The sequence below is a fragment of the Medicago sativa genome, chromosome 3 (assembly GCF_051527215.1).
Source record: "Medicago sativa cultivar Bolivia chromosome 3, Bolivia_mono, whole genome shotgun sequence".
In the NCBI taxonomy this organism is placed as follows: Eukaryota; Viridiplantae; Streptophyta; class Magnoliopsida; order Fabales; family Fabaceae; genus Medicago; species Medicago sativa.
This window is the reverse complement of record NC_140751.1, coordinates 88,336,819-88,478,077: the sequence shown is the minus strand read 5'-3', so window position 1 is coordinate 88,478,077 and position 141,259 is coordinate 88,336,819. Positions and strand designations below refer to the sequence as shown.

The 141,259-nt window shown below is 33.8% G+C and overlaps 15 protein-coding genes, 1 non-coding gene and 1 pseudogene across 37 annotated transcripts in view; 8 read left to right on the top strand and 9 right to left on the bottom strand.

Annotated features, from left to right (window-relative positions):
* Positions 1-1,091, bottom strand: part of LOC146941572 (uncharacterized) — a 2,915-nt gene extending 1,824 nt beyond the window's left edge. The window contains exon 1 of the mRNA XM_085758019.1: positions 1-1,091. This exon is cut by the window's left edge and continues 1,824 nt beyond it. Within this exon, the coding sequence (XP_085614145.1) occupies positions 1-835 (835 nt within the window). The 5' untranslated portion in view covers positions 836-1,091.
* Positions 1,092-1,195: 104 nt separating this feature from the next.
* On the bottom strand, positions 1,196-6,395 carry LOC146941571 (uncharacterized). The gene is made up of 5 exons (XM_085749965.1): positions 5,325-6,395; positions 4,040-4,580; positions 2,785-3,439; positions 2,575-2,667; positions 1,196-1,271 (listed from the first exon to the last, which is right to left on the bottom strand). The coding sequence occupies exons 1-5, from the start codon at positions 6,393-6,395 to the stop codon at positions 1,196-1,198; spliced, it is 2,436 nt and encodes an 811-aa protein (XP_085606091.1).
* Positions 6,396-10,943: 4,548 nt separating this feature from the next.
* Positions 10,944-14,325, top strand: LSF2 (dual specificity protein phosphatase (DsPTP1) family protein). The gene is made up of 5 exons (XM_085755391.1): positions 10,944-11,236; positions 12,231-12,436; positions 12,910-13,080; positions 13,754-13,965; positions 14,080-14,325. The coding sequence occupies exons 1-4, from the start codon at positions 10,957-10,959 to the stop codon at positions 13,955-13,957; spliced, it is 861 nt and encodes a 286-aa protein (XP_085611517.1). The 5' UTR covers positions 10,944-10,956; the 3' UTR covers positions 13,958-13,965; positions 14,080-14,325.
* Positions 14,326-21,139: 6,814 nt separating this feature from the next.
* Positions 21,140-34,234, bottom strand: LOC146941569 (uncharacterized). Of its 14 annotated transcripts, none has more exons than XR_015032437.1 (14): positions 31,740-31,766; positions 30,800-31,256; positions 30,553-30,697; positions 26,808-26,886; positions 25,617-26,660; positions 25,468-25,539; positions 24,977-25,100; positions 24,827-24,883; positions 24,636-24,744; positions 24,441-24,518; positions 24,279-24,352; positions 24,107-24,176; positions 21,825-24,020; positions 21,140-21,572 (listed from the first exon to the last, which is right to left on the bottom strand). XR_015032437.1 is itself a non-coding variant. In XM_085755380.1 (14 exons), the coding sequence occupies exon 1, from the start codon at positions 34,087-34,089 to the stop codon at positions 31,834-31,836; it is 2,256 nt and encodes a 751-aa protein (XP_085611506.1). In that variant the 5' UTR covers positions 34,090-34,234; the 3' UTR covers positions 21,140-21,572; positions 23,928-24,020; positions 24,107-24,176; positions 24,279-24,352; positions 24,441-24,518; positions 24,636-24,744; positions 24,827-24,883; positions 24,977-25,100; positions 25,468-25,539; positions 25,617-26,660; positions 26,808-26,886; positions 30,553-30,697; positions 30,800-31,256; positions 31,740-31,833. The 14 variants fall into 14 exon arrangements, 10 of the variants coding, with proteins under 10 accessions (XP_085611506.1, XP_085611511.1, XP_085611508.1 ...); XR_015032436.1 differs by lacking the exons at positions 30,553-30,697; positions 30,800-31,256; positions 31,740-31,766 and adding exons at positions 26,968-27,108; positions 27,211-27,431; positions 27,601-28,166 and having other exon boundaries at positions 23,928-24,020; positions 24,977-25,057; XM_085755380.1 differs by having other exon boundaries at positions 23,928-24,020; positions 31,740-34,234.
* A 4,742-nt stretch (positions 34,235-38,976) lies between these two features.
* On the top strand, positions 38,977-41,171 carry LOC146941568 (uncharacterized; annotated as a pseudogene). The gene is made up of 3 exons (XR_015030035.1): positions 38,977-39,240; positions 39,878-40,325; positions 40,641-41,171. The product of XR_015030035.1 is annotated as an uncharacterized LOC146941568 (transcript).
* Positions 41,172-44,941: 3,770 nt separating this feature from the next.
* LOC146941567 (protein MAINTENANCE OF MERISTEMS-like) lies at positions 44,942-46,181 on the top strand. The gene is made up of 2 exons (XM_085758018.1): positions 44,942-45,146; positions 45,272-46,181. Exons 1-2 carry the CDS (start codon positions 45,015-45,017, stop codon positions 45,845-45,847), a joined length of 708 nt encoding a protein of 235 aa, XP_085614144.1. The 5' UTR covers positions 44,942-45,014; the 3' UTR covers positions 45,848-46,181.
* Positions 46,182-50,115: 3,934 nt separating this feature from the next.
* LOC146941566 (UDP-xylose transporter 3-like) lies at positions 50,116-55,119 on the top strand. The gene is made up of 8 exons (XM_085755379.1): positions 50,116-50,283; positions 50,492-50,628; positions 52,214-52,398; positions 52,502-52,569; positions 53,437-53,569; positions 54,105-54,266; positions 54,350-54,622; positions 54,724-55,119. The coding sequence occupies exons 2-8, from the start codon at positions 50,508-50,510 to the stop codon at positions 54,817-54,819; spliced, it is 1,038 nt and encodes a 345-aa protein (XP_085611505.1). The 5' UTR covers positions 50,116-50,283; positions 50,492-50,507; the 3' UTR covers positions 54,820-55,119.
* Positions 55,120-59,034: 3,915 nt separating this feature from the next.
* LOC146941565 (UDP-xylose transporter 3-like) lies at positions 59,035-62,693 on the top strand. The gene is made up of 8 exons (XM_085755376.1): positions 59,035-59,253; positions 59,352-59,486; positions 60,355-60,539; positions 60,627-60,694; positions 61,037-61,169; positions 61,643-61,804; positions 61,897-62,169; positions 62,282-62,693. Exons 2-8 carry the CDS (start codon positions 59,366-59,368, stop codon positions 62,387-62,389), a joined length of 1,050 nt encoding a protein of 349 aa, XP_085611502.1. The 5' UTR covers positions 59,035-59,253; positions 59,352-59,365; the 3' UTR covers positions 62,390-62,693.
* Positions 62,694-64,765: 2,072 nt separating this feature from the next.
* On the top strand, positions 64,766-69,815 carry LOC146941564 (superoxide dismutase [Mn], mitochondrial). Its single transcript, XM_085755377.1, has 6 exons — positions 64,766-65,170; positions 66,072-66,118; positions 66,202-66,327; positions 66,448-66,504; positions 67,779-67,856; positions 69,454-69,815. Exons 1-6 carry the CDS (start codon positions 64,861-64,863, stop codon positions 69,541-69,543), a joined length of 708 nt encoding a protein of 235 aa, XP_085611503.1. The 5' UTR covers positions 64,766-64,860; the 3' UTR covers positions 69,544-69,815.
* Positions 69,816-74,108: 4,293 nt separating this feature from the next.
* Positions 74,109-76,685, bottom strand: LOC146941562 (large ribosomal subunit protein uL16). Its single transcript, XM_085755375.1, has 4 exons — positions 76,652-76,685; positions 74,881-75,382; positions 74,658-74,739; positions 74,109-74,454 (listed from the first exon to the last, which is right to left on the bottom strand). Exons 1-4 carry the CDS (start codon positions 76,659-76,661, stop codon positions 74,374-74,376), a joined length of 675 nt encoding a protein of 224 aa, XP_085611501.1. The 5' UTR covers positions 76,662-76,685; the 3' UTR covers positions 74,109-74,373.
* Positions 76,471-76,545, bottom strand: LOC146941563 (small nucleolar RNA SNORD18). The gene has a single exon (XR_015033591.1). It is a non-coding gene; the product is annotated as a small nucleolar RNA SNORD18 (small nucleolar RNA).
* A 4,732-nt stretch (positions 76,686-81,417) lies between the features above and the next one.
* On the top strand, positions 81,418-83,620 carry LOC146941561 (Ribosomal protein S26e family protein). Its single transcript, XM_085755361.1, has 5 exons — positions 81,418-81,488; positions 81,579-81,671; positions 81,764-81,848; positions 81,945-82,078; positions 83,336-83,620. The coding sequence occupies exons 1-5, from the start codon at positions 81,486-81,488 to the stop codon at positions 83,411-83,413; spliced, it is 393 nt and encodes a 130-aa protein (XP_085611487.1). The 5' UTR covers positions 81,418-81,485; the 3' UTR covers positions 83,414-83,620.
* A 9,471-nt stretch (positions 83,621-93,091) lies between these two features.
* Positions 93,092-100,971, bottom strand: LOC146941560 (uncharacterized). 2 transcript variants are annotated; one of them, XM_085755373.1, is made up of 10 exons: positions 100,376-100,971; positions 99,901-99,949; positions 98,938-99,168; positions 98,026-98,202; positions 96,360-96,452; positions 95,598-95,780; positions 95,366-95,468; positions 95,075-95,254; positions 94,063-94,568; positions 93,092-93,972 (listed from the first exon to the last, which is right to left on the bottom strand). In XM_085755373.1, the coding sequence occupies exons 3-10, from the start codon at positions 99,139-99,141 to the stop codon at positions 93,484-93,486; spliced, it is 1,935 nt and encodes a 644-aa protein (XP_085611499.1). In that variant the 5' UTR covers positions 99,142-99,168; positions 99,901-99,949; positions 100,376-100,971; the 3' UTR covers positions 93,092-93,483. The 2 variants fall into 2 exon arrangements, with proteins under 2 accessions (XP_085611499.1, XP_085611498.1); XM_085755372.1 differs by lacking the exon at positions 99,901-99,949 and having other exon boundaries at positions 100,376-100,490.
* On the top strand, positions 100,399-104,546 carry LOC146941559 (N2,N2-dimethylguanosine tRNA methyltransferase). The gene is made up of 6 exons (XM_085755374.1): positions 100,399-100,973; positions 101,781-101,981; positions 102,080-102,179; positions 103,049-103,249; positions 103,340-103,402; positions 103,955-104,546. The coding sequence occupies exons 1-6, from the start codon at positions 100,399-100,401 to the stop codon at positions 104,066-104,068; spliced, it is 1,254 nt and encodes a 417-aa protein (XP_085611500.1). The 3' UTR covers positions 104,069-104,546.
* A 6,444-nt stretch (positions 104,547-110,990) lies between these two features.
* On the bottom strand, positions 110,991-113,456 carry LOC146941558 (uncharacterized). 2 transcript variants are annotated; one of them, XM_085755371.1, is made up of 4 exons: positions 113,103-113,456; positions 112,936-112,994; positions 112,394-112,437; positions 110,991-111,345 (listed from the first exon to the last, which is right to left on the bottom strand). In XM_085755371.1, the coding sequence occupies exons 1-4, from the start codon at positions 113,314-113,316 to the stop codon at positions 111,243-111,245; spliced, it is 420 nt and encodes a 139-aa protein (XP_085611497.1). In that variant the 5' UTR covers positions 113,317-113,456; the 3' UTR covers positions 110,991-111,242. The 2 variants fall into 2 exon arrangements, 1 of the variants encoding a protein (XP_085611497.1); XR_015032433.1 differs by lacking the exons at positions 112,936-112,994; positions 113,103-113,456 and having other exon boundaries at positions 111,158-111,345; positions 112,383-112,500.
* Positions 113,457-113,487: 31 nt separating this feature from the next.
* LOC146941557 (uncharacterized) lies at positions 113,488-119,627 on the bottom strand. Of its 6 annotated transcripts, none has more exons than XM_085755369.1 (9): positions 119,118-119,627; positions 117,331-118,061; positions 116,932-117,108; positions 116,441-116,533; positions 115,678-115,860; positions 115,478-115,580; positions 115,200-115,379; positions 114,522-115,027; positions 113,488-114,431 (listed from the first exon to the last, which is right to left on the bottom strand). In XM_085755369.1, the coding sequence occupies exons 2-9, from the start codon at positions 117,352-117,354 to the stop codon at positions 113,907-113,909; spliced, it is 1,791 nt and encodes a 596-aa protein (XP_085611495.1). In that variant the 5' UTR covers positions 117,355-118,061; positions 119,118-119,627; the 3' UTR covers positions 113,488-113,906. The 6 variants fall into 6 exon arrangements, with proteins under 6 accessions (XP_085611495.1, XP_085611490.1, XP_085611492.1 ...); XM_085755364.1 differs by having other exon boundaries at positions 115,478-115,583; positions 117,831-118,061; XM_085755366.1 differs by having other exon boundaries at positions 115,200-115,370; positions 115,478-115,583; positions 117,831-118,061.
* Positions 119,628-120,585: 958 nt separating this feature from the next.
* LOC146941556 (Melibiase family protein) lies at positions 120,586-125,276 on the bottom strand. Its single transcript, XM_085755363.1, has 15 exons — positions 125,038-125,276; positions 124,828-124,886; positions 124,276-124,332; positions 124,150-124,184; positions 123,587-123,690; positions 123,422-123,494; positions 122,640-122,698; positions 122,487-122,552; positions 122,319-122,402; positions 122,109-122,173; positions 121,938-122,020; positions 121,771-121,861; positions 121,553-121,611; positions 121,152-121,292; positions 120,586-120,986 (listed from the first exon to the last, which is right to left on the bottom strand). Exons 1-15 carry the CDS (start codon positions 125,241-125,243, stop codon positions 120,876-120,878), a joined length of 1,293 nt encoding a protein of 430 aa, XP_085611489.1. The 5' UTR covers positions 125,244-125,276; the 3' UTR covers positions 120,586-120,875.
* Positions 125,277-141,259: the final 15,983 nt, after the last annotated feature.

The window sequence follows — 141,259 nt, the reverse complement described above, 5'->3', positions numbered from 1 at the left end:
CAACCAGGTTGGTGTAGAACTCTCTGACCAAACCTTCATATGTGTGTTCTTGTAGAGACACAAAGTTAGTCCAGCCTTGTGGATCAGTGAACTTCTTCAGGTTCCATCCTTTTGTCTCCAAGCTTTCAAACTCAAAATACTTTGTTCTGCTTATTGGTCTGAGAGCAATCTTTTCTGCTCTCTGAGCCTTTAGAACAGCAGCAACTCTAGCAATGTCTTTTCCTTTGCCATGCTTTTTAGGAGAAATTTTCTCCTCTTCTTCAGGAGACTTTTCTTCAGACTCTTCCTCATCATTCTCATCATCATCTTCCTGAGATGATGAACTTTCTTTTGATGGAGAGGGAGTGGCAACTTTCTTACCTTTCTTTGAGTGTTTTCTCATGGATTTCACTATTTCAGAGAGAGTTTGTTCAGAGTCTTCTTCCACTTTTTCTTCCTCTTCATCTTCAGGGATTTCCATTTCTTCTTCTGAATTCTCTTCAGTATCTTCTTCTCTTTCATCATCACTTGAATCTGTCTTATTCTCTTCTTCAGAGACAAGATTCACATGTGAGACCTTAGGTTCCTTTGATGAATGCTTCATCCTAGATGATCTTCTAGTAGGGATAGGTCTGGGTTTGGTGATGGGTTTCTTAGAGGCTTTTGATTTTGAGGATTTGGGTGGATCAAAAGCAGGATAGACCACATCTGGAAGAACAGTGTGAACAGGGGTTTCACTTAGTGGTTGTTGATCAGAGGATTGACCAGCAGCAGCGTTTGGTGGTGGTGATTGAGAACGTTCCACTTGTGGAACTTCATTATCAGAGAGTTTTGAAGTTGTTTTTGTTCTTGCCATTTTCTTCGTAAGCGAGAGAGAGAGAGAAACAGAGGATTTGTAAATTTTTGTGAGTTGAGAAGAAGGAAGTTTGGATTGAGATGGTTGTAGAATAATCAGAAGTGGTTACTGATTATATAGACCAAACGTGCAGAAGGGAAAGAGAAAGGGAGAGAAAATGATAGCAGTTTGCATTGGGAAGGAGGAAACTGCAGAAAAGTAACGGTCAGAGGAGAGAGAGAGAAAAGTAGCCGTTTGTGGGAAATGGAAGGGATTGGTTGATTTGATAGTTCAGGTTTTACATGGTGGTTAAAACTTAAACTCATCTTCTTATAACCAAACATTAAATGCTTGAGATTATAGAAGGATTTTTGGATAAAGTCAACACAAAATCTCACGCATGAGATAGTTGACCCAGAAATCAAATTTTTGAACATAACTGAGTTTTGTGGACATCCTGAAAGGATTAAACCCAGATGAACAAACTTGTGAATGTTGATTGAATGAATGTTAGGATGAACATTCTGATCATATGAACATTCTGACCTGATGAACGTTCTGAACTCAAGAACATTCTGAGCTCAGGAACATTCTGAACTCAGGAACATTCTGATGAATGTTCTGATTATGATAGATCTATCTGATTTGCATCAGATGACATCAAGGGGTTTAGTCTAAGGTCCTTAGTGATCTGTAATCAATCTTTATTGGGATTTTTTATGATTGACAATTTTTCTTTAAGAAAATTGAATCTATCCTCAACAAGGGGTTTTGTGAAAATGTCAGCTAGTTGATTTTCAGTATCAACAAAGCTTAATGCAATATTCTTTTTCTGAACATGGTCTCTAATGAAATGATGCTTTATTTCAATATGTTTAGACCTAGAATGCTGAATAGGATTCTTAGAAAGATTAATTGCACTTGTATTATCACAAAAAATAGGAACACTTGTGTACCTCAATGAGTAATCTTCCAACTGATTTCTTACCCATAAAATTTGAGAGCAGCAACTAGCTGCAGATACATACTCAGCTTCAGTTGTGGAGAGAGCAATGGTGTTTTGCTTTCTGCAAGACCATCCAATCAATGCTTGTCCCAAGAATTGACATGATCCACTTGTACTCTTCCTCTCAACTTTGTCTCCAGCATAGTCAGCATCACAATATGCTACAAGATCAAAACTAGAACCTTTTCTATACCAAAGGCCAAGATCAGTAGTACCTACTAGATATCTAAAAATCCTTTTAACTGCAGTTAAATGGGATTCTTTTGCACAAGTTTGAAATCTAGCACATAAACCTACTGCAAACATAATGTCAGGTCTGCTAGCAGTCAAATATAATAATGAGCCTATCATGCCTCTATATTCTTTTTCAGAAATAGATTTTCCACTCTCATCCTTATCTAAACTTGAAGATGGATGCATAGGGGTGACCATGATTTTTGCCTCATTCATTTTATATTTCTTAAGAATGTCTTTGACATATTTTTCTTGACTTATGAAAATTCCATTTGGATGTTGTTTGATTTGTAAACCAAGGAAGAAACCAAGTTCACCCATCATGCTCATCTCAAATTCACTTTGCATAAGGTTGGAAAATTCTTCACACATTTTCATTTTGGTGGCACCAAAAATAATATCATCCACATAAACTTGAACAATAAGTAAGTCAGAGTCATGTGTTTTTCTAAAAAGTGTGGTATCAATTTTTCCTCTTGAAAAACCATTTTCAATTAAAAATGTGCTAAGTCTGTCATACCAAGCTCTAGGAGCTTGTTTAAGACCATAGAGTGCTTTAGTGAGTTTGAAAACATGATCTGGTTTTTCTTTACTTATGAAACCAGGAGGTTGACTTACATAAACTTCCTCATTTAGAAAACCATTTAAAAATGCACTTTTAACATCCATTTGAAAAAGTTTAATGCTTTTATGTGCAGCATATGCAAGGAGAATTCTGATGGCTTCTAACCTTGCCACTGGTGCAAAGGTCTCATCATAGTCAATACCTTCTTGTTGGTTGTAACCTTGAGCAACTAACCTTGCTTTGTTTCTGACAACCTTACCATTTTCATCAAGCTTGTTTCTGAAAACCCATCTTGTTCCAATGATGGTTTTCTCTTGATTATTTGGAACCAGGTTCCAAACTTTGTTCCTTTCAAACTGAGAAAGTTCCTCCTTCATGGCCTCAATCCAGGAATCATCAATAATAGCTTCATTGATTGACTTGGGTTCCATTTGAGAGATCATTGCCATGTTGGTATCTTGAAAGGACAATCTGGTTCTTACACCATCAGTTGTGCTTCCAATGATTTGATCTACAGGATGGTCTCCTACCATTCTCCAACTTCTTGGTGGACTTTGGAAGGTTTGATCCTGAACATTCTGATCATCTTCTTTCTCAACTGAAGTGTCAATGTTCTGACTGGAAACATTCTGAAGTGTTGGCACTTCTGTGTCTTCACTTTCTTTTGGTTGAGAATGTTCATCATATTCATCAAATATGACATGCATACTAATTTCAACTGTCTGGGTTTTTAGATTGTACACTCTATAACCTTTAGAAGTTGTAGAGTATCCTAAAAAGATAGCTTTATCTGATTTAGGATCAAACTTACCCAATTTTTCTTTATTGTTCAGAATGTAGCAATAACAGCCAAATATGTGAAAATAAGATATGCTAGGTTTAATGTTTTTCCAGAGTTCATATGGAGTTTTATTAAGAACTTTTCTTATTGAAACTCTATTCAAAATGTAGCAAGATGTGTTAATGGCTTCTGCCCAAAAATAATCTTCAACATTTGATTCATTTAACATTGTTCTAGCCATTTCTTGCAAAGTCCTATTTTTTCTTTCAACAACTCCATTTTGTTGTGGAGTTCTTGCACAAGAAAAGTTATGTTTAATACCATTTTCATCAAAGAATGTTTTGAAAGATGCATTTTCAAATTCTCCTCCATGATCACTCCTTACTGTAATGATATTAGAACCTTTTTCATTTTGAACTCTTTTACAAAAGTGTTGAAATGCTTCAAAAGATTCATCTTTGTGTTTTAAAAACAGCACCCATGTAAATCTGGAAAAATCATCAACAATAACAAACCCATATCTTTTGCCTGTTAGACTAGCAGTTTGAACTGGACCAAATAAATCAATGTGAAGAAGTTCTAAAGGTTTTTGAGTTGAAACAAACTCAATGGTTTTAAAACTACTTTTCACTTGTTTACCTTTGACACATGCTTCACAGATCTTATCCTTGTCAAAGCTAATCTTAGGCAAACCTCTAACTAGATCAAGTTGAGAAAGTTTAGCAATGGTTTTCATGCTTATATGACCAGCCCTTTTGTGCCAAATCCATTTGTCCTTTTCAAGAGACATAAAACAGGATTCTGCAGGCATATCATTTAGTTCTAAGACATACAAGTTCTTTCTTCTTGATCCAGAGAAAAACAGTTTGTTAGAGGAGGTTTGTCTTATTTCACATATGTTAGGTTTAAAGATAACTTCAAATCCACTATCACACAATTGACTTATGCTAAGTAGATTGTGTTTTAAACCTTCTACATACTGAACATTTTCTATCTTAGCTGAATTAGGTTTACCTATAGTACCTTTACCTCTGATCTTACCCTTGTCATTGTTTCCAAATGTCACCAGTCCTCCATCCTTCTTTTCAAAGGTCAGGAAACAGTTCCTGTCACCTGTCATGTGCCTAGAACAACCACTATCCAAGTACCATGGCTTTGTTCTAGCACCCTGAGGCAGGACCTACATTTGACAAGATAAAAATTTTAGGTACCCATGTAATGTTGGGTCCTTGAGGGTTAGTTCTTCTAAGAGATCCTTCCTTATTGTAACATTCTGTCTTGTGTGATCAGATTTGTTACAGTAGGAGCATGACTTCTTAGCTTTCTCAGCCTTTTGTGAACTTTCTGATCTATTGAGATGAGAACGTTCTGAACTAAGATTAATTTTATTTTCTTTGATAAGTTTTTTCTTAACATGGCATATTTTTTCATCATGTCCATACCTATCACAAAAATAACATCTAGTTCTTGGTTTAGTTTTAGGTACAAAACTTTCAATGATTTTGTGTGGATCCTTAAAACCTAAGCCAGATTTTTTAGCACTTTCATTTTGAGATCCTAAGATATTTTGAAATGTTTCTGTAGATTTTATAAAACCTGTAAGATCATTTTTCAAAGTTTCAACTTCCTTTTTCAAAAGTGTGTTTTCCTTTTTCATCTCAGAAGGTATAGAAATAATGCCTTTTTGTTTTTTGTTTAACTCTTTTTGTTTTTCTGACATTTCAAAATGGGAATCTTGCAAAATCTGTATGGTTTTTCTAGATTCATCATATTTGTTTTGAAGTGTTTCTTTTTCTGCTTTTATTTCAGAAAGTTCCTTGATTAAAGAATGGCATCTATTAGTTAAGAAGTTTGAGTCATATAAGAGACTATCTATTTTACTTTCAAGATCTTTATAAAAAGAATCAGTTTTATAGACAATTACCTCTTCTTCATCATCTGACTGAGCCATCAATCCCATGTTGGCTTCTTCATCTTCTTGAGGTTCTGACTCTTCTAAGTCATCCCAAGTGATCATTGCCTTCTTCTTGAAGGGAGGTTTCCTTTGCACCTTCTTGATGTCAGGACATTCACTCTTGTAGTGTCCAGTTTTGTTGCAGCCATAACAAGTGACTTGGCTTTTGTCAGCTTCAGTTCTGGTGCTATTGTTGGTGTTTGGAAACTTCTTTCTGATCTGATTTCTTCTCAACATCATTCTTTGAATTCTTTTGGAGATTAGTGCAAGTTCATCTTCAGCTTCTTCTTCATGAACTTCATCTAATTCTTGTGGTTCTTGTACCTCATCATCAGCAACTGATGGGGTTTGCTGAGATGCTTTTAAAGCAAGTGTTTTAACCTTCTTCACTGGTTTGTCTCCTTGAAGTACCACTTCATGAGCTCTCAGTGATCCAATGAGATCTTCCAGGTTCATAGATTTCAAATCTTTGGCCTGAGTGATTGCAGTGACCATAGGTCTCCACACACTTGGAAGACATCTTAATATTTTTCTGATTCTATCATGAGTAGAATATGCCTTTCCAAGAGATCTCATTTCATTTACTATTGTAGTAAATCTAGCATACATCTCATCAATGGTTTCATTTTCACTCATTTCAAAGACTTCAAACTTTCTGACACCTATGTCAATTCTAGTTTCTTTGACATGAGATGTACCCTCATGATGTATTTTCAGAGTATCCCATACCTCTTTAGCATTCTTACATTCATCAACTCTTTCACTTTCTTCCATGGTTAGTGCACATGATAAAAAGAGTCTAGCTTTAGAGTTTAACAATACCTGAGCCTTTTCATCTGTTGACCATGAACTCTTTTCTTTGACAGCTCCTTCTTTGGTTGTTGGGACAAAATCTCCATCTGTGATGACTTGCCACATATCATTGTCTTGAGATCTGAGGAAGAGTTCCATTTTGCCTTTCCAGAAGTAATAGTTTGAGCCATCAAAAAGTGGTGGTCTGTTTGATGATCCTCCTTCAGCTATGTACTTGACTTTAGACATGCTTCCTGAATCTTTTCTCTAACACTTGTTAAAGTGTTCAAACCCTTAGAACCGGGCTCTTGATACCAATTGAAGTAGATAAAATAGTCACAAGAAAGGGGGGGTTTGAATTGTGACCCTTTAAAGATTATCCTGAAACTTAAAAGTTATTCTCAAGTAGTTTACTTGGAATGGTTAAGTTAACTTTCTGAACTCAGAACGTTCTGAAGTTCATACACAGAAACTGATTAATAAAGTAAATGTGATGGTGTGTGTTGTGTATACTGAAATTAAAGAGTATAAGGAAGAAAGAAAGAACACACAGAGATTTATAGAGGTTCACCCAATGTGGGCTAGTCCTCTCCTCACAATCTTGTGAGAGTTTCCACTATGATGCTTGAGATAACCTCTCAAGTCCTGCACCTTACAATCTTTGTTCACCTGAACAATTACAATCCTGTATTCTCTAAGCCTCAGCAGGCTTGCACCTTCTTGCTAAGTTACCCACTTAGACTTTTACAACCTTTGCTCAAACTAACACTTTAGTACCCCTAAAGCTAGATGAGACTTAGTTACAATTTATATGGAAGTTGAATGTTTGTGAATCAAACAGAGGAGGAAGAAGAGAAAGGAGTTATCTTAGAGATAACAAGGAGTATTGATTTGCACTAAGTAATGAAAGCCTTAGAGATTGATCAATTTCAGTTTGCAAGAGCTTCAAACAAAATCAAAGTTGTTTTCTTGTATGCTTTGCAATGGTGCAAGTAATGCTGAGCCTTTGAACTGTATTTATAGAGTCCTTGGGCTCAAATAGCCGTTGTGGGGTGTCCAATGGTGTTATGCCATGTGTCCTGGGTCCCACAAGCTTTTACTTGAAATTCTGGGCAAACATTCTGATCTCTGATGAACTTCAGAATGTTGTTGCGTTCATGATGATCTTCATCTGGGTTCATCATGTTCTTCATCTGGGTTCATCATATATGAATGAACATATGAAGTTCTGGGCGTGTCATATGCTTTTCATATGAATTTCTGGGCAATAACCAAAGTATGGACTTTTCTTCATACTTCAGAAAGTTCAGTTGCCAGATCTGCCTTGGAACTTGGTGCAGGAGGATATAGTGGGATTCTGCATCTTCATACACAGGCTTTGAGAGATTGTGTGGTCCTTGTTCTGTACCAACTCTCATGCGTGTCTATCTCTGATTGAGCAGGACAGATTTGCTTTGCTTTTGCTTTTGCTTTTCACCTACTGTACTGTTCATGAAGTAAGCCTGTGCTGAGCTGAACATTCTGATCATCAGAATGTTCCATTTGTTTCACTTAGGATGATTTGTAAGACTACCATTTGATGTAATCAAATCCTAATAGTGAAACACAATGAAGAGCAGTAAATATAACATCTAGGATGATATTCCCTTGTGGAATATTCCTAGGACTTTAATGTTCATAGTCTTAAATGAACATAAAGTATCCTTTTTGACATAATCCTTGTATATGCCTTTATTGCTTGATTGATCCATGCAAAAGTACTTCTCTTGACATTTATTTATGTCACATGTGTCTTGCATGACCTTGATCCATGTTCTTGAGATTCTGGGCTTGTGTAGAAGCAACCTTCTGATCTCTTGTGCGAACATTCTGATCTCTGAGCAACATTCTGATCTAACTTTCTGATCTCAGTGTTAGATCTTGAATTCAAATGTCCTTTGATTTCTTGATTCTTGGTATGACTTAAGCCTTGTTCCTGTCTTAGTAAAACACTCAAGAGCACAAGTTAAATACCAAGGAAATAATCAAAGTCCATTAATTCTTTAATCATATTGGTTTATTATCTTTAAAATTATTTAGGGATTTTGCCTCAACAACAGAGAAGCAGGTAATTAAGGTTTATAATGAATTTTATGGTTAATATACCTTTAATTTAAAGCATTGAGTTTTGTTTTGAAGAAAAGCTGGACGGAAAGTTGATGATGGTGGTGGGTGGGTTTTGTTTTGAAGATGAAGGAATGAAGAAGAAGAAGAAGGAGGAGGAGGAAAGGGTAGAGCTGAGTTTTCTTCCTCTCTCTCACGTGTTTTTTTTTTTTTAAAGGGTGTGCCACGTGGCACACCCTGATTGGGCAATGTTATATAACATGAGAATGGCCAATGTTACACAAGTGGAACCCCAATCTTTCAACCATATTTGTCTCAACTCTTAATTTTTCACGTTCTGAAAATTTCAACCATATTAAAAGAAGTTTTTATACTCAAATTGACCAACACCGATTGCATATTTCAGCCCCAAAACTTTAAGATCTAAATTGTTTCTCCCAAACAATGCCATTGACAACATTGATTGGAATATATATCCCAAATTCCCATTGAAATCTAAAACAATAACCAAAAAAATGTTTATACTGTTTTTTAATTACAACACGAAAGAGAATGTCTGCTTCATTATACCCAGGATAAATAGAACAACAACAATTTAGATCTGAAAAATAAAATAAAAACTGCAACAAATACAGAACCCATAACCCAACACAATATTTCATAAGAAGTGTAATCCCCGTCTCGAAAACGGTATAGATCAACGGGGACAAAGACATGAACTCCCACAACAGCTTCGAGATGAGGCTGGCATATCGACAGAGGCTACAAGAGTATGAAATAGAACAAATTGAACAACGCGAGAAAGACAATAGATCTTCCAATAGGAGATGTTTCAGATGCAAAAATGTCCAATGATCCATATCCTCTCATCAGGTGTATTCAATTTCAACAAAGTAATCTTCAAAATTGCACTCACATCACAACCTCCAAAAGTATTTTTGCTTATGTACCATTCCGAGATCTTGTACTGCTATCTATCTATCAAGTTATCGACAATTTGTTGGGCCAATTTGTAATAGAGTGAAAAAAGGATAAGGTGTTTGTACACATGCGATGTACATACTACTTTTTTTTTTTAAACGGCAAATATTATTCACGTCGAGAGAATGCAAGACGCACAACTACTCGCGGATAAAAGGAATAAGTAACATATAAATAGGCGATGTACATACTACTAAAACCAATGATCGGTCCAAATAGACAGACTAGTGTGATTAAGGATTCTAAGTTTCAACTACTACTTTAGAATTTTGACAATTTCATGGATCAATCACTACAATTTCAGCAAACTAACATTGATGATTCATTATAAAGATAGATCATAGATATAGCTAAAAAGAAAATGTATACATGTGTATTATTTTTGCTTATGCGTTGAATGAGACCTCTAATAAGTGAGGGGGTATTCAAAGTTTGGGGTGGGGGCTCCCAGAAGCATTGGGGCAAGGTGTTTTCCAAAGTGAACACAACGTGACACTTACGGCTCAACAGTTATAACGTGAAATTCTAATTATTTTAAGGATCACGTTAACAGAGGCACCGGTCAAAGAAACTAAAAAAAGAAATTTTAAAATGAAAATAACACTTTTTATATTTTTGAGGAGTTGACAACATAAATTCCAATGCATTACTTACTATATTTGCTTTTTTAACCGGTGCCCCGGGACACCGGTTAACATTACCCTTATTTTAACTTTTAAGTCTAGTTTTTACTTTGCTCATAAAAAAGTCCAATTTTTACTTTTAGAGTGAAAACTCGTGGCTCAATTAAGTACTCGATAAAAAATAATATCAAATTAGTTCCTAAAATTTTAAAAATGGGTACAAATAATCTATTTATTATAATGAGTTTTTTTTTTAGTGGCCTAAGTTTGAACCCCTAACATTGCATATATTATGCATTGTCCAAACCAACTGAGCTAAGCTCACGAGGACTTATTATAATGAGTTTGAAACTAATTCATCTTACGTATAAAAATATTAAAAACTAATTTGAATATTATTTTTTTTTTCGAGAAATTGTCATTGGACAAATTGAGTATTTACTCTTATTTTTATTTTGAAAATGAGAGACAAGCAGTTGTAGCTTGTAAAAATAAAACTAATGGTCCACAACTGAACTACTTTTGGAAAGAATAATAACTTACGGTATAAGTTAAAATAAGTTTATACATCTGAACTTTTCTTCAAACACCAATTAAATTATAAAATAATATTTAAAAATAAAAAATAATAAACTTTTCCTAATTAAAAAGTTCTTGTGAAAAGTTAGTTCAAACTATCCCAAATTGAAGAATGTACCGACTTCTCTAGCATCTTTGGAGCCCTCTTCAACTAAACAAAACACACACAATGACGCTTTCACCCATTTCATATGAACACGTTCTCAATTGCAACTTGTAGCCATATACTTACTCTATTACCTATCAATATATCATCACCATCCAACTGACTCTGATGCATTGATGCTGGTAATAATTTGATAAAATAAATTATTTAAATGCAATTATATACAATAGTGTTGAACATTGACAAGTATTCGACATTAGACACGTCTTATTTAGATGAGTCGGGTTTAGAGAGGCTTTGATTGATATCCAAGGGCGTTTTGGTCAAAACAAGCTCATCATCAATCATATGTCTTACAATAATCTAAAACATGTGAGGTACAAAAACAAAACAATAGAATCAAACAAGCAAAAGAACAATGGAAAGTGTAAGTAACATTGGTTTCTCTTCAACATTCAGAGCTTCTTTGGACACAAAAGTACTTTCAAAGCAGAGGAAACAAAAATCGGCATGCAGTTTTATGGTTCCTATCAACTACTCTATTAGGATGAACAAAATTTGTTGTACACTATCAGAAAGTGGGATTGAAGAGAATCCTACCAGCAAAAGGGTATCTAAATCTAATGATTTGATGGAAGAATACAATATAGCTATGAAGAAGATGATGAGGAACCCTTATGAGTATCATCACGATCTGGGTCAGTTTCATTTCATCTCTCTCTGCACCCATTTGTTTTGCCAATTCCTATGTAAATTCAATTGCTACTTTGAATGTTTGATATGATTATCAATATGAATACTCTTGAGAGATAGGAATGAATGAAATTGTTGGCTACTGTTGCATTAGATTTAGGTGTTGCTTGATAGAATAGAAGTATAGAACTACGAAGGTGTCATTTTTTTTCCTTCATTGCATTTGGTTTGTGTTGATTAATCTTCAACTATTGTATTGAGTATGTGCCTTTTAGATTTAAACCGGAAGGGTGATGTGGCCGAAGGAGTTTCAGTAGAGATCCTCTTCATTTCTGAAAAGCTCCAATTTTGAAAAGAAATGGAGAGATTCGATACTATAGTTTTCGAGTTTATAGAGGATGTAGAAAAACATATTTTGAAATTGGTAACATTAATCGAGTCTTTATACACTAAAATTGTGGTAATGCAAGTATCGATTTCTTTTAAGAAATTGAGAGAATCTCTTCTCTACCCCTGTTATGTTCAGTGGTTGAGATTCTTTGTCCACTTCCCATTCCAATAGTATCTTGTTTGGATAAACAACTTAATTAAGTGTTTATAGCATAAACGTTTATCATACAAGTGTTTATGTATAAGCTATTTCTGTAACAAAAGTTAAAATAAAGTCAAACCATTTTCATATAAGTTGCTTTCATAAGCCATCTGAGATAGTTTATAGAAGTGAGCTGAAAACAGCTTATGACAAAAGCTGATGGAAATAAGTTGAAAAGAACGTAAGAACGTGTTATAAGTTGTTTTCAATAGCACTCCCAAACAGATCCTAAAATGCAAACTTTGTGCTGTATGTTGCTTCATAAAGTTTGATTTTAATTACTAAGCACTTTACTTTTACAATTCATGTGAATGGCCCTAAGAAAACCAATTATTTTTCATTAATTGTTGATTTATTTATACATAGTACGTCACTCAACTGATACTATCAGTGATGCCTAATTTCAGGTATGAATTATACAGTTATAACTGACAATTTGATTGTGGGGTCCCAACCACAGAAACCTGAAGATGTAGATCACCTTAAGAAGGAAGAAGGTGTGGCATATATTCTAAACTTGCAACAGGATAAGGATGCTGAGTTTTGGGGAATAGACTTGCAGTCAATAGTAAAAAAGTGTCGCGAACTTGAAATTAGACACATGAGGAGACCTGTAAGCAAACCCCTTTTTAGTACATTAATTTAGAATATACAAAACTTCCATGCATTATGTGATAATCTAGACATTGTTCATGAAATGTTAGCTCAACAGTAGGAGTCTCTGGCGTTGTAATTTCTAGGGACAGAATCCAAAACACGTCGAGGACGATTGTAAAATGGCCCTTAGTGCCACTTCAAATGATGATAATTTCCCCTTTCCCCAATTTTTTTAAAAATGTGATAATCTAGACAACATACTAAATATGTTTGTAGCTTAGGTTGTATTAGGAAATAGGGCTTTGAGCTGTCATGTTTACCAATTTATATGCACACTTCAAGGATCAATATACTTTTACTGCAACTTTGACAAAATAACATGTCAGAAAAGTTATTCCGACTCTTGAAATAGTTTCAAGTTCGCTGAATCTGTTGCCTACTTGTTCTTGATTGAATTATCATTTACATTTTGTTTATTTACATTATTAGGCAGTAGACTTTGATCCAAACTCTTTGCGAAGTGCACTACCTAAAGCAGTGTCATCCTTAGAATGGGCAATTTCTGAGGGAAAAGGAAGAGTTTATGTGCACTGTACTGCAGGACTTGGAAGAGCTCCAGCAGTGACAATTGCTTATTTGTTCTGGTTTTGTGACATGAATGTAAGTCTTAAACCCTCACCTTGTCTTTGAATCAAAAAACAATTTTCATGTAACTTATTTAACATTTCATATGAGTATTATTGTTGCACAAAACCTCTTGGTTTGGTGGGAACAACTAACAAGGTTTTCCTTGAGCTGCTAAGAGTAGAAAAGACACTATAAATCAGGGCCTGTTTTGATTTGCTTATACGAGGTTATCTATTGACATAATCACTTGTGAGATTGTTTGGAAGAGTTTATGGAAACAACTTATGACATGTCCATAAGTTGTTTTCAGCTTATTTCCATAAGCTCTCAATGATAGTTCATGAAAACAACTTGTAAGCTTATATAAAAACAGTCAAAATTTATTTTATCCTTTGTTATATAAAACAGTCAAATTTATAGTTCAAGTCCTGGAAACAACCTCTTGTGTAAAAAAACAGGGTAAGGCTACGTACAATACACCAAATGGTGGGACCCCTTCCTAGACCCCTGCGTATGCGGGAGCTTTAGTGCACTGGATTGCCCTTTTTTTATGAAAATAAATAGTTATATATATAAGCACTTATATAGTTCAGTTAGCACTTATTAAGTTATATATCCCATACAGGGCCTCAATCTGACATGGATTCAAATTTCTTTAAGTGCTAAATTTTTCACAAATGAATATGGCCTTTTATTTTTTGCACAGCTAAATGAAGCCTATGATATGCTAACTTCAAAGAGACCTTGTGGACCAAATAAAAGAGCAATACAAGGAGCAACTTATGATTTGGCTAAAAATGATCCATGGAAGGAGCCATTTGAGAGTCTTCCAGACCATGCTTTTGGGGATATAGCAGATTGGGAGAGGAACCTGATTCAAAACCGTGTCCGCGCTCTTCGTGGAACCTGACGAATTAGGTATTAGTCTATTGTGAAAATCAGCTCCAGGATATTGGATTTTGTGTGTGTGTGTGTGTGTGTATGTGTGCATTATGTGATGTTGAGATGCAATGCTATACTTGTGATTGACAGGTCAGTGCTTATGGAGATTCCTACACAAGTTGTTGTTCTTTTGCAGGATTGGTATGAGATGCCATAGTGCTCAAAACTTGAGAGACATTTTCAAGCATATTTATATAGATATATAGGTATATTGCCTGTAACTGGTACCAAATATTCCATGTAGTATTGATTGGCAAATAATAAATCAACTTTGTGGCTTATGTACCATGATTGTAGAATGTAGATTTAGTAAATAATATCTGAGCATTCCTCTTCCATTGAATCTAAATTCTGTTCTAGACACAGCATTGCTAGCTATTTCATGTCTCTATAATTAAAAGCTGACACATTGTGTTGTGTTAAAATTTGAATTGTCACGGAAACAACGATGAAATAATATTTTATGGAGACCCGTATTCAACTATGATAAATCATAGTTCGACAACATACACCTCTTAACAAAAGTATAATCATTTACTAAAAACCAGTTTTTAAAAACCGAGCCGGATGAGCCTTTACACAGTTTGATTATTTTGGTGATTCAGTGTTCGATTCAATTTATAAGGCATTTTTTGAACCATGAAAGGTTTTGTCAATTCAATGTTCAATTCGATTTTGAAAACATAACCGAAAACACGTTTTGAATTAAAAAAAATAGTGCATGTTTGGAAACTTATTAAGTCTCATGTGATTGACTGAATCTAGGGTTTATTACTTCTCTAACGTGACGTTCAAAGTGCATAGGATCATCAGAAATATCAATGCAACGTGCAACCAAACATAGCAGTGAAGCTAGCCTCAAAATTTGAGCATGTTTTCTAGAGAATATGTATTGTGTTGACTGTTGAGAAAGCAATCACTCGAGTTCATGCATTTCTCTTGGCACTTCTTTAACAAAACTATACTTAAAAAAAGTTTTTGTAAATTTTCTTCCTAATTTTTTGCTTTTTTTTTAGTTTTTTTGAAAAAATGATCTCATATCTTATATATAAAAGTTCTTAAGTTCTTAAGTCTCTATATCTATTTTAACTGATTGAACCTCAATTTACTATCATGCATAAATTTGAAAATTATTCTTTATGAGGTAATTACATCCGTTGATGTATTTGTTTTTTTTTTATTTATCTCTATTTTTGGATCTATTATATTATGATGGAGTCAATAAGAGATTTTAAATAATTCTTATCTACAATCTCGCTGATGTGATTATATGAAGTCTAAATTACTTAGAGGGTTTTATTATTTATCTTTTGGAACCATTATCAATGATTTTTTTCATAACAAGGATTGGACCAAGGGTCAACCCTAATCCGTTATCTTTTTACATTGGTTTTGGATGTAGTTACGAAGCACATCCAACAGCTAGCACAAAGATATAGTCATTTTGCAAATGATATAGTTTTAGTTGGAGAGTCGGGAGAGGAATTGAATGGAATGTTGGAGACTTAGAGACAATCCTTAGAAGTGTTGAACATTTGTTTGAGTAGAAGTAAGACATAGTATATGTAATGTAATTTCAGCAAAAGACAAAGTAGTTCTACCTTAGAGGTGACAATTGGAGATCATATCATACAAGTTACACAGTTTAAATAAAAGTATATGTAAATCATCGTATTCAAGTTGGATGGTTGAAATGGAGAAGAGTCTCATGTGTTTTATGTGATACAAACATACCGTTGAAGTTGAAGTGAAAAAATATCATACAGTTGCCAGACCGTCGATGTTTTATGGATGAATTTACAAATTTTAATAGTTATGAGACCAATTTGAAACAAAAAAATTAAAGTAAAGGATCGTATGATTAATTAAGCCAAAAATATTTTAATTGTGAATTTGATGACATTAAATTTTCTTAAGCTTATATTAGACTGAAATTAACATATTATAAATAATCTTAATTTTTTTAAATATATAAAGAAAATACTGAATTTATCTAATCGATCGATCGATCAATCATGTGCGCATGTCAGTAGGTGACACAAAAACAAAAGAAGTTGAGAAAGAAACCAAAGAGTCGTTATCATTTTTGTAAAACTTGCATAAAGTTACATTAAACTTATACTCTTTAAATGGTTCCCCTATACATGGAAACCTCGTCTATAAACAACAAAAATCATGTCCTCGTAAACTTAGCTCAGTTAGTAAGGACAGTGCATAATATATGTAAAATTTAAGGTTCAAATCCTGGACACCATAAAAAAAATTATGGACCACATATATTCTAAATTGGTTATTACTAGGGGTCGGAATAGGTCAAGCCGCTCCTCAGAAACCTATGACCTGGCCTACTTAAAGCTCGGCTCGACCTAACTTGTTTATTAAATAAGTTTTTTTTTTTGAGCAATTTTATAAGTTGGGCTCAAGCTTTTTAAAAAATTCATTAATTTAAATAGGTCAGGATAAAGTTTATAGAAAAGCCTACTTTTAAGTTAGCCTTCATAAAGTTGCTACATAGTCTATTGTTTAACTTTGTGTATTCTGAATACGTTTTTGTTTGTTTCTTTCTTTATATATGTGGTAAATAAGAGTAATGATATTTTGACATTCATTTGATGACAACTTTGTTGACAACTTTGTTTTTCTCACTTCTTATTGGTCAAAAACAATGGAGAGAGAAAAAGGAAGAGAGAGGATAAAACATCATGTGAGTATGAGAGATAAAGTTGTCCAAAAGTTGTTAAAAAGTGGTTGTCAAAATATCATTTCTCGTAAATGAAATAGATCAAAGGAAAAGAAAGTTCTAGCAAGCTAGGCCTACAGATCTGTTGTAACTATATACTACATTATATAATACACGCGTATTAACCTTTGCAAAATGGATGTGATATAACTTTATAAAATTATATATATATATATATATATATATATATATATATATATATATATGGGTTATGATACAAGACACCTTTTGTGAAGGTGTCTTTTATCAAGTTACTCTATGAGCTTTTGTGAAAAGACACCAACTTACTTTTATGAAGGTGTCTTTTAGCAAAGTTATAATTAAAAAGTGAAAATCACACCTTAAGGTGTTGCTTGATAAAAGACACCACCAAAGGGTGTCTTGTAACATAACCCTATATATATATATATATATATATATATATATATAGAGAGAGAGAGAGAGAGAGAGAGAGAGAGAGAGAGAGAGAGAGAGAGAGAGAGAGAGAGAGAGAGAGAGGACATATCTAGTGAGAATGTCTTTTTTACGTGAGAATGGTGAGAATAATTAACAACCCTTAGATTAACCTTGATTGGCTGAGATTAAAAGCCTCATTTTAACAACACATATGTCTCTCTCTACTCTATCATATCTTTTGAACCTAGTTAGTTCTTCCTTGCGGCTTCATCTTCATCAACTCACGACATCTCCAGCAATTAACTTGCCTCTGGAAAATGGAATCTATGAATCTCATTTCATATATAAATAATTTTTTTAACAAGCATCTATATCCAGTAATATCCAATTCATATTTTGTTGAAATTTCAACTCTCACCAAATTTTCTCGCTATCGGCATCTCTCAAATTAGTGCACAAAATCTTCTCCCTAATTTAAATTTGAGGAATAAAATGAAGCTTTGGAAAATCAGCAAAACATTAAGAAAGGATGAGCTTTTGAAAATCAATTCTATCTCAAACAAAACATTGATGTGTACTGCACAAAACTCAAGATTATAATTTATGGATTTTCAATTGGATTCAATTGTAAATTAGGTTTTGCCTCAATTTTCTATTGAAGCACCGGTCAGACAATATACAGATGATGCCGGAAACAATGAGGGTAATGATTTGGGAGACGTGAGAGATAGAGATCTGAAGTTTGAAGAAGATGAGAAGTTGAAGGGTTGAGGATAACATGTGGAAAGGATTATGTGTTATCTAAAATAAGTTTTTTAATCTAGACCGTTTATTTTGATCTTGATGGCTGAGATTCATTCTCACCATTCTCACATAAAAAAGGCATTCTCACTAGATATGTCTTCTATATATATATATATATATATATATATCTGTGTGTGTGCGCGCGCGCGCACGCGCGCACTAACAAAGTGAGGGGAAAATGGATATACATACTTTCCTGTGTTCCCACTCAACTTCCTTATTTCTTGTTCTCTTCCATTATCTCAACAACAATGAAACCTTTTCTTTTCTTTCTCTTCACATTCTTCTTCTTTTCCAAAACACAGTTGCTACCACTAGTTCCTCTGCCACAACAACTCAACACTCTCCTCTAAATAAAATGCACCCTCATTGACCCTCTAAATCATCTCAATGACCGGAAAAACACTTCCTCAAACTCATATATTTGAAAAACAATACAACATAATTTTAGAAAAGAAAAACAGAATTGTAGATTTTAGATATATACAAACATTTATCTGTTACATAAAAAAAAAAAAAAAGAGAGAGAGAATCCTAATTCATAAATGATAATAAAGTACATTCTTTCATCAATATGTTAAAAAGTGTTATTATCCAAACAAAAAGATAAAATCAAATTTAAATGTAAAGGATAAATAGAAAAACCTAAATAAGAGTTTGTAAACTAGGTTATTAAAAACTGACATTACCTTTCTCTCCTTTATTATATGCTCCTTCTCTTATTTCTATGTACGCCTCTTTCATTTCAACCCTCCAACTCCACATTATAATGGGGATAATATGGTAAATGCGTCTGGTTGGGTTACTAGGTATAAGATAGCCTTGGGTGTGTGTGGCACATGGAATCCGTTATCTTCATCATGACTGCAATCCTATGGTTGTACACAAGGATATCAAACCTCGCAACATTTTATTGGACGGTCAGATGGAAGCGAAAGTCCATGGTTACATCGCTCCAGTTCAGCACAACTTTGATTATTTTAATGGACCACAAATATTCTAAAGGTTTAATTATTCTGTAGGTCCCTAAACTATTTGGAATTTTTTAAATAAGTCCCTAAACTAAAACAAATTGTAATTAGGTCCTTAAACTATTTTATTTGTTTTAATTAAGTCATCCCGTTAAACAACCGTTAGTCAACAGTTAGTCAAAGTTGACACAAGATCTAATTAGGTACCTAAGCTAATTTGTTGTTTGTAAGTAGGTTCCTCAACTATTAAATCATTGAAAGTTGATTTACACGCGCGCGCGCGCACACATATTTTTTTTTTGACAAAAACAAAACGATATTCATTCATTCAAATCGATAGAGTACATCAGATACAAACATCGCTAAAAACGTAAAGGATGAATCTGCGAACAAACTCACAGCACCCAAGTTAATAGCATACAACGGCAAATTGCCTACAAATAATATGATAAAATATAAGTCACCGAAATACCCATGCTTCCGGATCTGCAACGTTGACGCCCAAATCATTGGTTGAATTTGTAATTGACTGATGTAGATCTTTCAATAGGAATTAAACGAACACCGCGAAAAGACGCGAAATCAAACGCCGCACAAGACGACGAACAACACAACGCCGCACTTAGACGGCAAAATCACAAAAAACACAAAAGGAAAAACTCGATATATGTGAAAACCACTTATTTAGATTGAAAGAAAAGGGGAAAAAAGATGTAGAGGGGTGATTCTAGGTCAAAAAATGACCTAAAACCACCCCTCCTCGATGAACAAAGGAGAAAGAAAGTTTAGAGAGAAATTTGAGTTTCTCTCACTAGAAAACTATGACTTTTTTGGAAAAACTCTCACATCGCGCGCGCACACATATATAGTGTACTATTTGTTATATTTATTAAATCCATTCATATTAAATTTGACTTATAACTTTAATAGACAAAATACAAATTTCATATAGAACGGTTATAAAATAATCATAAGCATCACCGTTATTCATAGTTTTTTTTGCCATTTAGTTTTTAATAACGTAATAATATAATATATGTTATGTACCAAAAGTATTATAATATATGTGCGCGCACTCACACATACCCACCCATAAAAACTAAATTATTACAAATGTAGAACAAATTAATTTTCAAATCAAATAAAAAAATTATAAATGTATAAAAGCAAAAAATTGTACGTTTGATATTATTTTAATTCTACAAATGCTTACTTTCAAAAGGACGACATAATTAAAACTAAATGGAAAATTTAATTATAATATTATGCATTTTTTTAAATTAATTTGTTTTGTGTTTGTAATAATTTTTTTTTTAGTGTACGTGTTCGCACACACATATTATAATATTTTGATACATAATGTGTCTTATATTATTATGTTTTAAAAAAGAGAAACTGCAAAGAAAGAATTTTTAATAAAGGTCTCCTAGAAAATATTATTAATAAAGATGATAATTTTATAGGTGTTCTATTGAAATTTTTATTTCGTCCATTAAGGTTATATGTCAAACATAATTTGAAATAACGAATAATACACTATAAATAATAATTATTGTGTGTGTCTATATATATATATATATATATATATATATATATATATATATATATATATATATATATATATATACTTTCATATGATTTAGTTTAAGGATCTAATTAGATGTAGATCAATGTTGACTAACAGTTGTCTAACGGAAGAATTTGATTGAAGAAAATAAAATAGTTTAAAGATTTGATTACAACTTTTTTTAATTTAAAGAACTCGCATGGAGTGTACTCTCATTCACCTATACAATTTAAGGACAAGAAAGAAAACAAAAAACCAATGACAAGACTCTGGGATTTTTGTTCAGAGCTTACGTAATTATTCAAAATGAAGGAAAGAGAGATAATTGCTAATTCTTCTGAAGGGGATTTTTTTTGTCTTTGGCCATCCAAATGTAAAATTCATTTTGAGAAATTAAAATTTCATGTAACCAGTTACTAGTGATAGGTTGAATTACTAAAGTGGAACACACTATCCCAAAGGGGTAAACATAGCAAATGGAGGAAAAGTTTCACATACCCTCGTAATTCAAGCATCTTTGAGGGGCGAGGAGTGTAATTTACTCAAAATAAAATGAAGCAAAGAGAAATAGTTCCTCTAATACTATGAAGTGAAGAGCCAAAAAAACAACTATTTTAAGTTAAAACTGATAAATATATAGGATTGAAACAATGCTTATTATCTGCAAAAAGATTGCAAGTAGAACTGTGGTTGGAACCCAATAACATTAAGTATTTACTTTTACCTCATGTTACTTTTAAGTATAGTTTTCAAACATTTTCAGTGTTCTCTTGAGGTACTAGCTCTATTCAAGCGAAGAAAATAAATAAACGAGCTCGAGAGGGCCAGAACCCTTAACAACGAAAGTTTCTACATCAAAATACAAGAAAAGGGAGCAGAAACAAAATTACATCAAAATTCTACAACAAGGGAGGCCTGAACATCTCTAGAGAGAAAAGGGGGATGAAACTTGGGGGGATTCCTGCCATTGAGAGTAGTAGGTGGACAGACTCTGCGCATTCCTAGCCATAACATCCGCAGCAGAATTCCCTTCCCTGTGTATGTATGAGCAGACACAGCTAATTCTCTGAACCAGCTCCATACAATTCTTCCCTATAGTCTTCAACTGCCAATTTATATGAATGGATTGTTACTAATAAAATCAACTATTATCCAAACAGAGACTAACATTCATTGAGTCATTAAAAAATACAAAATCCTAATTTGTAAATAATAATGAGTACATTCATTTTATCAATCTGTTGAAAGGTGTCATTATCCAAACAAAAAGACAACAAATTCAAATGTAAAATATAAAGAGAAAAATCTAAATAAGAGTTTATAAACCAAGTTACTAGAGAGTAGAGACTAGCATTACTTTTCTCTCCTTTATTATTTGCTCCTTCTCTTCCCTGTCAGATATATATTGCATCTTAATCTCTTACTGTGTTCCCACCCAACTTCCTTATTTCTTGTTCTCTTCCATCATCTCAACAACAATGAAACCTTTTCTTTTCTTTCTCTTCACATTCTTCTTCTTTTCCCAAACACAGTTACTACCACTAGTTTCCTCTGCCACAACAACTCAGCACTCTCCTCTCAATAAAATCCACCCTCATTGACCCTCTAAATCATCTCAATGACTGGAAAAACACTTCCTCAAACTCATATATATTTGAAAAACAATACCACATAAATTTAGATAAGAAAAACATAATTGTAGATTTTAGATATATACAAACATTTATCTGATACAAAAAAAGAGAGAGAATCCTAATTCATAAATAATAATAAAGTATATTCATTTCATCAATATGTTAAAAAGTGTTATTATATATCCAAACAAAAAGATAAAATCAAATTTAATTGTAAAGGATAAATAGAAAAACCTAAATAAGAGTTTGTAAACCAAGTTATTAAAAACTAACATTACTTCTCTCTCCTTTATTATATGCTCCTTCTCTTATTTCTATGTATATGTCTCTTTCATTTCAACCTTCCAACCCCACATTATAATGGGGATAATATGGTAAATGCGTTACTAGGTATAAGATAGCCTTAGGTGTGGCACATGGAATCAGTTATGACTACAATCCTGTGGTTGTACACAGGGATATCAAACCTCGCAACATTTTATTGGACGGTCAGATGAAAGCGAAAGTAGCTGATTTTGGTATTGCCAAGTTAATTCAAATAGATGAGCTTAAGTCTACGATTATTGGTACCCATGGTTACATCGCTCCAGGTCAGCACGATTATTTTTATTATTGTTATTTATCAAGAAATGTTCCTTTCTTTTTTTTTTTTTTTTGACAAAAGAAATGTTCCTTTCTTGTTCATGATGTGCATGCATTATTAATTTATCTTATATAAAGAGTACATAGATATATGAAGTGAGTGAGAGCATGAACATAGCTTTGATGAATGTTATATATGTTAAGGTGTGGTGTAATTGAATCAGTTAAATTGTTCTTATACAACCAAAATAATACATCTGTAATAATAAAAGGGTGTTGTTTGTTTTTTTCATTTTTGCAGAAAATGCCGAAAGACTCCAAGTTGATGAGAAAACTGATATTTACAGCTACGGAGTGGTTTTAATGGAACTTATAAGTGGAAAACGTGCATTGAATGAAGAATTTGGTGAAGGTAAGAACATTGTGGATTGGGTTGATTCCAAACTACAGACTGAAGATGGAATTAACGGTATATTGGACAAGAATGCTGGGGCAGATCGTGATTCAATGAAGAAAGAAACGACAAACATGTTTAGAATCGCATTGCTTTGCACAAGCAGACATCGAGCCGATAGGCCTTCAATGAGAGATGTTCTCTCAATGCTTCAAAAGGATCAACCTAATAGGGAATTGAATGATGTGTATATATATATATATATATAATTTTGATGTAGGTGAAGGTGGTGGTGACGGACAGACCTAATGATAGGTTCTAATATGTAATGAGCCCAGATGTTTAGGGCCCACTTAGAGGGATGATTAGGCAGTGAGGGAAATCTTACTGAGGAGCTTATGCGCAGTGTGAATGTTATTCCGCTGATTGTACATTTTATTTCCAGAAATATCATAATCATACATTCTCCATTACTTTCCTTTATTCAGCATTTTATGCGTTAAATCCTTAATCTTCTGTTTGGGGTTCTATCACCTAGTTTAACGTTAGAAAAAGCTTACCGCACAGGGAAAATGTATTAATATATATGTATCTTATGTGTGTTAACCCGTGGGGACGCATGGGGAAAAAGTTTGAATATTTAATAATTTTGCCTTCTGCAAGGTTTTGACCGTATAGCCAAACAGGCATGGAATTGACCATGATTCCGGGAATGTATGTATCAAATTATCAGATCATGAAAGCAATTCTAAAGTCGAAAAAAAACACACTATTTTACAAATCTATAGAACAGAGAAATTTATTCAACCCAAAATATAATGTATGAACTCAGTTAAAAATTGGGAAATACCTCTAACGAATCATGACAAGAGTATATTGCATTGCTTTCCTTTGGTTCTGAAGACACTAAAATCCCATAGCCTTTAATTCCCTCTCGCAAAGCCTGTTACGTTTCATCTCATATCAGTAAGTTAAAATACAAGCAAACAAGTGGAAGCCACACAATCCTCACAGCAAGCTAGAAATTACCTTAAATGCATCTTAATCCATCCGATCATCGCTGATAATATAGGAAGTACATCGTTGCAATTGTTGAGTCCTAAAAACAATATTTTCTGATGTCATTTACTGCACAAAACAAAGAACTTTGATCTTAAAGAAAAAAGAAACCATATACTACAGAAACGGCAAATGAACTCACCAAGTGACTCGAGTAAAAGAAAAAGTAACCGCTTCTCCCTTATCCCAGTTAATCACAGGTCAGACCTCTAAAACCTGCAAAAGAGGTAACAACCTTTAAATGTACTGAGTTAGTTAATTCTCCTAATGAAGCGAGTAATAAAGTTGTCCCTTAAAATAGTACCTTGCAACCATGAGTTAACCGCAAACGTGGAAAGCCCTGAAGAACATCGTTAACTCGACGCCCCATCAAATCCCAACTCTGTATAAAAAATAAAAAAAAGAGAAATACGAATGTAACTTAATGTCGATGAAAAGGGTAATAATCAATGTTGCAAAAAAAAAAAATCAAATTAAACATAAGAACAGAAGCCTATACCTTCTCATCTACATTGAGGCAATGTACAGATACAGAATTATTGGTCTCAACTTTTGCACCTTTATTGTCTTATGTACACTCAATGAGAGAGAGAGAGAGAGTTAAGTACCTGCACAAACATGCGTTAATCAGGACATAACATCACAATAAAGAAAGAAAATTGAAAAATGATTCATAATAGCAGTATCCACCTCATTAATCATTGGCAGGAATTCAGCAGCAGGTTGGAATAAATTAATCTTCTTCCCCTGTAATTGGATCATAAGAGAGACATCAATTTATTAAGATTCTCGAACAGATATCCATAATTGGATGAGATGTAGACACTTTGACCACAGTACCTGCTTGTCTGTAGACTTAATGATACAATTAGGGTGGGAGATAGAGATTGTCTAACAGGGCCCATGATGTCCATTCCATGGCTACCAGTGTAATAGAGTTCCGTTAGTCCTAAAAATTCATGTACTTGAACCAGTAGGAAAGCTAGTTATAATCAAAAACAACAACGAACGAGGAAGCTTGTTGTTTGCAAGTAGTGAGCAACTGCATTTTAATATCAGTTGTTTATTTCAGCAACTATAATTTCACAACTTTGAATAAGAATGTGATTAAACACTATTTTAAGGTGTTCAATTCTATATGTAGTTGAACACCTGAAAATTAGAGTTAACCACATCCAATTTCGTGGTAAATGAACAGCGTAAACCACTTGAAAAAATTGGCACGAAAGTTTGTCTAAATTTGGTTGAACAAAAAAATCATTTATCTTTAAATTGGTAAGACAAAAGAAAAAGGAAGAAAAAAATTGTGTTAGATAGAATTTTTGAAATACCTTGTCACGATTTCTTCAACAAGTTATTGTTGTTGGAAAATACTCTTCCACCTCTTTAACAGCAGCACACATCTGCAGACCTTACTAGATCAGAATCAGTGTAGGAAGAATAGTAATTAGACAGTAAAATGGAGGAAATTATCACACACATGCATTGTCCAACATGAATGCACAGTCACGATTATACACAATTGGTGAAAACGTTCCATCATAGTCCAAAAGCAAGGCAATTATTTTGCCTTTTGCGAAGTTCCTAATTTGATCAAAAGATGTCCACAATTGGTGAAGAAGTTTCATCATACTCCAAAAGCAAGGCAATTATTTTGCCCTTTGCGAAGTTCCTAATTTGATCAAAAGATGTAAGTGGTTTTTCGCATGGCTTCAATCGACACTTTCGTCGTTGATTCTTTATCGTATGCTTGGTTGCGTTCACTCCTATGAACTTTGAGATCATATTTCTGCACACTTCCAGAAACTCACATGTGCGAAGGCGCAACAGTTACACACAGAACTTCACTCAGCTTTTCTTGAAGGTCATTCTATTGCTGAATATCTGCCACGCATCAAGGTGCTAGTTGATACACTTGCTTTTGAAGGATATCATGTTCCTTCACAACAACACATTGATCTGACTTTAGGACTTTCTCAAGAATTTTCTCCGGTAATTTATGCTATTGAAAGTAAATTTCATATGGTTCAGCTGTGGAAGCTGAGGCGTTGCTTCTGGCTCATGAGATGCGTCTTCAAAAGTTAAAGAAAGCTGCAAGCACTGATTCAGTGTCGATTAATCTCACGTCTGCACCTTCTACTGGTGACATGTCTGTATCCCAAACTGTGCCTCCCTCTTCTGAATCTACTCCTTCAGGTTCTGGTTATCCTAATTCAGGTCGTGGCCGTGGAGGAGGACGTTTTGGCAATATTCAGTGTCGGGTCTGTTTTAAGTTTGGGCACATTGCAACATATTGTTACCATAGGTTCAATCAACAGTTTCAACCTGCTATACCTCATGAGTGTCATGGTCAAGTTGGCAGAGACGGCCTCTATGAGTTTCCAAATCTCAGGTTCCTTCCAATCCATCAGCTCAAGCCAGTCCCGCCTCTTGTTTTAATTCTAGTTCTAGTCCTAGCACTGGTATACAGTCCTCTACTGATGTATCTAAACATTTATCTTGTACTGCTCAATTCAATTGGCACCTAAGATTAATCGATAAGAGAAAAATTATCAAATTTGGCACAAAAGTGTCTAAATTTGGTTGTACAAAAAAAATCATTTATCCTTAAATCGATAAGAGAAAAGGAAAAGGAAGAAAAAAATTATGTAAGATAGAATTTTTTGACTACCTTGTCATGATTTCTTACTTCTTAGACAAGTTATTGTTGTTGGAAAATACTCTGCAACCTTTTTAACAGCAGCACACATCTGCAGACCTTACCAGATCAGAATAATTGTAGGAAGAATAGAAATTAGACAGTAAAATCGAGTAGAATATCACACACATACATTGTCCGACATGAAAGCACAGTCAGGATTATCCACAATTGGTGAAAATTTTCCATCACAGTCCAAAAGCAGTGCAATTATTTTGCCTTTTGCAAAGTTCCTAATCTGATCAAAAGATGTAAGTGCTTATGGATATTTTAGCTGCAAAATGAACAAAAATAAAGGCAATAAAATAAATAACACCATCATAAAACTGCAGAACTCGGATACGGGATACTAAATGAAATAGGGGAGTATTGATACCAGCCAGTTAGAGTAAGGATCAGTTTCAGATGATGCGAAACCGTGATTAACATCCATTGTTATATTTTTCGGTGGAGCTGAAGATGATTTCATGGCATCCAACCAACCACAAGAAAAAAACATCTTCAAGAATTCCGGTCTTCTTCCTTGGGATGTTCAATAGCATACCATGTGGAAAAGTTGCAGCGGTATGGGATTAAGGCAACAAATTGGAATGCAGCCTTGAGTTTGTTATCAGAGCAGTATACGTGAGAACGGAGTATGATTTGAATTCATGTCCATAGGATCCAGGTTTAGCAAGCCAACACATGCGCAGAAACAATTTGATAAGAAACTAATATTTTTATCAGATTTCCACTTCACCATACTCTTTTGTCAATAAAAAACCACCTCTTCAATGTTTTCCTGTCACTACTCTTGGAGTAGCAGTCCATCGACCGTTGAGCTTCTCAAAATATTGATCATATAATTGATTTTAGATTAAAGCAGTTTTGTCAATCATGAATCGCAGAAAATATCAGTTTGTTCAAATTCAGCTACGCTACAGAGCTATAGTGCTGCTATACCCTCTATTTGACAACACTTTATACTAAACAGCGTGTCACAAAACAATAGTGATTTGTTCAAACTCTTCTACATTAGTGCTGCCATTTGACAACATTAGATTGAAGTCACCGAATATCTAGTGACAGAATAATTGAAACAAATTCAAACCAAGTTTGTGACCGCCGATATAGCTGCTATCAACTAAGAAGATGAAAAATGAGTTGCAGACATGAACCAGCAAACATGACTTTTTAAAATAATGTTGGTTCTAAATGGAAATGGAAAAACAGCTTGCATGTCTGATGGATGTTAGAACAAACAGTGCACTGAAAATTCGATAAAATAAAGGATGCTATAAATATTACACTGTTAAACACGTGAAGCAACCTGAAGCAAAACCAGGGAGCAGTAAGAGAGACAGCACTTAGAAACTGCCGTTATCAAAAGCACAACAAAGTATGAATTTTTATTAACCATTTAATTATAATAAAAAATTAAAAAAAAAAAATATGCAATAATAGGTTCTTCCTATCATTTATAATTAATATTTAAAGAATGATTCTTCTTCCCAATAATAATTGGTATAAAAATTCAATTCAGTAAAATCCAAATAAAGAGAATTATCCTACTTGGGGTGACCTAAAGATATGAAATGAAACACGCAAAGTACATGTTGGCGCTAATTGACAACAACTACACATTATTGAAGCTGGCCTTGAGCCATGATTGAGTCGTCGGATAACATAAATTCAAGTACTAGCATGAGAAAAGAATGACACAGAAAAAGCATCTTCAAAAGATTTATGTATCGTTTGCACATAACAATGGAAACAACTTTTGGATTTTATCCTCAATTATTATTTATAAAACTGTACATCAACAGCTGTTAAACAGAAGAACGAGTATATTTTTCACATCATGTATTGTTTGATTATCACGTTAACACAAAAAGACCCAAAAAAACATAAAATACTCTTCAAAGCTTGAATACTAACTAAATGTTGTGAGAGAAACAAGTTATTTATTCATACAAACTACAAAGTTTGAATGAATCGTTGTTGCACCGACACTTCTGATTGAAGGTGTGTCGACACTTGTGATTACGTTGAATTATGTCATTTTCTCAAAATTTTGTGTCAATGCCGTGTCTGCTATCTGTGTTCGAGCTTCATAATAACCTTACTCATTAACAAACTCACTCAGCGAAACGACAGAGGTAACAGCTGCAATTTGTAAACGAAAAAATTAAGCAAATGCTAATTAGTTTTCTGCATAATGTAAAGTAGTACTGTACTACCCCCACCAAGTGGAAACAGTACAACATGGAAGTTAATAGTAATAGATAGATATAGACCCCTGACAAAGTAAAGAAAGATTCTTCAACGAAATAGGCAATAACAATGAAAAAAAGTTGTCTAAACTTTATATAGCTTAAATCCTTCAAAATTAGTAAACTACAAGGTATCATCTATCTGAATCTGAATGAAATAACACTAAGAAAGAACAAGTGAATACAGATTTCATGATTTGACTTTATGCTCATTTTATTTATATTTGCATTTAATGTTTACATTACAAGATGGAGACAACTAACATCACAATCAGCTTAATCAAAAACAGCTCCTATGAAGACAAACCAGAATTAAGAATTCACCAGTTTAGGAAAACCCGCGTAACATTAATAATAAAAATTACAACAACATTGATTCTTAATCGTGTGCTTGGTTGCGTTCACTCCTATGAACTTTGAGATCATATTCCTGCACACTTCAAGACACTCACATGTGCGAAGGCGCAACAGTTAGACACAGAACTTCACTCAGCTTTTCTTGAAGGTCGTTCTATTGCAGAATATCTGCCACGCATCAAGGTGCTAGCTGATGCACTTGCTTTTGTAGGAGATCATGTTCCTTCACAACAGCACATTGATCTGACTTTAGGACTTTCTCAAGAATTTTCTACGGTAATTTATGCTATTGAAAGTAAATTTCATATGGTTCAGCTGTGGAAGCTGAGGCGTTGCTTCTGGCTCATGAGATGCATCTTCAAAAGTTAAAGAAAGCTGCAAGCACTGAATCAGTGCCGGTTAATCTCACGTCTGCACCTTCTACCGGTGACATGTCTGTATCCCAAACTGTGCCTCCCTCTTCTGAATCTACTCCTTCAGGTTCTGGTTATCCTAATTCAGGTTGTGGCCGTGAAGGAGGACGTTTTGGCAATATTCAGTGTCAGGTCAGTTTTAAGTTTGGGCACATTGCATCCTATTGTTACCATAGGTTCAATCAACAGTTTCAACCTGCTATACCTCGTGAGTGTCATGGTCAAGTTGGCAGAGGTGGCCTCTATGAGTTTCCAAATCTCAAGTTCCTTCCAATCCATCAGCTCAAGCCAGTCCCGCCTTTTGTTTTAATTCTAGTTCTAGTCCTAGCACTGGTGTACAGTCCTCTACTGATGTATCAAAACATTTATCTTGTACTGCTCCATTCAATCGGCACCTAAGATTAATCGATAAGAGAAAAATTGTCAAATTTGGCACAAAAGTTTGTCTGAATTTGGTTGTACAAAAAAAATCATTTATCCTTAAATCATCGGTAAGAGAAAAGAAAAGGGAAGAAAAAAATTATGTAAGATAGAATTTTTTGACTACCTTGTCATGACTTCTTAGACAAGTTATTGTTGTTGGAAAATACTCTGCGACCTTTTTAACAGCAGCACACATCTGCAGACCTTACCAGATCAGAATAATTGTAGGAAGAATAGAAATTAGACAGTAAAATCGAGTAGAATATCACACACATTCATTGTCCAACATGAAAGCACAGTCAAGATTATCCACAATTGGTGAAAAAGTTCCATCATAGTCCAAAAGCAGTGCAATTATTTTGCCTTTTGCGAAGTTCCTAATTTGATCAAAAGATGTAAGTGCTTATGGATATTTTAGCTGCAAAATGAACAAAAATAAAGGCAATAAAATAAATAACACCATCTTAAAACTGCAGAACTAGGATACAGGATACTAATTGAAATAGAGGAGTATTGATACCAGCCAGTTAGAGTAAGGATCAGTTTCAGATGATGTGAAACCATGATTAACATCCATTTGTTATATTCTCCGGTGGATCTGAAGATGATTTCATGGCATCCAACCAACCACAAGAAAAAACATCTTCAAGAATTCCGGTCTTCTTCCTTGGGATGTTCAATAGCATACCATGTGGAAAGGTTGCAGCGGTATGGGAATAAGGCAACAAATTGGAATGCAGCCTTGAGTTTGTTATCAGAGCAGTATACGTGAGAACGGAGTATGATTTGAATTCATGTCCATAGGATCCAGGTTTTTAGCAAGCCAACGCCCAACACACGCGCAGAAACAATTTGATAAGAAACTAATATTTTTATCAGATTTTCACTTCACCATGCTCTTTTGTCGATAAAAAACCACCTCTTCAATGTTTTCCTGTCACTACTCTTGGAGTAGCAGTCCATCGACCGTTGAGCTTCTGAAAATATTGATCATATAATTGATTTTAGATTGAAGCAGTGTTGTCAATCATGAATCACAGAAAAATAGTGCATCTTTTCTTTCCATTGGAGCAGAAAGCCCAAACGGTAATTTCTCCATAATCACCAAAAGACGTGTCCATACATTTCCAAACATTAGAACGCATGCAAATGAAGAACCGAATGCACGCTTAAGAAAGAAAGAAACTTTGTGGGTACAAAACAACTCCGATAATCACTCTTCAAAATTCTAAAGCAATAAAGAAAATTCTGAAATATTTTAACTGTTTAGATTCCATAGTAGTTATAGACATGTGATTTCTTGGTTTAAAGTAAAATTCTAAAAGGAAGCATGCAAGGATATACCTCTTAATCGATCCTTATACTGTTCTACAATAACTCTCGAAACACATTATTTGAAATTTAACATACACATAAGGACTGCTTCAAGAAAAAACATATACAGAAGGGATAAAGGGCACCTTTGGTTCTTGATTCACGACCATTTTCGTAACTGGGGATATTCACTGAAGAACCACATAAAGAAACTCTTTCATCTAAATCAATCAGTGTAATTTAATCTTTTCTGAGGGTTATTTTTCTTTTCTTTCCTTTTTGGTATTGGTGTAAAAGTGTCAATGTCGTTGCAAATTCTTCTGAATTTAAATGGTATCCAAAAGATTCCATCCTACCAATAAGATCAACAGCCCACTCCTTATAAGCTTGGGAATAAAGAAGACGCGTGAGGAGGTGATTACAAATCATTGGCTTCAACATGAAACCCTTATCAAGACTGTAAAAAAATATTTTTACTGCGTCATATAGCCTCTGTTCCTTACAAAGACCTCTGATCAAATGTACACAACTTGTAGCATTGATTTTGATATTGAACTCATCAAGAACAGAGAATATAATTAATGCTTCAGATACTTTTCCTGCCTGACAGAACCCAATAAGTAGAATTGTATATGGAGCTAACTTAAAATCTCTGGCCTTGAAGTCCAGTTCAAGTAAACCTCGAATCACTTGTTCCAATTTTTCTCCGAATAAATATTTTTCTAGAGTACTGATTGAGTCGTTGTCCCGACTAGGAAGGCTCTTCAAATATTCCAAATAAAGACTGAATGCCCGTGAGACCTTGTTCTTTCTACACAAACAAGTCATAAGTGTTTTATAAACTGAGAGGGTAGGTTCAGAGCCAGTCTTCTGCATACGCTGAAAAACCTTAAAGGCATCATCTTCTCTGTCAACTATGAACAGCCCTTTGATAATTGTCCCATATGTAACACTATCGGGTGAGAGACCCCACTTTTGCAGTTCCTCAAAAAGATTATAAGCAGCGGTAACGTTACGATCCAAGCAAAAGGCATTGATTAGAATGTTGTATGAAATGATGTCATGCCTAAGCTCGCCAGCATGATCAGTGATTAACTTGTAAGCCTTCAAAATTTGTCCCGCCTCACACATTTCCTTCACCTTTTTCTGGAGACTAGCACCATCAGAAACCTGACCAGAACCCTGAGAAAGACTGATGCGAAACGAATATCTTCTCCCGACGCCCATCTTGTGAAATAAATTCTTTGCTTCCTCAAGATTTTTAGCTTTGCACAGTCCATTTATAAGCGCATTGAAGGTCACAACCGAAGGTTCACATCCAAGCTTCTCCATCCGATTAAATAATTCTTTTGCCTCAGCAACCATTCCTCGCTTACACATTTCACATATGAGAATTGTGTGCGTGCAAACATTGTGCTCGGAAATTTCAAGATGAAGAGACTGTGCTCGATTCAAAAGACCTACATCACATAAACCTTGAATTACAGCATTGTAGCAATAAGCATCAGGAGTTAAACCTATCTGAGTCATCTCCTCTAACATCTTACCAGCTTCACCAACCCTGCCCTCCTCTGACAAACCACGTATCATTATAGCGTACAAAACAACATCAGGCACAATCCCCTCCTTAAACATCTTGGTATACCACACATGTGCTTCCCTATATCTCCTAGCCTTAAAAAATCCATTAATAAGAGAGGAATAGCTATTTCGATTAAGTGAGAAACCATCTTTCTTTATTAACCACACAAAAGAAAGTGCTTCCTCTAGCCTCCCCGTCTTGCAAAACCCATTAAGAACAACATTACAAGAAATCATATCCGGTGGCGGAAACCCTTCTTTTTCTTTCATCATTTTATCAAACAACATATGCGCCTCATCCACATTGTTCACCTGACAACACGCATAAAGAATCGAAGTCATCGATAGGACACAAGGAACAATACCAACTCTCTTCATTTCATCGAGCATCTCCTGTGCTCCCTTAACTTCACCCCTTTTACACAACCCATCAATCAACATATTATAAGTATAAAAATTAGGATCAACATTGGATTTAAGCATGGTAGTATACAATGCAAGAGCCAGCTCAAGTAACTTTTCATTCAACACATCTCTCAAAATTGTGTTATACATATGAGCATCAGGTTCAACACCAAATTCGCGCATTCTAACAAATGATTCTATAGCTTTTTCGGTATAACCCATATAAGAATAAGATCTAACCAAAGCTCTAACGGAATCTGAAGTTACTAAAACACCTTTTTTCTTGAGAAGCTCAAGAGCTTCCCAGTAAATGGAATACCAATTTTTATGGAAAAGGATACGGTTAACCAAGCAATAAGGTTCGAAGCTAAGATTCTCAAATTTGAGAGCTACCCAAATGCAGAAACGAATACCTCGTTCATCGGAACTGACGGAAGAGGTTGAGAGAGAATTGCTGTGGTTGCGGCGGAACCCAAAGAAGCGAGGGGTTTTGAAAACTTTCTTCAACATTGCTTCTGGTAGTGTTAATCAGAATCGAGATTCAAATTCAATGGAAAAGAAACATCGAATGTAACATGGATTCGTTACTTTGTGGCTGTTGAGGTTGTTTGTGTCGCCGAATGTCAGTATGTCACACGATTGTTCTTCGAGGTTTAAGGGTATTGTTTTGGACCTTGGGAGTTAGGTGGTGAAGTATGTGTACTGTACACTGGTAATTTTAATTTGAAAATTGTTGTTCACATTAGAGAAGGCTGGGACACACATGTAAAATACGTTTTTACCCCCTCGGCAGTTAACTACTGAGGAATTTAAAATCCGGCTGCAGTTAACTGCCGAGGATTTCCTCGGTAGTTAACTGTCGAGGAAAGCATTTATGCAGACAGCAGGTTCTGCATTAATGTTAACCCTTACCAAGCCGTTTTTAGGCCAGTTTTGACCTGTAATTTCACCAGAGCATTTCCATAGGCAATTCAAATTATACAACAATGAAACTCGGTCATAAACAAGAAAAATACAATATCTTTTACATTTGTCCATAATTAAATCAAACCGACATTTGGTTCAAACCACACAAAAGTTTGAAATTCATCAAAACGGAACATAGTGTCCATAATCAAACAACACATTACAACACATTACAACTCATTACACATCATTAAATTAAATCCCTACTTACATTCATTACAATTGCATATGGAACGAACATATATATATAATACATTATTTTCCACCATATTCCTAAACATAAATCCGACGTCGCTATCGTCTTTAATAATCCAAGGCATATAGCTTGCCGTTTTCCATGCGAATTCATCTCTATCTTCTCCTAGGTCTATCATTGGCATTAGAGCAGACAAGTGACATGTATATTGATTTTCACCAAGATGCTCAAAATAAGTGTTAAGTTGTGTCTTCAAATCATCAATAGAGTCTGTCGGTGTTATCATAACCTTAACCGTCTTTTTAAACGCGCAATACCTAACACGCCCTTCAATTCTTGCATCCTCTGACATGTTTCACTTGACAAAAGCTTTAACAAAATAATCATAGATTAGAACAAAATTAAATGGAATGTAATAACGAATAAATCAAATGCGTAAACATTAATAAGCTATAAATAAGTATTGCACTAGTTTCAAGTCAATAAAAGTCATATTATCATATATATCAATATCAATTACATAATGTTACTTATATATTGGCCACAAAAAATTGGCATTACAATTTTGACCCCAAAATATACGTCGGTGTAATTTCTACCAAAAAAAAGGACTAACACCGACAAAAAAATCACTCGTTAAAAGCCAAGTGATTGGAGAAGATCAAGTGACATAAAATCTTCCTCATCTTCCGCAATAACTTCAAATTGTTGCTTTGGTTTTTCGGGAGTGTCCAACAAAATAGGCGCCGCTTTGTTTGATTCCTTTTGTGGGTTTGGCGGTTTGTTTCCACTTTCAATAGCCATGAGCTTTCGAAACAACTCATGTTGATCCAAATACTCATCTTCCCAAGTCACCGCATCTTGTTTCTTGTGATTGTGCCACTCCGTAGATGATGGAGGTAGTGGACAACCATTCTTCAAGTAAATAAGCACAAAGTGATTAGGAATTACCCCAAGGCACATGATGGGAGTTTTTTGCTTACCCGGCAGTGGTGGCCCTCTTAGTGGAAAAAAAGATTCCGAGTTACCAACTTCAAGATTTGTCAACACAACCACACACCTTTTGTAATAATTAGCAACAATGTGCCCCATGTCCGGAAAAGTCAACCACTTATCAACAAGATGTGCACAACTTTTTGTATTTGCGGGAGGATGTGAGCCATTTAAAATGTAGTTATAACGATGCTCACCCGCAAATACTTCAACATAATCATCTCTATGATCTTTCGCCCGGAATCCACAATGTCCATCGCCAATAACATCCACCACTTTTTCAATAAATGGAAGCATGAAGCGTGGCATATAATCAATAGGCCTTATAACCGGGATAGCCTTAGGCTTTGGATACCGAGAAGGTGATGGAAGTGGGGAAATTGGTGTTTTACCAAGACGAGCACCTTTTTTCCTTTTATATGATGATGTTGTTGGTGATGGTGACGGTTGACTATCCGGATTTTGGGAATCAACAGCCTCCCAAGAAGAAGGGATCCGACTAGTCGATGTAATTTTTCCTTTAGACCTCGCAATGTCCACTTTTTTCTTGGCTCCCTTGGTTGTTGCTTTTTGTGGTGGTGGAGACATCATGGTGGTTTCAGGAAATGCCAATTGCCGCAAAGCCTCTTTGACTTCAAGCTTCATTTGGAAAGGGAGTTTCTTGAGACGTTCTACAATACCCTTCAACTCATCATCGACCGAAAAACCAAGTTCATTACTTTCTTCTCCCATGCGTAACCTTTGCCAATGGTGGTGTATCTCATCCAATAAAATTGGCTTTTCTTCAAGGAGTTTAGTTGCAATTTCGCAAGCACATTGTAGGCCGTAAGATGTCCTTTGAACACAACCACAAATTTCCTTGTTCATGCACAACGTTTCCCTACAACGTGACTCTTCCATAGCAATGTTGTCCAAAGCATATCTAGACACATGACCACCTAAGCCGGAGTACAAAGTGACATCTTTGAATCTATGTTCCAACACGGTAACGCTCTGACCAAAGGTTGTTTGTATCGCAGTGTGTTGAAGCAACAACATGTTATGTATTTTCTCCCAACAAGTACCCAAATCACCCACACTATTGTCCAAATATTTCTTCACCAAAGCATGAGCCGATTCTACCCTATTGGTGGATCTACAACCAAGATGCAACACACGGTATGTCCATACCCTCACTATTTTCTCCTTCACTTCATTCAAGGTGGTCATGGCATAGGCTAGGAAAGGTGGGAAATCACTACAAGCATCTTGGAACTCCACTAATGCATTTGCATATAACTCTTGAGTGGACGATTCAACCATATCTTTCCATGCCCTCATGATCTTCTTGACAACATCGTGATTACTCACCTCTTTCCCATCCTTTTTTCCCAAAGGATATTTACAATCTAAGACGCACCTTTGTTTAACATTTGCTTGCACATGAAAGTAACAATTCATAGCATAACTTTCCGAGAAAACAATTCCAACCGCTTTCATCAAAGACCCATCTCTGTCGGTAACAATCACCTTAGGCATATTCATCTTTGAAGTAAGAAGTTTACGCAACATTTTTAAAACCCAAACAAAGTTTTCCTCTTTCTCATGCATCAAGAATCCAAACCCAACCGAATATGTCAAATCGGTCGAAGTTACCCCAACTACCTCAAACATTGGCATCTTATACAAGTTGGTTTTGTAGGTGGAGTCCATAACCAAAACCGTTGGAAAATTGTTAAACAACTTAACGGATGTTGGATGAGCCCAAAAGATATCTTCGATTGTGTTACTTTCACTATGTGTTCTTGAGTAATAAGTATAGTTGTGCTCCTCCAACTTCGAGATTAGATATTGCAACGGCTTCTTGTCACCTCTATTTGCCTTCCATATTTTTTGACGTTCATTGTACACTTGCTTCACATTTGTCATGCAATGTGGTCTTTTGTTCTTCAAGTGTATCAAAATATTTCTTGGAAGCATCTTGCTCTTGGTCAAGTCATGTACAATCTTCTTGTCATCCTCCTTTAATCTATCGGCAAGAATGTGTCCTTCTAAAGCCGGCTCCATCGCATGGTTGTGAACTCCATTAAGAATGTTCAATCCCCATTCCTTTGTTTGCGTACTTTGATATCCACTAATCATGAACAAGCACCCGCATTTTCTTGAGCCCGTTGTCGCATGCTTCAGTTTTCTTTAGGCACTTTATGAGCTCCACTCCTTTCACATACTAGGCGCAATATTGGATGGATCAAGCTTGATCTTTGTGTAACAATTGTAAATCCCGCCTTATTTGCTTGACAACGTACCCACCCAAGCAATTCTTCTCTATCTTGAAACTTAATATCGTCAGAAAAAAACCTAGCCGTGTCAACTTCGTGGGCTTGAAGTGGGACGACACCGGGGCTAACATATTTAGAACTTCAACATGGACGGAAGCTCCATCAATGTTTGGTTTGACTTCAACCTTAGGCGGTTTGACATCTCCGGAAATTTGGACAAAATTACGTTTTGTCTCTCCCGAAACATCTTCCGCGTTCTCGGTCATTACTATAATTAAACAACACAAAAATATAAATTAACAACTTACTAATGCATATACATTAATGCCATAATGAACTAAAACAAAAAAAAAAACAAAGAAAAAAAAGTTTGGAAAAAATGGCAGTAGCTGCCATTTTTTCGCACCAAAATTTTTTCCAAAGAGTTACTCGGTAGTTAACTACCGAGGTTTTCCTCGGCAGTAAGGAACCGTGGTTTTCCTCGGCAGTATACTACCGAGATTTCCCATGCCAGTGTTACGTAACTGACGTTGTAAAACCATGACATATCCAAAAAATAAACCGAATAAAATGAACAATACCTGTTTTTTTACGTCAAAAGTGTGTTGATACATCCTATGCTTGATGCTTGAATCATTTTGGAGCAAGATTTGATGAAAAAAAATTTTAGGATTTTGGGTTGGATTGGAGTTGTATGGAAGGTGATGAGAAAATAGTGTGTAAGGGGATCAAGTGACTGTTTCATCTGATGAAACAGTTTTTCTCGGCAGTTAACTACCGAGGAATTCCTCGGCAGTTAACTGCAGCCGGATTTTGAATTCCTCGGCAGTTAACTGTCGAGGGGGTAAAAAGGTATTTTACATGTGTGTCCCAGCCATATGGAATGTGTCAACAACAATTTTCTTTTAATTTTTAAGGTTGTAAGTAACTTTTTTTTACCGCAACTCTAGTAATTTCAAGGTGTTGACTCGGGCAAATGAAAATTGTTGTTCACACATTTGAGAAGGCTGTGGCACACATGTAAAATACGGTTTTGCCCCCTCGGCCATTAAGTACCGAGGATTTCAAAATCCGGCTGCAGTTAACTGCCGAGGAATTCCTCGGTAGTTAACTGCCGAGGTTTTCTGAACATAAACAGAACGAAACAGAAGCAGTTTCCAGTTTCATTGTTTTTCTTCAAACACATCCCAAGCCAATCCTCAGTACATTTTCATGATTTGCAAGCCAATCAACCGCACATTATCACAAGTAAGTACCATTAATCATTGCAATGTTAATGTTAGTTTGTTTAGGTTTATTTTTTTTAAAAAATTAGAGTAGTTTGCATGTGGTTAGGGTTGATTTTAAAATTGACAATTTAATGTTTGCATGTGTAGTTTTTGAATGGATAAACGAATGTAGTTGTTGCCTGTGCTGTTTAAATGATAATGTGGCTTTGGATGGTGGCAAATGAACACAATTTGAATATGTTTTATACTTTGCACACATAGTGTTTGATAAAATGCCTCAATGACAATTTTATTGATTATTTAGTTAGTTTATGTTATGAGAGTTATATTGAATGATGTTTAGGTTATGATGGAAATGTTGCACACAAATTATATTGAAATGATGATTATATTGAATGGTTATAGTTTTAGTTATGTTTATGTTTATGGAAATGTGAATGTTTATGTTGAAATGATGATAATAATGATTATATTGAATGTTTATGTTTATATGAATGATATTAGGTTATGGAAATGATGTTCATTGTTGTACTTTTAATGTGTTTGATTATGTTTATGTTTTGTTTAGTTTTAATGTAAATGTTTATGTTTAGTCTAGATTTAATGTGTTTGATTAGGTTATGGAAATGATGTAAATTTTTTAATTGTTTGTGTAGATATGGCCGATCAGGACCCCATTGATCCATCTAAGATGATTGGTGGTAGGCGTGCTCAGACACAAAGCTACCGGAAGGAGAAGGAGAGGAAAAACGCACATATCCTAAAGAGGGGAAGAGGTCGGAGGGGGGTGGTTCAGGGACTTCTCGGCCTTCTGAGGCTTCTCAGACACAGCCTGAAGAATCGCAGGTGGTTGACCTGACCCAGGAGTTGGAGTACCTGAAATATCAGGATCACCATGATGTGACTGACGGTGGGTACGACGAGCAGTATATGCCAGAGCAGTCGCATATGCTAGAGGAGCCAGACGAGGATGACATTGCAGCAGCGGCTGCCCCGGAGGTGTTACCTAAGGACCCTCCCTTTCCTGGAGGACCGCAAAACATATCTCTGCTTCACTGTTATGTCAATCATGTGGCATTGCCGCTTTGGTATAATTCAGAGAACGTAAGTATTGTTTTTTAAATGTTCTTTCTTTATGTTTAATTATGTGTGTGCTTGTTTAATTATTATATCAACTTTTATATGTGTTTTTTTTTTTAATTCCTTTCTTTATGTTTAATTATTTTCTTTATTTTTTCTTTCTTGATTTAAATTGTTTTATTTATATGTTTTATCTAAAAAAAATTATTTATATGTTTTCTTTATATGTGATTTTCTTTATATGTTTTCTTTATTTTTATTTTAGCATTTGTTAAGTTTTATATTTATTAGTTAAATGTTTACATTGTTTAAACTATGTTTATTTTTCTATTTTTTCAGTGCCGCAAGAAGCGTACTGTAAAACCAATTAATCATGGCCCTAAGATTTTGAGTCTCAGACGTCCAAACGGCAATCAGAGATGGTTTTGGGATCCGCTTAGGGAGAGTGGCTTACATGACTTGGTCTACTTGGGCTACGCCACTGTGCCTCACGCTTTGTTGATGACTCTATGCGAGAGGTGACATTCCGAGACCAGCACTTTTCACATGCCCATGGGGGAGATGACTGTGACTTTGGACGATGTCGTATGTCTTATGCATGTCCCGGTGGAAGGGCGGATGTTGGGCCACCGAAAGAAGATGTTGAGATCGGATGGAGAGGCACTACTGGTGAGGCACTTGGGTGTGTCGCAGAGGGAGGCAGAGAAAATCTGCAATAGAGAGTATGGTGGGTACATTAGTTACCCAAAGCTGAGGGAGTTCTATTCGACGCACCTTGGTAGAGCTAACATTTTGGCGGATACAGAGGATCCAGAGGAGCTGGAGGAGTTGGGGAGGGTTAGGACTTATTGTGTGAAGTGCTACATGTAACAGCCCGGGTGGGTCCCGCACCTATTAGTGGGGCCGTCCCACTACCCCGGCACTGTCACTCACAAGCTTAATCACTACCCCCCTCCTCTAGTAGTGTTTTTGCCTCCCGTGGGAATCGAACCTAGTACCTGGGGATAAGTACTACTTCAATGCATTCCCACTACCAATTGAGCTAGCTCAATTGGTAGTGGGAATGCATTGAAGTAGTACTTATCCCCAGGTACTAGGTTCGATTCCCACGGGAGGCAAAAACACTACTAGAGGAGGGGGGTAGTGATTAAGCTTGTGAGTGACAGTGCCGGGGTAGTGGGACGGCCCCACTAATAGGTGCGGGACCCACCCGGGCTGTTACAAAAAAAGAACAGCCCAATTTTCGCTAGTTATATTTTATTATTTATTTATGTGTGTTATATGTGCTCATGTGTGATTATTTGCCTCTGTGTGTATTTTTAGTTGGGAATTGTAGGATTCGGTGTTAGAAGGGTATTTTAGTCATTTTGGACTTTGGGGCATTTTGGTCATTTTAAGAGTAGGGGTAATTTTGTAATTTTGTTGAGGATTGTTTTTAGTGCTTAGTGAGAGTTGTTATCTTACTAAGTTACTAGAGAGTGTAGTAATTATTTTATTTACCGGTAAGTGACCGTTAGTGATATATTTTACCGTTAAGTGAGTAGTAACATTTGGGGTTAGAATAGAAATGGGTTAGGCCCGTTAAGGTTTGTGAGATAAGCCCAATTGGATAGAGCATATATAAACTCTAGTTGTTGGTGAAAATTAGGTTTTACAAACATTTATCATTTCATTTCATTTGAGAGAAGAGGTAGAGATAGAGAGAAGAAAGGGTTTGAAGAGATTGAAGAGGAAGGCTAGAGCTAGAAGAGGGATTCATCATCTAGGAGCTAAATTGAAGCTTGGGTTAGAGAATCTTGGTGCTAGAGGTCAGAGGGTTAGATTTCAACCATAATTCATAACTTTTCATTTCTACCCATTTTGTGAAATTGATGAATTGAATCTAATTGTTGTAAATTTGTGCATGATTGTTGTTGTTATGTTTGAGAACATGATTTATATGATAATTGTATGTTAGTATGTGAATTAACATGTTTAAATGCATAGTTGTTGGTGCTTTGTGTACTTGAGCAAGTTTGATGAGAATTGAAGTTGTGGTGTTGAATTGTGCATGAATTTGTGTTCATTAGTTGTTATTGATTTGGAACATGTTGTTGTTGAATTGGTGCTTTGGGTACCAAGATTGATGAATTGATGAAGAGACTTTGATGTTGTTGTTGATTTATGCCATGAGTGTTCCATTTTATGAAGTTGCTGTTTTAAGAGTTTGATGAAAATGGGTTATTCATGGTGGATTGTGATTCTTGATGAATTAAGGTGAAATGTTGGTGTTGTTGTGTTGGTATAAGTTTAATGAAATTCTGTTTTTAGTTATAAGATTTGGTTGTGAAAAGTTTTGGGAAGAAGCTTAGGTTTTTATATGAAGAGCTAGTTAAGTGATTTTGGAATGAGAAATGATGTTTCAAGTTTTTTTAAGTGGTGGTTATAAGGGGTTTAATAATGGGTTAAGTTTTGGAAATGATTGGGAAGTATTGGGGTTGGATTATGTGACTTAAAAGCAATTATTTGAGAAAATTCGTATTTGAAAGTTGATTTCTGCATAAACTGTTGCTGTCAAAATCATGAAGCGATTTCGCGAATCATGAGGTGATTTTGACAGCAACAACAAATTTCGTTGCACAGTCTGATGCTGTCAAAATCATGAAGCGATCTTACGAATCATGAAGCGATTTTAACAGCCCAGAAACCTCAAAAATGCATTTGTCTTCAATCCAATTGTTTCTAAACTTATTCCTAAGTATAGGGACTTCTCTCTAATCATCTAGGGGTATTTTTATGAAAGAAATAACTTTGTTTAAAGGGTTTAATGAGTTAACTTGTTTTGCCTTGAAAATTGAATTCTTTTGTAAAAACGATAAAGTGAGACGAACTTTGTGTTTTCATGAAATCATCGTATTTGGCCGATGAAATGCTTATGTAACCTCTACTGCACATATATGTGAATTGTGAGAATACATGACATAGGCAATTGAGCTCGTTTACTTGGTTTTGGCTTAGGTGCTCAATTATTTTCAATGTTGTGATTTTTGGAGACGAACTTGGTATAAATGATTTTTGAGAGCCAATTGCTTATGAACCCTTTATGAATAGATTAATATGATTATGAGATGATGTATGAATGGTTGTTGAGTGATGAATATGATGTTTGTGATCATATGTTGTATTTGTTCCTCTATTTGGATTGTAAGGAATTATGTGGAAATGTGGCAACTATATGTTGATTTATGTGGAGATGATTAATGATGTATGTATATGTCAAGTGGTGGTGAATTGTTGTCGATGCATATATACTAATTGAATGGTGATGAACATGTTTATGTTATGTTATTTGTTGAACATGTTAAATGTTGATTGTTGGCGGTGTATATATGTGACAACTATATTGCTTGAATTATGGATGTTGTTGGTGATTGTACATATGTTAAGTGGTGGTGAATTGTTGTTGATTGCATGTGTACAAGTATTGGTGATGGTGAGGTGATTATTGTTTGTGTGAACATATGCATTGAGTCGAGTCATATGTTCATGCATTCATGACTGATGGTGGCGGATTTTATATCCAATTGAGGTGATTACGATGTTTTTGTTGCATCGAAGGTGACGACCTTGAGGTGATTTGGTACCACATGCATCTAGAAGAGTCTAGAGCATTATATGCATTTGAATAATTGATGAGTTGTGTCATAATTGAATATATGACTTGGTGAATTTGTGGATTGGTGAAATTTGGTGAATGTTGTGATTGTGTGGATTGGTGTATATGTACATTGGTGGATTTTGTTGATGGTTGTGAATAATTGAATTATGCTCTAATTGCATGTCTTATTTGTTTGTGCTTATACACTTGGTGAATCTATTTGATGATAATTAATTTGATAATAATGATGAAGTGAGAGTTGTATATGTATATACGTAAGATGTGATGATTTCTTTGATAATGATGATTGCTTGCTTATATCTTCGAAATGATGAATTGTACTTGTTGAGTTAAGTATGCTAAGTGAAGAATAAAGTGAGTAATCCTTCATTGATTGATAATTGATGAACTTATGTCGATGATATGTTTAGAGATTGGATATACTTGCTATGCCATGTTAATAATGTGATAGCTTGAAATGTAAGTGATGGGGGATAATCATGTGATGCCAGTATTCTAGGAGGGATGGTTATGTATGTGCGATATGTATGAATCCTTGAATGCTATGTTTTCATATGGATTATGATGATGTAATGCTAACCCTCAGTGGTTTACCACCTACCTTTCTGTATGGACGGGTAGATGGAGTGCAGGATGCTTAGTTTGTTTGCTTGATGATGCCGAGGAGTGGAGTTCCTCTTTTTATGCAAGCGCCTAGATTAGGGCTCTGATCTAGGGTAGTTCTTGCATGTTATTTTATTTGACTATGTATTTTAGAGTTGAGTTGGTACTTATTATTTGAGATTTGGAGAATACATTTGTATTTTGTTGAGACCTGGAGATGTTTTATGATTATATGTATGTTTCGCTGCTATGTTATGTAAACATGATCTTTATGCATGTATGAATTGTGGTTTATTCGAAGACGTAGCATCTATTTCTAGAATATGTTTGTAAATTCGCGCGTTTTACCGCTTATTAGAAATAGGGTGTTACACTACCTTCTCTACTTGGTTGGATGCTTGTTGTTTGGGGATAGAAGCAACAAACGCATCGAGTTGATCTATTTGACGACTATGGAGGACGGCTACGCGGGGATGCGTACTTATTCGTGGGGAGGGATGGCACTTGCATGCCTGTACCATGAGTTAGCTGAGGCCTGTTTGCCCGGAGACAGGCAACTTGGGGGAAGCGTGACACTGCTCACTGTAAGAAAAATTAAATTAAATTTTTTTTTGTTAACTTTAATTTTTTTTTGTTAACTATTATCTTTTTTTGTTATATATTTTCCGTGCGCAATTATTTATAAATGTGATTTGTATGGTTTGTGCAGGCATGGTTTTTGGCGCACTTCCCTAAGTTTTATACTGTTGATCCAAACCCGGACTACATTGAAAATTTACCGGTTGCGGCGAGGTGGACTCTTCAGAAGGGTCATGGAGAGGGGACCACGTATCGGATGGCACTTGATCGTATTACGTTTGATGACGTATGTTGGAGGCCGTACGAAGGGCACATGGAGATCCAGGCTTTCGAGGAGGTATTCTGGTATTCAGGCTGGATTATGTGCAGTGATCGTAGGGTGTACCGTCACTTGCCTGAGAGGGTATTGAGGCAGTACGGATACGTCCAGTCCGTCCCTAGACCTCCGTATGATATTGTAGAGCTGTCAGCGAGTGAGATTGTGCAGGCCTTCGTCGACTTCCGCCCTCGCACGCTTAAGGCGGCCGATTGGGGTGAGCATGCAGGAGAGGATACATGGCGTATGGCAGAGGGCTACGTACGATGGTACACCGTTGTGTCTCACCCTCAGATTTTGTCACTTCTTCCGAGAGATATTCCGAGGCCTCCAAATGAGGAGCAGATCATTGCAGAGCAGTGGGAGCGACGAGGCGAGAAGCTCCCCTGACACCTACGACATGGTTAGCGGCGCTGTTGCCCATGCTGATGAGTTTTTGGGTCAGGAGGTGATGAGCATGACCCCTCAGCAGTTGTATGCGGCCTTGCATGATGTTAGGCAGCAGATCGCACCGATCATTACCAGGAGGAGAGCCCAGAGACCGAGGAGGAGGCACCAGCAGCATCAGCAGGACCAGGACCAGCAGTAGGATTAGGACTACTAGTATTTTATGTTTAGGATATATTTTTAGGACTTGGTTTTATTTTCATGACATTTGGCCGTTTTGTTTATACTTTCATGACATTTGTTGTTACTTGTTTCGATGACATTTTTTTTATGACAATTGTTCGTTTCCGTATTATATTTTCAATTTCAATTATGTTGGTAATTTTCTTCGACTAGCTTTATGGTTTGGCATTGAAACAATGTGTTTACAATGTGTAAAAACACACGTAACAGGTTCAGCCATTTTCTGGCTTCAGGACGCCTCGATACTTAACTGCCGAGGTTTTCCTCGGTACTAAACTGTCGAGGTTTTCCTCGGTACTTAACTGCCGAGTTTTTGTTTTATGTTGTTTAGAATAGTATTGTTTTTGAAAATGTTAAATTATAATAAGTACACAACATTAATTCAAATAAAAATTGCGTATTGAATAAATAAATTCGATAAGTACACAACATTAATTCTTAGACAATTTTATTTAGATATAATTTTATCTACGTTACAATACATGGTGGTATCATTACATTACATTACGTAAAAGACATGTATGTCAACTATCATTACATTACATTCGGAAATGTACCTTCCAACTACAACAATTATCTTACCTCTGAATGGGGTCAATTCAAACTAGCTAAACAGCAGGACTCCAGCATTCGTCTAGAAGTATTATTGTTCCATTCCAAATGTTAAATTCTGGTTGGTCTTGGTTTTAAATGATAGTATCTAAGAGTCAACGGAATGAGGTCCAGACCTTGACACTTCGATACCATCATTTAAACGAAGCCAACCAGAAATTAACATTTAGAATGGAATAAAAACACCCCCGGTCGAATGCCGGTGTCCTGCCATTTAACTAGTTTGAATTACCCCATCCAGAGGAAGACAATTGTTGTAGTTGGAATGTGCATTCCAACTACAACAAATGTCTTACCTCTGAAATGGGGTAAATTCAAACTTGTCAAACAACAGGACTCAAGCATTTCGCTCAGCGTTCATGCATTCCTTTGAAAAGAATAAATTTTTGTTAGGCTTGATTTAGATGAATGTATTCCAGTACCACCGAAATGAGGTCCATTCCTTGACACTTAATACCTTCATCTAAACCAGCCAAACAAAAATTTAATCTTTTCAAAGAAAAACATGAACGCTGAGCGAAATGCTTGAGTCCTCGCCGTTTGGCAAGTTTGAATTACCCCATTTCAGAGGTGAGACAAATGTTGTAGTTTGAATGTACCTTACCCTAACTAATGACGATCTTCTGGCGGAATCAAACTGTTGATGATATCTTCAGTTGATCTCAGCAACGTCACCCGCATATCGGTCCACTGGAATATGTTGTGCTCCCAAAACATGCTCGTCACGTTTTCGTCGTTCTTTAACTCCACCCAAGTGAATGATACCCTCCCCTCGTCGAGCGTCGGACGTTTATACCGGACGTTTTGCACCCTCCTTGTGTCTCGGGGGTTGACTCCTTGGTTGAATTCATTCAGTTGATCCTTGAGACCTCTTAACGTTACATCAAGGCACCGAACCTTCAACCTCTGAGGTTCTCCGCCGTTGAATTCTGCATGAACGTCGTTCCACCCGGCCATTGTTTCAAATCTACACACATAGAAATTTAAAATAATCAATGAAAACTCATTCAAACATTTCATCAAACACTTAATGTGCAAATTATACATAGACTCTAAAAATCATAAAAATAACCCTAAAATGTAATTGTCTAAAAAAAAACGTAAAATATAACAAACTTATTCAAATTATATTTACTCTTAAAATAAATCATATAGTCTTACTAAAATAAAATAAAAAATATAAAACACCAAATTAAAAAATAACCCTAAAATTTTAAATTATAACATAATCATCATGCAAACATTTTAACAAAATTAATCAACTAACATCTAATCTAAAAATGATTTATAACATGTAAATCTAATTAAAAACTAAAATAAAAAAATTAATTTAAAACACCAAATTAAAATATAACCAATAAATTTTAAACTATAACATAAACATCATACAAACATTTTAACTAAATTAATCAACTAACATTTACTCTAAAAATGAATTATACTATGTAAATCTACTCAAAAACTAAAATAAAATAAATCTACTCAAAAACTAAAAAATAAAAACATTTATAACAACTAAAATTTAAGTTAATAGCATTATAATTACTTACTTGTGATTTTGTTGAATAAATTTGGTTGGATTTGGTTGGGTTTTTTAGAGAAATTTGTGAGAGAGATTTGAGAAAAAAAAATTGGAAGATGTGATGAATAATGGAGATGAGAGAGCTTCTGCCAGACTTGTAGCAGAAGAAACTCGGTAGTTAACTACCGAGGAAAACCTCGGCAGTTAACTGCAGCCGGATTTTGAAATCCTCGGTACTTAACTGCCGAGGGGGCAAAAGCGTATTTTACATGTGTGCCACAACCTTCTCAAATGTGTGAACAGCAATTTTTCGGACAAATATGGTGACGTACGTGAGGTTATGATTTTTACACAACATATTAAGAGGAAGTATTTAATTATATCGGTTTTGAAATAACGTCAAAATAAATCTCTTTAAAATAAATATTTTTTTTAGACGAACTACACTAGTTTTAAAATAAACATTTGCTATCAACACACGTTGGCTCAGTTGGTAAGGAACGGGTTACTTCCTTGTAGAAGGTTGTGTGTTCGATTCCCTCTGCCGATGTGAGGGCAGTGTTGGTGGGTGATCCGTAAGTACCTCTATAAGTGTCCTTTGATCCCGGAGGCGTGCCCTGACCCTGGTGGTGACCGGAGCCGAACCCACCTAAACTTTTTGTAATAAAAAAAATAAACATTTGCTCACCACCAAAAAAAAATATTCACCACCTGTGTTCGATTCCCTCTGCCGATGTGAGGGCAGTGTTGGTGGGTGATCCGTAAGTACCTCTATAAGTGCCCTTTGAGCCCGGAGGCGTGCCCTGACCCTGGTGGTGACCGGAGCCGAACCCACCTAAACTTTTTGTAATAAAAAAAAATAAACATTTGCTCACCACCAAAAAAAATATTCACCACAAAAAAAATAAACATTTGCACAGATAAACAATTAAAACAATTAGATGGAACACAAACATCAATTGAAAAGAATAACTAGGTATGATACGTTCAACCGAGATTATAGTCCTAGTGTTAAGATATGTCGTCTACAAAAAGATGACTGCATTCATCAGCCGAATCTATATCAAATAATAATATATCATGACAAAACAATATACTCCTATTAAATATCAATGAAAATCTGATTTTCACGACAACAAAAAATAGATTGAACTTCATACATCGCCAGTTTAAAAAATGTTGCATTGTTGATAGACCACGACTACTCGAATATATGACTTTCAAAAATTTATATATTACAGTCAAACATTTTTAATAATATGACGAGTATGATTCACTGGCAATATAAAAAAGTTTATACTTACTGTGTATGTATGTGTGTGTGTATATATGTATATATATATCCATAAAAAAAAATGTATATATATATATATATATATATATATATATTTAAATCATTGTACATTTTCATCGAATTCATACAAAATTTTAAAATTACATATATTTGATAAAATAAAATTTAAGATATAATACAATAATTATATGGTACATGATAGTTCACATACATTGAGTAAAATGTGCATTAATATTATTACCACCTTATATGAGAAACTCTTAAACAAAAGTAGTAGAGCAAATGACATTCTTCATGGATCATTAGTTTTTTGGTAGAAAAAACAAAAGGTTGGCATCGCAAAACCATAAGTATTTTAGCAAAGTTTCAATAAAATATAAACTTGACGTTGATTTTAATTAGCTTTCATTTGTTTGGAACTAAAATTACGCTTTTTATTCTCTTATTTTTCTCTTTTCCTCTTTGCAAACAGCAACAAACAAGAATGCAACGCAATCCACCCAATTCATCTGCATTTTCCATTCACCTTGACAAACCTCAACCATTGTCACCTAACTTTAATTTTTGCTTTGTCTGGTTCTGTTTTCGTTAATTTTTTTTTCCCATTTCATTGACCAGACTGCGTTTTCTCCCTATTTAATTTGTGACATGACCATAAAATTTCATTGCTCAAAACCACAGCTTTTGTCTATACAAAATTAGATCTTAATTCTTTTCTCACAGTTTGTTGAAGATCACACCCACACCCAATTAGTTTCACTTTCTTGTGTGAGTTTGTTCTGTTCTCAATGATTTTTTTAAATTGTTATTTTGTTTTATGGGTTTTGGTTAATCATGCATCCATTCACGTTGTTTCTTTCAATGTGTATTTTTCATGCTATCAAATTTCTTTTTTTATAGTTTGATGTTTGGAAAATTTTGTGACTTTGTTGCTCTTATGGATATTTTTATTAATTTTTTTTTTGTTTTTGTTCAGAACAACAAAGAATAAGATGGGTGATGGAGAAAAATTCCAATTGGGAACTATCGGTGCACTGAGTCTATCTGTGGTGTCATCTGTGTCGATTGTGATTTGTAACAAGGCGTTGATGAGTACATTGCAATTCATTTTTGGTAAGTTCATAGATGTTTAATAATTTTTTATTTGCAATTTGATATGGTTGGATACTTATATGAATATGAGTTTTTTTTTTCTTCCGTGGTGACTGTTACTGCATGTTTCTTCCATGCATCTGCTTTTTCATGATTGAATACATAATTTAATTTAAACGAGGTTTGATAGATTTGAGATTCTTTGGAATCACATCAAATGGTATGAATTGATATGTGATTTCATTTCATCAATTAGAGTATTGTAGTCGAAGACTTGCACTATTTTTTGTTAGGAGTATCGAGATGCTTACTGGTAATAATTTTGAATGTTCGTTGAGGGTATCTCTGTCCTTGTTGATGATAAGTTCTAATGCACAATTTAGTGACAAGTTGTATTATATCCTTATTGTCGATTAAAGTAAATTTTAAAATAAACAAATCATCCATGATTTGTACATCAAGCAGCCGGAACAAAAAAGATCTTATATAAATGATAAATAACTACACGTTTGTGCAATACATGTTCACAACAGACATAATAGAAATTTATCCTATTAGTCCCTTGGAACATATGCATAAAAAATCAAACGATATAAGTAGAGACATGCGTACATACATAATCTAATGATACAACCGATGTGACCTAATATCATATTTTTTTTCATCGTATTATATGCAAAATGACTTTTATAGTTAAGATCCATTCAATTAGTTTTATCATGGAAGAGTATCGTGATCCTAACTATTAAAGTATTTATTGGATTTGGGATTTGTCGCATTCAACAAATTTTCGTACAACATTGTCATTTGTGCTTGAATTCCGCATTCATAGATTTTATTTTGGGCACAAGAGGCATTGTCATGTGATGACATCACATTTTATTAAAAATTCAAAATTTTATATCCTACGTAGTTAAGGCTTCCTCCTACTTGTCTTAGATATGTAGACGTCTAAAGGTTTAATGGACATCATTGAATTTCTATGCAGCTACAACATTGACAAGTTGGCATCTTCTTGTTACATTTTGTTCTCTTCATGTGGCACTAAAAATGAAATTTTTTGAGCACAAGCCTTTTGAGCAGACGGAACAAAAAAGATCTTATATAAATGATAAATAACTACACGTTTGTGCAATACATGTTCACAACAGACATAATAGAAATTTATCCTATTAGTCCCTTGGAACATATGCATAAAAAATCAAACGATATAAGTAGAGACATGCGTACATACATAATCTAATGATACAACCGATGTGACCTAATATCATATTTTTTTTCATCGTATTATATGCAAAATGACTTTTATAGTTAAGATCCATTCAATTAGTTTTATCATGGAAGAGTATCGTGATCCTAACTATTAAAGTATTTATTGGATTTGGGATTTGTCGCATTCAACAAATTTTCGTACAACATTGTCATTTGTGCTTGAATTCCGCATTCATAGATTTTATTTTGGGCACAAGAGGCATTGTCATGTGATGACATCACATTTTATTAAAAATTCAAAATTTTATATCCTACGTAGTTAAGGCTTCCTCCTACTTGTCTTAGATATGTAGACGTCTAAAGGTTTAATGGACATCATTGAATTTCTATGCAGCTACAACATTGACAAGTTGGCATCTTCTTGTTACATTTTGTTCTCTTCATGTGGCACTAAAAATGAAATTTTTTGAGCACAAGCCTTTTGAGCAGAAAGCGGTGATGGGATTTGGAATTCTGAATGGAATCTCGATTGGGTTGTTAAATTTGAGTCTGGGTTTCAATTCTGTTGGATTCTATCAGGTGTTTTTTTTGTACGTGTTCTGTTTTTTAAATCCTTTATTGTTGTTGTTTGGGCATTTTTTTTTCAAGAATTTTGAATAAACTCTTTTACATATGCATTCAGATGACAAAGTTGGCAATAATTCCGTGTACTATTCTACTGGAGATTCTTTTTCTTGGCAAGAAATTCAGGTCTCATTTAGCCTCTTATCGTCTATATACATTTATGGTTGATCTCTTGACATATATATATCAAACATTTTGAGTTGAGATCTTCTCCATTTACAATTATCTCAATTTCCTCCATTTAGAAAGACAAAGACACAAAAAATCTCAAAAATAATACTTCCTCCGTCCTTATATGTAAGCACTCTTTTATTAGAGGCAAAGAGTGCTTACATATAGGGACGGATGGAGTAGTATACAATAATTAATGATGACGAGACTCATTTATTGAAAGCATCCATTATCTATTTTCTGTGTTTATCTTTCTCGAAATTGTATACTCCATTTATTTTGAGAAATGGAGATGAACCTTACTCAAACATTTTATAGTTTATACATTTTTTTTAAATTTCCAAGACATCGTGTAATTGGCAACATGACAAATGTTTGTGTATTGTCCTTTATGATATTCACAAGTCTTGAGGAATCTATACAATTTGACATTTTGACCAAAATTATCATTATCATTTTTTCTGGTTTTTTTTATTGACATAGTTATCTTGATTGTAATCCCTATGTTTCTTTCGTCGCATTTGCAGAAAAATTATGTTCTTATTTACTCGTCAATTTTAAAGATTAATGAAACATCCTCTGCCATTTTATCAATATTACTTTTAGTTATTCACTGCAGAGAGAAATGTATGATACAATATATTAAATTATTAAGGTTATTATTGGAAAAAGACAAATAATCATAACAAAAGTAACAAAGTTAATTGGTTACTTTGGTGTGTTTAAAAAGTCAAAAAAATACAAAATATTAAAAAGGAACGAAGGAAGAACTTGTAAACAATTTTAATTGTATTGACTGTTCTCTTGTTTTTATAACTGCAGTAGAAGAACCCAATTTTCTCTTGCAATCCTACTTTTGGGTGTTGGAATTGCAACAATCACTGATTTACAACTCAATGCGTTGGGCTCTTTCTTATCTTTTCTGGCAGTGATAACAACGTGTGTTGCTCAAATTGTATCCTTAAAGAAAATTTCACTCTTGTTAACTGCTCTAGTTTTTAAAATGTTTACTATTCTGTCAGTTGTGTTTTTCTTTGTGTGCAGTGATCTTCAACCTTATGAAATTATTTTTAACGATAAATATGTTGCTAACAACACAGGGAAAAGTGTTACATAAATGCATATCTTATTCCTATAAAATTGTTCTTATGATAATCACGTCGCTAACTTCATGACAACAAACATTTTACCTAAGCTTCCCTTTGTATGTGAGATGACATATATCTTCTACATTAATGCAACTTATATTTTCTCTTATTATGGAAAAGTAAAATTCTGTAAACTTTACATGTCTTATATTATCTCGAGTTTTATGTAAAAGTTTGCATGCATGTGTGAGCATGCATATATTCATTTAATTTGAGCATGATTTGGAAGTGTATATTTATGCTGTGTTGACCACTTGAAAAGGACGATAAGTTTTTTTTTTTTAGTGTTATAATTGTTTGTGTTTGTTATGTCTTGTTAAGATCTTAATAAGCTGACTTCAGATGACAAACACCATCCAGAAAAAGTTTAAGGTTTCTTCTACTCAACTTCTATATCAATCATGTCCATATCAGGCAGCAACATTGTTGATAACCGGACCATATTTGGATAAAATTCTCACTGATCTAAATGTTTTTGCTTTCAAGTACACAACACAAGTGACGGTGAGATTTAAAAAAGACATATGTGCTTATTGTTGAACTTAAACTCTTTCTGTCTACTAATATATTAATTTTATGCATTGTAGTTTGCCATCGTTCTTTCATGTCTTATTTCTATCTCGGTCAACTTTAGTACATTTCTTGTAATTGGAAAGACATCTCCAGTTACGTACCAAGTCCTTGGACATCTTAAGACATGTCTTGTATTGGCTTTTGGTTACATTATTGTACGTGATCCTTTTAGTTGGAGAAACATACTAGGAATTTTGGTAGCCATGGTTGGGATGCTTATGTATTCCCACTTTTGCATTCTTGAGAATCAACAAAAAGCACTTGAAACTGCAGCACAAGCATTACAGGTTTGTTTATTTACAGAGAGCACTTTTATTCCTCGTGCTTTTTTATTGGTAAATTGACATAAGAAACTACTTTGTGATTCCTTGTTTTCCAATGTTTTCAGGCAAGAGAAGGGGAATCTGATCCCCTCATTAACGTGGAAAATGGAAGTACAATATTGAACAAGAGGCCCCCTATTTGGAATAAGGAAAAAGACTAACTTTGTAAGAGTACATTCAATCTCCACTAAGAATAGTATATCCTTAGTGGAATTATATCCTAAGTTAACAAGTTTGACATACTCAAAATTTAAATACCATGGTGGTTTGATTCACTCGTTACAATTAGTTTAGTGTTGTGTGCATTATTAGTCAACTAACATTATATTATTAGGGGAAAGAAGTTCATGGTATTATTCAAGTTTGGGCCAACAAATTTGGCTCAATTTAACTTGTACTTGTATATATTACACATCATATTTCATATGTATAGAAATGGCAAAACTACATCCTTGGATTAACTTACAACCATGTAGCGAAATTGTAGCAACACACTTTACCATTCACTCCTCAACACACTTCTTTTAGTTTGTTGAAATTCACACAAGTCTTGTGAAATTTATTGGAGACTTACGTTATTTAGATTTATCCATTTGAATTTTAACTAATTGGAGGGAGTGTATTGAAAATTTTATGTTAGAAAGTATCTTGTCGACACTCCTCGATATCTATTCTCAATCTTTATCGCATTATTCTTGTTTGTATGGCTACAATCAATGAATCTCTCTTTTGAAGCCAAATTCAGAATCCTCGAATGATGACACATTTTACGACCTTTTTTGAAACTATCATATTGTAAGTTTTGTAGCATTACGTTGTTTTTTTATTGCACACTATAGGATTCAAATCTTATGTCATCAATTTTTATTTTCACACGATAAAATATTGTCAACTATGAAAAATGTCCACGCTTTCCTTTTATTTGTCAACATTTCATAAGGGATACGATTAAAGATAAAAAAAAATGAGGCATGATTTAACACTATAATTATACCGATGAGTTGCTAGAATATCTCCTAGCTGTCAGCATTTTTTTCCATTTCCTTGGTTTTCATTTATACTTTATTTTGGAGTTTAGAAGAAAATGTCAGGGAGATGTTTGAGGAAAATGGAAAAAGAAATAAAAGGGGTATGGAGGATTGTCAAACACCTAGCATATGAGTTTTTATTTTGTCTATATAAGATTGCTAAAGATCACTGTGTGTCTTTTTCTTTAAAATCTCTGTAATATCCCACTCGTCAGTTATTGGAATATTACCAGTCGAACGTATCAGAGGTTAAGTGTTCAGGAAATTCGTTTATGACGAAGAATGTTTTATGATGCAGAGTCGGTTAAGCACGGGTTTAATTATCAGAGACAGAATAAAACACGATTAAGACAAAGGGCGTTTTGGTATTTACGCGTAAGGTATATATAAGGATTAGAGGTCACAAATATTTCATTATCTTTGATGCTTTCTCTCTCTACAATGCAGAATTTGGGAATTTCTCTCCCTTCTCTCTATCCCTCACGCATTCTCTCTCTCCCTCCCTCTATCAAGCTTGCAAACACCTTTCCCTTATGTTTTGGATTCAAGATTTAGTATTCTCATGAACTAGGAGCAAGTAGGAACTTGGTTTTAGCTTGATTTTTAACTCTATATCATCAAAGAAAGAATCAAGGAGCTAGGGTTTGAAGTTGAAGGAAGTTAGATGTTGAAGTTTGAAGTTGTGCTAGCTTGTTGTTACTTTGAGGCGAGCTCCTTAGATTAGATCCTACCTTTTGGTTATGTGTGTTTGTGTGAGACAATTGATGAATATGTTAGTTTATGAAATTAGGGATTATAGAACCCCCCCTTGTGCCATAGATTGTCCAAATCATGTTAATGTTGCCATGCATTGTTTCCCTAATGTTTTTATGTGTTATGGATGTAATGGGTACCTTAGGATGCTTGGAATTGAGGTTTTTATGCCAAAAACACGAATTCTGAAGGTCTGGATTGATGAATGCTTGCTTAAGCGTGCACTGCTCGCTCAAGCGAGCTATAGGCAGAAGCAAACCAAGCTGCACGCTTGGCTGCTCGCTTAAGCGTGCTGCACCTGCACTGCACGCTTGGCTGCTCGCGTAAGCGTGCTGCACCTGCACAACACATTTTGAAAACTTTCCTGTGGTCCAGAAATGTCGTTCGAGGCCCGTTTCTTGCAATCTTTTATTGAATTATGAACCCTTCAATTCCAAGTGTCTAAAGTACAATTCTAAACAAGGTTTTAAACAAGGGAAAGGCATGGCAAATCATTAACATTGTTTGTTAATAAATGGTACGCAAGAGTAATATGATATGTAATACGTCCAAGTAGAAGTTAATCCTAAGAATGGGGAATCATAGAGCCTCAACTTAGGTAGTCGAGAACAAGCATGTTAGCATGCAACCTAGTCATGTTAGGTTAAATTTTATATGAGCAACTATGTATGCAATTACCAATAATCGGGTAGGTTACGGACCCGTGGTAATCCTTTAAGAAAGTATAAGTTATACGCTCACATGTATGTATATGACTAATGTATGACTATGTTAATAAGTAACTTGTAGGTGTCGTGTCTCTTGCGATCCACGCAAGGTTGGGATCTCAAGAGGTTCACGTTATGGGGACGGGTTACGCACCGCAAGGTGGGCCCGCACGACACTGAGGGAGTCCGATGTACCTTAGATAGGAATTCATCGGTCATGTATGGGATTGTACTCGGGGTTACTCCACCCAATACACTCCGTAAAATGAACTCAGATAATATTGTTTGTTCAACGCTAACCTCTAACATAATGAATGGTTATGAATTGTGACATGATATGTTTATGTTAGACTATGAAGTATGTATAAGCTTATGTATCAAGGCAAGACTATGAAGATGAACTGTCGACGATCCTAGTATCTCCCCGACCGTTCAGTTTAGGACCATGTCATGAATGATCTATGTTTAGGTTACGAAGCGATTATTGTATCCTAAGTAGCAGTCTTAGGTTCCCTTGACCGCCATGACATGTAAAAGATGACAAGACCTGTAACCCATGTTATGTGAAAACCTTATGACGGTCCTAGTATGCACTACCGTCTAGGTAAGAATGCTCCACACACCGTCTAGGTTGTATTGTAGACACGTGGTGACCCTAGGTTTTCCCCGAGGTTACCTATAGCCTAGGATTATGTAGAACTCACTGAGACATTATGTCTCATCCCAATCCTTATTTGTTTTAGATCAGTAGGTTGGTTTAGCAAGCTTGTAGCCAAATGGATAATCAACAAATGCTCGTTCGTACCCGCTGCAGGTTTTTATGGACTTTAAGGATGTATTTTTATATGTTTTGGACGAGTAGTATTGTATTGATGATTGTACGAACGCACATTGTTGTATAAAATATTCATTCGAAGTCTCTATGTTGTAAATTTTAATGTATCAAGTACTAAAGATAATGCACATGCTAAACTTTATAGATACGTTTAGTATGGGCGTTACAATCTTATTATGCATCCAAACGTTTTTTTTGTATTTCGTAATGATAGTGATGTTTTGGGTCGTCTATTATTGTAAATATGTCTCGTAAAAAATGGGTTGTTACATTTAATGATGACCACACGCACGTGTATTGGGTTCAGCTCATGGGGGAAAAATCCGAAGCGGAACAAACGTTTAAAGATTTATTTCAAATGATTGAAACCCAATCTCAAACCAAAATTGATACTCAACGGTTTGATAATAAGACCGAATATTTCAACAAATATTGAACTACATCCCTAGTAGAAAAACAATAATTCATCAACCCACTTGTTGTGATACTCCGTGACGTTACTAAAGCTATTATGTTTGCTATAAACGTACCAAAATATATTTTTGAAAAATGCTATATTAACTTTTTGTTATCTTATCATCAAACTGTCATTTCCTGTTTTAAAATATGATACTCCTATTCAAGTTTTACAAAATTATTTTTCCACATCTCAAATCACTAATAATCTTAATTTAAGGGTTAGAATTCACATTTTTTAAGATAAATAAGTGGGGTGTCTGAGATTCGAACTCAGCCGTGTTCACGGGACTGAACATAACTTAATTAATAGAGTCATCAGAATATACAATAGTTAGAATTCAAATATTAATTTTTTCACTTCTTCAAATTACAAATCAATAAATTATTTATTTAATTGAATGCACATCTAAAAACTAGTGTATGATGTCGGTCCATGAAATGAAAACGGAAGCCACTAATTATGCTAGATTACCAAACCAAACCCCATTTCCCATCCCATCACACACCTCATTCTCATCCCATGCGTTCATTTTTTATGACCAAAAGCGCGTATACTAAAACAAATAAAAACTGCAGTGTAGTGTATTACAGGACAGTACTACTAAATCACAAAAAACTCTTTTCTGCAAAAAATGAATCACAATGCTCTTCTTCACGGTTTTTAAGTGCAACATTCCAAAACCAAAATCATCACAATTCCCCAACTTGCTTACTTTATTATTTACAACTTGATTCGATCTAAATCTCTCGCAAATCACAAACCCCTCTTTTCTCTTCAATTTTCAATATCTACTTCTCTCTCTCTCTCTCGAGGTAAATTTCCGATTTTGTTTTCTGGGTTTTTCTCTGATTCTGTTTTTCAATGTAATTCATATGTTTTTTAATTCACTTTCTGGATTTATTTTTTTTAGGTAATTGAGCAAAGATGGGTGAAGGTGAACGTTTTCAGCTGGGAACTGTGGGAGCTTTATCTCTTTCTGTGGTTTCTTCTGTCTCCATTGTTATTTGCAACAAAGCACTCATGAGTTCACTCCATTTCATTTTTGGTAATTTATTCTATTTATGCTCTTTTATTTATTCATTAATAATCATACACATGTTAATTATTAACCCTTTTATTCTATTAGCTTCAATTCAACCTTTTTTTGTATGATTTGTTGCTATCTTATTATGTGAATGATGCTTGCTTCTGTTATATTTTTTTCTGTGGAAATTTTGGAATGAAAGTTACGTTATACTTGCTTGGTTCAACAGAAACACGAGAAGGTGGAAAATGAAATGTACTTCATTTTCAATCTTGTTTAACAATCATTTTCCACCAACTCAGCCTTATCAGGCGCGTAGTATAACCAGAACTATTAATTGGATTTGTCGAATTTTACAATTTATCATTTGGCTTTATGTTTTGGAATGTTGTTTCATAGATATGGATTAATCAATTTGTTGGTATGCCTTCCTTTTCAAATTAAATGTTGGCCCTTTGGAAGTATAGATTATTGTCGTATTCGTTAACCTGTGGCCCTTTGGAAGTATAGATTATTGTCATATTCGTTAACAGGTGGCCCTTTGGAAGTAAATATTATTGTCGTATTCGTTAGCCGTTACCGAATCTAGGGTTAATTGACACTGCAGTCTGCAATTGAGTAATTGGAATAATATATAAGTTTCCTCATAAATAATAACGTTATTGATTCAATTTTTAAAAGTTCCTGAACATTAATCCCTTAACATTGATCACTAATTCATTTGCCAATTTCTGGACCTACCCATGAAGTAGGTAAATTTATTGCCTCCTAAATGGGTGTATATGGTGGTGGTTTGGGATATTTCTCTGTTATATGAAAATTTGAGCCTTCCCTTTTATATTCAGTGCATTGCCTGGGATTACAAATTAAAATTGTCTTTTTCATGCAGCTACAACTCTGACAAGCTGGCATCTACTTGTCACATTTTGTTCCCTTCATTTGGCACTCAAAATGAGATTCTTCGAGCACAAGGCTTTTGAGCAGAAAGCCGTAGTTGGATTTGGGATTTTAAACGGAATCTCAATTGGACTTTTAAATTTGAGCCTAGGGTTCAATTCTGTCGGCTTCTACCAAGTATGTTTTTTGTTTTAGTTCTGTTTTTTTTATCACGTGTTGATTGGACTGTTGTTGACTTTGAACGTCTCTGATATTTGTATCCAGATGACAAAGCTTGCAATCATTCCATGTACTGTACTGTTGGAGACCCTTTTTCTCGGGAAGAAATTCAGGTTTTATTTAACTTCCTTTCCATACTATGATTTTTATGTCTGTTTGTCGTTATATACTTAAATATCTTAACGGTGTCGCTTTATACTTAAATAAACATCTTAACGGTAAAGTATGTATCAATCAATAATTGTTTATCAACCTACCTATTTTGTCGGCTTGCTTTTCTTGTTCTCTATTTTTCCATGCCCTCCCTGGCTCATTGTTTTGACCTGAATTATGGTATCCGTTAGCCATCCACTCGTGCTCATTTTTAACGCCTAAGCGTTGCTGCCTTTAATAGTTTTTCCATTAATGTTAATTTGTAAACAATATTAATTGTTCTCATTTCATTGTCTTTGCAGTAAAAGAATTCAATTTTCCCTATCTATCCTCCTCATGGGTGTTGGAATTGCAACAGTCACAGATTTGCAGTTGAATGCTCTGGGATCTTTCTTATCTCTTCTGGCGGTGATTACAACATGTGTTGCTCAGATTGTATCCTTAAAAATAATTAGTTTCACCTATATGTACCAATACTATGAGATAATTTTTGTGATAGATGGAATAGAACTATATATTACAGGACTTAAAGTTTTGAACCTGTTTCTCTGTGCACCATTTCTTCGCCAGTAAGATGTTTTTTGATGATATAGTCTGCTAATTATATAGGGAAAGAAACATCATGAATTTGCCTTTCAAGGTACATGAAAGGCAGGAAGGGTTAACATGCAGGCCATCCCTTACCCCTCTTTTTAACCCGCAAGCTCTCTTGTGCTCACTCTGATTGGCTTTGAGCGAGTGCCATTTCTTTATCTAGAGACTACCATTTATGTCATTTGAACACAATTAGGAGAAACATATCTCCTTATTGTACTTGAAATGTTTACAAAAAATGGTTGACATATAATTTTTCATGGTTAATCAGCTCTTGTTCTTTGAGTGTATTGTCCTTAATTAGCCGCTTTCAGATGACAAACACTATCCAGAAGAAGTACAAGGTTTCTTCTACCCAGCTTCTATATCAATCATGTCCATATCAAGCAGCAACCCTGTTAATCTCTGGTCCATATCTGGATAAACTTTTAACCGACCAAAATGTATTTGGTTTCAAGTACACAACACAAGTGACGGTAAGAGTTAAAAAATATTCTTTAGCTTCCTTTTTTTCCACAGACTTTCTTTTAGTTTTTCACGTCTTCATTGTTTTTTTTTTGCTTTGCAGGTTTTCATTGTTCTTTCCTGCCTCATCTCAATTTCTGTCAATTTTAGTACATTTCTTGTTATTGGAAAGACATCTCCAGTCACTTATCAGGTTCTTGGACACCTGAAGACATGCCTTGTATTGGCATTTGGTTATACTTTGCTCCAAGACCCATTCAGCTGGAGAAACATAATGGGTATTTTGTTGGCCATGGTTGGGATGATTCTATATTCTTACTATTGTACTCTTGAGAATCAGCAAAAAGCTGTTGAAGCCGTGGCACAGGCATCCCAGGTTGGTTTTACTCGACTGATTTTATGAGTCTATCACTCTACTGTCTTTGCACTTTGCATTATCATTTACCACGGGAACATTCTGTGACACTGTTTCCTCTAAATCTTTCCAGGCAAGAGAAGGCGAATCTGATCCTTTCATTAGTATGGAAAAAGGAAGCGATGCTGTGATTGACCCTGTGGGACATAAGTCCCCTGTCTGGAACAAAGACAAAGACTAGTATGCTTATGTGCTTTGTTAAATCATTGTCGAGAAACAGTTATAGTTTTTATAGAGGGTTAAAACCCATAAACCATATGGAATTTAGGAAGTGCTGCCAAATCCGTCGTATTTTTTAGTCTAGCGTTTTGTGAATCGTTTTCCAACTATCAATATTAGGGAGATGAGCAATTATATGGTCATGTCGCAATTCTCGTGGCCACAAATATGGCTCAGATTAGTAGCAGACATTTCTTGGTGATGTTTTCACATCATGTTACATTCATAATTTTATATACATATCCAAACTTTTTTCTTTTGTCAAAGCTTCGGTTTGCTTTAGTTAAAACTTGATTGTGCATTTATGATCCCAACTTCCTATACCCAAAAATAATAAGCTGCCAAGAGTTCGTATGCACCTGCTGAAAGAGAGTTTCTTCCCCACTGTTTCTAATAAACCCACACGTTTTTGAAAATATACTTCTCACATGGAAAAAATCGAGTTTTTGTTCGAAAATAAGTATACTTGGAGGGCATTTAAACTGTGTTTTCTGCTTGTCCGCTGTAAGACCGGGTAAATGTTTTGGGAGTTGCTTTTTGCACCCTTTGTTTTGACATTTTCACATACACCCACTCCTCTGCTCCATGTTTTTCTCAATCACCAAACACCTCTATCTAGAAGTTTATTTCTGGAATGCATACTTTTTATGAACTTATATTGGCTTCCAACAGTTTGTCTATGGATTGTTTAGCCTAGAAGTTTAATTTCTGCCGCAAAAAACTTTCAAAATCTATTATCTAGGGGTAAGAACTTTAAAAAAAAAAAAAACACAATTAGTTTATTGTAATATATGTATATTTTTGAACGTAGAATGAAATTTTCTTTTTGAAACAGAACGTAAAATGAATTAAAGTAGGTCATGCTACTAATATAGATATTTTCATGCACAATCATTGGTCATAAACATGCCATTGAAAAGCAGTAGAAGATAGCAAGCACCCATCTTCCCAAAGTCATATCATAAATGTGCCATTGCAAAGCAGTAGAAGATAGCAAGCACCCATATTCCTAAAAGACCTGAAAAATTAACCATAATTTAACAATGCTAGCTATGCATTTTTAACAAAGAATTCATTGAAAAGATTTTACATCATATTTTACCTTTACACAGTGGTAATTCTTGACAAGCCCCGATAAAGATATCGAGATGACTTGTCTCAAACATCAATAAACGATTTATGAGCGGCTAAAATACTAGCCACAAATAAGATCAAGCTATATTTTGAAGTAGTTACATAACAAATAACAATTCATACATTTGTCAAAAAAAAAAAAAAAAAAATTCATACATGGTAAGGTCATCCACTTATGTGTTATCTTTTTGCTAGGTTCCCGCTCCGTCACTAATCTCCTTTGAGTTTTGTGGTCGATTGGGTCTCGTCAAGTGGTTCAGAAGCATCATTATCCTCAAAGGTGGTAGCTTCCATCTCTCTGAGTTGAGCTCATGCGTTCATCACTCATCGGTGCAGCCTTTCGAAGGTTCAACACTAAATTTCAACCATTCAACTAATTAATCTGACGATCAATTAGTGAATTGAGATAAAGGTCATGCTACCGGTGTCTCGTACTAGTTAAGGAAATAAAAAAAAGTTTTAAGTTGAAAATAAAACTTATTATAGTTTTTGTAGAGTTGACTGCACAACTTCGGATGTCATATTACTACATATCTATTTTTTTTTTAACAGCCAAATATATATAAATAACCCAAATCCACTCAAGACGAGTCGGACGGGAAGCGAAACTATTACAAAACATTTCTTAATTAGTGCCAGAGAAGCACCGATTAATATTTCCCTTGAATTAATTAGCCATTCAATCTCACACCCTCCAAATTGGTGGAGGGGAACCAAAATGAAGACAAGCAATGGAACACGATGAAATGCATACCATCAAATGTCATTTCATTTTTTTTAATATCCAAATGATGAAACACAGCACCATTCCATCACATATAATTTCATTTCATCCCATATCATCAATACAACGATTTAATATGAATAAAAAAATTGTTATCTAAAATCCTACTCCAACATACTACAACACCTTTGCCAATTGAGTCACAAAGACCATCCAAGACTAATTCTTTATTTGTAGTCAAGTTGTCTGTTTTCTACAAATTCATTTTTTTTTAAGTAAATAAATGAGGTGTCTGTGATTTAAACTCGTATATATTATACACCGTCACTGCAAAACTGAATCAAGCTCACGGAACATCTAAAGCTAATTTTGGCCGATTTGCCTAATATATATATTTTTTAATAATTGTTATTTTTTTTAATGAAGTTTTTGTGAAAATATTCCATTTATAAGAAAATATTCCATTTACAAAGTCCACTCACTCACTCCCTCTATCACCGAATTATCGAATCCTCTACACACACACACTAGTATTCATACGGAACCTCCGTTCTCAATCATCATCATCTTCCACCATGGCCGTTCGAACCCTACTGAGCAAAAAAACCCTAACCACCGTCCTCCGCAATGATCCAAAACCAATCGGAGCAGCCATAACTCAATCCCGTGGCTTACATGTCTTCACACTCCCCGATCTCGCTTACGACTATGGCGCTTTGGAGCCTGTCATCAGCGGCGAAATCATGCAGATTCACCATCAGAAACATCATCAGACTTACATTACCAACTATAACAAAGCGCTTGAACAGCTTCACGATTCTGTTGCCAAAGCTGATTCCTCAACCACCGTTAAGCTTCAAAATGCTATCAAGTTCAACGGTGGAGGTTAGTTCCGTCATTTCTCTCTTTTTTTTTTAATTTTTAATTTTTATTTTTTATTATCCGGTTAATTAAACGAAAAATTACGGCGAAATCGTCATTTGTTATTGGTTATCGTAGCTTAATTTTTAGGTTATTGTGAATGATAAGTTAGTTCACCTTATGGCATAAGATATTTCTAGAAGAAATGATAAAATTAATAAAATTGTTTTTATGTATAAGCTATAAGCTGTTTTGTTAAGCTATCCTGGAGAGTTTATGGAAATAAGCTGAAAACAGCTTATAGATGTCATTAACGGTATATATAAGCTCTTTCTCAAGCAGTCTCACAAATATTTATGCCACTAGGGCCCGTTTGGATTGGCTTATTTTTTAGCTTATGCAAATAAATAAGCTTTTATGTGTTATTCATAAGCTTGTCAAGGTAGTTTATGAAAAAAAAACAGCTTATGAAGATACAATTTTCGTGATTGAGAACTTATGAATTAACTTAAAAGCTTATTTATTTGAATAAGCTATTTTTCATTAGCTCGTAAATAAGTCAATACAAACGGGCCCTAGATGAAAGACCTGTTTGGATTGACTTATTCTAGCTTAAATACTGGCATAAGCACTAGTGAGGTTGTTTAATTGAAGTTATGAAAACAACTTATAACTTATATGAAAATGATTTAACTTTCTTTTATTTTTTGTTATAGAAATAGCTTACCATAAGCTGCAAATTAAGCTGTTTATCCAAACAGGGACAAATTCAAATAAGCCAATCCATATTGCTTGTAAACTGGTCGGGGTTTCACATTTACCTTTTGAGAGAAACTATGATAGGTTTTGAAATGAACTAAACAAAATTTTCAAAAGAGTAGCATGCAAAGGTTTTCCATATATGATTAATTGTCATTTATTGCAGGTCATATCAACCATTCTATTTTCTGGAAAAATCTGGCTCCTGTTCGTGTAAGTTTTTGCCTTGATTCCGTTACATGGAAACCATTCTGTATTCAATGGTTCTTTTACCTGATACTTTACACCTTGTGCAGGAAGGAGGTGGTGAACCACCAAAGGAAGCCCTGGGATGGGCCATTGACACAAATTTTGGTTCTTTAGAAGCGTTGATACAAAAGGTTAATGCAGAAGGTGCGGCTCTTCAAGGGTCTGGATGGGTGGTAAGTTTTGTGGATTCTGAAATTTCCAGCATGTATTCTATGTAAATCATTAGAGCTCGATCATTGTTTTTATTTGAAGTGCCCTTGTTTTGTCTTAATCAATTTGTACTGCATTGCCAGTGGCTTGCTCTTGACAAAGAATTGAAGAGGCTTGTGGTTGAAACCACTGCAAATCAGGTAAACTTCCTCTCTTCCCCTTCCACCTCCAACAAACTTCGTCCCTTTTCCGAGATGCTAAGAGGCAAAGAAAACTGATAGCAAGTTAAATTTGTTTCTCTTTTTTTGTTTGATTACAAATTCTGGTTTTTTTTAGCTAAATTTGTATTTCTGTTATATCTCATTTCACACCATTCTAGATCTTTACACCTTACATCGCTATTACCAATAGTTAATATTAGTTACATTAAATGAATGAGATCAAATTATTGCTATTGTATCTTCTGATTTTTCAAAACAATGGGACAAGCTCTAAATAATGCTCCATTATTATAATATGGGTTTGATTTTGAGACTTTGATCTTATCTATAGTGATAAATTCATAATTATACATTCAAACTCTGTAGTTTTGCTATTTGTATTGATTTTCCCATTTCTATACTTTTCTTGTCTGTGGGTCACGACATACATTTCAAAAAATGTACAGTGAAGTCCCTAGCCTACCACCATAAATTCTTCTATATCCATCTAAAGAATGTCCTTCCCAGTGGAGAAGATGCATGTTATGAATACCAAACAATTCGTAGCTGTATACACCAATAAAATTTACGTATCTTGCCACAATTTATTTTGGCCTCCTTTTTACGTTGAACTTTTTTTAGTTTCATCCGAGTCAGAGCACCTCTTTGTATGAACTCTTGGTTCTGTGTCTTTTTCATTTCTTTTTATGATCGAACTCTTTAATTGCTGCACTTTTTTTTTCTACACCCAACCCCCGATTAATCAACAGGCCTCAAGTGACTATGTTCTCTTTAACTCTATTTAACCACTATATCTCTGACTCCATTGCTGATTTATAGTGCAATGATGCTGAAGCTATCTGGCATTTTTCTTATTTTTTTTTTTGCATATGACAAAAGTATTCTTAGTCGTATAAGTTCAATTTTGATGATGCTATAATGTTTATTGATTTCAGGGACTTGATTGCATTTTTTCTCTTAAAATGCCAGGATTGAATTCCAATTTCTAGAGAAAAATGGTGCAATGACCCATTTAGTGATATTGTTGGGACTTGGGATTAAATATATAACTAAACATTTTCTATATGCAATTTTCTTCGTATATGGACTCTGCATGTTGATGGGATTTATGATATTTAAAAATGGGTACTTGTTAACAGTTTTCCCCTTCCGTCATGCTCATTATTTTTAACTTTTGTAAATAATGTTTTCTATGCATACGTCATTTCTGGTTTGTTTAATTTCTGATGTAAATTTGAACATTTTATTTGCAGGACCCATTGGTTACTAAAGGAACAAGTTTGGTTCCATTGCTCGGTATAGATGTTTGGGAACATGCCTACTACTTACAGGTAAAATTTTGGACTTGGGTTCCCCCCCTTTCTCCAATTCCTCTCTCGCCTCTCTCTCTCTCTCTCTCTCTCTCTCTCTCTCTCTCTCTCTCTCTCTCTCTCTCTCTCTCTCTTCATACACCTGTAGCTAAACATTTCAATTAGCCCACTCTTCTTTAGTTCAGCCTTTTCATTCCCTGGCATTAACATGTATTATGGGTCTATTGAAAACCTGAACTAACATAAACTCACATGACCTGATGACATACAAACACGACGTCTCAAGCGAACAAACTGAGGACAAGGAACTAATCCTAGCTTTTCACAGGGGTTTCTATGGAACGGATACTATCTGGAGAGATAGTAAGATCAAGACCTCATGAATTCCGATTGTTAAGACCCATGCCCGCAGTGTGGAAATTTATTAGAGAAAAAATAAGAGGGATGAAAGAGAATGCTGATGTGGTAGGGGGTGAGGAAAGAGTGTTACCCAACTTATGGGAGTCAGTTATATAGGGATTGAGGAGAGAAAGAATGGGTATCTTATGAAAATTATTCTTGTGTTAGTTATGGGCAGAGAACATTGTTCTCTGTAGGAGCTTGGCTCTGTGGGCATTAGGATATTCGTTATTGTGCAGTTATCTTTTTATTATTCAAGCAGTCTCATATTTTCAGTGACTTCCTCATTTTTATGCTATTTACTCTTTATATGATTTATGGTTCCTATCAAATTCTTACAAAATCATTAAAGGGGTAGAGTATCTTTTTCTTCAATGTAGAAGTGACTATTCATCATGAAACTTGTCCTTCACATATTTTTCCACTGCATTGTAGAATTTATTTGCATCTTGATATTCCTGACCAGTTGTACTGCATCAAAATGTGATTGTGAAAATATCTTGCTTTATGAACTCAGTGTAAACCTAAACAATAACGATGGGGCAAAAAGATGCCATAACGTCCTCTGCAGTTTCAGAGCTTCATAACTAAATTAAATTAATTTTGAATAATGGAAGTAGAAAATAATTGCTAAATTGTATCATATTTTACTTGTAGTGATTACATTTCTTTGCCAGCTTAATTGATACAAGAATAAATAAATCAACAGTTTACTTAAGCTTCAGGTCAATGATTTGTTAAAACTACCTTATAATATTTATTTTTCTCCTCTTATGGTTGTTAGAAGTTAGATTTTTAAAACTCACTCACTTCCTTTTCCTCCCCGTGTATTTACCCCACTATCTCTGTGTGAAATCATAGATTCAGTTGTGCTTTACCTCCCCTTTATAGTACAATAATCAAGTCTTTCCTCACTAGGCAAAGTTGGTTATATGAATTAATTGATGAAATGAAACAATGTCTGGTCATATATTAGGTTCAAAATATATTTTTTACCTCCTCGCAGCAAAGAAATGTATTCAGCACACTTCAGTTCCTTAAGTGCAAATTTTTTGAAAATATATTTATCTCATTTTGCGTTGCTTATCAATGTAGAAGCTCATATCGTGCTGTTTGACAATCATTAAGAAAGAAATCAAAACATACAGTGTTCTGAGATTCCTAGTGGCACATTAGTTTTCTAAGGATTTTCTTATTTATGATTTTTTTGTTATTGCAGTACAAGAACGTCAGACCAGACTATTTGAAGAACATTTGGAAAGTTATTAACTGGAAATATGCCAGTGAAGTGTATGAGAGCAATTCCTAAAGTGCTGCTTGGTGTGGAACTTGAGATGACAGGTTTGCAGCACGGTCAGAGATGGAATAAAATAATGTGAAGTGATAGATAAGACTTTCCTTAGGGCGCAGGTCATTTTCTAAGAAAACAGTTTATGTACTTACACTTTAAAACCTCGAGTGATATATGGCTGCATTCCTTGTAGTAACATACCTGTCATTGTTTGCTCGTGCCTTATGGATTTTATGTTCAGACAAGACAAGATTTTATTTTTTGCTTCTAGGGTTTACTACTTTGCTTGAGAGTCTTGTGCGAAATCCTGCCTCCCTGACCATGTTTCTTTTGTGAGATGAATAAGTCGGAGTGTTACTGGTGCATGTTTGTTTGGAATTGTTCATATGCAAATAATCATTTTTTTTCGAGTTTCACTTAAAACTGTGCGTAAGTGTAAGATCTTTTTCAAATTGTTAGGTGATTTTTTCTTGCAAATATATTTGTAACTAATACCACGTTAGGTGATTTTTTCTTGCAAATATATTTGTAACTAATTCCACTAATTATATCGAAAGATGACAAGGTGGAGTTGAAAATATTTATATTTAACTAGTTATTTTCAAAATGTATACAGAGTGGACAAATTAAATATATTATATTTTTTGAATATAAATGTGAAATTTGTTTGAGTTATGATAGTTCTTTGTTTAAAAAGAAAGGTCTTGTTAACGAGTGCTCTCGGTGCACTTTTTAAGCATTCTAAAAGAAGAAATTATTTCATAAAAAAAGACAAAAATTTCAATTTCCAATGCAATGATTATATTAATTTTCAATAAAATTTACTTTTTAAAGGTCTTAAAAGTGCCCCGGGCACTCGTTAACATTTCCCTAAAAAGAAATACTCCATCCGTCTCTATATCTAAGCACTCATTTGACTCCTTTTATTCCTAAATGTTAACCCCTTTTCAAATTATTAGATGCATTTATTATTTTTTTCTAAATATACCCCTAGTTAATACTACTAACTTATCTTGAAATATGAAAAGTCAAATTTTATACACATACAAACAAAGGACAATTTGGTAATATTAACACAAAAAACAGACACATTAATTACACTGACAATTTTTTCTTAAGAAATGTGAAAAAGACAATGGATGCTTACATTAAGGGAATAGTTTCTATTGTGAATATTTTGGAGGACGTCTATTTTCTAATAAACATTTTCATTTTTTCCAAGCATTTCCATCGTCTATTTTCTAATAAGCATTTTCATTTTTTCCAAGCATTCCGAGTAGTGCTATATGACACGATAACTTTGTCGCACCATTTGCACGAATACTGTACCATGTGTATACTCACGCCTCATTTTTTTTTTTGGATAATGATAGAACGCACGACATGCTTTTTCGTGCATGTTGCACGACATGATTTTTTTCTTTTATTTAATGAAAAATCACAAACATATATCTTCCAGTGATGTTGTGTACTACTACACCATTTACTACAAATCAATTCTATGGCATAATATATTTAAATAACTCTTCGATGGTTTATTACTTTACACTATAATTTTTACCCATTGGAAAACACACTTCTTTGGACTGTAGTTACACCAATGGTGACGGTGATTATAGCAACAATGTTTAGACTATACTAACTTTTTGTTGTAGCGTTTAGTTTGTTGGTTTATTTATGCTTGCTGACAGTATTGCAAGCCTAAAAAAAATAGAGCAAATTGGGTGTAGTTTGTGCTGGTCGTACAAATTCGTGGGGAAAGAGCGTCGTGCCAAATAGCACCGCTCTTTTTTTTTTGAGGGAATATAACTGTTGAGAATTGCAGATTCATAGGGATGAAGATCATAGGTGTGAGCAAGATAGCAAGCATAAGAGTATTCATGAGGAAGATACTCAAAGAAACTCATTGTAGAAATGAATAGATTGATAAAAGATGATGAATGTGTACAATGGTGTTCCTATATATAGAGATTAGTTTGAGCAACTAACTCTAACTAACTTCTAACCAAGCTACTAACTCTAGTTTAGTTATCAACTAACTATAGTTGATTACTAGTCTAACTACCTTAACTAACTCCACATAACTACCAACTATTTTAACAGCCTCCCTCAAACTCAAAATGGGGAAACTCACCAATTTGAGTTTGAAATACAAAGAATTACAATTGAAATTTGCATACTACAAGAACTAAGTAAAACAAGGGGTGTAAACTAGTAAAATCAAAAAACTAATATGGAATGCAGAGAAGCTCAGGGTAGACTCCAACAGATTGAATAGGCCCAAGCCCAGTTGGGAGAGGCAGATCCATGGTGCAAATTTGAGTTGAACACAGTGTAACCTTGAGCAAGAATGCAAGACCGAAAATTCCACCTTGAAAATCTGCTATCAGCTTCTCCAAAAAACGCAGGTCTGTGCAATGATTATGCAATCATGACCAAACTCGTCTGAACTGAAACAGCTTATCCCTAACGCGTTTTTGAACCCAAACAGCTCATACAAACGCGGTTTAGCGAAATGCACTTTTCCAATAAGCACTTTTCCAAACAGCTTTTCTAAGATGCGGTTGCATCGTGATTCAAGATTATGCAAACAGGACAGAACGAAAACGCATCTGAACCAAATGTTTTTCCCAAACAAACGTTTCCAATAGAGCTCTTGTGTGAACATGTTTCTGATCAGTGACGCGCTCATTCTTTATTGTGAAGAAAAATTGAAAAAACAATTCAACAATTCTGGTGTTTGCTTCTTGTGTTGCGATGAATATTCCTCCGGGATCAAAAACAAAGTGTGATGATTTGAGGCGTTTTGTTTGTAACTTGGAAAGGAAACTGAGATAAATCGCCACCGCAAACACAAGCGACGAAAACAGAGATGATCGGAACGAACTTGTTCCGCCGGGATCGAATACAAAATCTGAACAACTTAAGCATGTTGTAGAAAAATCAGAAGTGCTTCCTGACAAACACAGTAGCGAATCAGAAAGCTTCTCACCTTTCTTGCGGTTTTGATCATGCGAAAATCGATTGACTTTGTCATCGTGTCGACGCTTGATCATAGAAGAGAACGCTTGAACACTTTGATTCTTTGGTTTCTTGCTGGCTTTGGAAATCACAAACTGAGTTTCATCATCCTTCGATTGCTTGTCTTCTTTCGAGGAGGTAATTGCAGAATCACCATTGTTGCTGCAAGAATCACCAAGAAAACAAGATATTTCCCCAACCTTGATGGAGAATCCATCAAAAACTGGTACGATGGAAATGCAAGAAACCGGAATGATTGGATTTGTGAAGCTACCAAACAGAATTGAGTTTTGCGAAGTTGAAGATTCCAGATTTTGAGAAGAAACGCTGAGAACTTCATCATCATCGGATCCATCTTCTTCGCAGATTTCAGAATCGAAAGCGGAAGCACAATCTTCATCTACATCCCTCGGGTATCGCTCTGATACCATGTTGAGAATTGTAGATTCATAGGGATGAAGATCATAGGTGTGAGCAAGATAGCAAGCATAAGAGTATTCATGAGGAAGATACTCAAAGAAACTCATTGTAGAAATGAATAGATTGATAAAAGATGATGAATGTGTACAATGGTGTTCCTATATATAGAGATTAGTTTGAGCAACTAACTCTAACTAACTTCTAACCAAGCTACTAACTCTAGTTTAGTTATCAACTAACTATAGTTGATTACTAGTCTAACTACCTTAACTAACTCCACATAACTACTAACTATTTTAACAATAACTCACGCCTCATGTTTAGCAATTTTTTGACACAAGATAAAATATTGTTTTCTGACACAAATAAAATAATATATAAACTAAATTATTATTATTTCTCAATATGAATTGCATTAACTTTGTAATGGATTACCACAATATTCTCCACCAATAGTTTGCAGAGGTGCTTCTGCCACAAAGCATCCTTTGAAAATATTGTAGTGTAAATTCAACACATAACAACTTAGTGATTCCATTTTTCTTCTATGCAAGTGTCCTAACCAAAACAAAAACGTTGAAGTGATAAGTTAAATTAAATGGAGAATAAGAAAGAGAGATTTGGCTGGAATTAGACTTTTAAAAAAGAGAAAATTGAGAATTGAGGAATTCGTGCAATTGGTGCGATAGCTTTTGTCGTGCCACAAAGCATTTTCATTTTTTCCAAGCATTTCCATTAATTAATGCTTAAGTTGGCGATACGTTATATTAGACCTTTTTTTTTTAAGGACGTTACGTTAGACCTTTGATGTGCATGTAATTTACAAGATTAGTAGTTCCTGTAAGACTGGTATGTCATTGGAATGTGGATTTGAAGAGTATGTTGCAATATAACTTGAGTATTATGACTTAAAAAAGGCATTTCTCACATGAAATTTTGAGGAAAAGAAAGAATCAAGGGCAAAGAGATTCGTTTTACTTGTTATGACAAAGAAAAACATAAGAATGTCAAACGCTGAAGAACATAGTGATGCTCTTATGAATCTTGCTGTTCCATCACCAATTTTCAAAGAAACTGAACCCATTTCGTTAGAATAACCGAATCAGTGAGATTTGCAAGTGAAGTAGATTTGGATGAGTAAATAAGAAAAGTTTGGTTCCAAATAAACCAAATCTCTATGGAACATTTTTTTTCTCTCACACATCAAATACATCAAATACTAAAAGGAGAAATAGCAAGTCAACCATAACAAAATACAAGATTAATCATCAACTCAAGGTTGTCTTCAAAACGGAAGCTAACTGAACGCAGTGTAATATGAAGTGCAGACAAAATATAGCAAATTCAAAGTCGCTCTTGTGAAACAAATGTGATTCAAATACTAAAATTTCAAAATAACAAACAAGCCTAAGCCTCATCATTACAGCTGGCAGTCAGGAAAGCTCTTCCAGGTTGACGGTTGGCCAATGGGCCATGGCATCCAAGAAGCTGCAAAATCACAAAAAGAGCTTGTAAGTTGAAAGGCCAATTACTTAGACAAAACTAACTGAAGAAAAGTACCAATTTAGTGTTCAAACAGATTATATTCACAGATCAGATACATACCCAATATATTCCAAACTAAAATGATACAAATAAGAAACAAATATCCAACATGCGGTACAATGAATTCATATGCAGCTTCACATTACCTTGGCATTCACACCATCAGGCATAATTCGGTTCTCAGACTTTAACTTCAGATAATCAGCTCGGTTAATCTTAGTGAATCCCCTGAAAAAGCATTTAAACAACAATGAATATAGTTAAAACATGGATTAAAGTAAAAGGCCAAAGTATTCCCATACTACAAATCTACATAGGATACAGGGTAATATATCATTATTCAAATCTGCCAATAGAACAAATACTTACCACTTCCTGCTAACAATGATCTTTTGACGGCCAGGGAACTTGAACTTAGCACGGCGGAGAGCCTCCTGAGCATGATGGCTGTTGTTGTCCTTGCAACGAACAGAAAGAAGAACCTGCCCAATAGCCACTCTAGCACAAACACCTTGTGGCTTTCCAAAAGCCCCTCTCATACCAGTCTGAAGCCTATCAGCTCCCGCACATGAAAGCATCTTGTTGATCCTAAGAACATGGAATGGATGAACCCTAACTCTCAAGTGGAATGCATCCTTTCCTGCAAACTTTGACATGTATTTGTTGCAGGCAATCCTAGCAGCTTCAAGTGCCTCACTGGACACATTTTCCTTCTCCCAACTGACCAGATGAACACAGAAAGGAAACTCATCAACACCTTTCTTCTTCATACCAACATCATAAATCCTGATCTTGGGATCAGGAACACCACGGCAGAAACGTGACTTTGGATATGGCTTGTTCTTAATTTGACGGTAACACCTTGCAGGTCCTATAAATAAAACAAACATGATTACAATCACACAAATAATACCAATAGACAAAAAAATGAATCTGTTCTATCATAGTCTTGTTCCATAATGACAAATGAAAACAAGAGATTTTAATTTCAGATGAAACGATAGACATTAAAAGTATCATAACTTTGTTCCACAATTACAAATGAATAATGAACACAAATGAAAATAGGAGATTTTAATTTCAGATGAAACGACAGACATAAAAAATAGACTCCATTATGTATTATGAATACTAGAAAGTTTACACATAAAGCATGCTACGATACATATTGGTTCATCGAGTATACAATCACATAAAACACGACAAACAATGGCTCATACAATACAAGCGTGGAGCAAAAAGCAGCCACTACCGTCTACCACTATAAAAAATCAAAAAGGGTTTTAAAAAAACATGTTAAGGTATGAAGAGTGGTTAGGTTCCTGAATTCATCGATAAGCAACCTTACAATCCATACACAAGAACTAGCAAACAATGACAATGGCCACAAAATTATCGTATAAACCTAATGTCGATTTCAAAAGCATCAAACAGAATTTCAAATCTGAAACAAATTATATATTTTTAGGGTCCGTTTGAATTGGCTTGTTTTTTAGCATATGAAAAATAGCTTATGCAAATAAATAAGCTCTTGTGTTAAGTGAAAAGTTCTCACCAACTAAAGTTGTATCCTCATAAGCTGTTTTCTCATAGACTATCTTGACAAACTTATGAATAAGTTGTTTTGCATAAGTACAAAATTAAGCTAATCCAAACGGACCCTTAATCAAAACTTATTTGGTTTACAAAATATTTTAACAAATTATGAAACATTGGAAAAAACGAACTTGATTCGAAACAAATCATTCATTCTAATAAACTCATCAAATTCTCAATTAATTTAAAACAAATAAAACATCATTTAGAATCAACTTACAGCAACACCAAATCAAAACAGAAAATAAAATTAATGCAATAGATGTCGTAAATATAATGAAATTTCGGCTCGCGATCTATAAACCCTAATTCCTAAATCACAAATACAAAATAAAAAAAATAAATAAAAAAAAGTTTGAAAAAGAGATCAGAAATTGGAAGAGGTTGTCTGTCAGGGTGAATCAGAAACACGGACCAATGTAAACATCATCATATCTCTTTAAAAAATGAAATAAGAATTCATGGATTCATCAGAAACATAAATTATAAAAGCGAAAGAAACAGAGAAATGAATGAAAATATGAGAAGGGAATTAGGGTTTTACTTCTTCCCATGGCTGCGTTTGATGTTTGTCCGTCTCCTTTCTGCAATATAGAATTGAGGGTATATATACTCGCCGTTACTTTTTCCTCTATGTGTTTCACCGTGTTCTTTTCCTTCCCAAAATACCCCTTAAATTATATAATCAGAAACCTTTTTTCATAATTTTTTTTAGATTATATAATTATACGAAAATCCAAAACCGGTGTATAAATTGGTTAAAAGGCTACATTAAAAAGGTAGGAGTGTGTGACGCGCTTCATGCTGAATTGTGGGGCATGTACCTTGGTTTATATATGGCTTGGCGAGAACAGATTCCACAGCTCATTGTGGAAAGCGATATGGTTAGTGGTAGTTGTAACTTTAGTGGAGCCATTCCCACGTTGGTGCGGCGTATTCGTAACCTTTTGGCTTTAGATTGGCATGTCCAGTTTCGTCATACTTGGAGGGAGGGTAATCGTTGTGCAAATTGGTTGGCGACCTTTAGCCTTTCTTTAGACTCTTTTGTTGTTACTAGATTGGAGTCTCCACCTAGTGAGCTCCATAGGTTTCTTTTTGATGATCTTTCTGGGACTTGTTTTCCTAGGCATGTTCAATTAGTTGTTTAGTTTTCTGCTGGGCTTTTGGCCCTCTTTTGTACCAAAAAAAAAATTGATACGAAAGCAAGATATTTTCTTTCTCAAAGTTATCTCACAGCCATGTTGGGCCATAATTCGAGTTATGTTTTGTGAAGTATTTTGCGAGCACGTTTCATTGTTCGAGGTGGCGCACGTTGGTGCATCGGTGCAGGTAGTTCTATCCTTATTCTTGATGAACCTTGGATGCAAAATGGTAGATGTATTGATGGTAATATATTTGGTGCCCCTTTGCTTCAAAACTACACGGTTAATAGCATGATCGATACTACACATCAAAGGTGGAATGCAAGCCTGGTTCATCAAATTTTTAGTAAGGATATAACAATTGAAATTTTGAATACATTGTTGATATCTCAAGTCACATATGATCGTTTAGTTTGGAAAGCAAAAAATAATGTCTTTTATTATGTTAGGTGCGCTTAGGTGTTATGTATAAAAGAACTGGTAGACACCTCACATTTACGTCGTCCAGGATTTCCTTTGGCGGATGTAAAATACCTATTAGAGTCTGATTACAAGACAAAGGAGTGCAATGTCCAATATTTTGTGTTACTTGCAACGATAATGCAGTGGATCTGGCTCTTGTTTTCTTTCATTATCCTTTTGTAGTTCAGGTATGGCATTTAGTTGGGTTATGGGATGACATCTCCATTGCTCTCCAAAACATTGTTTATGCAGAGGAATCCATTTTTGCCTTGATTCGTAATTTGGAGGTCGACATGCAACAATGATTGTCTGCCATATTATGGAGCCTTTGGAAGCATTGTAACCTCAAACTCTAGCAAAATGAAAATGAGTTTTGTGTTCATGTCGAGGATCGAGCAAGACACCTTATTAACGAGTGGCTGACATCGAATGCTCCTCGCAGTAATCCCTGCATGCAATTCGATTCGGCACAAATTGTTATTACTTCTCATCAAGTTGTTCCTCATAACATGCAGCAGGTTGGTTGTACATCAATAGCCTCAGATAAGTGGCAAAAACCGCAACCAGGTAGGATAAAGTATAGCATTGATGCGTATTTTTACTCTTTATGGAACAGTATTGGCATAGATATTTGTTTACGTGATGAAGATGGTGTATATGTGCTTTATAAAACTACGAGTTTTTCTCCCAATGGTTAGTAGACATGCAATGGTTAGTAGACATGCAATTCGATAGTATGGATTTTGTGGTAGATTCGAAGCTCAGAACAAATGCTTTCAACCCAAATCAACAAGATGTAACTGAGTTTGGCCACGTTATTACAACATGTTAGAATAGTTTTTCAACAGAAAAAAAATGATATGAAAGATTTATGTTGATCACATTATTGTCTCCAATAAATTGTAGATTAATTTTAGAGATGTCATGAATGGTCAACAAAGACCATGATATCATAATCTACACTCATAACTAAATTGAAGAAATAATTTTTTTTTTAGAAGGAATGAAAATAAAGAATAAATTAAAATGTTGAAGTTCAAGAGTTATTTATAGTCATATAACGTTCATAAGCTTTAACTACACCGTAAGAAAACATGCTTAACTTTTAAAACTCAAGTTGCACACAACAAACCGTCCAAACCTCAGATGTAACATTGCAATCTATATTTTGGGACGATTCATATTATATAACCTGAATTCATTTTCATAATCTTTCGAATTCTATAGTCCAAATAATCTCATAATGTGTTAAAACTTATAGCTTTGATAACTGAACACAAAAGTTCAGCCACAAAAGAGACATCGTATCCTATACAATTTTTTTTTTAATTTTTTTTCTTTCTCTCTCTTCTCTCCCTCACCCACTGCTTCATTTCTCTCTCACCTTCCGCCAACCAACCACCCACCGTACCTCCTTCTCTCCGGCCATCGACCACTGGCGACCACCACCATCAGCCTTCTCATTTCGCGCCACCACCACCATCCCTTTCCTTTGATCCACTCGGATCTGTCACACCACCATCACCACTATCCCTTTTCTTTCTATCCCTTTCATTACTCGCCAATAATCTCGCCGACGTCGTTAAGCTCTGCTTCGCTCTCTTAAAAACCATGACTCACACCTTCGTTCTCTGTCGCCGTCGTTAAACTCGTCGTCACCGAGAACCAAACGCAAATCACCGGAAAGACAGATGAATAGGAAAACTAGAATAAAAAAAGATGGAAGGAGGTGATGATAGATTCATCGTCGGCGAAGAGCGGAGGGGAGGGTGCAGCGGTGGCCAAAGAAAGAATACGGGAAGAGAAGAGGAGGATACGACGTAGAGGGAAGAGAAAACATAGAAGAGATAAGAGCGAGTTTACAGAATCGCCCTTCATTTTAATGGAAATTACGAAATTGCCCATGGTGTTGTATTTGTGTCATAGTGTGTGTGTTCAGTTATCATTTCTGTAAAACTTACAAGATGAATAATGGTGAAAGAAAATTGAATGACTTTGATTTCACTTAAAAAACAACTTTACAACTGGTCAAAACACTAAGCAAAGGCCGATGAAAAAATTCAATAAGTTCATAATAATCACTAATCCAAGCATGAAAACTAACGAGTTAGACTTTGGTTGAAGATAAAAATGTAGGTAGTTGAATTAGATTTCTAACGATACAAGGGTCAAGTTAAGTACAACTCGATATATATATATATATATATATATATATATATATATATGTGTGTGTGTGTGTGTGTGTGTGTGTGTGTGTGTGTGTTTTCTAAACACTGGTCACTAGTTTAACCACATGTCTAAATCGGATGACTCCTCGTAAAATTGTTTTTTTTATAGAAAAATGTACATGTACTAAATCAGATCGATTCGATTTATATTTAAAATTTTATTAAAAATTCATACATTTAAAAAAGTACAATTACAGAAAATACAAAGGATCAATAAACTTTTGTTTAAATCAGGTTAATAGGATACAATTATAGGAAATACATGAATTAAAAATAGGCAAGGTTACAAAACTAATCTCAAACATAGTCACGACAAATCACATGCACAATTATAATAACACTCACTACTAGGGTTGGCTACGAGTATATGCAACCAGACCTATAGTTTAAGAACTAAAAACCCATCTCGATACCGCGAGTCAACTTACTAAACTTGTTTAGACTCACTCAAGTCCATTCATAACCGAAAGTATGAATGACCATCTATCTCTACATTCCAACTTCGAGGTGAAGTTTATTCGGCGACTAGCGAACATGGTTGCTAACTCTTTAGCTAGGGCGACCGGTTCATTTGCTAGTCACCGTATTTTTGAGCTATCTCCTTTTTGTATTAAACCTTTCCTTATCAATGATATGAGTTAATTTTGCTTTTGTAAAAAAAAAAGTCCATCCAAGTATTGGGGAAACAATAATTTTAAAGCAATATCGACAAACCAAACTTAAAATAATCTTAATTTATTAAATTTGAATTAAAAACACATTAATTAAAATAAAAATCACAACATCAAATGGTTATACTTTTTTTAATGTAAGAAAAGTGATTAAATTTTCCATTTTTTCATTAGTGTTACTAGATTTATAATTTAAAAAGCCCGGGTCACAAAATACTTGAATAGATATTGGTTTTTGGTCATGTCGCATGACCATCTAATCTAACAAATGTCAGTGTTGCTAAAATGAACATCTTCATCCAAATTCAAACTCATAATATCACAATTGTGTTCGTGAGCTTAAGTGGCAATTGTCAGTTTGTCTATGAACAAACAAAAAAAGACGTTGTTTCTTTTCCATTTTAAAAAGAAATAATGTTATAATTTTTTTTAAGGAGAAAATAATGTTATTTTTTTTTTGTTGGTGGACGGGGTTCGAACCCCGGACCTTGCATATTTTATGCATTGTTCTTACCAACCGAGCTAAACTCACGAGCACAGAGAAAATAATGTGATAGCTAAACCAAAGCAAGACAAAACAATTATTTTATTTTCTTCAAAAAAATAATGATTTTATTTATCTTTGAAGGAATGATAATTTTATTTATATATTCATAAAAAAAGTGATTTTATATATAAAAATAACAATGAAACAAAAAAGGGGTTGTAAAAGAAATAGCAGGGGTGAAAAGTGGAAAACAGAAAACAATGGGGTCAATTGTAAAAATAACATTCATATATATTCATTCACACACATCTCATCTCAGTGCATAGCATAAACTCGAACGTAACCCTAGAGGCATTGCGGCTGCTGAAGTGCTCGGAGCTTGGCAACAATGGTAGGTTCCGATCGGAATCCCTAACTCCTGTTAATCTCCGTATCTGATACTCTCAATCTCACCATTAAATTTGTTTGTTAATTGTTTCAGACGTTCAAGCGTAGAAATGGAGGTCGTAACAAGCATGGCCGTGGCCATGTCAAATTCATCCGTTGCTCCAACTGTGGAAAATGCTGTCCTAAGGTATTTCATCTTTTTTTCTTCACGCTTTCAAATCTGTGTATTTGCGTGTATCTTATATTGAATCGAATCGATTTTTTTGTTTTGTTAAATAGGATAAAGCTATCAAGCGTTTTCTTGTGAGGAACATTGTTGAACAAGCTGCAGTTAGGGATGTTCAGGAAGCTTGTGTTTATGATCGTAACGTTCTCTACTCTTTTTTAATTTCTTAATTTATTTAACAAAATTTCAGATTTGTGTTGTTGATTTTATTGATTTTGTTATTGTAAATTGTAGAATACACTCTCCCTAAGCTCTATGTGAAGATGCAGTATTGTGTTTCCTGTGCTATCCACTCTCACGTTGTGAGGGTCAGATCTCGCACTGACAGGAGGAAGCGTGAGCCTCCACAGCGTTTCATTAGGCGCAGGGTAATTCTCTTCCTTTCCCTTATTTACTTTTGTTGGTTTTGCTTATTTATTTATATATTTATAAATGATAGAGTCACACTGTTGTCTTTGAAATCTAATGTTGAGAGGTTTATTACAATGATAATACCTCAGATTGGACCCCTAAATTTATCACAATTGTATGTTTCTTTATTGGATTCGATATAGGGTCTGTTTGGATTGGCTTATTTGAGCTTATCAACTGGCTTAAGTTTTATGAAAACATGAAAATAGCCGATGGCAATTTTCACAAGCTTTTTTCAGCTACTTTCATAAGTTCTCCAAAAATAATCTAATAATGTTTTATCTGTTTCTGTAAAAATGGCTCATGTAAGCTTATGCATAAGCACTCAGCACAATAAGTGCATGTGTTATAAGCTGCAAATAAGCTGTTTTCCTAATATGCTTTAGGTTTATATAACCAGTAGCATAAAGTAGTGATGATATAGCTGCAAATAAGCTGTTTATCCAAACAGGCTCTTGGTTTATATAACTAGTGGAATGAAATAGTGATTATATAGTGTGCCATACCACTATGGACCATTTCTGTTTATCCAAAGCAGGCTCTTGGTTTATATAACCAGTGGTATAAAGTAGTGATGATATAGTGTGCCACTGTGACCAATTTGTGAATGATGCTCTTTTTGTTTATATAACCAGTAGTATAAAGTAGTGACGATACAGTGTTCCAATGTGTCCAATTTGTGAAGGATGGTGGTGCAATGCTACGTGCTACGTCAATAACTCTAAAAAATTGATAACTTGATTTAGACATTTGGAGCAATGTTTTCCTATCCTTTCTCAAATGCTACCTCAATAGCACATTTGTTTTATAGACTGTGTTAATGTCATTTTCTTTTCATGTTGTCTTTAGGTTATAGTCATTTGATAATGTGATTGTGAATGCCTGTTATCATTTAGGATGACTTTCTTCTTCTGCCAACCGCCAACTATTTTTTTTTCCTTCAAAATATCCCAATTTAGATTTCATATTTTGATTATCCTCTCTTTTGGTTGAAGATATATCTTGTTACTTGAGTGGGTAGTAGTGCATATGTATGATATTTGATGCATGTTTTACTTTTTGAGAATGTGCTATAATTATCTGAAGACTTTTTATTCTTTAGCTATGAAATTGTTGGAAGTGCTTGATCAGTAGTTGAGTTTCTTCTATTTTTCTTAATTATGCTATATATTTCATTGGTTGTGTCTAATTGGTTTATTTAATTCTTTTTGAAGGATGACGCACCCAGGCCCGGCCAGCCCGGTCAAGCCCCACGCCCTGCTGGACCAGGAGCTCCTCCAGCCCGTGCCTAGATGAAGCTAATATGATTTTTTTTTTTTTGTGTTGTTGGATCAGATTTATATCATAAACCTCATTTGATTTGCTTAATCTTAGATTCCAGTTTTGTGTAGCAACATTATGTTATCGTCTGATGTTTTGCTTGTGTTCTTGGGCAATACCTACATTTTGGATCATTTTAATTTGATGCTTTTGAATGAGTGGACCTTGATATTTAATAATTGCTGAGTATGTGCAAGTAGGGGTGGGAATAGGCCAGGCCGCCCGTCAGGGGCCTATGGCTCGGCCTACTAAATGCCCGGCTCGGCCTAACTCGTTTAATAAATGAGTCAAGCTTGAGCTTTTTAAAAAGCCTGTTAATTTAATTAGGTCGGGCTTAAGCTTATAAAAAAGCCTATCAGGCCGGCCCGTAAATGAGTATATTACATTTTTTCACATTTATTATTTATATTTATATATGTCAAAAAGAATTACTGATCCTTCAAATTTTCATACCACAATTATTATTATTATTTTAGTGTTTTATTTTGTATTTGGGATACAACACAACTCTTGATGACTCATACTGTTTAGAAGCTTGTTAAGTTATCATTTAAGACTCGTATGGTTTCTATCCATCTATAAATTTTACAATTGTGTTTTATTATTTTAATTTGTATCTAATTAATGTTTATCTCTATATTAAGAACGTTGCACAAATTGAAAGAAAAAAAAAATGATGAACATACTATGTTTGAAATTTGTAACACAAACTAGGCTTTTAAACAGGCTAATAGGCCAAGCTAGTCTTTTAAAAAGGTTAGGCCAGACTTAAAATAAAGCCTTTGACAGGTAAAAGGCCAAGGCTTATGCCTTAATTTTTTCAACTAGGCCTAGCCTATTTAAGCAAAGCCCGGCTCGGCCCGGCTCATTCCCACCCCTATGTGCAAGAGTAGGTGATACATAGCATCAATGCGTAAGGTATAAAAATCCCAAGCTCTTGCAATAGTGTCTTTGTTTAACTGGTGAAAATAAGGAATGACAAGTATTGTGTTTTTAAGATATTTTAGAAGTTCAATATTCCTTGAACTTGTATATACCCGTAAATGGTGACTGGGCATTCCTTCTGCCCTTTCCTTTACCCATGATAGATATCTTTGAAACATTCTCGATGACTGTTTGTGCTTACTACAGTGACACTTTAATCTGATTGTTTGGAGGGTAGACCACGTCGCTGGTTCATAATTAGTTAGCAATTTCATTCAAGTGGTACGTTGGTGAAAGAATGTAAACATGAGTGTCGTAACACAATTCATAAGTAGGATTGGTACGTGGTTGATAGAGTTAGAAACAGGGTAAAAACAGAAAAACATAGCAAACAGAACAAAAAAGAACTTGACCCTGACTAAAGTTGAAGCACGGTTGAGGTGTAGTGGGATTTAGGATCGTACAATCCTACAAACCAGCACTCAACCCTGACTGCAATGCTGTCGAGTCAAAAATTGCCTGGAAATTGTGACTATATAATCATAGGTGTAAGTTTTATATATTGGTGGTACTATATAATCTTTACACACTTGAAATACAAGGAACCAATTCAATTCAACTGCTTTCTTTTTATTTGCTTTGGAATGACTGTGATTCATCTGCAGTAGTACTTGAGTAAGCAAACACCAGTCATTTGTTGTTGCCTCCGGTGGGTAGAAATAAAATTTACAAGAAAATGGGAAAAACAATAGAACAACTAAATTTGGTTTTTAGGAATGCTAAAATACTAGGGCTTGAATGTTATACTTTTCATCGAATCATTTGCTGTCTCTCTCAAGCCTTTGGAAATTTTAATCAAAATTGGTACCGTGTAAAAAATTGATCACAGTGAATCCGGTTTGCAAAGTTTTGGTGCATTTAGTCATATGACAATGCAAAACTCTGTAACTGTAATGCAAAACTATTATTCTTATAAAGTTTTGGTGCATTGTTATAGCTCAGTTGAGTCACCCATCCATATGGATGTCCAATGAATATCTATAAACATGGATAGTAGTCATATGCTGCCTGTTCTGGTTTACGATTGACTTTGTAGTATATCCTTTTGTCATTCCTACTACTTTCTCTATTCATTAATATAAGTGTGTAAAACAATTAACAAGATATATCTATAATCGTCAAAGAAGTAGATGGCATTGAAATAAAAAACGTATAGATGAATAAAAATATTCTTTTTCTTTTTTTAAAAAAATAGACAATTAAAAAAGGATGGATGGAGTACTTTTATTTTATTAATTGAATGATTAAAGCATTATGTCGTTTGAGTATACACATTAAAAGCTTGTCCATACAATAAATGCATTATTTTGTAATTTTTTGTTTTATAATGTATTATGTTGTTTGCATTCACCTTTCAAAAAGGTATATAATACGATTAATTCCTCTTGATTTTTATTTTATAGTTGATGAACACAGTGATACCCCTCAAATTTGGTTGTACATGCCTATCGTCAAATTTTTAAGGGTGTGTTTGGTTTGGAAGAGAAATTGTGAAGAGAGAAATAGGTAAGAGAGAGTTTAAGAAGAGAGAAAGAGGTAAGAAATAGAGTAGATTTGGTGGGTTGTTTGGTATAAAAGAGAGATAAAAGAAATTGAGAAGAGTGAAGTGTTGACTATTTTGAAAAGTACCAAAATACCCTTAACTAAAAAATCCTTCAATTAAAGTTAATTTATAGTAAAATAAATTAATTCATATTTTTTGGACCAACAAAAAAAAGTTAATTCATAGTTCTAGTATATCTTCCTTATTTCAAAAAAAAAAAAAGTACTTTAATGATAAGATTAATTTTAACAATTATAAATTAAAACAGAATCGAAAAACAATTATAAATTGAAACTAACAACAATTAACATTTATAATGAAATTATTTAAATTAATTTATAGTATTAAAATAATTAATTAGATAAATTCACCTCTTTATCCATTCTGATCTCACCTTCCCACCTCCATATCCATATCAGCTTCTTTTTTTTTTACTCAACCTCCATATTAGTTTCTTTTTTTTTTTAAGATAACCTCCATATCAGTTTTTTTTTTTTTTTTTAAGAAAAGAACCTCCATATCAGTTAACAACACAACAAAATCAACCCACTGAATATCACCGACCCTCCCTCAATTCACTCACCGATATTGTGATACATGGCAACTTACAGTCACAGTGAACAAATTTTAACCATTGTCCCCTTCTTTTCATAGTGTAATACGGTAGCTACTTACAAAGCAAAGAAGGGCATAAAAGGAAAAAATGGAAAAGTAAAGCTTTCTCTCATCTTTCTCTTCAGTTCTGCGAAGAAAAAGAAAAGCATGGGACCCACATGAAATTGACATCTCTTCTCTATTTCTTCGATCTTCCAAACGGGAGAAGTTGTATCTCTCTTCCCACTTTCTCTCTTCAATCTCTCTCCCGTCCTTATTTCTTGCGTTCCAAACACAGTGTAAATGATATTTTTGTGTTAATTTATTTAAAATTAAAATAAAAAACATACTTTGAATGAATTTTACCAAGAAGTAAGTACACCGTTATCACTTCAGAGTACCTAAGAACGGGAAGCACTTGGGTGACATAATGTCACCGAGACATAACATCTGGGCCACACAACACACATTGCCACATAACATCTGGGCCACACAACACATACAACACATCTGGGCCACACAACACAACACCTTTGTGTGGCCTAGATTTAATGTCACGGTGATATTATGTCACCCAAGTATTTTCCACTAAGAACTTACTGTTATATTTTCATCATGTCAGACTTGAAATGTTACAAAGGGCAAAATGTCACACATGTTAAGGGTATGTACCCTCAACAAGTGGCCATGAGATGAAGCTCCTTTGACTTGGCATCGGTGTTAGTCAAAATTGAAGCAAGTTGTTGTTGTTGTTTTTTTTTTTTTCATTTTGATTTTACAACAAAGACAACGATAATGAAACAAAAGTGGTGGCTCTGTTTGCGTTACGATTGAGGGAGAGAACGGGGATTCTTTGAAAAAAACTTGCTAGACTTTTGAGTTTCGGAAACTTTTGTGTATTTTAGATGAGAAAGAATGAAAGATTAATGATTTAAATAATTTTTTTTATGAAAGATAATTATTAGTTACGAGATAAATATAGACAAAGTCACCAAATTCAAAGTCATCTTAGTAAAACCCAAATTCTTTTTTATAATTTTCAGAAAATTACAATCTAACCTATTTAATAAAATTAATATTGATACACCTAACTAAAAAAATTACTAACATCTTCTGCTAAAAAGAGGCTATAAAAATAACTCCACGTAATTCACATTTGTTTACTTAGAATTGCAGAGATTAACACTCTCTTAGAGAAGATTGTCTTTTTGAAACATAGTGATTGAGATAATTCATGAAAGACTTCATTTTTTTTTTTTACAGAAACACACTTAATTAATTTCATTCATAATACAAGTCACAATACAAGAAAGACATATGATCATGAATTTTTTTTTCTCAAAGACAAAGTATGATAGTGAATTTGGAGACTAGCGTGTAACAATGACACCTTTTTAATAAATGAACGACATTATTTGTTTGTCTCATAATGAAACTTATTTTAAAGTTTAGAAAAAAATAAAGAGAGACTCTAGAAGCTTTTAGAATGACACCAAAAACCAAATTGGTGCTGAGTTTTCTATATACGTCGTTGCCGAATCTACTACCATCTCAATAACGTGTTATGCGCTAAAAGAACGACCACACAAGGTCGTGTTTCGACGTCATTCTACAACTTATCATTGTTGCACTTCTAGATACCCCACAAACATAGATTATGTTGCGATAAAGAATCAAGGATCTAAAAACACACATCACAGCCACAAAACCATCTGCTATTCGATTCGAACCACAAACCCACTTCGGTCTAGGCTTCTTCTACTTTAGGACACCCAAAAAAAAACATGCTAGTCATTTCGTAACAATGAGCATATCTATCCAGACACTGAACTCCTCTTGTTTATAACCGATCTTTAGTTGGGAGACAATTCCCTTCAACTCCCTTCAACTAGAAGCTACCTATTAGCAACCAGAATTTCCATAATACGATGATAAGCCGACTTAACGTTGTAGTCATCGTGAGCACTGAACTTCCAGCTACACTTATCCGTACGCACATCACCGAAAGTGGGTATAGATAGGATGCAATTTGCTTATCTAGGGATGAAAAAAATATCTTACCAATTTCTCCTTGTACGTGGTGCTTGTGTGATCAATTTGTTTACATAGAAGTTGATGAATAATATATTACTCATAAAGATACTAATATTTTTTTGAAAGATAATACTGTGTGTGAAACATACTAGAGTTTTACATTTTAATCCAAAACTCTATGTGGAAGGTCGTGGTTTGAAAAAACTATTCAACGTTTATTATCCGAGTGCTCATTTTTGTGCGTTTGTGTGGAGGATGTTTTAGTCCCTACTCAATTCAAATTTGTTTAATTTATGCTTAAACTCTTAAATTTTTGAACATTTTTTTCAGACATGTTTAGAACATTACTAAAAGTTCGTCCGCAAAAAATTATTGCAAAATTTGATTTCTACATCCAGATTTTATTACTTTTTATCTTTAACTTTTGTCGTTTTAAAAAATTCATATTTAATTCATTTCATGTCAGAAAATTCTAAATTTTAGTAAACGAACCTTTCATAGTGTTCTAATCTTGTCTCAAAAAAATCGTTCAAAAATTTAAGAGTTTAAGGATAATTAATCAAACTTTGTTTTAGCAGGGACTAAAATTATAAGTAAATTTTTTTTATAGGGACTAAAAATGCTATTAAAATTAAGTAGGGACTAAACTTACAAGGTCGCTATTTTATAGGGACTAGAAACATAATTAACCCTTTTTTTTATAGCCAGTGTGTAATGTTAATCAGTTACTAGTCGTTAAATCTTGTCTTGGTGTTAGATCAGAGGAAAAAAAAAGGAAAATATCTTAGTTTATGACTTAAGTGGTGTTTACAACCCAACTATTCAAAATTCATCATCAATTCGTGTCTTTTGCACATGTTTATGGTGTCTTGATGTTCTTATTGGTTGTTTGTGGGTTTTCACTACCTTCATGCTCACATATTGTTTAGCTATTTTATTTTTTATTTTTAAAAAAGGTCCCTATGATTCTTATATAAGGAATACAATAATATATACCTTTTTTTTTTTTTTTTGCGTTAACCTTTCGGCTTTCAGGGGAAAGGGGCCCTAATAATCTGGAGTTCGGCCTGACAAAAAAATGTTCCATCCAGGAATCGAATTCAGGTTCTTCTGAATAATGTAATTTTTGTTCTAATTGTAAGAAATATTTATCAATTTTAAAATGCATTAAATATCTTATTTTCATTTATTAATTTATGTGTAAAATAAGATTTGTATTATATACCTATTTTTTTGTGCAAGTAACTTGGTTTAACCATTTCATAAGAGAGATATTTCTAAAAAACCAATAAAATTTCAAAATTATGAATAATTGTTTTTTATCTTCAATGGTTTTCTCGAGTTTGCATGAATTAAAATTTTGTTATTCATTTTAAGGGTATGTTGGAGCAACAATAATTAGGGTTTCAACAGGGTATTGTAATATGAGTGATGCTATTTGTCTCGAAAAAATCAATCACAAACTTATCACGAAGAAAGCACATTCGTTAGATCTTGTATTATTTGGAATACACATGTTGATGGCAATGATAAAACTCATATTAATGATACACTTTCAACTATCGAGATGTTCTTGGGCTAAAAGCTATCGCTATAACAAGCAATATCCTTGTAATATTGAAATAGATTTGTTGTAGTAATTGTTTTACCAAAATTTTAATCTTGATTGTTCAGTCTAATTTTTTTTTTAATGTAACAAGAGGATGATAACATTATGCTAAGAGCAACCACCACTGTTTAGAGAATATGTCATTAGTACTCCTCTTATTAATATTATGACTACTTTTCATTTACCTACACCCCCATATATATATATGATCTCATTGACTAAATCATGAGAATTAAAAAAATTGGTTCCGGTATTAAATTTATGGCTTAATTGCACTTTTGGCCCCCTATTTTTCCAAAACTTGCGGTTACAACCCCCTAACTAATTTAAATACAAAACAGCCCCCTAAGTATTGAATCTTTGGCAGTTTTGGCCCCCAACGCTGACGTGGCACCCTAAATGAGGTGCCACGTGTCATTTTTTTTTATTTTTTTTGGGCCTTGGAGGGCTAAAACTGCCAAAGATTCAATACTTAGGGGGCTGTTTTGTATTTAAATTAGTTAGGGGGCTGTAACCGCAAGTTTTGGAAAGATAGGGGGCCAAAAGTGCAATTATGCCTAAATTTATCGATATTTCGTGCTGTTTTACAAGTTTACCTATTAGGAGAGATTGAATTTGTTGACCGTTTGTTTTTTTAGATAAAAAAATGTCTATTATGTTTTTAAACGACAGCCTTTGCAATTTATTTTGTTAGTGTGCGTTTGATTTGCTAAAAAAATAGAGGATTGTACCTTGTTTGATTAGTAGGCTTAATTGCACTTTTCCCCCTATCATTTGGTAATTGTGCGATTTTGCACCCCCTCTTTTTTTTGAGCGATTTTGCACCCCATCTTTTGCCATTTGTGTTTTGTTCAAAATCATCATTAAAAAAGGGGAAATGGGGCAAAAGATGGGGTACAAAATCGCTCAAAAAAAAGAAGAGGGGGTGCAAAATCGCACAACCGACATAAAGATAGGGGGCAAATGTGCAATTAAACACAAGAAAGTCCATTTAACCAGAAAGGAGGCAGAAAGATGGGGTGCAAAATCGCTCAAAAAAAAGAGGGGGGTGCAAAATCGCACAATTCGCAAAAGATAGGGGGAAAAGTGCAATTAAACCTTTTAAAAACTGACGACGAGATTGGAAAAACGGGTAGTATAGGGCTAGACAAAACCAAGAATTTGTGTGCTTCACCAAATCATGAGACAACGTTTTGTCTACGGTATACACTAATTAGAAATACTAAAATACCATTTTTATTTTCTAGAATATTTTTTTTATCTCCAAGTACAATTATGTCTAATCCTGTAAAATTTTGTTTTGTTTTTTCTTGTTCCGTATTGTTTTGTTCGGTGCTTATTATTTTGCGAATGAAACACCATAAATGACAACAACTTTGAAATTTTGGTTTCGTTTTGGCATTCTTTTGAAACATTGTTACCATTTTAGCTTGTATTCAATGAAATGAATGACATAATTTTGGTTTAATTTGTTTTCTTTCAAATAATCTAGTTTTTATTTACATTTTATTGGGACGAAAATTGAATCATAGTTACAAAGTACAGAGATAATGGCAAATTGCATTTCTAAAAAAAAGGGTCAAAATCAAACCATTTTTTCTTCTTCTCAATTTTGAAGAGAAAATCGCCAAAGGTTAGACCTTTGTTGTTTAGAAAAATAAAAGACATTTTTTTTATCTAAAAAAGATAAAAGACGTATTTAAAACTATAGTTTTGCCAAATATTTTATTTTTTATATCCAAACCATGTCATTACATTCTATAATTCTTTAATATTTTATTTTAGGTACAAGCTTGCTACTATAAAGGCATACAGAACGCAAATAGCTTGTCAACTTCATCATCATATTCACATTCTATCTCTCTCTTCTTTCCTGTCATATTTCCAACCTTTTTTTTTCACTTCATCCACTTAATTGATAATTTGTTGTCGCAGTAATGTCACATATCAACATCAATATGGAATGACGTGAAAAAACGATAAGCCTAAGGCACAACTTTGTCGACGTTGATCTGATCGATAAAAATCTGATCGATAAAAAGAGCAGCCAATTTTAATAGATTATGTTGAGTTTGGTCTAGACTTATCGATCAGACAACAATAAATCAATGCATATATCACAGGGATGATTGGAGGTCTTCTATTGTCGGACACATCAAAACTCGTGCGTCCAATGTGCTCAAAAACATGAGACTTCCAATCATTCTCACTTTTCATAGAGGATGCGGATTGGACGTTGTCCAATAAGTTCTCACAAATGGGTTCCCAATTGATATATGATCCACTAATGACAACACGACCATCATCAATGCAGTAATGAGATGAACATTGATTGACAATTGTTTGATTGATAAGTCTAGACCAAACCCAACTTGTTATCGAGTTTGAAACGAATGTGAAGATGAGAGTGAAGTTATCTTACGACAAGCTATTTACGTGCATATGCCTTTATAGTAGCAACTTGCCCGGAATGATTTATGGTATGGAATGCATGAGACTGTCTTTGATAAAAAAAAAATTGAAATATTATGGCATGGAATGCATGTTACTTGATAAAAAAAATTAGGACACAAGTTAAGGAGGTAAAATAAAAATATAAAGAGAAATTTTGTTTTGAAAAGATAAATTTTTAAACTTTCAAGATAATGAATGAAGTAAAAAAGTTGAAGTTATGTGGCAAAATCATGCATGACACCAACGAGCTCATGCCAAACAAATCTACTGAAAAATTGTATCCATAAAAAACGTTGTTGAAGAAGTATAATGCATGAGTATGAGTCATGAGATTCAAGCAGTGTATAATGGAAGAAGTATATAATGCATGAGATTCAAGCATTGAAAACTTCCCATTGAAAAGAAAGAACAAAAAGTATCATAAAAACACCCTTTCTTGTCAAAGATAAATATTCATAGAGGTCTGAAGGTGAAATATCCACATTATTGTACCACATAAACTAAAACTTAAGAGTCACCTAAAAAAGAAACCAATGTACAACAACATCACCGGACTTCAGAAAAAGGATATGATACTAGTTCCAACAGAAATGATAAACTCTTCCTACAGAAAGAGGAGAGCAAGGGGTATGAAGTCTAAAGGCAGAACAAAATTTGTAAACATCCTTACCAAGACTCAATCCCACGAAGTCTATATCAATCAGTAGCAACTGATTATAGTTTCTCCCAAAATCTACATATAGTCAGAGAAGAACCTGCAGTAAAAAGCACAACACTCAATGTTATCCACGATATCTTACAAAATGCCTATAAGTTATATACTGTCAACCCATCTTCTTCTCCATCCGAATACATTTCTCCTTTGTCTGCACTGCCCGACTTGGAACAACTGGTGTAGTAGCGCATTTAGAGGATAAACAACCGGAATCCTTTTTCCGATCCTTTGTTCCCAAAGTCTTAGAGGATGAAACACCAGAATCCTTTTTCTGATCCTTTGTTCCCAAACTCAGTTCTTTCAGGGATTTCGAGGCACTGTAAGTTCCAAACTCGATATATATTTGAGGCGATGAATAATTCTGGTCCTGCTCAGATTGATGACATGCTGAGGAACTGCTGTTGCCAATGCTAGAAAGAACAGGAAAATCTTCCTTTGAGAGCTCAAAGGACTTGGAATTCTTATCATTCATGTCAGTCTCAGGAGGAACCTCTTCTATTTGTTTTCTCTTGGATGAAGCATTATTATTATTATTCGCATGACTGGATCTTCTTGGCCTGGACCCTTTTGCACGGGCGTTCCAGTTGGTAGTAAGAGTCTGAGTCAGAAACATCCAAAAAAACTTAGGATGATATAATGAGTTATCATAATATAATATAAATAAAGTTTGAAAACAAAAGCAATTTACCATGTCAGGTATGTAAGTGCCTGTTCCTCGCGATTTCCTTATTTCGTCAAGGCCATAAGTTGGTTGTGGAGGAACATTTGGATGAAAGAATGTCTGACTCGGCACATAATAATCAGCACCTCTATGATAATACATATACCAGTTTTGTTGTGGTGCAAGCATATCAGCATCAAATTGTGGTGCAAGCATATCAACATCAAATTGTGGTGATGGGGGAATGGGCTGTGCAACGAGCGGCATGGCATAGTTACGATACGACTGTACGAATTTTAAGCCACCATAGTAACTGTCACAGTCTCCAACGAGGACAGGCTCTTCGAATTTTCCAGTACCAAATGCAGGAATAGGAAAATCAATATCTGGCCTTTGTCCTTTCCCATTTCTATTCAAGGTGTTCATGAAAAACACCTCAAGTGCTCCACCCATTCTTTGTCCTGGAAGCTTAAGGATCTTCTTAAGCTGTTTAGCACCAAACTTAAGAGCGAATGTAATTCGATGTAAATTGCCTGCAGGAAGAAGGTAAAAGGTTGACAAGTGTATGTAAATGTTAGTGAAGTATTCCTTTTGAAAAAAGTAACCATTACGAACTTCAAGTTGTTATACAACATTAATCTCTGATTTTTCAGTATCATACATAAAAAATTGAAGTCATCAGAGGAGCACGTATCAAATATAAAATGTCTGTTTGGTCCGAGTTGAATTGGACCTGAATCCCCTAAGCAAGGTCTCGGATTCAAACCATGTGGAAGGAAAAAACGTGATTAGGAGGAGAGACCTCACTAAAGGTGGTCAGCCAGGTTTCCTAACGGAGTTTTGTCATCGGCAAAGTCGGTGGATACTTCGCACCAATGACATGGTTACCAAATATATATATATGTTTGTAGCGAATGATATTTGTCACTAGCAATTAAAGATGTTTTCAAAGTAAGGTATGAAGTTGGCTTATTAAGCAATTAAAATACAGATAAAAATATTCACCGTAATCAATTGATGATTTAATGTGCAAAATTACCTATGTTGACACTGCGGCCTAGGTTGTTGTCATTTTTTAGAGGATCCAAGATGTTAATGAACTTGATGGAAAATTCACGGGGCGAAGTCTCGGATGCCTTTGGAACAAAGCACATATCCCTGTAATTTTTTAGAAGCTCTTTACTGAGCAAGAACTCACCTCCATCACATTCTGGTTTCTCTGCGACAAGCAAGTTGGTATCAAGGACCAAAGATCATAAACAATCTGATTAAACAATCTAATTAAATCATTAATGCATCCAATGACTTGTGCAGCCCCAATAACACTTACCAACAATTTCTGGTAGGGAGGATAAGGCTTGTGGACCATATATGGTGACATAATTCTTCTTCCAGTCAAATTTGCTGTAGTAATCCAAAAATCTGTACAGCACCTGCTAGCAGCAGTAGTTCAGTGGTTTATTTCTTTATGTAGATGTAAATACAAATGCTGCTGACCACCAAAAAAAAAAAAATACAAATGCTGAAGGGTTCAAAGAATATTAACGGAAGACATAACTCACCTCTAGAGGACCGCGCACTGATGAATGAAAACAGTTGATAATATATAATACCAATATTTCAACTGCGTATGTTGAGAGCAGGCCATGGTGTGCACCAAGAATTCGGCTCTCATAATAGCACCAGGCTTTCACTAAGATTATACTGCGTTTGAAGACATGGTTTTTACCGACAAGTTGGTCAACCTGAGAATTTATTTTTAAATGAAAAAAAAAATTAGCAAAGCCTGAATATGAGCAGGACATTTTTTTTAAATTCAATGGAAAAAGAGAGCATAAAGAGGCTAAATAAACAATTAACTCTGATGAGTTGAGACCATTGCAAATCGATCTGACTGAATAGAGGCACACAATTTAATAGGCGGTATTCTCTATGTGAATATTACAGAAAATGAGTCAAAAATGACAACAAGAAATTCAAGTAGTAGAAACTGTAGGAATGTAAGGGGAAGCAAAATCAAATAATCAAATATAAAAAACATCACAGGAAAATGAGTCAAAAAATCTAAATGGAGGAAAATGTATATAAAAATTTAATGGGAATCCTAACACAGCATATAATATAATTTCATATATTTACTACTCAGACCAACTAACCACATATTAGTTCTACTCAGCAATCAAGTGCCAACTTTATATAAACTGTACAAACTAACAGTAACACAAGGGATATTTAAGCTATAGATTTTAAGCACATGGTATATTGATCTTGATCTCAGAGAACATAAACTAGTTGTAAAATTAATTAGCAAAAATAATATTGACCTGCTCCAGAAAGCGCAGCGCACAGAGTCCAGCCATCTGATTAAAGGAGATGTCAACTGCAATATTTTTCACTGTGCATTTGACAACCCTTACCTGCAGTCCAATTGCCAAACATAAAAAAGGAAGTCTTATAAAGTCGAGAGATATAATTATACTGAAAACATTAAACACAATTTTCCAATCAGGAAAACCAAGAAAAGGAAAAAGAGTAAATATAAAAAGTAAAGCGATAATGGCAGTGGAAACACTTCTTTTTCACTACGCTGTAAATGTAACATTCCAAAAATAATATATATGTAGCATTATAGCACCGCTATAGCCACCATTTAACAACATTGGCTGCACTACACGGGTATCATGGTATTTATCTAACAGGCCAAGACTCTCTTAAATTTTAAATTTTTTCCCTATTCCCTTGTAGGGAAGCTAAACTGTTGCTGTCATGTTCCTCATTTGACAATGCATCTTAAGTCAATCAAATCTAGAGGGTAAGGGTAAGTTCCTATTCGTTTACAACACATAACCAAACTCCATTGGCAGCATCCATTTGTACATGAAGTCAATTGAAACAGTTTAATAATTGTTCGTAGTTTAAAATCATATTTACCCCAACAAGATTGAACTGCTTGGCTAGATAGCAGAAACTCAAATGGGAAAAAAATTAAGGCCTCAGCTCGATTGAACCTAGTATGCAGTCCCAAAAGAAATAGAAACCTAATATGGTTGAAGTAGTAGTTGCAAATCTCAATTTTCCAATAATAAATGAAACTAGGTGGCTCGAGATAGTTTAGTAATTAATCGGTCCAATCCCTCATTTAAATCACACCCTAATTGAATACTGCTACTAATAATAGCAAACAGTAGCATTAATAACAACAACAATAACAACTTTGATCTTTATTCTTTAATAACACACAAACATTAACATTAGTAGTTAGAAAATGGACTACTGATATTTTTTTTTTGAAACAACAAATATTATTAACGACGAATCCGTGCAAGACGCACTAAAAATTTTGCGAGAGAAGAGACAAGTACACAAAAGCCATAGATAAGCGGTACACTTACAACCGATAGAACCCATAGCTACCCTACAAGGAAAGGAAAAAACAACAGCCGCTACCACAGGCCAAAAATCTGGCAGCAGCTCACTGTCATACAGCTGCTACCACAAGCCAAAAACTGGCAGCAGCTCACTGTCATACATAACGGCATACCCGCAGCACCAGCCAGTCCCCCAAAAAACACGGCACAACCTAATCACAGTCCGGAAGCACTAAGGATGGAACCTCTCTTATCCAATGGATGTAACTTTCATATACTTGTCATTTCTTTTAATTATTTCTACTAATTTTCCTATTAAACTCAACAGTAGCACGATCTAGAGTGACTATTCCGAATGTTTTAGAAGCATGGATATACTCAAGATTCTTTTGATTGCACTGATAAAGGAAAACAAGAAATACACCGTTGATGCTAGATTGCTAGGTAAACAAGATATAGAACTTACAATCCAAAAAAAAGCAAATGAAAAATCTTAAACGCAATTTCAGAGTTTAGATAAATGAAGATTCTAAGAAATCAGAATTCAATAACTATATTTCTTCAAAAAAAAAAAAAAAATTCAATAACTATAGCAGCTTAAATAGAGATGTTGTTTATAAACCTGCGCACGTATTTGTTGTACGTCTTTTACTTGGTACTCACGGTCCTCTCTACTTTCAAGTAGATTGCATACAGCTTGTACCAAATCATCCTCAACACTTTCATGACTGAGAACTGTCAAGTCAATGTCTCCATCTGGAAGATAGGTTTTTAGTGGGACTGATCCAAACACGAATACCTGCAGTTAACCCATAAAAGATAAAATGTTAATTTACGGACACCACCGTAATGGTATACACATAATGAGACCAATTTGATTTTGGCACCTTAAAGCTTTTGAAATTAAAAGAGACAAAACATCAATAAATTTGAAATTGAGGCAAGTATTTTTTTTTTCAAAATAGTGTCAAATTCTTCAAATCAACAAATGCTCACCAGAGTAAACAAATAATTGTGAAACTCATCTCAATATTATTCAATTCAGGCATTTCAAACTTGATAATCAGTAGACAGAATTAAAAACCATATGTGCTGAGAGCCAAAAAAAACATGTAAACATTATTAAGATTTGCGCCTTTACAAGGTATGGGGAGGGAGGTGGTTGGGGGCTTTAGGTTTGACATCTTTTGAAATTCAGCTACAAAGTTTAGGCTGACATGGGACAATATTTGCTGGCATGCTTCCGATACTGTGCATTATCATATTATTTGAGTTGGAAAAAGGTTTTGTTTTCTGGTCAAGGTATGAGGAAGTGCATGGTGTAAAGGAAGGAAACATATACAGCAAAAAGGGAAAAGGAATTTCAACCGATCAATTTTAAATTGCAATCAAAGTAAAAAACATCAAAAAACACCCAACCAAATCCATAGGAAAGAAAGCAACTTTGATTAAAAGAAGAGAATACCAAATACATAACCCACTCCTACAACAATCGAAGGTTAAAAGTATGAACACTGAATCAAAATATTCAAACCTCTCCCCCATAGTAACCTCCAATCAGCCTCTGAACAAAATCAATAATCCGCTTTCGGTTCACCTCAGAAACAACATTAGGTTGAATTGTATATAGTACTTCCTGGACCCTCTCTTCAGCCATAAACCAAAGCTCTTCATCCATTGAGATCAGTTTTTGGTTAAACAAGGAGAACGGTAACACATTTAGTTGTATAGTACTCATTGTTGCCAATCTCAAAACTCAGATATCCTGCAAACAAAACCAAAATAATAAACCCGAGATTAAATAACACTACAAATACAACAGTGAGTGTGCTAGCTACAAAATGTTGAAGAGTAATGAAGCACTAACACGGAAATGGATACCAAACAATGACATCGACACTAACACGTAGACATGGGAAGGAAAATGTAAGTAATTTAACGTAACCATTTGACACTGAACCGACAGATGTAGGACCCCGGACACAAATTCGATCTGAAGTGTTGGTAGAACAAAGGCAACTGCCCTTGGTGTTTTCTTTGGCAGTAACTTCAGTTCATAAACCCTAAATTGAATTTAACAAGGCTTGTAACATAAACTAGTCAATTATCACTAAGTGAATAGATCCAACTACAAAGCAAGTATAGGCACAGGAACAAAGTTGCAAAATCAATTTTAACAAGTTTCAATTTCAGATGTTACAGCATATATCACAAACATGACATAAAAGAGAATAACACCAGAAATCCTAGCTCCAAACCAAATAAACAAAAATTAGTTTTTTCAAGCAAAAAATCAATTTTTTTTACGGTCATTCAAACAATGAGAATGACATAACAAGCTACATTGAACAACAATCAACAAATTTTTTAATTATTTTTTAATAAAATAAAAAACAAACTTTTAGGTCAAAAATGAAATCCATCAAGTCCAATCATAAGAATTTAGCCTCTGATCAACACAAGTTCATAGAATCATTAAAAAAAAGAGTGAATTTACCTCAAAAACCAAAAAAAGGTTTCAGTCAACTAGCTCAGAAGCACTTAGCCTAAAACAAGTGATTAACAACAGCAAATGAGAGAATGAGAAAGAAGAAGAGATCAAAACTTCCTAAGCAGAGAGAAACTCTCCAACTTCAAAGTGGGCCCCACATTGCAACAAGGTTTCTAGCTGCTGCTGCTGCTGCTGCTAATTCTCATTAGTCACACAATCAACACAGTTCACTACCTTATATAATCCCATAAAAGGAAAATCCAAAAAACAAGATAAGAACGAAGAAAAAAATTAATAAAAATAAAAACCCACTTCAATTTTTCAAATTTCATTTCAAAAAACTCATCTTTAATCCTTAAATCCGTAAAAATATCCCTCATTTTAATTAACTCACAAAACACGTGTAACGGTTCATAGCGTTTTCTTTTTCTTTCTTCATCAGTCTAAGGGGAAAAAAAAGACAAGACAAAAATTCAGTTACTTCTTTTCGGTCTTCGCTTTCCGATGTTGTTGTCTTTGTCTTCGTCTTTCACTTTTTCTCCTCATTCTCCGCAGAAGCATTCTCGGTGTCAATGTTGTAATTTTGTTCCTGGAAACGTTTCTCAAACGGAACGTGGTTTGGAATTCAACACCGGCGGTGCATTTTACCGTCAAGAAAGCGCCACCGGACGTGACCTCGGAGTTCTTGCAGCTTCCTTGCAGAAGAAGGCTAATGGAAGCTTGCGTGTTCTTGATGCACTTTGTGGTTGCGGGATACGGTTGGCGCGGTATTTGAAGGAAGCTGAAGCTGATTTTGTTGTAGCTAATGATGGAAATGAGAGCTATGGAAGGATAATTGAGGAGAATTTGAGTCGGGTTTCGGCGAAAGAAGAGGAAAGATGGGTGGTTACTCATTTAGAAGCTAATAGAGTTATGACTGATTATTACATGCAGAAGAGTTTGTTTGATTTCATTGATGTTGACTCTTTTGGAAGTGATTCTTCGTTTTTGAGGTCTGCTATCATTACTTTGAAATTTGGTGGTCTGCTTTATGTCACTTCAACTGATGGTTTCTCTTCTGGTGGACACAGGCCTCATCAGTAAGAATGCTGTTCTTTCTCAGTGTTTTGATTATTATGTTTTGTTTTGTGATGTAAATTACTGTAGTGCTCACAGTCATCATACCAAGGGCATGTTTAGATTGACTTATTTGAATTTATCTATCACCATATGTTTTGTGAGACTGTTTTGGAGAACTTATGAAAACAGCTTTTGAAATGTTCATAAGTTGTTTTGACTCATTTTCATAAGCTCTCCAAGATAGATTATGAAATCAGATTATAGTTTACACTAAAATAATTTAACTTTATTTCATCTTTTGATATAAAAATAGCTTATGTAAGTTTATACATAAGCTCTTATCATGATAAGCGCTTGTGCTCTAAGCTGCAAATAAGTTGTTTATCCAAACTGGGGCTAAATGTTATGGATATGACTTCAATTGTGTTGTGGTCACATTAGCATATGAAACCCTGATGTTGTTGTCTGGTTGCAAGTTGCAACCTTGTTTTAAAATGAGTTTGATGTTTCGTGTTGTTAGATTTGTGTAGTGTAATTTGTTTGGTCTGATTATGAGAATTGTGATGGAGTATTTTAATTGCTGGCATGGAATATTGCAGTGAAACAAATGCTGCAGATGTGGCTATTGTATAAAAAATGTTGATGTTGATATGTAAGACCGTATTTTAAAACCCTTGTGGTGTACTGTGACTATATTTTTTTTATTGGTGTGCTGTTTGATTTGTGTAGTTTAATAGGTGATTGCATATATGTATCTTGTGTTGTATACTGTAATGGATTTAGGACCTTTGGTTGGTGGTTTGTAACTTTGACTTTTTCTTGTTTAGTTCTTTAGCTGCTTATGGAGCTTATGTGCGCCCTATGACATATTCAAACGAGATTGGTTTGCGAATGCTTATAGGCGGGGTTGTCAGGGAGGCTGCATTGTTGGGGTACCATATAACTCCCTTGTTTTCGTACTATGCTTTTCATGGACCTGTTTTCCGGGTCTTGCTCAGATTGAATCGCGGGAAGCTTCATGATAGTAGGTGATAAATCCTTATGTTTGTGACATGCCTTGTGTTGTTTTCATTTGATTGTTATGTAGTTAGTCTCTTATTTGTTACTTCCATTGTGATTGCTGTAGACATTATGGTTTTATTGGCCAATGCGACCAGTGTGGAAATTCCCATGAGTTTTCTTGGGACCAACTTGGTCAGATGAGTTGCTCCTGCAGTGTGTCAAAGGTATGGTGTGGTTTGTTTGAGATTACCTCATCGAGGTTTTTTAGTGTTTATTTACTGGCAATCTATCTTTGTAAGTTGTAACTAGTGTTGGTAAGTAATATTGCTAGATAATAACTTCTCGGATTAATGTGATAACTTGTGTGTTCTTAATCCTAAATTCCTATTTAAACTGTTGCTGCATGAAACATGATTAATTACAACTTCCAAGCATGTTAATTGCTTTTCCCTACTGAATTTGCTTTTACTTGGTAATTGTACGTTATTTGTATAACATGCTGCTGCATGAAACATGATTAATTACAACTTCCAAGCATGTTAATTGCTTTTCCCTACTGAATTTGCTTTTACTTGGTAATTGTACGTTATTTATATAACATGCTGCTGCATGAAACATGATTAGTTTTCCCTACTGAATTTGCTTTTACTTGGTAATTGTACGTTATTTATATAACATGTTGCTGCATGAAACATGATTAATTACAACTTCCAAGCATGTTAATTGCTTTTCCCTACTGAATTTTCTTTTACTTGGTAATTGTACGTTATTTATATAACCTGTTGCTGCATGAAACATGATTAATTACAACTTCCAAGCATGTTAATTGTTTTTCCCTACTGAATCTGCTTTTACTTGGTAATTTTAAGTTAACGAATCACCCTTTTGGATTCATATTTTTCATACTTTATTTTTTGCTATTTCTGTCAGTTGTTTTAATGAAGCTTGTAAGATCTATTTGTGCGATTTATTTTTCATACTATCAAAGCTTGTAAGATCTATTTGTGCGATTTATTTTTCCAGAGTTCAAATTACGGAAATATTGTTACTTCCTATGATTGTATAAAATACTCTATTTCTTTTCATTTTCCAGGTTTCAGACTCGCTTAAGGTATCAGGACCTCTTTGGACAGGGCCTCTTCATGATGCTGCATATCTTACGGATATGTTAGATCTGGCCAAGCAGTGGGGATGGATTGGTTGTGATGGTAAAGACAGTCTTGAAAAGCTTATAAAACAGATGGTGGATGAAAGTGACCCCAGGTTGCCATTTGGGTATATCAAGTTGGATGAGGTGATTCTTATATCTTTGTTGTACTGTAAATACTGTTAGCTACTTTGGTGAGAATATTGAGTTATGGTAGTTTTATTTGTACTTTTCCAGATGGCAAGCCGTGCAAAAATCAATACTCCACCTCTTAGGGCCTTGATGAGCGCCCTGCACGAGGTACTCTAAAAGTTCTTTAATTTGGTAAAAGAATCAAAGTCATAATGGTGTGCTTCATTGAGTATGTGTTTCATGAGAACAAATCTAACTTCATTCTATTTTAAAATTGTGTTAAAGGATCATCGGTAATTGCATTTAGATATAGATAAGAGAGTAAAAGGATGCAGCTCATATGCATCATGAAAACTGGCAGTTCGGAGAAACTACTAAAGAATAGGCTGCATTATGTTGATAATTGCATTTAGATATGATTAGGCTGCATAATTCTATTACCATAATTGCTTTCATGACATAAACCTTCTTTGCTGCTCAAAAAAATAGAACTATGACATGAAAGCAATTATGGTATAAAATACACTTATTCACATTATGTATGTATAAAAATGAAGGGAGCTGCCTTTTGTTCTATATCATGTCATCATTATTGCCGATTTGTTTACCATGTTTAGTTTGATGAGATATTTAGTCATAGATTGTTCATGTAATCATGTTGACTCTAGATGAAGCTTTGGAAACCAACCATTCACTTACCTTGTACTTTGTTTATTGCAGAAGGGTTATGCTGCGAGCAGGTCTCACATAACCGCAAATGCAATTAAAACAAATTGCTCCATGACAGAATTCATTAGTATAGCTAAAGAACTATTGCCGGTATCTGTCTCTTAATGGTTTGGCCTCTAAAGGTTCCTCTGAGCATTTGTTAATGTTCACATGAGTTGAAGGTCATATCTCAATTTTTTTGTTAAACAATAGTTGTTTTATGATAGTAATAGTGAAGCATTTGAGGCTGATGTTGATATAAATAGGAAGGGGACATACTTCATATTTTGGTTGATGAAGTTGTTGATCATGCAAGGTTGCAACTATATTTCCTTTTGACATTCCACTCAGCTGGTCATGCATTATTTAATCATTCATTTCTCTGGTGTGATGTTCAGTACTGCTCTAAATTATGCATTTCTAATGGAGGCTTCTTTGGATTAGTGAATAAACAATGTCCAGTCACAAAGCAACTCTATGAATGTTATGTGTCTTTAATTTGCGCAAATTAGCCAAATTTGAAGTTGACTTATATAAGAAAAAGTTGTAAATTTGAAGATGTATTTATTGCTTCTGTAAATAAAAAAAAGATGCATTTATTTAATATTAATGTAACTTTTGGAGTAAAGTTTTCACCTTGAAATCTCATTTTAAACAAAAAAATCTTTGAACAATGACATGCATGCCCCATATTTTGCGGATGGATTCTATTTTGATGCTTTAATTAATACAAAATATAATGTTCTTCCTAATCAATTGAGGAATAAAATACCAAACTACCAACAATGATTTGAGTCTAGCCAAAAGGAACTCTCACAAAATAACACTTCTTAAGTAGGATGACCTTCAACGGAGGTAAACTATGAAAATCAAAAGTAGTATCTTGGTTATGAGAACTCCTTAGTTATCGTCACTCAAATCACACTAATAGATATAGATTTACACTTTCAAATTTTTTTAGAAACGGTTAACGATAATATTATGTTAATAATTGTTATTATTATGTTGAAAATGGAGTTTGAACCCTTGACTTTCCTATCACACTGCTTATGACTCTACGGTTTCGGCCACCAAATCATCCTTATATCTCTTACATTGGCACAATATCACTTCAACTTGTCCCTCTTAGTTTATAAAAATCTCGATAAGATTAAAGTATCCAAACAATGTTGATTGTTGAAATAAACTTGGAATATTCTTTTATGTTACCAAATTGTTTTAAATGTTAATTTGCATAGTACTCAAATTTTATGGTGATATATTGTCTTACTCCCCGAAAAATAGAATCGCATTACAGTTAAAATTAGGGTCATATTAACCGGTGTCCTCTCGGGACATTAGTTAAGAAAACTTAAAAAAGAAAGTTTTAAAGTGAAAATAACATTTTTTTATGCTTTTGAGAAATTAGCAGCACAAGTTCCAATGTAATACTCCCTCCAGTCACATTTATAAGCAATTTTCCACTTTTTAGATTCATTAAATAACTGATGTATCTGGATTATATATAGTCTTGATACATGAGTTAATTAATGAATCTGAAAAAGCAAAAGTTATATATAAATGTGACCAGAGGGAGTAACACATTGAGGCAAGGTTATACTAAAACCCGCATGGTTCTCAAAAAAATTATGTGCAATTTTTAAAATTAATATTCTATTGAATCTAATTACTTCTGTTTTTTTAAGGATGGTGAATCTAATTGCTAAAGAGTTTAATTTTAAGGGAAATGTTAACCGGTGCTCCGGGACACTGGTTAAGGTATCAAATGTAGTAAGCATTACATTGGAACTTGCGCTGTCAATTTCTCAAAAGCATAAAAAAATGTTATTTTCACTTTAAAACTTTCTTTTTTTAGTTTTCTTAACTAGTGCCCCGAGAGGGCATCAGTTAAAGAGTGCTCTTGGATAAAGGAACAAAAATACTCCATCCGTTTCAAAATGAGTGTCGTTTTAGCAAAAAAAATGTTTCAAAATGAATGTCACTTTCAGTTTCGAATGCGATAATAACTTTTTCTTTTCAATTGTACCCTTCAATTAATACTATGTTACACTACTTCCAAAGTATTATTTTTTCTTTAATGAAAAACAAACCAATAGTTAATTATGATAATTTGGTAAAATTGCTATGACATTTGACTACTTTATTCCATTCCTTAATCTGTGTGCAATTGGCTAAAGCCACACTCATTTTGAAACGGATGGAGTAGAAATTTTGTGTTGGAAAGTGATAAAAAGTGGTCAAGTCAACTTGTAAAAAGTTTACAAATTGTTGTTTCCAATGTAAAACTACTAATTTAAGTTACCTTAACAAATACCCTAAGGACACTTGTTAGCAAAACCCTTAATTAATTTTGTCAAATGTTGCTTTTATACAATTGAAACCTATTCCAAAATGCTTTTTGTAATTATTGTGTTGTTGACTTATAATTATTTTTGTTTTGACATTGAAGTAATATTTATCATAATAAATGTATATTATTATTTTGGTAGATATCCTTGTATTGTCTTCCAGATTAAACCATTTCTTACCCATATGGAATAAGTTTCATTTTTTTGGTCAAAATTCATGTTTTAATTAAATATATTTTATTTAATTGTTAAAAATATGATTATAATAAATATTAGTACTTCAATGTCAATACAAAAATAATTGTAAAAGTCAACAACACAATAATTACATATAACATTTTTGTAATAAGTTTCAAATGAGTAAAAGCAACATTTGACTAAATTAATTAACACATCTATTAACTTTGAGGGAAGGCTATCTAAGAGCATGTTTGGCCCTGCTTATTTTCCACTCATCTTTTACTTCTAAAGAAAAGTGGGGCCAAACACAATTTTAATAAAGCTCTTAATAAAAGAAGTGACTTTTTTGCAAAGAAGGAAATGCAACAAAAGTGACTTTGAAAATAAGATAAAAAAATGAACTTTGGGAGCAACTTTTCGGAGGTTATCTGCTTTTCCTCCTTCGATTCCCGCACTGGCCACTATATTTTTTATTTTATTATTATTTCTGGCAAATTGGCGCCACACTGTTTTTCATTTTTGAGGAAAGCGCCAAAATTGTCCAACCTTAATATATATACATTTTCGATTTCTGCTTTCTTCTACACCTTTCCGTGTAGCCGCCGCTGACAGGTGCAGGCAGGTACATCATATTTCTTTATATTTTATTCTTTTGATTCCAATTAATCTTGCTTATTTTTTGTCCTTTTGTTATTTTCTTTATCCCTTTATATGATATGCACATCATTCATGTTTTATACTTTTGTTCAATGATCAGATTTTGTCTTTTTATTTTTTAGTAACCAACTCATGTTTTATTCTTTATAGTAATAATCTATTACTCTTGTTACAAGCTTCTTCTATATTTCAGTTTTACTTTTGTTCATTAATCCTGTCATTTAATTCTATATGATCATACGGATATGTTTGCTTACCTATGGATCTCCTTGGATCTTTTATTGTTAGAATGATCAAAGAATATTGATAGAATGATAGTATAACTTTGAAGTGTTTGAAAAGAGAAAAAAAAAACGTAAGAATAAAAAAACAAATGACATTTATGCAATATTTGAGCAACTTTAATTTAGATTTATTTTCATTTGGTAATGTCGTTGTTTTGAAATTGTTTACAGATGTCATCTAATCAGATCAATGACCAGCATTTAAGAAAAGTTAAAAAAAGAAAATGCATGTTTTATAAAATATGTTATGGGGCAGCGATGATTGCATATGTCTATCATATGAAGTACTTAATGAAGCAAGGTAATAGATTTCTTTATTCTCATGGATGGAATTGGGTTCGAGAAACTCTTAACACCCCAGGTGAAAGTTATAATATGTTTAGAATGGAAACTCATGCTGTATTGAAACTTGAAAAGTTATTAGTAAGTAAGGGATGGTTACACCCATCAAATGAAATGACATCCTTGGAGGCACTTGTTATGTTTCTTTGGAGTTGTGCGCATAGCGAGACTAATAGAAAGATTCAAAATAAATTTGGAAAATCAGGAGAGACCGTTAGTAGGAAGTTTAGTGAAGTTTTAGGAAGTTTATGTTTGCTAGCAAAAGAAATTGTGAGGCCTCCTGATTTTAACTTTACAGAAATTCCGTCCAAAATCAAGGATGATAAAAGGTACTGGCCTTATTTTGAAGGATGTATCGGTGCTATAGATGGAACACATATTCCTGCCATTGTTCCCACTAAAGATCAAATTCGTTATATTGGCAGAAAAGGATATCCAACACAAAATGTCATGTTAGTCTGTAATTTAGACATGTTAATCACTTTTGTTGTTGTTGGTTGGCCTGGTACTGCACATGACACACGTATTCTTACATTAGTCCTTGAAGAAATGAAAAATGTGTTCCCTCATCCTCCTGAAGGTACGATTAATATTTTTTTTATAAATAAAATTTGTGATTTATATAATTCTGACAATAACTTTTATGCCTAAATTAACAATGATTTATTTATTTTTTAAATATTTCTAGGAAAGTATTACCTAGTTGATGCAGGATATCCAAACATGAAAGGATATTTATCACCATACAAAGGTGAAAGATATCACATTCCTGATTTTAGAGATGGCAGTCCAGCACAAGGTATTCATGAAGTATTCAATCATGCACATTCTTCATTTAGAAATGTCATTGAAAGAACAATTGGTGTTTGGAAGAAAAGATGGCATATTTTATGTGATATGAGACCATTTCCACTAATCAAACAAGAAAAGATCATAGTTGCAACAACGTGCACTTCATAACTTCATTCGAATATGTGGCGTTCAAGATGAGGAATTCAACAAATTGGACCAAATTCGTGGATATATGCCTGAACGTGAAGAAGAAAGAAACATTACTGAAGATTCCAGTTCATACAATTTAAGAGTACAAGATGGGAGCTACATGGATAGAGCTAGAAATCAAATAGCCACTAAGTTGTTGGAAAACAAAAATCGTTCAAGTTTATGAAGTGTTATGTTTCTAATGTTGGATTAATTTCAAATTCTTTCAATTTAATTTACGATAATGTTTTATATAAGAATTTATAAAATTTCATCTGCTCTAAAAAAATCAGTACTTTACAAAATTTATATGTTTATAAAAAAATGCCTTATATTTTATTGACGATAATTTGTAATAAAATCTCAAAACTCTTTTAAAAATATTTTACCAAACAGATATTTCCTAACTTAAAAGTGCAAATTAAGTTGAAAAAAACAACAAATACCAAACAACTTCAACTTCAACTTTAAAGTTTTAATTTTCAACTTTATTCTAAAAGTAACTTTTATACCTCAAAAAAGTAGGGCCAAACGCACCCTAAGACCCGGGTTGTTCTCAAAAAAAATTATGCGCAATTTTTAAAATTAATACTTTAGCGAATCTAATTACTTTTTTTTAAGGATATTGAATCTAATTACTAAAGAGTTTAACTTTAATTGTATTTTTTGAATTAATTGTTCAAATTGATCCAATAATATATGCGTTGTCTGAAAAATAACCTTGTAAAATAAAAAAACACATATTCTAACATTGTAATTTGCGATTTTTCTTATTTTTGATAATATAATATACACATAGTCCAAAAAAGTGATCTACATGTTGAATATTTTTTATGATTTTTCTCATGCATGTTTAGGACGATAAAATATGGTTTTGTACAACAAAAAAACATAATCTGACTAAGGATGCAATAATTATGAGTTTTTATTTCTTGTAAATTTAATTTTTTAAATAATTCATAATTAACTCGTCACTCGTTGAAAAAATTTAAAATTTCATGGCCAAAGTTTTTATTACTATGTTCTAACCATGTCTACATAATCAGGGAACATTATTTTACACGTGAGTATATGCTTACTCGGAACAAAATGGCAATTTTACACGTTTTGATTTAAAAATAAAAATAAATAAAAAAGTTTTTGAAATGCTATGAAACTTTGCATACCTTTTTTTTATGTATTTTTATAGATATCTCTATAAAAAATCGACTCTAAATTCGATTTCTGGGTCGAGATTTTAATTGTTTTATTTTTTGAGTTTTTGACGCTTTGAAAATTCATAATTAATTCGACCATAGTAAAAAAAAAAAAAAAATCAAATTTTAACGTCTTCAACATGTCTGGAAAAATCATGAAAATATTCAACATCTAAGTCGCTTTTTTGGACTTTGCGTATAATCAAGAGTAAAAAAAAAAAATCTCAATTTAAAGGGTTTACATTGTCACTTTTCAAAGTTTAAAGGGTTAGAATATGTATTTTTAAGTTTACATTGTCACTTTTCAGACTTCACATATCTTATACGATCTATTTCAACAATTAACCCTATATTATTTATATTGTAAAGAAATAGCAACCGATTATATATGTGATCCTTTTTTAAGGGAATTAAATATGCGACTTTAAAAACATTTATGATTAAAGTCTAATGTTTTGAATTATTCGACAGTTATGATTAATTGACAATGTATCAAAACAATTCAACATCTAAGTCGCTTTTTTGGACTTTGCGTATAATCAAGAGTAAAAAAAATAATAAAAATCTCAATTTAAAGGGTTTACATTGTCACTTTTCAAAGTTTAAAGGGTTAGAATATGTGTTTTTAAGTTTACATTGTCACTTTTCAGACTTCACACATCTTATACGATCTATTTCAACAATTAACCCTATATTATTTATATTGTAAAGAAATAACAACCGATTATATATGCGATCCTTTTTTAAGGGAATTAAATATGCGACTTTAAAAACATTTATGATTAAAGTCTAATTTTTGAATTATTCGACAGTTATGATTAATTGACAATGTACCAAAACAAAATTAAGGACGGTATATGAATTAAATTCATATCAAAACCTTTTAAGAAGAGAAACTAAAAAAATCATGCTAGAAAACTCTAAATTATCATGTTCTCTCTTTAGTTTTATCATAATGTTCATACCATACTTTATAAAAAAGAAAACATTATAAAACCATCCGGGGGCCACATTTTGGTCATAAATCATGTGATCATGATTCATGAGTAGACACACCATATATACAGTACACAATTTATTTGTGACTTAATGTCTAGTAACAACAAAAGATTTGGAAAACAAAATTAGGAATAGACAATAAACAAGCGTAGACTCATTGAGTTGATGAACATCCTGCGATGCTCATTTTGGATTTACAGATCGACCAAAACCCATCGGTGGGTGAAGTCGATGTACTGTGCAGAGTAAGATGCTGTAGATGGAGTGAAAATGTACAGTCCACAAATCCCTTACGGAAACATGAATTCCAGATTCAAGCCCGAGTGCTGCCCATGATGCTGTTATAGTCGAACTTTTGAGCATCGACTCCAAAGAGCAACAGCCAAACAATTACCTGATAAAGGACCTGCCCAGACCTGTAAATAAATATGCAAAACTAAGGTTAACATACTTCAAGCTTGTAGTACAATAACTTTAAGCTGGGCAAAGATCCAGTTTGGACTAGCTTCTAACTTCTCTATACTAGGATATTTTCAATTAGAGGAATGCTAGGGTCACACCCTCTAACACTCTCTTCTAACACTCTCCAATAATAATTAGCCATGTCATTATTCAATCACCTATTAACCGGTACTACAGGTTGCTGAACAACTTGAGTAAAAAAAAAAAAATAGTTGAACAACGTTTAGAAAGGAAAGAGAAAAACTCATCGTCTTCTCCTTCTCATTGCTTTCTCCACACAAACCTCCATGGCTCATTCTGTCTATGGCCTTTTCTCCTTTCTATTTGTCCATGGCTCTTTCTGATCTGTATTGTTCAAGCTTTTTCTCGCATGGTTTAATCTAAGTCATTAGCCGACACCGTATCGTCCTTGTTGCGAGTTTCGGTGGCCGTCGATGCCTTGGTAGTGAGCTACGTGTGGTCTTTGATGAGTTTTCCTTGCAGGATCTTCCAGATCTAATCCTATTATCCATATACAAAAAGATAACAAATTTTACTCTCCACTAATATCTCAAAAGGCAAAACGCATGAATCCACAAACGAAATCTCAACCACCATTTAATTTATTATTTTAGTCTTTGAACAATAAGCAACATTTATTTATCATTTGGCTAAATTTGGGTGAAAAATGAAACGATTTCCATTTGATGGATGAGGAATTTGTGAGAACATGAGAAGACAGTGTTGGTGGGAGTTGAGCACCGAAGATGAAGAAGTTTTTTTTTGTTTTGAAAAAAAAAATACAATATCACGGTTACCAAAACGAAACCGGTAACAGGTAATTGAACAATGACATGGCTAGTTATTATTGGAGAGTGTTAGAAGAGAGTGTTAGAGGGTGTGACCCTAGCATTGCTCTTTCAATTAAAATAAGTTTATGGCCAGTTGTGGAAAAATAATTTCAGATTTATCTATTAATGAAGTCAAATGAGAAATTTATAAAACAAAAGACCTGACTACAACCATCTATTCCAGCAACTTGAACTTTCCTTGGACTCCAAGTGAGTCTGCAGAGAGACATGCAATCAGAATCCTTAGTACCTACTTTATTCCAGGTAAGATTTCCTTTTGACTTCATAAAGAAATTTTTCATTATCCTTCCTCAAGATTTTATTTTGCATTTGAAAATCTTGATGAAGGATAATGAAAAATTTCTATATCAAGTCAAAAGGAAATCTTCGCCATTAATCATCATAACAATCCGTGTATGCACTAAGACACTGTTTGGATAAACAGCCTAATTAAGCACTTATGGCATAGGCTCTTACTATATAAGTGCTTAAGGTCAAGTTATTTATATGACAAAAAATAAAATTAAGTCAAACTATTTCATATAAGCTATAAGTCGTTGTATAAGCTATTATGGAGAACCTATTGAAATAAGTAGAAAACATATTATGGTGACCATAAGACTTCTCAAAAGAGGTTATGTTAATAATAAACTTGAATAATTCAATGAAAACATGCGTGAATTAGCTATTAGCAAAGGATCAAGAAAAGAAAACCTGTTTCCTTAATAACTGTTTCATTGATATTGCATGCAAAGAAGTTCCAGCTGTTCCATCTACACAACACCAAATCATTTCAAATAAATCATCTTCCTAATTTTCCTATTTCATTAAAAATACCAGAAATTTATTTGATAAATTGAAAGAAAAAGAGAGAAACAAACCCCATCTGAGGAGGGAGAGCCAAACCATTACTAAGCTGAAAAACGCCATAGTTTGAAGTATCATAAATAGAGTGATATTTGATCTGAAAATGGATTTTCCGTAATTTTGCAAGAGAGGTTGTACAACTCTTGCTGTTACCGAAACAGAGGAAGTACAAAGGAACATAATCAACAAGTGAACCAAAACACTTTTGTTGTGTTTGTTCAAACCCATTAGTAACAGTTTCAAAGCAATGTAAAATGAAAAGTGCAACACGGTCACAGAATATAAATCCAAAACATAATTGAATCTTAGGAACTGTCTGAAATGGAAGACAACAAGTATTCAAACTTGTTTCTCAATGACTTGCCGGTTGCCACATAAGTATCATAAAAACACCCTTGCTTGTCAAAGATAAATATTCATAGAGGTGTGAAGGTAAAATATCCACATTATTGTACCACATAAATTAAAACTTAAGAGTCATGTATAAAAGAAACCAATGTACAACAACATCACCGGACTTTAGAAGCAGAAATGATAAACTCTTCCTACAGAAAGAGGAGAGCAAGGGGTATGGAGTCTAAAGGCAGAACAAAACTTGTAAACATCCTTACCAAGACTTAATCCCACAAAGTCTATATCAATCAGTAGCAACCGATTATAGTTTCTCCCTAAATCTACATAAAAAAAAAAAAAAGAAAGGAGGAACTGACTATTATCTTCAAGTTGGTATAGTCAGAGAAGAACCTGCAGTAAAAAGCACAACACTCGATGTTATCCTCGATATCTTACAAAATGCCTATAAGTTAATGTCTATATTGTCAACCCATCTTCTTCTCCATCCGAGTACACTTCTCCTTTGCCTGCAATGCCCGACTTGGAACAACTGGTGTAGTAGCGCCTTTAGAGGATGAACCACCGGAATCCTTTTTCCGATCCTTTGTTCCCAATGTCTTAGAGGATGAAACACCAGAATCCTTTTTCTGATCCTTTGTTCCCAAACTCAGTTCTTTCAGGGATTTTGAGACACTGTAAGTTCCGAACTCGATATATATTTGAGGCGATGAAGAATTCTGGTCCTGCTCAGATTGATGAGATGCTGACAAACTGCTGTTGCCAATGCTTGAAAGAACAGGAAAATCTTCCTTTGAGAGCTCAAAGGACTTGGAATTCTCATCATTCATGTCAGTCTCGGGAGGAACCTCTTCTATTTGTTTTCTCTTGGATGAAGCATTATTATTATTGTTGTTGTTGTTGTTGTTGTTATTATTATTATTATTATTCGCACGGCTGGATCTCCTTGGCATGGACCCTCTTGCACGGGCGTTCCAGTAGGTAGTAAGAGTCTGAGTCAGAAACATCCAAAAACATTTAGGATGATATAATCATTTATCATAATATAATATAAATAAAGTTTGAAAACAAAAGCAATTTACCATGTCAGGTATGTAAGTCCCTGTTCCTCGCGATTTCCCTATTTCTTCAAGGCCATAAGTTGGCTGTGGAGGAACATTCGGATGAAAGAAAGTCTGACTCGGCACATATAAATCAGCACCTCTATGATAATACATATACCAGTTTTGTTGTGGTGCAAGCATATCAGCATCAAATTGCGGTGCAAGCATATCAGCATCAAATTGTGGTGATGAGGGACTGGGCTGTGCAACGAGCGGCATGGCATAGTTACGATACAACTGAACGTATTTTAAGCCGCCATAGTAACTGTCACAGTCTCCAACAAGGACAGGCTCTTCAGATTTTCCAGTACCAAATGCAGGAATAGGAACATCAATATCAGGCCTTTGTCCTTTCCCATTTCTATTCAAGGTGTTCATGAAAAACACCTCAAGTGCTCCACCCATTCTTTGTCCTGGAAGCTTAAGGATCTCCTTAAGCTTTCGAGCACCAAACCTAAGAGCGAATCCAATTCGATGTAAATTGCCTGCAGGACAAAGGTAAAAGGTTGACAAGTGTATGTAAATGAACTCCAAGCCCAGACGCATTTGTCACTAGCAATTACAGATGTGGTTTTCACTAAGTTGGCTTATTAAGCAATTAAAATACAAATAAAAATATTCACCGTAATCAATTGATGCTTTAATGTGAAAAATTACCTTTGTTGACACTGCGGCCTAGGTTGTTGTCATTTTTTAGAGGATCCAAGATGTTAATGTACTTGATGGAAAATTCACGAGGCGAAGTCTCGGATGCCTTTGGAACAAAGCACATATCCCTGTAATTTTTCAGAAGCTCTTTACTGAGCAAGAACTCACCTCCATCGCATTCTGATTTCTCTGCGACAAGCAGGTTGGTATCAAGGAGCGAAGATCATAAACAATCTAATTAAAACATTAATGTATCCAATGACTTATGCAGCCCCATTAACACTTACCAACAATTTCTGGTAGGGAGGATAAGGCTTGTGGACCATATACGGTGACATAATTCTTCTCCCAGTCAAATGTGCTGTAGTAGTCCAAAAATCTGTACAGCACCTGCTAGTAGCAGTAGTTCGGTGGTTTATGTCTTTATGTAGATGTAAATACAAATGCTGAAAGGGTTCAAAGAATATTAACAGAAGACATAACTCACCTCTAGAGGACCGCGCACTGATGAATGAAAACAGTTGATAATATATAAAACCAATATTTCAACTGCATATGTTGAGAGCAGGCCATGGTGTGCACCAAGAATTCGGCTCTCATAATAGCACCAGGCTTTGACTAAGATTATACTTTGTTTGAAGACATGGTTTTTCCCGACAAGTTGGTCAACCTGAGAATTTGTTTTTAAATGAAAAAAAGAATTAGCAAAGCCTGAATATGAGCAGGACATTTTTTTAAAAAAAATTCAATGGAAAAAGAGAGCATAAAGAGGCTAAATAAACAATTAACTCAGTGATGAGTTGAGACCATTGCAACAATCTGACTGAATAGAGGCACACAATTTAATTGACAGTATTCGCTATGTGAATATTACAGAAAATGAGTCAAAAATGACAACAAGAAAGTCAAGTAGTAGAAACTGTAGGAATGGAAGGGGAAGGGGAAGCAAAATCAAATATCAAATATAAAAAAAAAAATCACAGAAAAATGAGTCAAAAAAGACAGGCAAATGTATATAAAAATTTAATGTAAATGGGAATCCTAACACGGCATAAGATATAATTTCATATATTTTCTACTTAGACCAACTAACCACATTAGTTCTACTCAACAATCAAGTGCCTGCTTTATATAAACTGTACAAACTAACAGGAACACGAGGGAAATTTAAGCTATAGATATTAAGCACACGGTATATTCAACTCAGAACATAAACTAGTTGTAAATTAATTAGCAAAAATAATATTTACCTGCTCCAGAAAGCGCAGAGCATAGAGTCCAGCCATCTGATTAAAGGAGATGTCAACTGCAATATTTTTCACTGTGCATTTGACAACCCTTACCTGCAGTCCAATTGCCAAACATAAAAAGGAAGTCTTATAAAGTCGAGAGATATAATTATATTGAAAACATTAAACACAATTTTCCAATCAGGAAAACCGAGAAAAAGAGAAAAAGTGAATATAAAAAGTAAAGCGATAACTGCAGTGGAAACACTCCTTTTTCACATAGGATGTAAATGTAACATTTCAAAAATAATATATATAGCGTTATATAGTTGTCATTTCTTTTAATTATTTCTACTAATTTTCAATTTAAACTCAACATATATAGAACTTACAATCCAAAAAACAGCAAATGAAAAATCTTAAACGCTATTTCAGAGGTTAGATAAATGAAAATTCTAAGAAATCAGAATTCAATAACTATAGCAGCTTAAATAGAAATGTTGTTTAGAAACCTGCGCACGTATTTGTTGTATGTCTTTTACTTGGTACTCATGGTCCTCTCCACTTTCAAGTAGATTGCATACAGCTTGTACCAAATCATCTTCAACACTTTCATGACTGAGAACTGTCAAGTCAATATCTCCATCTGGAAGATAGGTTTTTAGTGGGACTGATCCAAACACGAATACCTGCAGTTAACCCATAAAAGATAATATGTTTATTACGGACACCACTGTAATGGTATACACATGATGAGACCAATTTGTTTTCGGCACCTTAAAGCTTTTGAAATTTAAAGATATAAAACATCAATAAATTTGGAATGGAGGCAAGTACTTTTTTCAAAATAGTGTCAAATTCTTTAAATCAACAAATGTTCACCAGAGTAAATAAATAATTGTGAAACTCACCTCAATATTATTCAATTGAAGCATTTCAAACTTGATTATCAGTAGACAGAATTAAAAACTGTATGTGCCAAAAAACTATGTAAACATTATTAAGATTTGCAACTTTACAAGGTATGGGAGGGAGGTGGTTGGGGGCTTTAGGTTTGACACCTTTTAAAATTCAGCTACAAAGTTTAGGCTGACATGGGACAATATTTGCTGGCATGCTTCCGATATTGTGCAGTATCATATTATATGAGTTGGAAAAAGGTTTTATTTTCTGCTCAAGGTATGAGGAAGTGCATGGTGTAAAGGAAGGAAACATAGAAAGCAAAAAGGGAAATGGAATTTCAACCAATCAATTTTAAACAGCAATCAAAGCAAAAAACATCAAAAAACACCCAACCAAATCCATGGGAAAGAAAGCAACTTTGATTAAAAGAAGAGAATACCAAATACATAACCCACTCCTACAACAATCGAAGGTTAAAAGTATGATAACTGAATCAAAATATTCAAACCTCTCCCCCATAGTAACCTCCAATCAGCCTCTGAACAAAATCAATAATCCTCTTTCTGTTCGCCTCAGAAACAACATTTGGTTGAATTGTGCATAGTACTTCCCGGGCCCTCTCTTCAGCCATAAACCAAAGCTCCTCATCCATTGAGAACAGCTGTTGGTTAAGCAAGGAGTATGGTAACACATTTTGTTGTATAGTACCCATTGCTGCCAATCTCAAAACTCAGATATCCTGCAAACAAAACCAAAACAACAAACCAAAGGTTAAATAACACTACAAATACAACAGTGAGTGTGCTAGCTAGAAAATGTTGAAGAGTGATGAAGTACTAACAAGGAAATGAATGGTTACCAAACACTAACATCAACACTGAACGTAGACACCGAAAATAATTTAGGAAAATGTAAGTAATTGAATGTAACCATTTAACACTGAACCGACACAAGTAGGACACCGGACACAAATTCGAGCTGAAGGGTTGGTACTACATAAGTAAAAACAAACCAAAACAAAATGGAAAATGTGTATGCTCACAACTTGAGTGAGGTTGTGAGGTGGAGCAACTGAGATAGGGGTTAATATCAAGGATGGGTTATTTCCAGAACAAACACGCTGGATCACTTAGTTTGACCCATTCTACAAGAGTTCGTGTAAACAAGTTGACTCAATTTTCAAACCTAGAATTATAATTTCGTACAATTGTACGAGTCAGCTCAAGACTTTGACAATCACAGTTACAAAATCATTAGGGCATATATTGAACAGAAACCTAAACCAATTCAATTGAAGAACTTCATAGCTAGCCATACAAATCTATAAAATCAAGCAGTTCATAAACCCTAAAGTGAATTTAACAAGGCTTGTAGCATAAACTAATCAATTATCAGTAAGTGAATAGATCCAGCAGTCCAGCTACAAAACAGGTATAGGCACAGGAACAAAGTTGCAGAATCAACTTAAACAAGTTTCAATTTCAGATGTTACAGCATATATCACAAACATGACATAAAAGAGAATAACACCAGAAACCCTAGCTCCAAACCAAATAAACAAAAAATAGTTTTTTGAAATAAAAAATCAAATTTTTTTTTTACACAATCATCCAAACAATGAGAACGACATAACAAGCTATATTGAACAACAATTAACAATTTTTTAAATTATTTTTTAATAAAATGAAAAAACAATTTTTTGGGTCAAAAATGAAACCCATTAAGTCCAATCACAAGAATTTAGCCTCTGATCAACACAAGTTCATAGAATCATAAAAAAAGAGAGTGAATTTACCTCAAAAACCAAAAAAGGTTTCAGCCAAGGTAGACAGAATCGTGATCCAACTCGCCGGAATGGTAATCTGGTGGAAGCGGCCGGAATCGCCGCGAAAACGAGTGGGAACGGTGGAATCGAGCGTCTCGGCCGATTCTGTGCGTCTTCCTCACAATTCCGGGTTCGTGTGTCGGGTTGACGACCCGGTTACTTAAAAACAGAGAGAAAAAAAATGTTTTCTTCGATACTCTGTATTTGTGTAACGTTTTTGGTGAATAATTATTCCAATTAATTGACGAAAACTTTCCCAATACTCCCATTAATTGTCAGTGTTTATTTTTACCAAATTAATATGTCGTTTTGCTTCTTCTTTTTTCTATACTTCTAAGTTCTATGTCGTTTTGTAGCTAGAACACTCGCAGTTGTATTTGTAGTGTTATTGGCAGCAATGGGTACTATACAACAAAACGTGTTATCGTTCTCCTTACTTGCTATGGGGGAGAGGTTTGAATATTTTGATTCAGTTTTCGTAATTTTAACCTTCGATTGCTATTCAAAGTTGCCTTTGACCAGAAAATAAAACTTTTTTCCAACTCATGATATGATACTGCACAGTATCGGAAGCATGCCAGCAAATGATTTTTCCATCCCATAAATCTTTAATATTCATTTCATACCAGCACAGTATCGAAGACTGTCCCATGCATTCCATACCATAAATCTTTAATATTTCATTTTGGGCACAAGTTGCAACTATAAAGACATATGCACATAAATAGCGTGTCATAAGATAGGGACCCGTAAGATAACTTTTCTCTCATCTTCACATTAGTTCAACTCTCTCTTGATTAATAGATAGATCGGACAAATTGAGCAGGGCTCGATCAATGTATCGTTGTTGTAGTTGCAACATCACATATCAACATCAATATAGAATGATGTTGAAAAAATTATTAGCCCAAGGCGTTACTTTGTCGTTGATGGTTTGTTAGATGAAAGAGTTGTCAACTTAATAACGAGTTGGGTTTTGTGTAGACTTATCAATCGAACAATTATCAATCAATGTTCATCTCATTAATGCATTGATGATGGTCATATTGTCATTAGTGTATCATATATCAATTGGGAACCCATTTGTGATAACTTATTGTACAACGTATAATCTGTATCCTCTATGAAAAGTGAGAATGATTGGAAGTCTCTCGCGTTTCTGAACACATGGGACGCAAAAGTTTACTAACATAGAGAAATTACAATTAAAATTAAATATGCAACCTTTGTTTAGGGGATTTAAATATGTGACTTTAAAAATAATTACGATGAAAGTCAAATGTTTTGAATTATCTGACAGTTATGATTAATTGGCAATGTACCAAAACAAAATTACACTCACAGAGTATATGAATTAAATTTATATCAATACCTTTTAAGAAGAGAAACTAAAAAAAATCATGCTAAAAAACTCTAAATTATCATGTTCTCTCTTTGGTTTTACCATAATCTTCACACAATACGTTTTAAAAACATCATAAATCCATCCGGGGCCACATTTTGGACATAAATCATGTGATCATGATTCATGAGTAGACACACCATCATATATACAGTACACAATTTATTTGTGATGGAAGACTTAATTTCTAGTAACAACAAAAGATTTTGAAAACAAAATTAAAAATAGACAATAAACAAGCGTAGATTCATTGAGTTGATGAACATCCTGCCATGCTCATTTTGGATTTACAAATCGACCAAAACCCATAGGTGGGTGAAGTAGATCTACTGTGCAGAGTAAGATGCTGTAGATGGAGTGAAAATGTACAGTTCACATGCGTGAGAATCAACTCGAGCACTGAATGATGAGACTGCATCGCCATTTATTACCTTATGCTGCAAAATAGTGAAGGGACAAAAACTTTTGAGGCAACAATTCCTTAAATACTAAAAGTAATTAGACGGTAGAAAATAAGTTTAGAAAATAGGTAAACCGTTTAGCCAACTAAGAACAAATGGAAAGACTGCTTAGAGCAGTTGCGCGTGGCTAAGCAAAATTACCTGCCACAAATCCCTTACAGAAACATGAATTCCAGATTCAAGCCCAAGTGCTTCCCATGATGCTGTTATAGTCGCAACTTTTGAGCATCGATTCCAAAGAGCAACAACCAAACGATTTCCTGATAAAGGACCTGCCCAGACCTGTAAATAAATATGTAAAACTAAGGCGAACATACTTCAAGCTCGTAGTACTATAACTTTAAGTTGGGCAAAGATCCAGTTTGGACTAGCTTCTAACTTCTATACTCGGATATTTTCAATTAAAATAAGTGTATGGCCAGTTGTGGAAAAATAATTTCAGACTTCTAGATATTTATGGAGAAGTCAAATGAGATATTATAAACCAAAAGACCCAAAATTTATCGCGTAGACGCACTATGAAGTGATACTTGATAGATTACCTGACTACAACCATCTATTCCAGCAACTTGAACTTTCCTTCCTTGGACTCCAAGTGAGTCTGCAGAGAGACATACAATCAGAAACCTTACTCATTTAACCTTTTTGAATAAGATAAATGAAAAAATTATACACCAGGTAACAATATAAACAAGAATAACACAGAAAAGCCTTAAGCATCAACTTATATTAAAAAAAAAAAAAAAAAAGGTGGTGAGACCTTGATTTACAGCAATGACTTCTTTATTGCTTAAAATTTCGAATGTTTCGGCGGTCATATTTCTTACATCGCAACCAATCAAAAGAGGAGCCTGCACACACAAGTTCACAATCTTTAACATGAAAAAATTCAGCCATAGTATTGTTATTATGAACAAAAAACAACACCTTTGCTAAAGCCCATATGCTGAAGTGAGCACGGTATTCCTGGTAAGTCATGCCACCATTGCCAACTTCCAACATATCGGGGTCTGTCGAAGAACAGTAACATGAGAGATAAGTAAGACTGTTTCTGGTTAGCTCTATTTTTTTAATTAAATTTCAAAAAGATAGGTGTACCATTCCATCCTCCAGGACCGGCATATGCAGCCCATCGGTCATTAAGATCAGCAATAGTTGTCATGCTAAACATACAAAAAAAAAACATCATTTTCAGAGTTAGACTACATTATAAACAAAATTTGGACAGGAGAGATATTGATAATTAGTTAAAGTTCCCCAATAAAATGTTGAATGAACCATCTAAAAGTCAAAGTCCAGGATTTTAACCTTGCCCATGTATCATTGATGTCATCGGTTGTGCGCCAACTATTACCAACCGTGCCAGCCCATAGAGCAGGATCGTCAACACCCCTGCAAAAACAATAGTATAATGGGATAATGTATGTCATGTTATCCGTAAGTAACTCATAACAAAAAACAGACACGCCTTATTACCATTCACAGATCGAATAGAAAATTTTACGACCAGTGTCATTGAGGGCATCACGCATAGGTGGATATCTGGAATACATGCAACCACAATGATTCAATTTATATGTACTAGGAATTGTTGCTTTTGCAAAAACTGAGACAGAGACGAGAAAAAACCGTTTTTTTGGAGGAATGCCCAGATTGTAACAATTGTCATACTTCAAATAATCTACGCCCTGATAAAATTATAGAATGGGAGGCGAAAATCACTAATAAACCACAGAAATACATAACCGCAAACTATTTATTTATGAAGCAGCGGTTCCGAAAAGCGCCTCGAGATAAGTCACTAAGATGAATCTACTAATTACAGTATAAAAATGTCCATCTACATTCTACATACTACGAAGAGAGGCAATTATAATTTTTAGTTAAATTTTTCATGTAACAAGACCAAGTTTAGGTATCATTTTACCGTTTCCTTTTGAGTTGTGCTGCTTCTAAGAATCTAACTATGACACAGTGGACATAATATCTATGGAGGCCTGGGTCACCGCAAAAGTGTGAAGTTCCAAGAAGATCATCTTTGCACAAATTTCAATCATTTCAATGATTGATAACTATTAAGGCATAATTTTCCATTCATTTTCATTTAAGAATTCCATTAAACGATTTAACATCGTATCTAGGCCAAATTCAGTTTGGTGTTAATGATGTCTCAAATGAGAACATCATATCCAAAGGCTGGTTTTATTTCCTTAAAAAATCCAACAGACACCATAAAAAGATATATTATGCTGCAAAGCTAAATTATTTACATCAGATGTAATTTAAACCTGGCGTAACCCGTGAAATGCACACATAGAATAAAAGTGAATGAACAACACTTCTATTCTTAGGACCTCTACAAAGTCCAGGACACATAAAGAGTATCTGTAAATGAGATATTAGAATCTAACCCAAGAGGCAAATAAATCTGCATCACCATTTTCGTGGAAAATTGATCCTGGTCGGACTTGACATGTAAAAGCCCTAAGTAGGAAGTGAAAAAGTTAGTCATAATGAACATGGGATTAATAATGAGTCAAAAATCTGCCATGTCTAATTTTGTGAAAGTAGTCTACCCAGCATCAGAATATATGCCAAGCTTGAGTCCCTTCCCATGGACATAATCGGCAAGTGCTTTGATTCCTGATGGAAATGTCTTACGATCAGGGACCAGGTCACCCTACACTTCCAAATCAAATATAGTAAGGAACAACATAAATTTACAGAGAGAATGTTTGAATAATTGACTTTTAAGCTTTGCTATAAAACAACTTATCCACATAGAAATTGAATAGTGCATGCAATCAACTAATCAAATATAAGATTCGCTCTTTCACACTAGATTAAACATTAAAGACAAAAAACACACCAGCACATCGGATGCATAAAGTAAGTATTCAAATTGACACGCATAACATTTTATTTCTTAAATATATCAAAGGACTTGCTATTTATATCTATTTTCTGTAATACCACTTAGCCAAAACATAACATTAACATATGACAATTGAAAAAGTTTTCCTCATCCAATTGAAAGTCAGGATAGACAACATTAAAATTCGACAAGTATATACGACAAGAGAACATAATAGCCCTCAAGTATATTCAGTGATATCAAAAGGAACAAAGTTTAGCTGACCTTTAAATTTCTTGTCGCAGAAGACCAGCAATCGTCTGCACATTGTAAATTGTAACATCAAATATATAAATATAGAATAGGTGACCCACTGTTACAATTTTAATATTGGACATACCAGATCAGTACCTATATTGACGTACACATAACCCAACTTGGCCAACCCAGTTGATACCAGTGCATCAGCTGCAAGGATATAATAGATATCAGTACAGTAGATATCAATTACATAGAAAAAAAAACTGAATTACTGATTGTATTGCCAAACATATATATCACTCTTAACGGCGAAGACTTCCTTTTGACTTAATAAAGAACTTTTTCATTATCCTTCATCAAGATTTTATTTTGCATTTGAAAATCTTGATGAAGGATAATGAAAAAATTCTATATCAAGTCAAAAGGAAATATTCGCCGTTAATCATCATAACAATCCATCTACGCGCTAGACACTGTTCGAGTAAACAGCCTAATTAAGCACTTATAGCATAAGCTCTTACTATATAAGTGCTTAAGTACAAGTTATTTCTATGACAAAAAGTAAAATTAAGTCAAACTATTTCATATAAGCTATAAGTTGTTCTATAAGTATTATGGAGAAGTTATTGAAATAAGTTGAAAACATATTATGGTGTCCATAAGACTTGTCAAGCTTGAATAAGTCAAAGAAAAGAAGAAAACCTGTTTCCTTAATAACCGTTTCATTGATATTGCATGCAAAGAAGTTCCAGCTGTTCCATCTACACGACACCAAATCATCATGTCACATAAATCATCGCAAACACGTGACTATGAAAAATAAAATAAAATTGAATTCTGGATGAACTGAATTGAATTGAATGAACCATAAATTTATTTGATCAATTGAAAACAAAAGAGATAGAAACAAACCCCATCTGAGGTGTAAGAGCCAAACCATTACTAAGCTGAAAGACGCCATAGTTTGAAGTATCATAAATAGAGTGAAAATTTGATCTGAAAAAGGGTTTTCCGTAATTTTGCAAGAGAGGTTGTACAACTCTTGCTGACACAAAAACAGAGGAAACATAGATGAAAAGAATGAACAAGTGAACCAAAACACTTTTGTTGAAACCCATTAGTAACAAAACAGTTTCAAAGCGATGTAAAATGAAAAGTGCAATGCAACACGGTCACAGGATATAAATCGAATCTTAGGAACTGTCTGGAATGGAAGACAACTTGTTTCTCAATGACTTGCCGGTTGCCACATAAGTATATTCATGTTAATTTTATTTTCCTTCATTATTTTTCTATGTAGTTTTTTTCTTTGGTAGTTTAGAATAGAGGTGTCAATATCACGGGGCCTTGAAGTTTTGGCCCCAGCCCACATAGTAATGGGGCTTAAAAATCCACAAGATTAAAAGGCCCACATTCATGCAAGCCCACAAATCAAAAGCCCTCAAGGCCCCAAGCCCCAAAATTTCTACAAACATTTTCTTTTAAAGTTTTTTTAAAAAAAAAAAAAAAACTATTTTTAAAGTTTTTTTTTTATTCAAAACAACTTATTTATACAAAATAGCTTATTACGATTTCATTTTAAAAAACAACTTATTCAAAACAACTTATTTATGCAAAACAACTTATTTATACAAAACAACTTATTTATGCAAATCAGCTTATTTGAAACAACTTATTTATACAAAATAGCTTATTTGTGCAAAACAGCTTATTCAAAACAACTTATTTATACAAAACAGCTTATTTGTGCAAAACAGCTTATTCAAAACAGCTTATTTATACAAAACAGCATATTCCAATTTAATTTTAAAAAATAACTTATTCAAAACAGCTTATTTATGCAAAACAACTTATTCAAAACAGCTTATTTATGCAAAACAACTTATTTATGCAAAAACAGCTTATTCGAAACAACTTATTTATAGAAAACAGCTTATTTGTGCAAAACAGCTTATTCAAAACAGCTTATTTATACAAAACAGCTTATTTGTGCAAAACAGCTTATTCAAAACAGCTTATTTATGCAAAACAGCTTATTCGAAACAACTTATTTATACAAAATAGCTTATTAGTGCAAAAGAGCTTATTCAAAACAACTTATTTATACAAAACAGCTTATTTGTGCAAAACAACTTATTCAAAACAACTTATTTATACAAAACAGCTTATTTGTGCAGAACAGCTTATTTATACAAGTTGTTTTGAATAAGCTGTTTTGCATAAATAAGCTGTTTTGCATAAATATGTTGTTTTGCATAAATAAGTTGTTTTTAATAAGTTGTTTTTTAAAATGAATTCGTAATAAGCAGTTTTGTATAAATAAGCTGTTTTGAATAAGCTGTTTTGCACAAATAAGCTGTTTTGTATAAATAAGTTGTTTTGAATAAGCTGTTTTGCACAAATAAGCTATTTTGCATAAATAAGTTGTTTTGAATAAGCTGTTTTGCACAAATAAGCTGTTTTGTATAAATAAGTTGTTTTTAATAAGTTGTTTTTTAAAATGAATTCGTAATAAGCAGTTTTGTATAAATAAGCTGTTTTGAATAAGCTGTTTTGCACAAATAAGCTGTTTTGTATAAATAAGTTGTTTTGAATAAGCTGTTTTGCACAAATAACCTATTTTGCATAAATAAGTTGTTTTGAATAAGCTGTTTTGCACAAATAAGCTGTTTTGTATAAATAAGTTGTTTTGAATAAGCTGTTTTGCACAAATAAGCTGTTTTGCATAAATAAGTTGTTTCGAATAAGCTGTTTTGCACAACTAAGCTATTTTGTATAAATAAGTTGTTTCGAATAAGTTGTTTTTGCATAAATAAGTTGTTTTGCATAAATAAGCTGTTTTGAATAAGTTGTTTTGCATAAATAAGCTGTTTTGAATAAGTTATTTTTTAAAATTAAATCGGAATATGCTGTTTTGTATAAATAAGCTGTTTTGAATAAGCTGATTTGCACAAATAAGCTGTTTTGTATAATAAGTTGTTTTGAATAAGCTGTTTTGCACAAATAAGCTATTTTGTATAAATAAGTTGTTTTGAATAAGCTGTTTTGCACAAATAAGCTATTTTGTATAAATAAGTTGTTTCGAATAAGCTGTTTTGCATAAATAAGCTGTTTTGAATAAGTTGTTTTGCATAAATATGTTGTTTTGCATAAATAAGTTGTTTTGAATAAGTTGTTTTTTAAAATGAATTCGTAATAAGCAGTTTTGTATAAATAAGCTGTTTTGAATAAGCTGTTTTGCACAAATAAGCTGTTTTGTATAAATAAGTTGTTTTGAATAAGCTGTTTTGCACAAATAAGCTATTTTGTATAAATAAGTTGTTTCGAATAAGCTGTTTTGCATAAATAAGCTGTTTTGAATAAGTTGTTTTGCATAAATATGTTGTTTTGCATAAATAAGTTGTTTTGAATAAGTTGTTTTTTAAAATGAATTCGTAATAAGCAGTTTTGTATAAATAAGTTGTTTTGAATAAGCTGTTTTGCACAAATAAGCTGTTTTGTATAAATAAGTTGTTTCGAATAAGCTGTTTTGCATAAATAAGCTGTTTTGAATAAGTTGTTTTGCATAAATATGTTGTTTTGCATAAATAAGTTGTTTTGAATAAGTTGTTTTTTAAAATGAAATCGTAATAAGCTGTTTTGCATAAATAAGCTGTTTTGAATAAGCTGTTTTTTAAAATAAGATCGTAGTAAGCTGTTAAGAAAAAAATTATAATATGGGGCTTTATTAGGCCCACAAATAAATAGATTTTATAGTGGGCTTGGCCCCAAATAATTCTTTTCAATTAGGGGGCTTTAATTTAGTGGGCTTGGTGGGGGCTTTTTTAAGTGGGCTTTGAAATTTAGGGCTCTATTGACACCTCTAGTTTAGAAATGACTATAAAACACGTGTTAATTGATGATCATGAATGACGATTATGCTTGCGGATAAGAATCCTCTCGTGTAATATTCTCCGATTCTACAATCATTTTGTCAGTAGGTATAACGTGTCAGTGCCTAAATTTATGCAGCATGATTAAATGGATTTTGATGAATACCAATTTGTCAAACCAAAAAAAAAATTAAATATCTAACTTATTGTACATGGTATTTGGCCCCAAAAATAATCCTAGTGTGAGACTGAGAGAAAGGATCCTTAAGTGGTGGGGCTTGGGTGCCTTTAGCTTCGGTGTCTTTTGGTGTCTTTGTCTCTATCTCTCTCCTAACCAATTATTCTCTCTCATCAAAATAATTTATTTTAAACATTCAATCATCACTCTCTTTCCTCTAAAATATACTAAAGTCACCAAAGTCATCCAACACAAAGTCACTGTAGCCCCACCCATCCTTGAGATATAGAAATGTGGATTAATTATGATCTTTGGATTAAAATAATAGATGCTTGAGATTTAGTGTTAAACGGAAGATGACTCTATAAGTCTATATATATAATCTTTCAAAAAAAAAGTTTATATATATAATGATGATATTATGATATAATTATAAGGCTTAATTGTATGTTTGATCCCTTATGTTTATTTTAGTTTTCAAGTTAGTCCCTTATGTTTTAAAAGTTTTAAGTTGGTCCCTTACGTTTTAAAAGTTTCAAGTTGGTCCAAAACGTTACTCACATTGGAATAAGTTAGTCCATTCCGAGACATGATATTGAGTTTAATAAATCAAAAAAATTTAAAAAAAAGTTTTAAAACTGTTTTTCTAACTAAGTTAAGCTCCATCACCCATATTATCAGCTTGAATCTTTAATCGTTAAGTGACTGAAGGGACTAACTTATTCCAACGTAAGTAACGTTTTGGACCAACTTGAAACTTTTAAAACGTAAGGGACTAACTTAAAACTTTTAAAACATAAGGGACCAACTTGAAACTAAAATAAACATAAGGGATCAAACATGCAATTAAGCCTAATTATAAAGAAAGTCGTGGTTGGTCACAAACACAAATAAAAAACACTTAAACATACATACATACATAAATAAAAATAATTAAAAGATAAAGGTAAAAAATGATGTGATTAATTTTTTTTAATTTTTTTTAATTGTGTGTGCCCAAATGTTTTTCATTTAGGTTTGTGCTCATGGAAGAGTTACTCATAATTATATATGTTTTTGTTTGTCGAATCTTGTATTTCACAAGTGTTATTAAAGTTGAATAGGTACATCTTGGCTAAAGTTGCATTTTACGTTGTTTTCAATAATTTTGGTGTTTTCGGATTTTATAATCCGAAAACTCAAAAACATATTTTAGATTATATAATCCGAACAATTGTAACATTAAAAAATTATGAAGAGTGGAAATAGGGTCGGCCCATAGTCTGTCGAGACTGAATTATGCCACCGTGCCTCAAATTTTTGGGGCCCAAAATATTATTTTTTTATTTGTAAAGCACTAAAATAGTTTTGAGTGTTTGATCATGGGTTCAAGTCTCACTAGATTATATTTTTTTATAATTTTTATTTATAGTGCCTTATTTTTTTTTTTGGAGCCTAGTATTTAATTTTTTTTATATTCCTCAAAAGATTAAAACTAGACCTACGAATTTGTTAAGACGGTCCTGAGTGGAAAAAGACATTCTTATTTAGGTTAGATTTTTTCCTTAATAGCTCTTCTATGTAATGTTACTGGACCTTGTGTTTGGCCTATAGTGTACTTTGCCCAACTATTGTGAGTTAGTTACTTTGCCCAACTATAGTGCGTATTTTCTTAGACTATACTCCCTCCGTCTCACAAAAATTGTCACTTTACCATTTTTTTCTTTTTCTCAAAATAATTGTCACTTTAGAATATCAATGCAACATTTATTATTTTTTTCCATTAATATACCCTTATTTATTGAATTTCATCCAACTTAACTACTCCATTAACTACAATTAATAAGGGTGTTTTAGTAAATGACATTAATTTTACTATCAAAATCAACCTAACTAATCATTTCCTTAATAACCGTGCACAAACCTTAAGGGTGTGTTTGATGGTCAGGATAAGGGGACAGGATATGATACATTAATCATATCTTGCTTAAATCTCATGTTTGATGCACCAAAGGGATAGGATAAAATAAACCATTTTCTTATCTTATCCTGACTTTCCTTTGTAATTTCTATCCTAAGTATAAGCTGGGTTAGAAATTATCCTAATGGGATTAGAAGATCATTCCTTATTTATTATCCTGATATTCTGCCATTTTTAAAATATTGTCATTTTTAAAATAATGATAGCATATATTTTCTATTATAATTAATAACATTCCATTTTTATAATATTTAATTAATTATGAGAGCAATTTTTTCATTTAATTATAATGATATCATGTGCGCATCAAACACATGATAGGATTAATGTTTATCATGTCCTTATCATATCCTATCTCTATCCAGCTTTATATCATATCCTGCCTCTATCCTATCCTGACCATCAAACGGAAACGACTATAATTTAGAGACGGGGGAGCATATAATAGAGGATCTTTTTCCTATTTTTTTTTTGAAGGAAGGATCTTTTTCCTATTTAGAATTATGCTATATACACGCACCCCAACTCTAAGATCAACAATTTAAGTGCTTATAGAGATGGGTTATCCGTACTTTTATAGACACTTCTCTCCTATTTAATTTTGGAGTGAGTTTGGGCCTCCTTATATAAGGGTAGATGTTGAATTTGGGAATTAATGATGCAATTAGTTGCTTGGTTGACGGTTACAGACAACCAGGTCTTATAATCGTCAATTTATGATTGGGTATGGGGACAAAAGTGTTGTGGATAGTGGAAATCTTAAGTTTCTGTCCATTGAAGCCTATTGACCAGTTTTGCATGAGCGTGCAAATAAATATGCGCTTTAGTTTGAACCCATGTTCGATAGTTGATGAACATGTCGAGGATTGCCGAAAGTGTACCAAAAGGGATAGACCGGTGATGGTCCCAAATTCGTAGAATGACCATACCTTAGAACTTATGAAAATAAGTTGAAAAAAGCTTATGAATATTGTAATGAATTGTATTCATAAATTTTCTCAAACGGTCTCACACGCAAAACTTATATCAATAGAGAAACTCAAATAAATCAATTTAATGTATAAAGTAGTATCCCTAGATTCGATTTATTGTACTAGATACAGAATTTTTTAAATGAATCTAAAAAGTAAATTTTCTTATAATTGATACGGAGTAGTAATTACTATTGGACTAGCTGCTGAGATTGTTGATCCTTCTACTTGGTCCAGATGAAGGAACTTTCCCCTTAGGAAGCATGTTGAGGAATGAGGATCAATGTCCCATACGATTTTCCACCGCCTCTTCCCCATACTACTGACATGTGTCCTTCCTTCTCACTTGGAAGTGCGATGTTTGAGGCTTCTGCGAGCTGACTGATACCATTCAAGGGCCTAGCTGATGATGAAGATGACATTAATGATAACAAAATCAGCAGAGTGACCAGCAGAGTCGTTGCAAGCTGGTTTCTGTGTGGCTTAATTACCATTTCTTTACTAATGAATGAGAAAAGTAAGGTATGATGATGGAGAGCAAAATAGTACTATGGGCTAAGTTGTTGTAGCTAGGGTGAGAGAAATATATAATCAATGAAGCTAGATTTAATTTGTGAGAGAAATATATAATCAATGAAGCTAGATTTAATTTGTTTGGATATGCATCGTGAGGTCTGGCTAATATCGATACTTATAAGAAGTATACTATTTTGGGGAAGAGAAGCTTATCCTTAATAAATTCCATTTATTGACCTCCCATGCCATGCCAACTTGGTTTATGACTGACTATAGTTACCATGGTCTTGTTTTTTCTTAGAACTAAGAGGTGTTGTTGATGGGTCAAGATCCTCTCCATTTATAATTTTTTTTTCATTTATTACAATTTGGAGAGAGATATACACATATAAAATAATGATGGTGGGATCTACTTAGTGATAGGACCCACCACTTATTTTTTTTTTTTTTGTCTATCTCACTCCAAATTGCAACAAGTAGAAAAAGTTATAAATGGAGAGGATCTTTACCCGTTGTTGACAAGGTCAAAAGTCAGACCAAGTTTATCGGTCAAGGTATTTAAATCAACAATTGAGATTATTTAAAACCGATTTATTGAATCTGTGATCGCAATTCAACGATTAAGATCTTTCAAAAAAATATTCAACGATTAAGATTTAGGCTAAAGTGCACTTTTCCACCCTTAAGTTTCAAAAACTTGCAATTTTGGCCCCCTAAGTATGAAAACTACAATTTTGCCCCCTTAAGTTTTAGCCCCTTTGCAACTTTGATCCTTTTGGTCAATTTTGACCAAGTCAACACTGATTTGGCATGCCACCTATGTAATTAACCATTTAAAAAAAATAAAAAATGTCAATTATGGACAATTTAAAATTAACCACTTTGATTTTAAATTAACCACTTATGTAATTAACCACTTATTTAAAAATGTCAACGCTGATTTGGCATGCCACCTATGTAATTAACCACTTTGATTTTTTTACTTCAACAATTTAAAATTGACATTTTTTATTTTTTTTAAATGGTTAATTACACATGTGGCATGCCAAATCAGCGTTGACTTGGTCAAAATTGACCAAAAGGATCAAAGTTGCAAAGGGGCTAAAACTTAAGGGGGCAAAATTGTAGTTTTCATACTTAGGGGGCCAAAATTGCAAGTTTTTGAAACTTAAGGGGGAAAAAGTGCACTTTAGCCTAAGATTTATTATTATGGACAGCTATGTGCTTTTATTAATGCCCGAATTTTGGATCCATTAGTTGGTTGATACAATATTTGCAAGTGTACTAATATCGAAGTAATATACTCCCTCCGTTTTAAAATGAGTGTCGCTTTAGCCAATTGCACACAGATTAAGGAATGAAATGAAATAATCATTAGACACAACACTTTTACTAAACTGCCCTTTACTTTTTAAGAAAAAAAACAAACTTAAAGTTGCATTGAAAATTGTGTGAGAGAAAAGTTGGACTATTTATTGAAGGTAAAGTTGGAAGAAAAAAATTAAAGTTGTATTGGAAATGTAAAGTGACATTCATTTTGAAACAAATTTTTTTGGCTAAAGTGAAACTCATTTTGAAACGGAGGGAGTAATTTATAAGATTTGTATCCATAGGGACTGTTTCAACTTTTACTCGGGAATGTCATTATTATTAAGGATGTTTATAAAATGGGGGGTGCAATGAGGCAATTGGTTTGGATTGCAAATGTAAATAAATGGTTAAGGTAAAATTGGTTTGAGAAATAATATGGAGAGATGACTAGGTCATTCGATTCATCTGCTCATCGCTCATTAGCAACCTGTTTCTTAAATCTATGAATGCTATAAAGTTTACGACAAATTAACAAAATAGCTTAGGTCAATCCCTTGATCATAAGCCCTCTTTTCTGATTATAATTCCCTAATCCCTTAGGTGAACCTATAATCATCAAAGGTTTTAAGTCTGTTAATTCAATTATCACAACCTAACAACGCTCCATCCATAGATTGTCCGTTAGATTGAATAATATAGACATTCCCGAGTTACACGCTAGTGTCAATAGTCATATAAACTCTTGAATCAATTATATTGGGTCAAAATCATAAAAGCGTTAAGAACGATTTATACTGAATAAACTAGAATGGAATTCATAAAGATTAAGAGTTACATGTTACATAAACATGAGCTAGAACAGAATCATCTTTTGACCTAATCACAAAGGATTTAGCTACTCATGGCTAAAGCACAAATAACTAATATGAAAGAAGGATTCGTTACATGAAATTGGTAACCAGATATGAGTTTTGATGGTCTCCCACCTTCTCTCCAGATCTCCAGCTCCAAAAGTCAGTTTCTTTCTCCAAAATTTTCAACCCTTCGCTCAGGGTGCAGTTGGGCTTTTATAAAAAAAAAAATCTGATTCGCAAAAATCGTACTACGATGCTTAAAATCGTAGTACGATGGCCTCATTAATTGCATGTCTCCATCAGACGCTCCACCAAATCATAGTACGATGCTTGGAGATCGTACTACGATATTTCCAATGACAAAAGTTCCTCCAGGACGTTCAAAATCGTAGTACGATGCTTCCTTTGCTTGTGCACTTGAAATACGCTTTTTGTAGCTCATAACTCATGCATAATCAATTGTTTATTATAAATATGACCAGAAGGAGTATTATACAACTAGTTACTATGCCCTTTCATTATATTCTTAATTGTGAGCAAGGATCATCTTCATTTATAAAAATAAATGGAGAATGTCATTTAAAAAAATATACACAAAAATAAATTATGGGTCTAATCAATGAGTCGATCCCACCGTCATTAATTTTTTTTCTTAAATTTTGTACTCCCTCCGTTCCTATATGTAAGCACCATTCGCTTCTAATAAAAGGGTGCTTAGATATAGGGACGGAGGGAGTATGTTTTTATCTCTTTAATTGATGTCATACTCGAGAAGAAAAATAATTTAACTGAAAGTGATTTGATCTGTGTCATTGAGACAAAAGCAAGATGAAGCGGATATACACACCTCAAAATTCAAATGAATCGTTTTCTCTAGTTTTTGTCAAATTGTAAGGATCCAATCGTGATGACAAATAAATTTGTTTGCGAGTTTGTACGTGCAACATCAATCTTTGTTTGTATTCTTGACAATTTTCAGATATTGGTCAATGTATGGTAGACCACACTAGAAGTCTAGGACATCAGCCTTCATCTAAAGATCTTTTTAATACAGTACAGTGATATATACTAGATTGAATTAATTTATCTTTAAAAAAAAACGAATGAACTAAAACCATATATTCGTCGGGATTTATATAGGAAGTTGTTCTTAAGTATGTAATCATGTTTAGAAACATATTGTTTTCTGATGCATACCAATTTAGAACCTTTTTTTAGGGAATTTTAGAACTTGAAATTACAAATACGTACTTTTAATTTGGAAAAAATGGCACAAGTCAATTGTTTTGTGAGTGTGAAAGATATAAATGCCTAGAATTGACTCCGTATATGTGTAAGCTGTGTGTAGTGACGTAGTGTCACACAGCACATCCAGACACTAGTGAGTACAGTTAAAATTTCTCAATTTCCACCTTGCAATCCTCTTGATGACCTAAATTTTTGTTAAGAATACCAAAATTAGTAACTTTGCATTGAATTCAACAATTTTTTAACTTTTAAAAAATAAAATTTATCACTTTTTACAATTTTCTAATACAATATTTTTATTCTTGTGCTCTTAATCAATGTCATAAGAGCATTCTTTCGCATTTCCCTTTTTTTGTATACTCTAGAATATCTTTGAATGAGGTAATGTATTTTTTAAAAGAAGTACGTTTTGTTGTTTGGATAATTTTTTCGAGAATTTTCATAGTGATACAAATTTATAAAGTATTATGTTCAAGTTATATATAGAGAATTTTAAATGACACCAAAAAACTATGAATTTTAAGTTTCTTCCTTCTTATAATTTTTTCATATTTTGTAAGTTGGTCCCTATATTTTTTCAAAATTTTCATATCGACCTCTCAAAATTTACAAAAGACCCCTCAAAATTTTGCAATTTGACCCTGTTTTAAAATTTCACAATGGAACTTTTTATTACTTTATCCATATGAAATTATTTAGAAATGAAGGCAATTCAATTTGATTATTTGAATCACCTAATATTATAAATTCTCCAAAAGTATTCAATTACTTCATCTAAACACACCTTTAAGGAAATAGATTCTAAGCAATTTGGAGTTCAGACGAAAAATTAAAGTCTAACCAGTAATTATATCCAAAGTCGACCCTTAGAATATTGATGTCTGATACCCTTAGAATATAGATTACCTACCAGAGACAATTTGACTCGCATAGGTATTATTCCTAATACTGAAATAGCATGTGTAGCTGATTGTGGGATATCAGAATCGGTGCAGCACCTTTTCCTTGGGTGTATGTTATCTAACAGTGTGTGGCAATTCGTCTGGAAATGGATTGGTATTGACTTTGTAGCATCCAATAATATTAGTCATCACTTTGTTCACTTTTCTTGTCTTGTGGGCATGCCGAGATCGACTTTCATATTCTTCAAGGTAATATGGCTAGCTAGTGTTTGGGTTATATGGAAGGAGCAAAATTATCGTGTTTTCAAAAATACGGCTTATGAACCATGGACACTTATTGAAAAGGTTAAACTCAATTCTTTTTTATGGTTAAAATCCAAACATGAGTCCTTTGTATATAGTTTTCATGATTGGTGGAAACACACTCTTTTGTGTATGGGTGTTCACTTGTAACCTTTTAGTGGTTGTTTTGGGTGGTGTCTTTAATTTTATGGCATCAGAGACTTTGTAAATTGGTTTGGGTCAATCATCTTTGCACACATTGTGTGCGGTGAGCTGACTTGTTTATTAACGCATCTCATTTTGGCTTGTTAAAAAAAACGATGCCCTTCAACAGCGGATGCATTCGTAGGAACGCATGGGCTCAAGACCCCGCAAAGTTAAAACAAATTACTTCAAAATATCTTATAGTTTTTATTTTGTTTCCATAAACAAATGAATGTTGTCTATATAAGTAAGTTTTTTCTATAAAAAAAATAAACGTAAAAAGTCATAAAACATAACAAACTAGTACCAATTTTAATGATCCATTCTTCTACTCCCTCCGTTTCAAAATGAGTGTCGCTTTAGCAAAAATAATTTGTTTCAAAATGAATGTCATTCTCACTTTTCAATGTACTATTAATTACTTTTTTCCAATAGTACCCTTAATTATTATTGTCCACACAACTTCCAAAGTATCATATTGTACTTTAATTTATAATGATGACAAATGCATCAATAACTAGCGAAGCTATTTTAGTAAAAATATCATATTTTTGGACAACATTATTCCATTTCTTAATCCGTGTGCAATTGGATAAAGCGACACTCATTTTGAAACGGATGGAGTAATTTTTATAATTTTTTTAAACATTAAACATACATTGTTATACAAAATATATCATATTTTCAAAAGAGACCACCTTACATATTTTTTATGAATAAGTTATATACAATAATATTATGCCCCCAATACAACAAATAAAAAATTTGGATTCTCCCCGTCTTAGTCATATTAGAATCGTATATTAAAGGTAGTTTCTGTAGTTTAAATTTTTCGCATGTTAGGCGTGAAGCCAACCAATCTGCTCATTATTTAACAAAATATGCTCTTAAGAATTTAGATTGCATATGGATTGAAGAAACTCCGCCTTGTATTTCTGCAGTCTCGGCATTTGATTTATTGCGAGACTTTCATTAATGAAATTGTCTTTAACGTCAAAAAAAAAAGACACTTTTGAATATCTTTTTGCCTTCATTTATTCTTTTGTATTTTCTTCTTTTCGTAGAAATAAAAGACACTTTTACACTCCTTCAAAAAAAAAAAAAGACACTTTTACACACATAAGGTACCAAAAATTGCTATCATATACCAATTAATGTATACTATTATAAAAAATTTGCGCAACTCTGAATAGTTATATACTTTCTTCTACATTCTTTATCTTTAATAGAATATTTTTTACTTTTGATTCTTAATGAATCTTAATATATATTTTTTATTATCTATTAAATTCTATATTTATTTCGTATATAAATGAATATATATATATATATATATATATATATGTATGTACATTTATCTATACATATTAGAACTTTTATAATAGAGTTAACATTGAAGAAAATTTGGTGTCCGTTTCTATTTGAGACCCTATACGGTCGCTCATCCCACTATGCTCAGGATACCACTTGAGTCTAATCACTTGGTTATAATCTACATCCATTACTCCTCTATTATATGGTCTATACATATTATAGAGACTTATAGTGGCATAGCTAATTATTCCTCTTTTTTTTTTTTACAAAAAAACTATATCTTTTTTTTTTTTTTTGAACAAGAGCTAACTATAATTTTAAGAGGGGTCAAATATAAAGAAATTAAAAATGAAATAAACTTTTATGAATTTTAATTTTACAATTTTTCCGTTGTTAGTTTTTCATGTAGTTTTTTATAGAGCCGGAAAGTGACGAAACAATAAGAATAATTTATCACTACAAAAAAATAAGAATAATTTATCCATCAAGTAATAATTTTTTCTTTTATATTTCTACTAATTTTTCGCCTATAACATTATATTTTTTCTTTTATATTTCTACTAATTTTTCGCCTATAACATTATTTGAGATAGTTAAGTCTACTTTATTAGAGTGCCTAAATATAAATATACACTTACCTCAAAAAAAAAAATATATACACTTACTTACTTCAAAAAAAATAAAAATATATACACTTACTTATTAAAATAAATAAACTAAAAAAAGAGGTAGCTAGGACTACCCCCATAGCTAGGACTACCCCCAAAGATACATTATTCTCCGGCTCATAAAAATAAAACACGTACATACATTTTTCATCTCACATTTAATCCTCTCATTTTTTCATCTCCTTTTGACCATATTGAGTGAAGTTTATGATCCACAGATAGATTTCAGTAAGTCTTTCATTGTAGATGTAGTTGTGCTTTCTTTATCTGAATTTTAAAATTTCATTAAAATCAACAAATACAAGAGCAATACATCGTCGTCTCCAAATTGCGCATTAGCAAGCTTTAAATGTGAACTGCAATTGCTAATGTACCTCTTTCAAAAGATCTACACATTTCTTTCTCTGCTTCTGTTTTCTACGACAATAAATCAACCATCTATCTTGCCCATAACCCATTTTCATGAACGTATTAAACACGTTGAAATAGATTGTCACATCAAGATTCAATGTGACCTGCTGCGACTATTTCCCATACCATCTGCTACGCAAAAGCGCTGATGTTCTTACAAAACCTTTACACAATCCCTCATTCCTTATTTTCATATCCAAGTTCGTGGCGGCGAGTATATCTAATGATATTACTTAACCGTGTAATTATAGTTAATGTAATGAGATACATCAGTTGGCTTCTTCATTTGGATGCAACAAGCTTGTACTGTATCATAACCTAATTAAACCTAAGACTAACACGTAGAAAAAATACTAAACAAACAACAACCCAACAAATAATCATAACAGCGTAAATTTTCATATCTCATATTAATGTAATTTTCCATACGTTGTTATTCATTAACATTCTTTAAATATTTCTCTTTGTCTTGGTAACATTAGATCAATTTAGCTTAAGTACATTTTGTTAAGATCTTGTTTTTGTAGCAGTGTTTTACGATCAGTTGAGCAAAACGCCTTGTAACGTGCTATACTACGTAGCATCCTTCCTAAACATAAAGTCACTTTTCAAATGGAGTATTTCTTCTAGAACAAAATTATTTGATTAGCCGATAGTTTTTTGCCCGAATCTCAGTTTCTGTTTGAGCAATTTCTAAGTCACGGATATATTTTTAATAGTCATGCACACGGGATCATAACGTTATTGCAAAATAAACTAAATGTGAAAAGAAAGGTCTTTGTTACATATATAAAATATAAATATAAATATACAAATAAATGAAAGATGCTAATAAATGTCCTTATGACATTGTTTAAATAACTAAAAAAAGTAACTTTTGCATAAAAAAAGAGTCCTGATAGGTATACCACCATAGGTGGCAATACCACTCCTACACCCACATAAAAAAATGATATGTGGCAATGTGGGGCTCACACTCCCACAACTCTTTCCAACCATTCTCTCTCTCCTCTCTACTTGCATCTTCTTCTCTCTCGCAGACTCTCTCAGTCCCCTTTTTTTTATGTATGGAGAAGCAAGAAAAACAAAAACCACACAAAAAACAAATCACACTTCTGAATTTGAATCTGGTAAAACTCAATTTTTAAGTAACCCACAACCTCTTCCTTTACTCTTTCACTCATTTTTGTGTTCCTTTTCTCCATGTTTCTTCTTCTACAACCCATTGCTCTTGTATTTTAACAGTTGATGCTTCTGGTTCAGAGATTTGTGCAGTTTTACATCAAGTAGAACAAATTTGTGTTCTTTTCAGTTCATGTGAATGACCCATTATTCCTTGATCTGATTTTGATAAAATTATCCTTTAAACTTAAGTGGAAAATTGAAAGACATTGAACAAATTTATGGATGATGATCATTTTTAAGTTAATGGACAGAACAAAGAATGGGTAATTGGAGAATGAGTTGCTGGAAATTAAAAGAAGATGGAGGCGAGGATTGGGTGTGGTGTGGAAAGGGAGAGAAGAGATAGGGAAAATGAGTTTTGACTACATTTTTTATAGCCAAATATATGGTCTATATGACCACATTTTTACACATGCGTGACCACTATTTTTTCATAAATTAGAACTTGTCCGTCCATAGGCGTGATAAACTTGCCGATTGTAAAACAGGTTATTTATGGTTGGAAATGCTTTTAGTGCAATGATCAAATGAGATTATGAGTTCGATTCGCCTAAAACGAAATTATTTACATATGGGAAATATAAACTAGCCAAATATATGGTCTGTATGACCACATTTTTACACATGTGTGACCACTATTTTTTCATAAATTGGAACTTGTCCGTCCTTAGGCGTGATAAACTTGCCGATTGTAAATTAAATAGGTTATTTATGGTTGGAAATGCTTTTAGTGCAGTGATCAAATGAGATCATGCGTTCGATTCGCCTAAAACGATATCATTTACACCTGTGAAAGAAAAACTAGCCAAATATATGGTCTGTATGACCACATATTTACATATATGTGACCACTATTTTTTCATAAATTATAATGTCTCAGTGACAATTGGCTTGAATTGATTTTTTTTTTTGCACATGTAAGTTACAGATAACCAAAAAAACGAACAATATAACCATAATTTGTCAAAGGCGTAACCATTTTTTCCCTGCATTCAAAATTCAAAGAGGACTCGACGGAGGTGGGGGCAGAGTGAAAATGTTCCTCTTCCTCATCCTCCTCTCAAATCTACCCAAATTCAAAGAAATCATCTCTCACCACCGTTACTCTCTCATCGACGTCGGAGCCGGATCTAAGCAGAAACGGTGATTGTTTTAAAAGCGAATCTGAATGTCTGTTAGATTTGAAGGAGATCCCGGCGGAGGGAGTGAGGGACGCGGCGGCGGGAGGTCGGGTTGTCGACGCCATAGTTTTTAGATC

What these genes read in the sequence shown, in the direction of transcription:
- LOC146941557 (XM_085755364.1), bottom strand. Translation starts at nt 118,034, where the DNA reads ATGGGTACTATACAACAAAATGTGTTACCATACTCCTTGCTTAACCAA. An exon ending in CTCCCTACCAGAAATTGTTG is followed by an intron (nt 115,380 to 115,477) that starts GTAAGTGTTAAT and finishes TGCTTGTCGCAG; the next exon opens with AGAAATCAGAATGCGATGGA. An exon ending in AGGCCGCAGTGTCAACAAAG is followed by an intron (nt 115,028 to 115,199) that starts GTAATTTTTCAC and finishes TTTGTCCTGCAG; the next exon opens with GCAATTTACATCGAATTGGA.
- LOC146941571 (XM_085749965.1), bottom strand. Translation starts at nt 6,395, where the DNA reads ATGTCTAAAGTCAAGTACATAGCTGAAGGAGGATCATCAAACAGACCA. An exon ending in AGTCAGATGATGAAGAAGAG is followed by an intron (nt 4,581 to 5,324) that starts GTAATTGTCTAT and finishes TGTCAAATGTAG; the next exon opens with GTCCTGCCTCAGGGTGCTAG. An exon ending in CTGTGAAGCATGTGTCAAAG is followed by an intron (nt 3,440 to 4,039) that starts GTAAACAAGTGA and finishes TGAACAATAAAG; the next exon opens with AAAAATTGGGTAAGTTTGAT.
- LOC146941556 (XM_085755363.1), bottom strand. Translation starts at nt 125,243, where the DNA reads ATGGGTTTCAACAAAAGTGTTTTGGTTCACTTGTTCATTCTTTTCATC. An exon ending in AACGGTTATTAAGGAAACAG is followed by an intron (nt 124,333 to 124,827) that starts GTTTTCTTCTTT and finishes ATATCCTTGCAG; the next exon opens with CTGATGCACTGGTATCAACT. An exon ending in CAGATTTATTTGCCTCTTGG is followed by an intron (nt 122,699 to 123,421) that starts GTTAGATTCTAA and finishes TAATTTTATCAG; the next exon opens with GGCGTAGATTATTTGAAGTA.
- LOC146941566 (XM_085755379.1), top strand. Translation starts at nt 50,508, where the DNA reads ATGGGTGATGGAGAAAAATTCCAATTGGGAACTATCGGTGCACTGAGT. An exon ending in TACATTGCAATTCATTTTTG is followed by an intron (nt 50,629 to 52,213) that starts GTAAGTTCATAG and finishes ATTTCTATGCAG; the next exon opens with CTACAACATTGACAAGTTGG. An exon ending in TTTCTTGGCAAGAAATTCAG is followed by an intron (nt 52,570 to 53,436) that starts GTCTCATTTAGC and finishes TTATAACTGCAG; the next exon opens with TAGAAGAACCCAATTTTCTC.
- LOC146941560 (XM_085755373.1), bottom strand. Translation starts at nt 99,141, where the DNA reads ATGAGTACTATACAACTAAATGTGTTACCGTTCTCCTTGTTTAACCAA. An exon ending in CGCTGCGCTTTCTGGAGCAG is followed by an intron (nt 95,781 to 96,359) that starts GTCAATATTATT and finishes ATAAATTCTCAG; the next exon opens with GTTGACCAACTTGTCGGTAA. An exon ending in GCACTTACATACCTGACATG is followed by an intron (nt 93,973 to 94,062) that starts GTAAATTGCTTT and finishes TTTCTGACTCAG; the next exon opens with ACTCTTACTACCAACTGGAA.
- LOC146941558 (XM_085755371.1), bottom strand. Translation starts at nt 113,316, where the DNA reads ATGGGTTTGAACAAACACAACAAAAGTGTTTTGGTTCACTTGTTGATT. An exon ending in GCTCTCCCTCCTCAGATGGG is followed by an intron (nt 112,995 to 113,102) that starts GTTTGTTTCTCT and finishes GGTGTTGTGTAG; the next exon opens with ATGGAACAGCTGGAACTTCT. An exon ending in TCAAGTTGCTGGAATAGATG is followed by an intron (nt 111,346 to 112,393) that starts GTTGTAGTCAGG and finishes ATTTATTTACAG; the next exon opens with GTCTGGGCAGGTCCTTTATC.
- LOC146941562 (XM_085755375.1), bottom strand. An exon ending in ATCATTGTTAGCAGGAAGTG is followed by an intron (nt 74,740 to 74,880) that starts GTAAGTATTTGT and finishes ATGCTTTTTCAG; the next exon opens with GGGATTCACTAAGATTAACC. An exon ending in CTGATGGTGTGAATGCCAAG is followed by an intron (nt 74,455 to 74,657) that starts GTAATGTGAAGC and finishes GTGATTTTGCAG; the next exon opens with CTTCTTGGATGCCATGGCCC.
- LOC146941564 (XM_085755377.1), top strand. Translation starts at nt 64,861, where the DNA reads ATGGCCGTTCGAACCCTACTGAGCAAAAAAACCCTAACCACCGTCCTC. An exon ending in TATCAAGTTCAACGGTGGAG is followed by an intron (nt 65,171 to 66,071) that starts GTTAGTTCCGTC and finishes CATTTATTGCAG; the next exon opens with GTCATATCAACCATTCTATT. An exon ending in TTGAAACCACTGCAAATCAG is followed by an intron (nt 66,505 to 67,778) that starts GTAAACTTCCTC and finishes TTTTATTTGCAG; the next exon opens with GACCCATTGGTTACTAAAGG.
- LOC146941561 (XM_085755361.1), top strand. An exon ending in GGAAGCTTGTGTTTATGATC is followed by an intron (nt 81,849 to 81,944) that starts GTAACGTTCTCT and finishes TGTAAATTGTAG; the next exon opens with AATACACTCTCCCTAAGCTC. An exon ending in AGCGTTTCATTAGGCGCAGG is followed by an intron (nt 82,079 to 83,335) that starts GTAATTCTCTTC and finishes TTCTTTTTGAAG; the next exon opens with GATGACGCACCCAGGCCCGG.
- LOC146941559 (XM_085755374.1), top strand. Translation starts at nt 100,399, where the DNA reads ATGTTGTTGTCTTTGTCTTCGTCTTTCACTTTTTCTCCTCATTCTCCG. An exon ending in GGTGGACACAGGCCTCATCA is followed by an intron (nt 100,974 to 101,780) that starts GTAAGAATGCTG and finishes TTTCTTGTTTAG; the next exon opens with TTCTTTAGCTGCTTATGGAG. An exon ending in GGTATATCAAGTTGGATGAG is followed by an intron (nt 103,250 to 103,339) that starts GTGATTCTTATA and finishes GTACTTTTCCAG; the next exon opens with ATGGCAAGCCGTGCAAAAAT.
- LOC146941569 (XM_085755380.1), bottom strand. Translation starts at nt 34,089, where the DNA reads ATGTTGAAGAAAGTTTTCAAAACCCCTCGCTTCTTTGGGTTCCGCCGC.
- LSF2 (XM_085755391.1), top strand. Translation starts at nt 10,957, where the DNA reads ATGGAAAGTGTAAGTAACATTGGTTTCTCTTCAACATTCAGAGCTTCT. An exon ending in TGAGTATCATCACGATCTGG is followed by an intron (nt 11,237 to 12,230) that starts GTCAGTTTCATT and finishes GCCTAATTTCAG; the next exon opens with GTATGAATTATACAGTTATA. An exon ending in TCTGGTTTTGTGACATGAAT is followed by an intron (nt 13,081 to 13,753) that starts GTAAGTCTTAAA and finishes TTTTTTGCACAG; the next exon opens with CTAAATGAAGCCTATGATAT.
- LOC146941567 (XM_085758018.1), top strand. Translation starts at nt 45,015, where the DNA reads ATGGAGGACGGCTACGCGGGGATGCGTACTTATTCGTGGGGAGGGATG. An exon ending in GAAGCGTGACACTGCTCACT is followed by an intron (nt 45,147 to 45,271) that starts GTAAGAAAAATT and finishes TGGTTTGTGCAG; the next exon opens with GCATGGTTTTTGGCGCACTT.
- LOC146941565 (XM_085755376.1), top strand. Translation starts at nt 59,366, where the DNA reads ATGGGTGAAGGTGAACGTTTTCAGCTGGGAACTGTGGGAGCTTTATCT. An exon ending in AGTACACAACACAAGTGACG is followed by an intron (nt 61,805 to 61,896) that starts GTAAGAGTTAAA and finishes TTTGCTTTGCAG; the next exon opens with GTTTTCATTGTTCTTTCCTG. An exon ending in CCGTGGCACAGGCATCCCAG is followed by an intron (nt 62,170 to 62,281) that starts GTTGGTTTTACT and finishes AAATCTTTCCAG; the next exon opens with GCAAGAGAAGGCGAATCTGA.